The following is a 144179-nucleotide window of genomic DNA, read 5'->3' as shown; positions in this document are numbered from 1 at the left end:
CTTTAATAGCTTTTAAAGCGACCATGGATAACTATTCAAAATATAAAAAAAGGTATATGGGGAGGAACCAGGGGTTGGCACAAGCCTGATAGTCTGTATCGCCTCCCTTAGTGCACTGAAATTCTATGATAGTATAGCACCCATTTATCATCAGCCATTTCGCAAAGGATCACATTTAGCCATGACTCACAGGAATTCCTTTCGAGCACAGATTGTAAGCTTTTGAAATCTCTCAATTTCCAAATCCACCTTCTCCTCAAGACATTACAGTCAGTTTTCCCCTCGCCTCGACCAGAATCTCCCTCACACTGATGTCACGCAGACTGATATTCAACACTTTCCCCTAAGGCTTTCTTGGGAGGTTAATGCAACGCTAAGTGTCATTTTCCATTAGTCAAAGAAGCACTTTTCTTTTTAGCTCAAACAATTTATTTGAACAAATACAAGAACTGTGTGGACAAATGCCTGAACTGCAGAGTTCCCGCGTTATTGTATTTTGCTACAGTCAGAACAACACCCAGATTTAATGCTGATCATTTTTTTTTCAAAAACGATTCATAAAATGTGAATCATTATCAACAACGATTTAAAATCTTAATGTGCACACAGATGTTACATGTGTACACATCATTCATGCCTCTCAAAATTACCCTTTTGTTCTCAGAGATCAATTAACGATTCTGAAACATTAGCCCCTATTTTCCTGTCTCAGATGCTGATGTTGCCTGTTTGTTCATTTCAGGGATTTTCCGCTTTACTTCTGACACTGCGACCTTGTTGCACAGACTCAGAAAGAAGCTTAGATACCAGCAAGGCAAATGTTCAAGTCAATTTCCTTTAAATCAGATTTTGAACAATGCACTGGGTATGAACCACACAATGAGAAGCTAGTGTGTTAATCAAAGCTCTTTTACTCTGCACTCGCCTCTAGGTGGTGCTGGTGTACTGGAGTCGCTGCTGCTGCTGCTGAATTTGGCTCCAACTGGCTGGCACCAGCTGAAGCTGTCTTGACAGTACACATGCAGACAGCCCCACAGAGAATACAGACAAAAGAAACTGCAGAGAGCAGCGGAGCTGGAACGCTTCATCACCAGCAGCCCAGCTATCCCGGTTATTCATCTGCATTGCAGATCCCATCAATCCTCCTGCTGCGACAGCAGCCGGCTACACGCTGATTAAGGGGGATTCTGTGGCTTAAGGATGAAGGTCCCAACTGACAAGTGGAATCAACGGCCAGGGGAAAGAGCAGGATTAGGAGAAACCGGGAATAAGGGAAGGAATATAATGACCACAGTGTATCTGCTGATTAGCCTAAAACTGTATGAGCATTGTATGAAGGTTCTCGGAAGCTGCGTTAGTCCCCGGACACTTCGCCAATCCGTCACCTGTCAAGTAGCTGCCACGAATACAGTGTGACTAACGAATGTACTAGTGCCCATTGTCCGAATGGTATCAACTCTGGATTCTCTACACTGAATCCCACAATCAATTTTAGTTCTGCACTAGCTGCCAACGGGACTGCGCTGTTAACTTGTTACTGTTCTTTTAATGGGTTTTCTTATTCCCTCTTCTGGACATTTGAATTTCATTTGCATTTTCTATTAAGTCCTTAATTCAGAGCTAATGGCTTTCGAAGGCTGTGAAACCATTCTGGTGCTATGTTTCTGCAGAAACCGCCAGTGTGTGTTAAATTCTAGATGAACAACAAGTTTGTAATCAATCAATCTTTTCTAATGAGTATTGACGTACTTTTTTGACTATCACATACCCTGAAGTAGTAATAGTGCTGACGTTAAAACATCCACATATATGTACCTATATATATTTTCTAGAGTCTATTTGCCCCCAGGAAGCTTCCTTCAGCCAAGGGAAGAAGATGATTTCACCCATGGACAACGAGAACTGTTGGAATTAATTTGTTTGTTTTGGTTGGGCTAACTTTCTGCTCAATCTTTCATCATTTGTTTCATGCAAACATGTAACTACCATCTGCTGGAAACCGCTTCACGCATCTTAAAGAATAAGAGACATTGTTTTCTGTGTTAAAATATATTGCAAGTGAAGTTATCATCAATTATTTAAATTGGCACCTAATTGCTTCCTGTTACAGGAACTGCAATAAAGCTATTTATGTAGACACAGATCGGCTGCTTCAAGAAAGGTTACAATCTACATGTAATAATGTAACCATTACAAACTATATATACAATATAAAGTTAATATAATATTTAACTGTATGAGATAAGGCCCAATCGTCTAGCTCTTTGTTTGGGTCCATGCAGCCTTTAAATTTGTTCCAATACCCGTCTTTAAATTTTATTTTAAGTTAGCACAAAACTTGTTCTAAGTGGAATGCAAATAATATTGCCCTGACTGCCTGAGTTCTAGATCTATCGGCAGTGAATGCTCCAACCTGTGCACAGTGACTCCCAAGGACCAGCTTCACCCTTGCAGGCTCTGTTTCCGAATGATCTTACTGTTAAACCAACTGTGGTGACGACTCACAGCCATGACCAAATACATTCTCTTTGATCAGAATTCTGTGTGTGGAAGACGCAACTTATTTCAGCTTTTTCACTCAACCTTGAGGGAATAGTGCCATGTTGAATGGTGTTCTATCCAAGGGCTTGATGGACACCTGACAGAACAGTTTAGATGAGTGATTTTCATTCATAGAGCAAGTCATACTTAATGGAGCCAGATTTTACTTGTTTAACCTATCAAGCCAAAAATACATTTGAAGATATCTATTTCTTATTGAACAATCATCAAAACTCCAGACATTACTACATGGTCCATCACGTTTCTGCAGAACCCTCCCATGTCCAACCAAGTCAGGTATAATAATCCCCATGGGGCAACCAGTCTCATTATTCATTTTCAAAAGGGAGTTGGATAAATACTATAAGGGGAAAATTTGCAGGGCAAAGGGGAAAGAGTAAAGAATTGGTTAGTGAAGTGTCAGAACAGACACAATGTTCTGAATGCCCTCATTCCATGTTGTATCATTCTATGAGGGTTTCTCTGTATTAAGCCTTCAGGCTTAAAATTGGATTGAGCTGCTATTCTGATGCTGGAATTATGATTTACAACTTGGGCAGCTCTGGAGGATGTAGGAAACTTGTAAATTTGGTGTAATATAGGCACAGGCACCTGCAGCATGACTGGGAGATAGAGCAGCGACTGCAAGGAAAGCAAATTCTGCATGATGTCCTCTGCCAATTTGTAGCTGGACTTCACCATGCTTCTGGACAGGTGGCTGTTTAGCAAGTGAGCCAATGTATGTCACCCCATCAAGGTCCTCATCTGAGTCCTCTGCAGGAGAACATGCCTGCCACCTTGCCCCCCCCCCCCCCCCCCCCCCCCCTCCCCGCAAGGGACCGGACAGATAAACCATCCAATCCTCCTGGCCTGGCTGCATCACAACTCGTGCCCAGTGACTCAGCATATGAAGATCCAAACTCTATAACATCTAAATTAAGGCTGCCTCTGTATTCAGCAGGGAGGCAAGCAGCTTTTGATAATATATTTGGTACAGCCGTCTTCTATTCTCAAAGGTAGTCTGTCCTTCTTAAAGAGAGGCAATACTGAATAAGAGGATGCTGCTTTTGTACACAATTGTTGCAGATCTAAAAAAGGAAAATGTAACTCCAGGGGCAATGGAGGACTTCAGGGTCACGGATGCATGTTGGAGGTACTGTTGGGGTAGGTGGTCAGGGGAAGAGATGCCATGGTCCTGTGGAGAGCAGGAGATCCTCAAGGACCACTCTATGTCAGGATAGAGAGCATGTCGCCAGGACAATCAATTCCTAGTGATTGGACCAAAGCAGCTGGCAACAATGCCACAAGATGCCTAATGATTTCATGAAGGTGGTTAAGGGCAATGAATCCATCTTCTCATGGCATCGCCAACCCTTCAAGTGATGCTCAGTGCATCACACCTCTATCACTTACCTGTGACCAGTTCCTGGCAGTCAGGATTACTGCGTAACATCCAAATACCCCAATGCTGCAAGCCTTACATCCACCTCTTATTCTCTCCAATACCTCCAGCTATTCAGATATGGCAGGCACAGACACTCAAACACAGTGCTACACGATCACTCACATTCTGCCTTCAGCCTTGCAGGGAAAAGTGGCACACTGTGGAAGGTAGCAAAGAAGGGGACATGGCCCTCTCATCTCCTTAGCTCAACAAGGAATATGGCTCTTTGCATCTTGGGGTTAGCCGTGACAGTGCTTGTGATGATGACAGTATGTTCTTGCCCTATGCTTTTCCTCAGCTCGTGTTAACTGACATGAAGTACAAGCTGTAGATAGCGTGGCCATGGACACTTGAACTTTCTGCTCCATCCAGCCATCCCCTTCTGATCTACTACTTTCAGGCACCCAAGACTTGCCAATTGCACAGCCACACCAACCCAAGAGGAGGAGAGGGAACAATAATATAACACTGATGAAAAAGCATTATCACTGACATTTACAGCAAACAGCTCAGGCATTACCACCTCACATAACTTAGAAGGTGTTATAGCATTTGGAGCTTCAAATGCTGAGTCACTGGGCATTGGCTGTGATGCAGCCACGCCAGGAAGAATGGATGGTTTGTGTGATGGCTCAAGAAAATACACTGGCGACCCAGTAACAACAAAGTGGGGTTATTAACAGTTGGCACAGTCAGCTATATACAGGCATAGAACAATGATGGTTAGGTCTTAACCCTCCAGTTCTGGAGTCCACATTGCTAGGCCCCTGCTCCCAGAGCCCCATGCATATTCTTTATTGGTAGGGGTTCGCGCAATCCTGTGTGATTGGTACCAATCCGGTCATGTGAATGGCAAAGCCCACCCACTTAAGGGGGCCGCGCTACCACATCTCCCTCCCCAAAGTTCCTCATTACATTTTACAAAATAAGCCATAGTGTGGGCTTAAGTAGGGTGCTCTTTCCAAGGGCCGGTGCAAACTCTATGGGCCGAATGGCCTCCTTCTGCACTGTAAATTCTATAAATATACAGTGCTTAATACAAGATCAAGAGATAGAAGGGAAAAGTGTTCATCACAGAGTCAGCCTGTCTGGGGACCTTCGAGTCCTTGCGGACCCCCTCAGTCCCCCAGCCAACTCTACATCTCCAAGGTAGTCTTGCTGTCTGCAGAAGACAACGGTTTAGGAGACTTCACCTCTTCTGTAGGGCTGCTCGCCTCGCCAGCACCCACCTTGATTACTGGCAGGGATAACTCTGCAATTTCAGGCTCCCTCCATCTGGAACATCAACAGGAGCGCCGGCGGCACAAGTTGGACTTATCTGTTCTGGAATGGGGTTTACCTACCCTGGGTTCCTAACGTGGTTGGCATGCTTACGCACAATCCTGCCATTGAAATTTACCATGTAGAACATGGGTCCAGACTGGGGCATAATCTACTGACTAACCAGAGTGGGCCCAGGAGAAATTCCGAATTAGAGTCAGATCATCCACCTGGAGTGACCTGTTACCCTTTTCAAAAATATGTTAATTTTTTTGGGGAGAGCTGACGTGCCTCCACCCTCCTCGCCAAATTTGGAAATATCAAGTCCAAATGAGTTCTGAGGCGACAGCCCATTAGCAATTCAGCCGGCATAACCTCCGTAGTGGTATGGTTGGTCATATTGTAGGTCAATAGGAAGTTGGCTAGTCGATGGCACAACAGCTGGTCAGATTGCTTCCTGATAGCATTTTCAAAAGTCTGTACAGACCTTTCCACCAACCTGTTGGATGCAGGATGATATGAGGCCGTTCTGGTGTACCAAATTTTGTTTGTGTGAACGAAGTGTTGGAAATCGTCCCCAGTAAAAGGGGTGCCATTATTGGACACGATGGCTTCTGATAGGCTGTGTATGGTGAACACCTGATGTAGGCATCCACCGTAATCGCCGCCAAAGTCATAGCTGCCATCTCTTGTATGAATAGCGATTTGGAATGAGCGTCTACAAGACAACAAACATCCTGCCCAAGAAAGAGCCTGCAGAGTCGACGTACACTCTGGTCCATGGGTGACGCGGTCACTCCCAGGGATGGAGATTGGCTGAAGGAAGTAATGATTAGTGAGTCTGGTTGGGGTTGCATTGCCGTACCACTTCCTCAGTAACTTCATCGATAATTACGATCCAACATATTCACTTTTGTTTGGCTTGGATGGGCGCTGTGTAATTCTTGTAAGAGGGGTGGAACGACGATTTGAGAGCCCCAAATTACTACTCCACCTTTGCAGGTTAGTTCATCCCTGTGAGTTAAATAGGGCATCAACTGTTCGGACTTCTCACGATGTCAACCTGTTTATATCATCAGTTTCACCTTGGATAATACCTAATCTCACTGGTCCAGTTTTGTGTGACTCCGGACGCCACCGACAAAGTATCCAAGACGTTCAGCACTAAGATGATTTCTTGGGGTATGCCAAGTTCTTTAAAAGGGGAGTCAACTCAATGTGTCTGCCTTGGAGATTTGTGTACCAGGCCTGTGTTGGAAAATATAGTTGTGGTTGCTCGCAACAAAGCCCAACGTTGCACCCTGGTGGAGGCTTGGCTTGTGTTCGCTAAAAGACCCAATAGTGGCTTATGTTGGTTATTATCATGAATTGTCATACGTAAATGCTTTGCTGGAACTTTTTAACACCATCGATGCTGGTTAGTCCCTCCTTTTTGATTTGGGCGTAATTTCACTCAGCTTCTTTGAGAGTCCTTGAGGCAAAGGCAATGGACCATTCTGATCTGCCTTCCATTTTATGGAATAGAACCACCCCTATCCCATAGGGGGAGAAAAAATGGCTTCACCAGGTCAAAATTAAATTAAACGTTTGAAGACTGCAGAGCTTATTTTACCAAGCAGAAAGCTTCCTCGAGATGCTCCTTCCAATGCCAACGTTGGTGTTTCCTGAGCAACTGTTGTAGCGGTGCCAATGTTGTCGCCAGGTTTGAAATTAACCTGCCATTATAGTTCACCATTCCCAGGAAGAATTTCAGCTCAGCCACATTAGGGTGCCTCTCGTATGACTTTGATGTTTTGTTCGAGTGGGTGTCGACCTGTGGTATCCACTTGGAACCCCAAGTAGGTGACATTTGTAGCCTGGAAGGTACATTTCTCATGTATAAAGTGGACTTGTGCATCTTTGAATCTCTTTAATACTTCTTCCAAACTTGACATGTGCTCTTCGTGTGTGATTTCAGTGACTAAATAATCATCCAGCAAGACCATCACTTTAGGGATGCCCTGAAGGAGTTTTCCATGGTGCATTGGAAAATAGCACACGCCAAGGAAATGCCAAAAGGTAACCTTGTGTACTGGAATGGGCCCTTATGTGTATTGATCATGGCGAACCTTTGGAACTCTTTGTCGAATTCCACATGCAGGTACGCATGGCTGAGGTCCAGCTTGGAGTAGGTGTGGCCTATAACCAGATTGTAGAGGTCCTCGATTTGGGGGATCGAATACTTATGCACCTGGGCAGCCTGGTTGATAGTTAACTTTTTGTCTTCACGTATTCTCATTGATTGGTCTGGCTTCAGCATGGGGAATATGGAGGCTGTCCACTTGGAAATTAGGACTGGTTTAATTATTCCCAGTTCCTCTAATGATTTTAACTGAGCTTTCATCTTTTGACGCAGGGCGTAAGGGATCAACATAAATTTTAGCCTTCACACCATCGATCCTGCCTAACTCATTGTGGTACATGGCCTCGTATTTTCACAGGGTGTCTTAAAAAATGCTGTTTGAAAATTTAAAGATTTCCAGCCAGTTTAGTTTAATTCACTATAACCAGCCCCTTCCCATCAGGCTTGGTCTGTGCCCCTCTACGACAATCAGAGGCAAATAGACCTCTTGTTCTTTGTAAGCTACTAGTGTACTGGTGATCCCAAGAATTTTTAGGGATTCACCCATACAGGTTGACAATTTGGTGGTCGTGCTACCCAAATTTAGGGCCTGAGCCCCTTCTCGAATGTCTGCTTCCCCACAACCTTAACTGATGCCCTGGTATAGATCTCCATTTTCAATGGTCTTCCATTCACATTTAGAATTATTTTGATTGGGACTGTCTTACTTACTTTAACTATATTCAATTGAAACATTTTGTGCTCCTCCTCCGAGCTCTTCTCCACTTGGTTCAGTGGCGTTGTGGATTGCTGCTCTGTGTGCAGAGCGGTACGTTCTGCCTCGTGTAACAAAGTGCCTAGACATTGTTGTGTTATGCTGCTTCGGATAACACAGGCTGTTACTTGATGCAGTCTTAACTAAAGGATGCTCCAGACTCTGAAATGAGTTCAACGTGTTTATTGAACTATTAACACAGTTCTCAAATGAGTTCGACTCTCTGCTAATCTAACTGTAGTAACTCAGTCTAACTGTACCAGCTTGCTCTAAGCCACGTGCTGGGGTGTGATGCTGCTGATCAACCCTGTCTAACTCTCTAGATGTCTGTCTGTGGAAAGAGGCAGGGTGTGAGTGCCTCATCTCTTTTATAGTGTTTATGTCATGCTCCCTTGTGGTGATGTCACCTGAGTGTCCTGACTGCCCATTGGTTGTGTCCTATTCTGAATGTTCATTTGCATGTATGTTTGCAGATCATGACATCTTTTTTTTTAGATGTGTATACATGTGAATGTGTCTGTCTAATGTGACTGACTGAGGAATACAGAACAGAACGGTATCTTGATCCTGACTGTCTGCCGGGGATAGCAAGTCCAGATCGGTGGCATGTGCGTCATAGCCCTGCTTCTGGCTGTCGCGAAGCTGCTGCATCTTCTGCAACACCGGGAGGTGATGAAGGTTGGGCAGGTTGGCGTCCGCAGCTCCCTGTTCATCAGTTGAGCTGGCGACATGCCAGTGGACAAGGGAGTAGCCCGGTACTCAAGTAGTGCAAGGTGTATGTCGGAAGCGGAGTCCGAGGCCTTGCGGGTGAGCTGCTTAACGATGTGCACCCCTTTTTCGACTTTGCCATTGGACTGCGGATAGTGCGGACGGGAGGTGACATGCCTGAAATTGTAGCTCTTGGCAAACGTGGACCATTCTCGACTGTGGAAGTACGGGCCATTGTCGCTCATGATGGTGTTCAGGATGCCATGCCGTGAGAATGTCTCCTTACACGCTTTTATGACGGTCTGTGAGGTGAGGTCTGGCAGCTTCAGCACCTCAAGATAGTTCGAAAAGTAATCAATGATTAAGATATAGTCGCGACCATTCGCGTGGAATAGCTCAATGCCAACCTTGGACCACGGAGCGGTCTCCAGGTCATGTGGTTGGAACGTCTCCTTGCTCTGCGCTGGTTGGAACCTCTGACAGATTTCACAGTTCAGGACCATGTCCGTGATGTCCTGGTTGATGCCGGGCCAGTAGACAGCTTGTCGGTACCTGCGGCTGCACTTTTTGATGCCCAGGTGTCCCTCATGAATCTGCCGCACCATGTTCTGGAGACGTAGCGGGATGACTATCCTGTCCAGCTTGAGCAGGATGCTGTCGATCAGCGTCAGGTCGTCCTTGACGTTGTAGAATTGAGGGCATTGCCCTTTCTGCCAGCCATTGCTGAGGTTGTGGATGACTCACTGCAACAGGGGGGGTCTTTGGCCGTCTTTTCTCGGTTGAGAACGATCTTCTCATCTGTTGCCGGGAGAGTGCTTGCCCACAGTTGTACCTGCAATTCAATGTGCTGGATGATCTCCAGTGGTTCACTGGGTGAGTTGACGGAGTGGAACAATGCATCGGCGATGATGAGCTCCTTGCCAGGTGTGTACACCAAAGTGAAATCATACCTCCGGAGTTTGAGCAGAATTCTCTGCAAACGAGACGTCATGTCGTTCAGGTCCTTTTGGATGATGACGACCAGAGGCCTATGATCCGTCTCAACAGTAAATGTTGGCAAGCAGTAGACATAATCATGAAATTTGAGGATGCCGGTGAGAAGATCTAAACACTCCTTCTCAATCTGCGCATATCTGGTCTCAGTGGATGTCATTGCCCGTGACGCGTATGCTACTGGTACCCAGGATGACGTGTCGTCTCTTTGAAGCAACACCGCCCCAATGCCATCCTGACTCGCATCTGTGGATATCTTGGTCTCTCGGTCTGGATTAAAGAATGCAAGGACGGGTGCAGTGGTGAGCTTGGCTTTCAGCTCCAGCCACTCTGTTCGGTGCTCCGCCTTCCACTCAAAGGTGGTTGCTTTTTTCACCAGGTTGCGTAGGGCCGTGGTGTGTGTGGCCAAATTCGGGATGAACTTGCCAAGGAAATTGACCATTCCCAGGAAGCACAGTACTGCCTTCTTGTCCTCGGGGACTTTCATTGCCTCGATGGCTTTAATTTTGTCTGTGTCCGGGTGCACACCGTGTTGCGAAATCTGATCGCCCAGGAACTTCAGCGTGGATGTCCCAAAACAGCACTTGGACCTGTTTAGCTTGAGGCCATGTTCATGTATGCGTCGGAATACTTTCTTGGGTCACAACACATGTTCCTCTGGGGTTGTGGACCAGATTATGATATCGTCAACGTAGACACGAACCCCTTCTATTCCCTCCATCATCTGTTCCATGATGCGATGGAAAATCTCTGATGCCGAGATGATGCCAAATGGCATTCGGTTGTAGCAGAATCTGCCAAAAGGCGTGTTGAAGGTGCAGAGCCTTCTGCTGGATTCGTCAAGTTGAATTTGCCAAAATCCTTGGGATGCGTCCAATTTTGTGAAGAAGCGCGCGTGTGCCATCTCACTCGTGACTTCTTCCCTCTTCGGGATTGGGTAATGTTCCCGCATAATGTTTTTGTTGAGATCCTTGGGGTCAATGCAGATGCGTAGGTCCCCCGAAGGCTTCTTTACGCACACCATCGAGCTGATCCAGTCGGTTGGTTCAGTGACCTTGGAGATGATGCCTTTTTGTTGTAGACTCGTGGGCTCTGCCTTCAGGCGCTCTCTCAGTGGAGCAGGGACACGTCGTGGTGCGTGGACCACTGGCTTGGCATCAGGCCGCAGTAGAATCTTGTACTTGTATGGCAGCGTGCCCATCCTGCTAAATACATCTGGGTACTGGGTTAGGATGTTGTCGATGCTGGCCTGAAGATCCGAATGGGAGGTCGTCGTGGTGTAGACCCTTTGAATGAGGTTCAGTTGCTTGCAGGCGTGTGCACCTAGCAGGGACGCCCTGTCTGGTTTAACAATCTCGAAGTGTAAGCTTGCTTGTGTGTGTCGACTGGACACCTGCAGATGGCAGGACCCCAGTGCCTTGATTGCGTTTCCATTGTAGTCCAGGAGTTTGCAGGCAGCTGGAAGGATTGTGGGGGGCTTCTTGATTCTCTTGAAGTCTACCTGCGAAATCAGGTTGGCGGAGGCACCTGTGACCAGTTTGAACTGGATGGGGCAGTGGTTGACCTTCATCACGGCATGCCATTCGTCCTCGGAATCCATAGCCAGGATTGATTGGACTTGCGATGTGTCCGGTGTGGCGTAATTGCACTTCGTAATAATGCCCACTCGGTAAGTGTTGTCCAGGTATTCATCATCTGGATCCATCGCACTGCCTGGATCAGAGTCATGCATTCGGTGTTGCACACTTCTGATGCGCCGCTGTCAGAATTGGGAGCGCTGGCTCCTGACTGGTGGTGCAGATCTGCACAGGGCTGCATAGTGGTTTGATTTCCCACAGCATTTGCCTCTTGCAGGGCAGTTTTTTTAAAAGTGGGCGGTGCCGCAGTTCGCACATGATGTCGGCATCATGATGCTCAGTGCGTTGCTGTGCATGTGCGGTGCGGTTCTCAGACGTCTGCACCTGCGCATTGCGGTTTTTGGCCGCTTCGTGTTCCCGATCGCATTGTGCATGCGTCGGGCCCCAGGAAGAGCGTGCAAAATGGCCACTTTCGTCAACGTGGAGGCGCTGCATCAGGGAGATGGCCTGAACACACTCTACCTCATGGGAGGCTTGTTTTTCACTTTCTGCCGTTTTGTAATGTGAATAGCGATTTTTAGAGTGCTCATGCACAGTACATGTTTCAATCGCGACTGGCTTGATTCTCAATAATTGCTCTCGCAGAGGATCAGAGTGGACTCCAAAAACGATTTGGTCTCTGATCATGTGGTCAGTGATATCACCGAAGTTGCAGGATTGCCCTAGCAGTCTATGGTTAGTTAGATAGGAGTTGAAGGATTCATCTTTACCTTGCATCCTCTGCTTGAAGATGTAGGGCTCGAAGATTTTGTTGGTGTCCACCTCGCAGAGGCTGTCGAATTTGTCCAGGATGGTTTGCTGCTTTGTTTTGTCCTACCCTTCGGAAAAGTGAAAGGAGTTGAAGATCTCTATCGCATGGTCACCCGCAGTGGTGAGTAGAAGTGCTATCTTCCGAGCATCGGTCGCACCATTGGGGTCGGATGCTTCCACGTATAGTTGAAATTTCTGCTTGAATGATCGCCAGTTGGCACTAAGCTTGCCGGTGGTCCTGAACTGATAAGGAGCCTGAATCTTGTCCATTGTGCCTGTATTCAGTAGCTGGTTGTCACGGATCTTGCTGAGTTGAACTAAATAGATTGAACAGTCACTCCTGGTATCATGTTGTGTTATGCTGCTCCGGATAACACAGGCTGCTACTTGATGCAGTCATAAATAAAGGATGTTCCAGACTCTGAAATGAGTTCAACGTGTATATTGAACTATTAACACAGTTCTCAAATGAGTTCGACTCTCTGCTAATCTAACTGTAGTAACTCAGTCTTACTGTACCAGCTTGCTCTAAGCCACGTGCTGGGGTGTGATGCTGCTGATCAACCCTGTATAACTCTCTAGATGTCTGTCTGTGGAAAGAGGCAGGGTGTGAGTGCCTCATCTCTTTTATAGTGTTCATGTCATGCTCCCTTGTGGTGATGTCACCTGAGTGTCCTGACTGCCCATTGGTTGTGTCCTATTCTGAATGTTCATTGGTTACATGTTTGCATATCATGACAGGCATGGCCTCATCGATTACAATGAAAACAGACAAGCATGTGACAACGGAAGCTTCCTGGGGCTGGTCTCCCCTACATCGATAGCAATCCACGTCTGACTTGGGCTGACAACCCCTTCTTTCCCAATTCTCTGATTTTGATCTGGCCCGAGGACGTGTCTGGTTCTCTGCTGTGCCTGATGGTCTTGCCGCATGTGCTGCGGCCATACTGCTCCCCTTCTGGCACTCTTTGGAGCCTTTTTCGATGCACTCTGTCACCTGAGGTATCTTGATTGCTTTGTCTAATGTGATTTTAGTTTCAGCCAGATGTTTTTCTGAATGCTGAGGTTGTAAATTCCGCACTCTAAACAGTTGCGGAGCATATTGCTGTGCACTGGACCAAACTCACAATGCTCGGTCATTTGGTGGAGCCTGGCTGTGAATGTGGAGATGGGCTCTTCTGGGTCCCAAACAGCAGTGTTGAATTTGTAATGCTGTAGGATGATCAAGGGCCTGGGATTAAAATGTTCCCTGACCAACGTAACTAACTAGCCGAAGGTTTTTGAATCGGGAGCCGCAGGGGATGTAAGATTTCTTATCAGTTGCAGGTTTGAGGCCCACAAACCATAAAAAGTATCATCTTCCACTTGTCTTCCTCTGATATTTTCTTCACTGTGAAGAAATAATGGAGCCATTCAATATATTGGCTCCAGTCTTCAGACCCCTGGTCAAACAGGTCTAACTTTCTGATTATTCGTATTTTCACTAACCTTTTGGATGCAACAGTCGATGATTTCCATTCTCATCTGACTTTGGAGGCTTCATCTTTCCCCTCCTTGAATCCTGAACTGCTGAAGACTAAGGATCCGACCGTTTACCTTGTCACCAACATGGAAATCAAAGGGGGTTTATTAACAGTTGACAAAGCAACTATATACAGGCACAGCGCAATGATTGTTAGGTCTTGATTCTCCAGCTCTGGGGTCCACGCTGCCCGGGCTCTGGCTCTTAGGACCTCGCGTTTTAGAACAAAGAACATTACAACACAGCACAGAAACAGGCCCTTCGGCCCACCAAACGTGCTCTGATCTAGATTCCTTATTTAGACCTACTACTTATTGCCCAAACGATCTGTATCCCTCCATTCCCCACCCGTTTAGGTGTCTATCAAGACACATCTTAAACGTTGCTATCGTGCCTGCTTCCACCACCTCCACTGGCAACGCGTTCCAGGCACCCACCACCTTCAGCGTGAAAAACTTTCCCTCACATCTCTCCTAAATTTCCCCCTCTTACCTTGAACCTGTGCCCCTTTGTATTTGAGTCTTCCACCCTGGGAAAAAGCTTCTGACTATTCACCCTGTCTATGCCTCTCGTATTTTGTAGACCTCAATCAAGTCTCCCCTCAACCTTCGTCTTTCCAATGAAAACAATCCAAGTTTGTTCAACCTTTCCTCATAGTTAACAAAGCAGGCAACATCCTGGCAAACCATCTTTGCACTCTCTCCAAAGTATCCATGTCCTTCTGGTAATGTGGCGATGAGAATTACACGCAATATTCCAAATATGGCCTAACTAAAGTTTTATATAACTGTAACATGACCTGCCAACTCTTGTACTCAATGCCCCGGCTGATGAAGGCAAGCATGCCATATGCCTTCTTGGTCACCTTATCCACCTGCGTTGCCACTTTCATGGATCCATGGACCTGAATGCCCAGGTCCCTCTGTATGTCAGTGTTTCGAAGGATTCTGCCACTTACTGTGTAATTCACACCTGAATTTGATCTTCCAAAATGCATCAGCTTGCATTTGTCAGGATTAAGCTCCATCTGCCATTTCTCTGCCCAACTCTCCAATCTATCTATATTCTGCTGTATTCTCTGACAGTCCCCTTCACTATCTGCAACTCCACCTATCATAGTGTCATCTGCAAACTTGCTAATCAGACCATCTATATTTTCCTCCAGATTATTGAGATATATTACAATATATATTAATTTATTTCTATTGGTTGGGGTTTACATGCTCTCATGCAATTGGTCCCATGCTGATCAAGTGGACTGCAAAGCCCTTCCCCTTAAATGGGCGTCACTATCACAGTTTGTATGTCAGATCCCTGGAGAGTAAGATGGCAGATATGTTCTGCTGCAGAGAATTCAGATGAGGACCTGATGGGGTGGAATACATTGGCTGGCTTGCCAAACAGTCACCTCTCATTGTTCAGGAGCATGTAGGAGTCCAGCTCCAATTGACAGAGGGCATCATGCAGAATATGTCTTCTCTGCAGTCTCTGCCCAAACTCCTTGTCATGTTGCAGAGGCATTGCAACTGCAAATAATAATCTTTATTGTCACGTGTCGGCTTACATTAACACTGCAATGAAGTTCCTCATACCTATTGCAGCATTATGTTAACAAATAACCTACATCTCTCCCCTCCCTGTAAGGATGCAGTAATACTCCCTGTTCTTTAAAATAACCTTACTTGCAGGTTGGTTGCCTGGTCTTTAAATAACAACAGTGATGGGCCTCATTTGTAGTTGAACATTTGATCTTTACCGGCGTGGTCATAATTTGGCAGATGAATGTCACATCAGCAGGTAGGGTTGGGTGCCATTGGGATATCACCAGTTCAATTGTTTCCAGCACTCACAGAGCATGCCTGTATGAGCAATCTTCTCAAAATGGTGCACCTCGTGGACCGTACCTGCAACAAATCTACTGATCTGACTTTTACGCCCATTATTACAAATGTTGATTCATCAAGCATTTGTTCTCTGCTCGCATGTCCTTGGCTCATTGCTGATGCTTCATCCTGAGCCATTTTCCTGGCAGAGTTTGTCAGCAGTGGTTTGTCATTGTCTTTCGCAGGGGCCAGGCGAGAAGGCAGGACCAAGTCTACATCAGCTGGAACAGGAATTCAACCCGTTATTCTGTGATAGCCATCTAAGCTAACTGGGTCGCACATTACATATGTTACCATTACTTTAATCCTGAATTAAAGAACAGTGGGGGTAAAATTTCCATTTTTAAGGACAAATTGAGGACAAAAGACAGCAAATTCGAGATGCTATATTTTGTTTCTGAACAATGCTTGATGTACATTCAATGCTATATGGCGATTATACAGGTGGCACCTGACACAAACAACATTAACTTTGCAGAAAGGGTATAATGGCTTTGTGGTCATTGATCAGTTGATTATTTTGAAGAAGAGCAGTGGGGGTTATCCCCAGTGTCCTGGTCAATATTTATCCTTCAATGAACAGATGATGAGGTCATTAGAATATTACTGTTCCTAGAGGTTTGTAATGTGAAAATTGACTGCTGCATTTCCTGCATTGAAAAAAACAGTGACGGTACTTTCAAAAATGCTTCACTGGTTGTAAGGCATTTTAGGACATCCGTTGGTCACGACAGACGCTACATGAATGCAGATTTTTTTCTTAACAGGGTTTCCATTACGTTCCCAATGAAGCAGCACCAGCAGATTAGGATCAGCTCTGAGGAGTTTCCCATTTTAGTGTGGTGAATAATCTCTGATTGAACAGATTCATTTACCCTGTAATCGAACTAAACAATCCCTACACTTGGAAAAGTCAAACATTAATAGTTACACATTTTAAATGATAGCTGACCTGTTGCATCAAAGTTCTTAGTCTTTGTCATAATTAAGCTTTAATTTGATGTCCAGATTATGAAACAATATTGAAAGCATAAAACGCATCTGTCGTGCACTTTGTGTGAACCTTTCTACACAAACAATATATTAGATTCAGGGCTTGAGAATGACAGCCAAAACCCCATATTACCAGCATATTGCCTTTTTTTCTCAGTGATCAAGGGACCCAAGTCCTTAAATGTTTACCAGTTTATCTCTGAACAGCCCAAGATTTATCCTTTAATTACCTTCAGATTGTATCTGATGACAGCAGATAATGGTTAACATTCCTTTTAGTGTTAGGTGGCAATGCTGTTTACACAGGCCTGTGAGGATGTGGTGCCTCCCAAAATAAAACAAATAAAATACAATCTTACTTAATTAAAAAATAACACACACAATATTGAGGATTATTATGGCTCACATTTGCTATTTGTCCCAGCAGAATACCAGGTCTTGAAAAAACATGAAGGTTTTCACACAGGTTTCATTTAAAGGTGAAAAGGGATTATTTGAAAAAGCTCTTCTTTGAACTTGCTCACACACTGGGTTTAAATAATGAAGTGTGGCATTTTAGATGGGATTGAAATACCCGCATATCTTTTCACTTGGTCCCCTCACCAATTTTCCTTAAAGGAAGGGGAATGAAATGATGCACGTTGTCAATGAAGCACAGAAGGGGCTCTACATTCTTCAGCCAATGACATTCTACGGAAGAATTTGATAGTGTTAGCGCTTCTCAGGTGGTGTGGGGAAGGGGGGTTGACTCTCCAATCCTTATTATGTCTGTCCTCATCTTAATAGACATTCGGAAATAAACATAACAAGAGCTGAGCCTTCACACTTTCCCCGAGGCCAATACATTTTAGGTAGAATTTATGTCGGGACTAAGCAAACGAATAAGAACATATTTTTGGAGTTAATGATGCATTGTCCCTGCACCAATCATCAAAAGCATTACTTTCAATATTTGTGCTCATGTCTTCATAGTTGTATAGGTTGAAATGACATTAACTGAGACACTTGTTCTAGTTGGGATCCAAATGTGTCACTTCACCATTAGTGAACAGGTTAATTGATGTCCGTAGAGGGAATAGATAAATTTGATGTGTAAACATACAAGTTAACATTGGCCTCCACAAAAAACATTTCTGTGTCAGAAAGACATTAAGAAAATTACAGTTTTGTGTTCGGTATTCCATTAATCATCTCAAAAAGTACATGTTTTATTTTGTTTCTTTTTCCTTTCAATTTTTAAATTATATTTTATGACCACTCTTTCCTAGGATGCAGAGCTTTTCATAATGTGTTGAAAAGCTTTCCCATGTTTAAACACCTCAAAGCTGACATAGAAATAAATCCGCGGTCAAAGAAGGGCTGGATTCTCCGGTCCCCCAGCCGCATGTTTCTCGCCAGAGTGCCTCTCGCTGGTGGCGGCATTATCTATTCCCGCCCCTTGTCAATGGGATTTCTCATTGGAGCCATCCCACAATGCCGGGAAACCCACAGGCGCTGCCAGCGGGAAAAGGGAATCCCAACTCCGGCCGAAATCTTAATTTCACATTCCAAAACTATTCCACTCCGTGACCTTGTAAGTGATTTCTGAAGTTAAATGATTAAAACATTGATTTTAATTTGCTTCTTTTTATCTGTTGTCTGTATAGCCTTTGCTGTAAGTGCCCTCACATTGTTAGAAAAGGGAGGATTCAATGGTAGGGAAATCATTATTCACACCTTTTTTGAAAAACCTTCAATTCCAGGCCATACAGGCGTATTTTGCAGTAATGCTTTCCAGTTAGGCCAATTTTGTTTTGTAAATTTGGTGTGAAAATGCGAAAAGCTCTGAGATTGTTGACAGCTCATGTCTATATGGATGTATATATGGGACTGGGGGCTATCAAATATCAACTGATAGGCAAAAACTATTGATTTATTGAAAAACTTTCATCTTTCCTGCTAACGGTTGATTAGATATCGAACAAGCAAATATGATAATCAGCAAGAACTATGAATTGTTGTGAATTATTGTACAATCGGGATACTAGTTACTGGTGTTGCGCGATATTGTGTACATCAAGTCAAGTCTTAAACACATCTAAAAGCAAATTGTTAGGTCGCAGCATGCTGATTCATTCTGTCATGCTGCCTCAGTTCAGTTCTACCTCTTTGAATTATCATTTCTCAGAGTAATGAAAATGACTAACGTTGAAGAGATATATCATGGATGAGCCAAACTCTTCAGCTCACCTTTGAGTAATCTGTCAGTTCTTGTTGCCAAGCCACAAGGGAAATATTCAAGCCCTGGAGCCTGTTCAGAGAAAAACCACAAGATTGATCCCTAATGTCAGCGGACTAAGTTATGAACAAAGATTGCAGGGTTTTTTGCTTTCAACGTTCGCAGGAGGTGACAAGATGGTAACCACACAGCGCTATATAAGATCGTAAACAGTATGGAAAAAATAGATTCGGGAAATTATTACAAATTAAACTGTGAACCCAGAAGAAGGGGCAGAGGTTCAAACTAAAAAAAAAAGTCAAATTTAGGACTAATACATGGCAGATTTTTTTTGTCATCCCAGCAGTGATTAACAGATAAAATGCAAAAGGAAAGAAAAGAAAAACTCGTATTCATGTAGCGCCATTCATGGCCTTGGAACCTCCCAAAATGCTTTGCAGCCATTTCAATATAATTATTGTGGCCATGTCGGAAAAGTAGCAGTCAATTTGCACCCAGCAAATGACCCACAAACAGCACTGTTACAATGACCAAATACATTGTTTTTAGGTGTTGGCTGAGTGATAAATATTGACCAGGACACAAGGGATAACTCAAAAGCAAAATACCGTGAATGCTGGAAATCTGAAATAAAAACAGAAAATTCTACAACTACCTAGCAGGCCAGGCAGCATCAGTTTAGAGACAAAGTTAATGTTACAGGCCTATGGTCATTCCTCAGAATCCGGGATAACTATCTGTCTCTTCTTTAAAAGAGTATCTTGGCATCATTTATGACCACGTGAGGGGTGTTGGTCGGGGCGCATTGGGCAGTTAGTCGGTCGTGGGGAGGGTGGGGCGAGGGGGGATCAGGTGGTTAGTGAGGGGGTTGATTGGGAGGTTGGGCCAGGTGGTCTATGGGGGGTCGGTTGGTCAGGGGCAGGTTAGTCAGGGGTCCGGTAGTCAGTGAGGAGGGTTGGGTGGTCAGTGCGGCAATGGGGATTGGGTGGTTAGTGTGGGGTCTCGGCTGAGGGCAGGTCAGTTGGGGGGGGGGTTGGATGATCAGTCAGAGGGTTGGATGCTCAGTGGGTTGTGGGGATCAGGTGGTCATGGAGTGTGGTAATGCCAGTGGGCTGTGCGGCGATTGTCGGGTGATTAGAGAGTCACTGGGATGGGGTGTCGGGAAGGGTAGGATGAGCTCCCCTTTGGGGTAACCCGCAGTTCCGACACACTACAACCCAGAGGTCACAGGTCATTATTTCACTGATATGTTTGGTTAAATTCATGAACCTGGGTTATGTTTTTTACTGTAAAATATCTAAGCTGTTTTAGCTGAGGATTTTTATTTCAAGAAATAGACCTTTTGACGAATCTTTTCTTGTGGAAGGTGTCTGTTTGTAAATTCCATGGGAGATCAGACACGTCCCTCAGTTGTTAATTGTTCTCCTGAAAAGTCCTTGGCAAACAGATTAAGGAGAATCTCAAGGCATTTTATCTGTACATAAAGAGCAAGAGGGTAGCCATGGAAAGGATTAGCTCATTCAGGGACAGTGGAGGGAATCAACGCGTGGAGCCAGAGGAAATGGGCGACGTACTAAATGAGTACTTTGCATTAATATTCACCAAAGGGAAGGACTTGGTGGATGATGAGTCTAGGGAAGGATATGTAGATAGTCTGGGTCATGTTGATATCAAAAAGGAGGAGGTTTGGGCGTCTTGAAAAACATTAAGGTAGGCAAGTCCCCAGGGCCTGATGGGATCTACCTCAGAATACTGAGGGAGACAAGAGAGAGAATTGCTGGAGCCTTGAAATCTTTATGTCCTTATTGGCTACAGGTGAGGTCCCAGAGGACTAGATAATAGTCAATGTCATGCACACTGCCCGGCTGTTGGGCGCAGACGTGCATGATGTGCAGCTCATAGTCACACTCCAGTTGCACGTTCATCGAGTGGAATCTCTTTTGGGTTGTGAAGACCAGCCAGTCATGCAACATGCATCCCGTCAATCACCGCCTGGACCTGCAGCATTCTGGCGATGGCCATCAACCCCACTGCACAGGCATCCTGGCGGGCTCGGTCCACATTGGACTCGATATAGTTTGCTGAGCGGGCATATAGGGCCTCCGTGATAGTGCAGATGCACCGAGGTCTGTAAGATCCCGGACACGTCACCACCCATGACCTGGGAGGATCCCGTGGCGTAAAAGATCAGGACAACCATCACCTTGACGGTCACTGGAAGTGGATGTCCTCCCCCAGAGGGGTACCAATATCTTGGGGGGTATATTTGCTAATGCTCTTCGGGAGGGTTTAAACTAGTTCAGCAGCGGATTGGGAACCTCAATTGTAGCTCCAGTATGCAGGAGGTTGAGAGTAGTGAGGTCATGAGTAAGGTTTCAAAGTTGCAGGAGTGTACCGGCAGACAGGAAGGTGGTTTAAAATGTGTCTACTTCAATGCCAGGAGCATCCGGAATAAGGTGGGTGAACTTGCGGCATAGGTTGGTACCTGGGACTTCGATGATGTGGCCATCTCGGAGACATGGATAGAGCAGGGATAGGAATGGTTGTTGCAGGTGCCGGGGTTTAGATATTTCAGTAAGCTCAAGGAAGGTGGTAAAAGAGGGGGAGGGGTGGCATTGTTAGTCAAGGACAGTATTACGGTGGCAGAAAGAACGTTTGATGAGGACTCATATACTGAGGTAGTATGGGCTGAAGTTAGAAACAGGAAAGATGGGGTCACCCTGTTAGGGGTTTTCTATAGGCCTCCGAAAAGTTCCAGAGATGTAGAGGAAAGGATTGCAAAGATGATTCTGGGTAGGAGCGAAAGTAACAGGGTAGTTGTTATGGGGGACTGGAAACGCTATAGTTCGAGTACTTTAGATGGGTCCGATTTTGTCCAATGTGTGCAGGAGGGTTTCCTGACACAGTATGTAGATAGGCCAACGAGAGGCGAAGCCATATTGGATTTGGTACTGGGTAATGAACCAGGCCAGGTGTTAAATTTGGAGGTAGGTGAGCACTTTGGTGATAGTGACCACAATTCGATTACGTTTACTTTTGCGATGGAAAGGGATAGGTATATACCGCAGGGCAAGAGGTATATCTGGGGGAAAGGCAATTATGATGCGATGAGGCAAGACTTAGGATGCATTGGATGGAGAGGAAAACTGCAGGTGATGGGCACAATGGAAATATGGAGCTTGTTCAAGGAACAGCTACTGCGTGTCCTTGATAAGTATGTACCTGTCAGGCAGGGAGGATGTGGTTGAGCGAGGGAACCGTGGTTTACTAGAGCAGTTGAAACACTTGTCAAGAGGAAGAAGGAGGCTTATGTAAAGATGAGACGTGAAGGTTCAGTTAGGGTGCTCGAGAGTTAAAAGTTAGCTAGGAAGGATCTAAAGAGAGAGCTAAGAAGAGCCAGGAGGGGACATGAGAAGTCTTTGGCAGGTAGGATCAAGGATAACCCTAAAACTTTCTATAGATATGTCAGGAATAAAAGAATGACTAGGGTAAGAGTAGGGCCAGTCAAGGACAGTAGTGGGAAGTTGTCCGTGGAGTCCGAGGAGATAGGAGAGGTGCTAAATGAATATTTTCCGTCAGTATTCACACGGGAAAAGGACAGTGTTGTTGAGGAGAATACTGAGATACAGGCTACTAGACTAGAAGGGCTTGAGGTTCATAAGGAGGAGGTGTTAGCAATTCTGGAAAGTGTGAAAATAGATAAGTCCCCTGGGCCGGATGGGATTTATCCTAGGATTCTATGGGAAGCTAGGGAGGAGATTGCTGAGCCTTTGGCTTTGATCTTTAAGTCATCTTTGTCTACAGGAATAGTGCCAGAAGACTGGAGGATAGCAAATGTTGTCCCCTTGTTCAAGAGTAGAGACAACCCCAGTAACTATAGACCAGTGAGTCTTACTTCTGTTGTGCGCAAAGTCTTGGAAAGGTTTATAAGAGATAGGATGTATAATCATCTGGAAAGGAATAATTTGATTAGAGATAGTCAACACGGTTTTGTGAAGGGTAGGTCATGTCTCACAAACCTTATTGAGTTCTTTGAGAAGGTGACCAAACAGGTGGATGAGGGTAAAGCAGTTGATGTGGTGTATAGGGATTTCAGTAAAGCGTTTGATAGGGTTCCCCATGGTAGCCTATTGCAGAAAATACAGAGGCATGGGATCCAGGGTGATGTAGCAGTTTGGATCAGAAATTGGCTAGCTGGAAGAAGACAAAGGGTGGTGGTTGATGGGAAGTGTTCAGACTGGAGTCCAGTTACTAGTGGTGCACCACAAGGATCTGTTTTGGGGCCACAGCTGTTTGTCATTTTTATAAATGACCTGCAGGAGGACGTAGAAGGATGGGTGAGTAAATTTGCAGATGACACTAAAGTCGGTGGAGTTATGGACAGTGCGGAAGGATGTTACAAGTTACAGAGGGACATAGATAAGCTGCAGAGCTGGGCTGAGAGGTGGCAAATGGAGTTTAATGCAAAAAAGTGTGAGGTGATTCATTTTGGAAGGAATAACATCAAGACAGAGTACTGGGCTAATGGTAAGATTCTTGGTAGTGTGGATAAGCAGAGAGATCTCAATGTCCATATACATCGATCCCTGAAAGTTGCCACCCAGGTTGAGAATATTGTTAAGAAGGCGTACGGTGTGTTAGCTTTTATTGGTAGCGGGATTGAGTTTCAGAGCCATGAGGTCATGTTGCAGCTGTACAAAACTCTGGTGCGGCCGCATTTGGAGTATTGCGTGCAATTCTGGTCGCCGCATTATTGGAAGGATGTGGCAGCATTGGAAAGGGTACAGAGGAGATTTACAAGAATGTTGCCTGGTATGGATGGAAGATCATATGAGGGAAGGCTGAGGGACTTGAGGTTGTTTTCCTTAGAGAGAAGAAGGTTAAGAGGTGACTTAATTGAGGCATACAAGATGATCAGAGTATTGTATAGGGTTGACAGTGAGAGCGTTTTTCCTCGGATGGTGATGTCTAGCACGAGGGGACATAGCTTTAAATTGAGGGGAGATAGATATAGGACAGATGTCAGAGGTAGGTTCTTTACTCAGAGAGTAGTAAGGGCGTGGAATGCCCTGCCTGCAACAGTAGTGGACTCGCCAACATTAAGGGCATTCAAATGATCATTGGATAGACATATGGACGATAAGGGAATAGTGTAGATGGGCTTTAGAGTAGTTTCACAGGTCGGAGCAACATCGAGGGCCGAAGGGCCTGTACTCCGCTGTAATGTTCTATGTTCTATGTTCCACAGTTCCAGGTGCCCAATAATCTGGCAGATATGCCATACGGTCGCAAACTTACTGATCAGACCAGTTACATTTTCCTCCAACTCATTTATATATACTACAAACACCAAAGGTCCCAGCACTGATCCCTGCGGAACACCACTAGTCACAGCCCTCCATTCAGAAAAGCACCCTTCCACTGCTACTCTCTGATTTCTATGGCCGAGCCAGTTCTGTATCCATTTGGGCAGCTCACCTCTGATCCCATGTGACTTCACCTTTTGTACCAGTCTGCCATGAGGCACCTTGTCAAAGGCTTTACTGAAGTCCATGTAAACAATTCCATTGCCCTTCCCTCATCAATCGTCTTTGCCACGTCCTCAAAAAACTTGATCAAGTTAGGGAGGGGGGTACAGGGTCGATGTGTGGAGTCCAACCTGTGGGCCCCAGCCCGCACCGTCCATCCATCTCCCCCCCCCCACCCCCCCCCCCCGCCCCCCCCACCCCCCCCACACACACCCCACCCCCCCCACCCCCCCACACACCCCCCCACCCCCCCCCCCACCCCCCCCCGCCCCCCCCCCCCCCACCCCCACCCCCCCCCCCCCCAGTGAATTCAGGTCTAGTCAACCCAATTTCTCCTCATATATCAATCCTGCTGTCCCAGGAATCAGTCTAGTAAACTTTCATTGCACTCCATCTGTGCCAAGTATATCCTTTCTTAGATAGAGGGTGAGATGCTCCGGAAAGATTGCTGTGTGGTAGCACTCGGCCCACGAGGCCGGCAACACTATTCAACGTTAATCGGTCCACTTAACGAGGCCCCAGAGGCTTCCTGCCGCAAATGGAGGCTCACCAGCCAATTCGCCGGGATCACACTCGCCACCCCCTGCCCGCTAACAAGGACTTAAACAGCAGTTGTATAGCCATCCCCACTCAGCTTGCAGCTATGGCGCCGAGACGAGGCCCCAAGATTCGGGGATGCAGACCTGGGGAGGTTCCTCGATGTGGTGGAAGCCAGGAAGGATGTCCTGTTCCCCCAAAGTTCCTGGAAGGTGAGCCACAGGGCAGCCAGTGCCGTCTGGGACGAGGTGGTGGTGGCCATGAGCTTGGGGAGTGTGACCAGGAGGTCTGACCTCCAGTGTCACAAGAAGGTCAATAAACTAAACAAGGCAGCACGGGTGAGTTGACACCAACGTCTCTGCACCCCCCCCCCCCCCCCCCGCGTACTTTCCACCTCTGCATAAGTATCAATCCCACAATCCCCCATACGGCCCCAACCTGCCCTTCACCCCCCCTTCAAACCCCAAACTCTTCCTTCGCACACCCCCTCCCACTATTGTGAGCCACGCGTGCGGCTAACTATATCCTCTCTGCGTCTCCGCAGCAGAAGCTCTCCCCAATCACGGGGAGAGGGCCCTGCTGGTGAAGGGGTGCCGGACATACAAATCCTCACCACCTTCGAGGAATGGGCGCTGGAGGTGACTGGGGCGGCCGAGGAGAGAGAGGTCACCAACGCGGATTTTGACGGAAGCTGCGGAGGTGAGGAAGCACCAGGCTCAACCTAGGGGACCTGTCACACGTTATTGTCTTACTGATTGACCCATCTCCCCCACTGACCACACGTCCATTCTCCCGCGGGTCCTCCAGCTGACGGCACTGGCCCATCCCAGTTGGCTCTCTCCCCTGAAAGATTCGGAGGAGAGCTCCGAGGATGCCATGATCAATGCGTCGCAGCTGTCATCCCCACTCTTCACCAGCACAGATACATGCATCTCGGTGGGACATGGTAGTGGACAGGTTTCTGGGGCACAATCTGTTGAGCATCACACAGCTGCTGACGTACATCAGGTGGAGGCAGGAATCCCCAGGCGAGACAGCAGTCAGAGGGCTGCTGGATCCCAGGAACCAGCTGGGTCCCAGCCTGATGCTGAGACCTCACTCCAGGAGGTCCATAGTCGATTGGAGGAGACACAGCGGCTACGGGCGCAGGAGATGTCGCCAGCAATGAGGGGCACCGAGACCAATACTGCTAGGGTGGCAACCGCAGTACGTCTGGTGCACGCCGTCGGCACCATTAGTGAGGGTGTCCAAGGCGTCGCACAGTCAAGGACTGAAGGACTTGGCAGAATGTCCGACTCGCTGGGGGACATGATCCAGTACCAGGCCGACCTTGGTGAGGTGCTGCAGGACATGTCCCGCTCTCAGATGGGAATGACCAAAGTGCTATGGAGCTTGTCCCAGCCGGGGGTGGACTTTTCCGGGGTGCTCCAGAGCATGGTCCAGTCACTAAAGAATATCACCAAGGGCGTCAACATCTTGGCGTAGACATCGGGGAGCCGCCAGGGCTGGCAGAACCAGATGATGCAGGGCAGCCGGGGTTCAAACCAGCTTCCCTGCATCCCAAGGTGCCTCTTCCCCAGATGTGCATCCTGGGGACACACCTCGACGTAACGGTAGAGCAAATAAGGTTAAGCAATTTGAAGATCACCGGGGAGGGGGCGGGGGAGGAGGGTGGAGGGGGGGATAGATAAGCGGGTGGGGGGGGGGGGGGTGATGGGGAGAGTAGGGCTGCACCATCGGGAGAGTGAGGCATTGTTGGACACCTGTTAAACATTAAAGACCCTTGACCACCGATTGACAAGGTGGCGCAATGGTTAGCACTGCTGCCTCACTGCACCGAGGACCCAGGTTTGATCCTGGCCCCGGGTCACTGTCCGTGTGGAGTTTGCACATTCTCCCTGTGTGTGTGTATGTGGGCTTAGGCCCCACAACCCAAAGATGTGCATGGTAGATGGATTGGCCACGCTCAATTGTCCCTTAATGGGAAAGAGAAATGTTGAAAATATTTTTTTTAAACCCTTGAGCATAAGCAGTATTATGCCTCTGTAACTTTCTTCTGCAATACAGCCTGATCTCCGAACCCTTGGCTCATCCCTCCAGGCATCTCCCCCTCCCTGTTGCACTCACCCACCCTCTGGCCGTGGACATGTCCTCAGAACTGTGTCCCATCTCCTGGGTGTTCAGATGTTGGCTGCTGCGTGTGTGGTGTTGCCTCCCGCAGTGTTCAAGCACGGTATCCAAGCGTCAAGGTGTGATTGGGATGCTAGGCAATGGCTCCCAAACGCTACATGGCCCGCCCACCCGTGGGGGTTTCACTTGGGATGTGTGAAATGCTAACTTAACCACGATTGCCAATTCCCTATCAGCAATAGCCTTCAGCCGCACGGCTAGAGGCCTCGGCAGTTGATGGGGATTATGGGTGGTTGGTGGGACAGATGTGGACATAAATATTTACTTAAAACATAAAAAATTCAGAAAAACATAATAAAGCAGGAATAAAAATCGATTTGCTTATCGTATCTTCCATGCATCTGTTCCCTAAGCACGGTACTAAAATAATGCCATGAGATATTTTGTTCTGCTCAAAAGATTTACAGACAACTGGTGTTTTCCAAAAAATTAATTTCTTGACTGGAGAGGTTACAGCATACTAAAACTTCAGATTTTAACAAACTAAAAAGTTAATAAACCAGCCCATGTAAAGAATAAATACATAGATACATAGAAGATAGGAGCAGGAGGAGGCCTTTTGGCCTTTCGAGCCTGATCCGCCATTCATCACGATCATGGCTGATCATCCAACTCAATAGCCTAATCCTGCTTTGTCCCCATAGCCTTTGATCCCATTCACCCCAAGTGCTATATCTAGCCGCCTCTTGAATATATTCAAGATTTTAGCATCAACTACTTCCTGTGGTAATGAATTCCACAGGCTCACCTCTCTTTGGGTGAAGAAATGTCTCCTTATCTCTGTCCGAAATGGTTTACCCTGAATCCTCAGGCTGTGACCCCTGGTTCTGGACACACTCATCATTGGGAACATCTTCCCTGCATCTACCCTTTCTAGTCCTGTTAGAATTTTATACGTCTCCATGAGATTCCCCCTCATTCTTCTGAACTCCAGCGAGAACAATCCCAACCTAGTCAATCTCTCCTCATATGACATATAAATTATATGAGCAGAGCAGTCGCACTGGAGGGAGGCTCCCGCCGGTCTGCGGCATTTCAGTGTTTCCCGGGGGGTTTCCCGGGGGTTTCCCCGTGGTTTCGCTGGTCGCAATTTCTTCATCCGTTGGGGCCTGAGGGAAGAGCGCTGGGTCGGGTCGGTTTGGAGCCGGTGGGGACCCCCGTGACAGGAGGAGCTTTGATTTTTGAATTTTTTTAAATTTGTATTTTCATTGCAATTTAAAAAAATTAAATTTGATATTTTTAAAATTTATTTTATTATTTATTTATTTCGAGATTGAAGAAAGAAGGAGAAAAATACAAAGTGGTTGAGGGATGCCAAAAACAGCTGTGAAGAAGGGAGGAAATGCGGGTTCGCCGCCGAATGAGAGGACCTGTAAAAGCACTGACAAGATGGCGGATGCCAAACCGCGTGGTGGGGCCGCACTACTTACAGTGGAAAGGATGGCCCAGGTGACGGCTGTGGAGCTGGAGAAGCAGTTTGCGAGGCACACGGAGGCGTTGAGGAAGGAGATGGCGTTCGCACTGAGAACATTGGTGGGGATAGATGTGGTGGGGACTTTGACCGAGGTGAGAGAACAGGGTGAAAAGATGAAGGAAGTGGAGGAGGTCATGTCGCAGCGCAGCGACCAGCTCACCTCGATGGGAAACGAACTATAGAGGGTGGTGGTCAGCAGAGGACTCCTGGCAAGGCTCGAGGACTTGGAGAACCACTCGAGGCGGCAGAATCTGAGAATTGTGTGCTTGCCTGAAGGGGCAGAGGGCTCAAGGCCAGCTGAGTGCTTTGGCTGGGAGGCTGGCGGAGTTGATGGCCGGGCAGGGGGGGAGAGGGGGGGGCGGGGGGGGGGGGGGGGGAGGAGGTGGTGGTGGTGAGGACCTTTCCCGGTGTGGGCTGGGCCGGTCTCCGGTCATTGAGGCCGGGGCCCGGGGTGAATGGCCGCCGAGCGCAGTGGTTGTCTGCTTCCGTGGATGCCGCGTGGAGGAGAGGTGGGAGGTGCAGTGGGATGGTGCTGGACTTTGGATTTGCCGGGACTTGATGGTGAGTAGGCAAAGAGACGAGCGGCTTTCAGCCGAGTGAAGGCGGCACTGTATAACAGGGGGCTGTGATTTGGTGTGGCGTGTCTGGCGGGGCTGGGGGTGGCGTACAGTGGCAAAGATTTTTATTTTGAAACGGTGGAGGTGGCTGTGGCGTTCATGAAGGCAGAAGGCTTGGGACGGAGGTGGTGGTGGGGGGGGGGGGGGGTGGAGCTGGGGGAGGGATCGTGGACTGTGATTGGGGGGCTGGAAAATGTTTAAATGTTATAACTTTCTTTTCACTGACCTGTATTGTAACTTACTTGACTTCATATTGTTATAGAGTTTGGGTTTTTGTTTGGTTTGATTGGCATCTTTGCTCCTTTTGTTTTGTTGCAACGGTTAATGTTGTTTCATTGAATTGCATGGGTTAGATTGTTTTTCTTTTTCTTCTGGGACTGGGTGGGAGGGGACAGTATGCCTTTTGTGGGGGGGGGGGGGGCCACCCGCGCTAGCTAACTAAAGTCGGCTAGTGAACGCAGGTGAGGTGAGGGGAGGGCTGCGGACATGGAGCTTGGTTAGCAGGTTTCGATGGGCCTACGAGGCGAGCAAGTGGGGAGGAGGATTGATACTGGGTGAGAATTCTTCGAGGGGAAATGCAGGGGGGGATTCTGAGAGGTGGGAGGGGGTTCGTTGCTAATAATGGAAAGGGACGGGTGGTATGATGATGGTGGATAAGAAGGGGGAAAGGTGAGAGACTCCCTGTTAGGATAGTCACGTGGAAGGTGAGGGGGCTGGAAGGCCCAGTCAATAGGTCAAGGGTGCTTGTGCATCTTAAAAGTTTGAAGGCCGATGTAGCAATGCTGCAGGAGACTTTAAAAGGGCAGATCAGGGGGTAGGTATGTGATTGTGACAGGGGCACTGGAGGGGAGGCTAGTGGCGCTGGCAAATGTAAATGGTCCCAATTGGGACGATGTGGGATTCGCGAAAAAGGTGTGTAGGGCCTTTCCCGACTTGGACACACACAAACTGATAGTGGGGGGGGGGGGGGGGGGGGGGGGGGACCGGAACTTGGTGCTGGAGCCAAAACTGGACAGGTCACGGATGAGTTTGCTGGTCCCGTCAGTGGGGGGCAAAGGTGTTGGCTGGGCTAATGGTGGAAATGGGAGGGGTGGACCCTTGGAGGTTTCTGCACCTGAGGGAGCGGGCGTACTCGTTTTTCTCAGCGGTCCATAAGGTGTACTCGCGGATTGACTTTTCATTGTGGGGAAGGCGCTGCTGGCTGGGGTTAAGGGGTTGGAGTACTCGGCAATTGCAATATCAATGCTTTGCATTGGGTGGGTATGATACTGGAGAAGCGGATGGTACAGAGACCAGGGTGAAAGTTAGGTGTGGGACTGTTGGGGGACCGAGAGTTCTGTGACAAAATTGAAAAAGTAATCGAGGAATATGTAGGTTTTAATTGCACGTGTGAGGTGTCGAAGGCGGTTGTCTGGGAAGCTTTAAAGGTGGTGGTGAGAGGTGAGGTGATCTCGTTCAAGGCTAGGCTAGACAAAGAGGAGAGGTTGGAACGTCAGAGGTTAACAGATGAGATGCTGGAGGTAGACAGGAGGTATGCAGAAGATAGGGACCCAGTTGGAAAAGAGGAAGGAACTCCAGGCGAGCTTTGGTCGACTATCTACCAGGAAGGCGGTACGCCAATTGGGGCGAGCAAGGAGGGCAGTTTACGGGCATGGAGAGAAGGTATGTTGGTGGGTCAGGTGTTTTAGGGAGGTTGTGGCAAGGGAAATTGTCCAGGTGCGGGACAAGGCAGGGAAGTTGCTGGTAGCTCCAGATCAGATTAACAAGGTCTTTAAGGAATTCTATGAGAGATTGTACAGGTCAGAGCCACCTGGGGGAGGTGGGGAGATGCAGGAATTTCTAGATGGGCTGAAGTACCCAAGGTTAGGGGAGGGGGACAGGGCTACATTAGAGGGGGTAATCGTGGAGCAGGAGATAAAAGATGCGATTCAGAGGATGCAGTTGGGGAAGGTGGCAGGGCCGGATGGGTTTCCGGTGGAATATTATAAATATCCAAAAATAGGCTGGTACGGCTGATGGTGGGGATGTTTGAGGAGGCAATAGGGAAGGGGGTGTCACCACAAACTTTGGGGTAGGCATCGATTTCCCTGTTACTTAAGAAAGTTAAGGATCCGACGGAGTGTGGGTCGTATAGACCCATATCACTTTTAAATGTGGACGCAAAGATATTGGCGAAGATACTGGCAGGCAGGCTAGAGGAGTGCCTCCCGAAGGTGATAGGTGAAGATCAGGCGGGGTTCGTGAGAAGGAGGCAGTCTTTTCGAACATTAGGAGGGTATTGAACGTAGTTATGGTACCGGGGAGGGGAAGGAAACAGAGATGGTGTGGCATTGGACGCTGAGAAAGCATTTGACCGGGTAGAATGGGGGTACTTTATGGCAGTTTCCTCTGTCTCCCCTGCTGTTTGCACTCGCGATTGAGCCATTGGCCATCGCATTAAGAAGTTCGGGGGTATGGAAAGGGATAGTGCGGGGGAGGCAGGGGATAGAGCATAGTGTGTCCTTATATCCCGATGACTTGTTATTATATGTGTCGGAACCGAGTGTGTCAATACGGGGAATACTGGAGCTGCTTCGGGTGTTTGGGTCTTTCTCAGGGTACAAATTAGACCTAGACAAGAGTGAATATTTTGTGGTGTCTCAGCTAGGGGTGACGGCAGGAGTGGCCGGGTTGCCATTCTGTAAGGAAGGTACTCACTTTAGATACCTGGGGGTGCAGGTTGCTCGAGATTGAGGGGTTGCTCTGTAGGGACATCATTTCTAGTTTGGTGGGGCGGGTGAAAGCTGATCTGGCAAGGTGGGATGGTCTCCCTCTGTCACTGGCGGGTCGGGTACAGGTGGTTAAAATAAATATGCTGCCGCGATTCCTGTTTATTTTCCAATGCCTGCCGATTTTCCTGCCAAAGGGATTTTTCAGAGAGATTGAAGGGATGATTACCTCATTCATATGGGGAGGGAGCGTTGCCAGAATTAGAAAGGTAGCACTACAGAGAGGAAGGCAGGCGGGGGGTTTGGGTCTTCTGAACCTGATGTATTATTACTGGGCGGCGAATGTGGAGAAGGTACGGAGCTGGGTCAGAGGGGTTGCCTCCCAATGGGTCAGAATGGAGGAGCGTTTGGGTAGGGCGTGAGATTGAAGGCGCCAGCAACAGTGCCACACCCGACGGCCCTGGGGAGATACTCAGGGAGTCCGGTCATAATAGCTTTGTAGAGAATTTGGAGGCAGTTTCGACAGCTTCGGGTTGGGGACAAGGGAAATGCCAATTCGGGGGAACCATAGATTTGGGCCAAGGAAGTGGGATGGAAATTTTCAGAGATGGGAGGAGAAAGGAATTTGGACACTAAAAGATTTGTTTATTTGGGGATGTTTTGCAGGATTGAAGTAGCTGGGAGCGAAGTATGGGCTGGAGCAGGGGGAAATATTTAGATACATGCAGGTTCGAGACTTTGCCAGAAAGGAGATACAGAGCTTCCCAGTAGAGCCGCCTTCCACATTGTAGTTCCAGTATTCCCCCTATTGACGACAGGGGGTCTGGAGAAGGGGGTAGTATCGGCGGTTTACGGGGCTATTTTGGAGGAGGAGAAGGCGCCGCTAGAAGGGATCAAGGCAAAGTGGGAGGAAGAGTTGGGAGAAGGTATGGATGGGGGGGTTCTGGTGTGAGGTGCTCTGGAGGGTGAACGCCTCCACCTCGTGTGCGAGGTTGGGGCTGATAGATCTGAAGGTGGTGTATAGAGCGCACCTTACAAGGCCGAGGTGAGCCAGCTGTTTGAGGGGGTAGAAGATGTGTGTGAACGTTGCGGGGGGGGGCGCCAACCACGTTAATATGTTTTGGTCCTGTCCAAAGCTGGAGGATTAGCAGGAAGGGGGTGTCTACGGTAATGTCTAAAGTGGTGCACCTGAAACTGGACCCGGGCCCTCGGGAGGCCATATTCGGGGCGTCGGACCAGCCGGGGTTGGAAACAGGTGTGGAGGTAGATGATGCCGCCTTTGCCTCGTTAGGGTGGAGATCAACCTCTCCACCCTGTGCCCTGGTGTGGCGGGGGTACCTGCTGGAACTCTTGACGCTTGAAAAGGTCAAATTTGAACTGAGGGGAAGGATGGATGGATGTTATTCATTGTGCACTTTCGAGAATTGGATAACATCGAACATTAGGGGGGTGGCTGGGAAGGTTGGGGGGAGAGGGACTGTATGTGTTAATGGCGACTGGGTGATTCCTGGGGCGAAATTCTCCCCAAACGACGCGATGTCCGCCGACTGGAGCCCAAAACGGCACCAATCAGACGGGCATCGCGCCGCCCCAAAGGTGCGGAATGCTCCGCATCTTTGGGGGCTGAGCCCCAACATTGAGGGGATAGGCCGACGCCGGAGGGATTTCCGCCCCGCCAGCTGGCAGAAACGGCCTTTGTTGCCCCGCCAGCTGGCGCGGAAATGACATGTCCGCTGACAGTTTCCCGCGCATGCGCAGTGGGGAGAGTCTCTTCCGCCTCCGCCATGGTGGAGACCGTTGCGGAGGCGGAAGGGAAAGAGTGCCCCCATGGCACAGGCCCGCCCATGGATCGGTGGGCCCCGATCGCGGGCCAGGCCACCGTGGGGGCACCCCCTGGGGTCAGATCGCCCCGCACCCCCCCCAGGACCCCGGAGCCCGCCCACGCCGCCTTGTCCCGCCGGTAAATAGGTACTTTAATTTACGCCTGCGGGACAGGCAATTTATCGGCGGGACTTCGGCCCATTCGGGCCAGAGAATCCAGCGGGGGGGCCCGCCAACCGGCGCGGCCCGATTCCCGCCCCCGCCGAATATCCGGTACCGCTGGGGGGTCGGAGAATGATGCCCCGATTCCTTTTTGTCATTTGTTTATGTTAACATGCGGGCTAATGTCTGGGGTTTGGTGGGGGAACGGATCGTTGTTATTGATATGGGGGTTGACATTACATTCATGACTGATTATTCTTTATTGTTGGGTGTAAATTTGGGAGAAAATATGACAAAGGAGGAGAATAAAAAATATTTTTTAAAAAATAAATTATATGAATAACTTATGCAAAGTGAATACAGTGACGCTTGGGTTGGCTAAAGTAAGAAAAACGCTAAAGCTCTTCTCAATTTGAGTCAATAACTGAATCTACATATTATTTGAAATAATCTTCCAGCACAGATTATTTCATTAATTTTTGCAATTAAATTATTATAATAATCTTTATTATTGTCACAAGTAGGCTGACATTAACACTGCAATGAAATTACTGTCAAAAACCCCTAGTCACCACATTCCAGCACCTGTTTAGGTACACAGAGGGAGAATTCAGAATGTCCAATTCACCTAACAGCACATCTTTGGATTGTGGGAGGAAACCGGAGCACCCGGAGGAAACCCTCGCAGACACGGGGAGAACGTGCAGACTCAACATAGACAGTGACCCAAACCAGGAATTGAACCTGGGACCCTGGCGCTGTGAAGCAACAGCGCTAACCACTGTATTGTTCATAATCAGGGCGGTTGCAGCAAAGTAAAAAAAAAAATATGAACATGACCCCGAAAGGATAATATCCAACATTTCAAATGAACAAGTACTTTATTACCAACAAATCACAATTTCCTGTAGTAGCAATTACAAATTGTGCAGATGGCTTAAAAAACTGAGTTGAAACAACCAGGATATTTAAGTCCTTATTACAATTGTATAGAGTCCAGAATTGCAACACCAGTCAGCTGAGAAGTTTGACAAGCTGCTCAGACACATGGCTACAGGGGAGTGTTTAGCATCCGTATCCTCCAGGCAGCCGTTCACAGATCGGTTATTGGAATATTGCTGTACTAATTACCAGTTACAGAGCAGGAAAGGGAGCTAGAAGGCAGCCATTAGCTTACTCAAGAACCAGAGAGCTTACAGGTGGGTTTGAGTGCTAATTATATAAAGGAACAGATGCTGAAGGATATGAAATGCACTGGCAAAATCCTCAACAAGAATTTGACACCCTTAAACACCCAAACATTGCAAACATTTCTGGCTCCTTTCATCTCCTGAGAAACTTGGAGCCAGAAGGGTCTTGGGCTTCTTCATTAATCACTGATATCCTCTTCAGCCTTAATTTATTTCACATTGACGCTGAATGATGACAGATGTGCTGAAACTCAGCAACTGACACCAGGGGCTGGAACCACAATACAAAGTGTTCAGTGTCTAAGTATATTGGGCCCTGGTAGCAAAACAGGGAGAAGCCAGCCTCACAATTGCTTAAGAATGCTTCAACAGAAGGATGGGACTCATTTATTTCTGAAGGACACTGATGAGAAAAATTAGAGCAGTAATTAAATTTGCTGGGTCAGGAACCTTATAATTATGTTAATAAAATATCAGGATCTGCCTTTGCTGACCTTAATACAATTCATCCAGTTTAACGATGGATTGAATTATATTTAAATCATTTTTTGATGCTCATTAGCCCTTTGAGATCAAACACTTTTTAAATTTTTCAAAGATGGTTTCCAAGAGTTGATTCCTCTAAAATGACATCTTTGTGAAAATGTATAGTCAGGTTTCCTATTTGAACAAAGTATAAGCATGAAGCCAATGATAGTTTTTCTGCTACTTAGTTCTATGATTACTGTACTATGCTCACCAGAATTATCCACAACTGGATTTCACACTGCTTTCACATAGGGGCTGTTTAGCACAGGGCTAAATCGCTGGCTTTGAAAGCAGACCAAGGCAGGCCAGCAGCACGGTTCAATTCCCGTACCAGCCTCCCCGAACAGGCGCCGGAATGTGGCGACTAGGGGCTGTTCACAGTAACTTCATTTGAAGCCTACTTGAGACAATAAGCGATTTTCATGTCATTTCATTTTCATTTTTCATTTTAACTGAACACAGGACAATCGGCACAACAGCAAATGGTGCATGCCGAAGTGATAGCTATGTTCGAAGCTACGCCACACGCACAATCTTTCCAGTCCAATCAAAGCTGCTATGTTTTGTGTAATTGAGACATGCACGCAGCTGGCATTAGTTTCAAGATAGCACAATGAAAAAGGATAGAATGAGACACGCGCTTGGCCATTCACTGGCACTACCAGAGGCAGCTGCATTTCGGTTACCTCATTGCTGCGGAACAGATGGGACACAAGAGACGGAGAAGGCAATAACCCCAAGAATGAGTCCATAAACCATGAAATATAAAAAAGACTTGCACTTATATAGAACGTTGCAAAATCTCTCGATGTCCGAAAGCATTTACAGCCACTGAAGTACTTTGTCATATAGGCATTCCTGTACATAGGAAGAAGCAGAAACAATTTAACCCGTTCAACCTAGTCTGCCATTGTAGAAAACACAGCACCAATTTGAGCACAGCAGGGCACCACAAACAATAACGTCATAATTACATCTCATCCAAAGGAGAGAACCTCTGACGGTGCAACAATTCCTTTCCCCTGGAGTGTCAGCCAAGATTTTTTTATGTTCAAATTTCAGTCCTGGGATTTGAACTAACAATCTTCTGATTCAGAGGTGAGTGTGCTACTGCTGAACCACAGTTAACGTCTCAAGTAGCACCTACATGACTGGCTCAAAATGAAAGTGCAAGAGGGGGCTCAGACTTAGAAGGCAATTGCAGTTACTCATCACAGGTTACAGCGACAGAGTCCAGAGTTTATAGTCTTTCTGACAGCAATGTACATGACTCAATGCTGCTAAACCCCACCAGTGGCTGAAACTCATTTCCTTCTCAGTTGAAACTCTGACCAACCAGGGGAACTGGAGTAAGCCACTTTACCACTTTAGTTAGGAACAAAAGAGATTTAGTGGTCCATGCATATCAATCTCTAAAATGTAGACTTCAGAGACAAAGCAAAATAAAATCAAATGCCAGTGGGGTATTGGCCTTTATAACCATGGAGTTAGAATACAAAGGGAAGATGTTCTGTGAAAGATACACAAGTTCTATTTGAGATCTATTTGGGTTACTGTGCATAGTTCTGGAGACCCCACATTAAAAATGATACATTGGCCTTGGAAGGAGTGTAGTGCAGATTCAGCAAAATGTTACCATTTAGATTATGAAAGAGATGACATGAACTAGACATGCATTTCCTGGAATATAAAAAGTTTAAGGGGTGATTTTAGTGAAGTTTTAAGGAATGTGAAAGGAATTGATCGGGTAATTGAGAGAAATCTTTTTGCTGGTGGGGCTTAGATCAAAGGGACACAATCTTAAAATCAGAGCCATGCTCGTCAGGAGAGAAATTTCAAAACATATATTATCGAGAAATGTGGAACTCCCTCCCACAAAAGGGCAGTAGATGTCCGCTCAATAACAACTTTAAACATGAGATTGATAGATTTTTGTTAGACAAGGGCATGAAAGAATATGGAGCCAGAGTATGTAGATGTGATTAAGATACAGACCAGCCATGATCTCAATGAATAGCAGAACTTGCTTGAATGGCCTACCCCTCTTTCTGCTTTCCATTGCCATTTGGCCCCACAGACCAGTTCCAACTCCTACCATTTAATAAGATCATGACTGATCCGCTTATGGCCTCAATTCCACTTTCCTATCTGGCCCCATTAACCTCTGATTCCCTTAAATTTATCTAACTCAGCCTTGAATATATTCAATGACCCAGCCTTCACTGCTCTCTGTGTAAGAGAATTTCAAAGATAAACAGACCTCCTGGAGAACAAATTCCTCCCCATCTCTTGTTACTCTTCCTCACCCTCCCGCTACGTCTAGGTGTATCCCCAAGATCTACAGCTATAGTTGAGGTGGTCTGTTGCCTTCCACACACTGCTGCCGGATATGATCTTGGCAGGTGTCCCCTGGGGGAGGTGCTGGGACCTTGAGGGTCCGTGCATACTTTTGAGCAGCATGAATGTTGCAGTGCTAACCTCCTCGGCGTGCTAAGCTAGCGGTGTGTCACTCAGAGGGAAGAGGTGTCAGACGGGCTGGGTATCCCCAGGGCCCATTGGGTGGGGACCTCTGGGTGCGATCCTGCCATTTCCCTTCCCTTCTGGTGCCCGGGGTACCCTGTTCCATGGGATAGAGGTGCAGCTTTATTGAGATCTAGAAGCCCACCATCTTCTGGTTCAAACATCATGGATTCCTACCAGTGCTTGCACCACACAGTTGAAGTCCTGCACCATGGAGCTCATGCCTCCAGCCATGGAATGACTATTCCACGCCTTGGAGTGCACACCCTCCACTGCGAATGCCACCCTTGCCGTGTTGGCTTCATTGCATTGGTGTGACGCCACAATTTCCTTAGACAGAAGGCGATGGGACTCCTCCAGTCAGCCCTGCAGGATGGATGCTATCATCCCTTCCTGATGCTCATGTCTCAGCTTTTGCAGTTCCATCATCTCAGGGCTGAGCAGACCCGGGGTCACATCATCGGCCAAGGGCTTAGCATTACCCTGGGCTACAGCATTCCTCCAAGTGCCAGAACCTCTGGACGTCTCTGCCTCCACTTGGATCTTCAGCTGTGAGGTGCTCACCGGTGAGTGACCCAGAGGCCTGCCTTCTAGTCAATACCACCGAGGTGCAAGTATCTGCTGTGGTGGAGGGTGTGGTGGACAGATGTGATGCCTCTTTAATGGTGATGTCCGAGAATTCTCCCTCCGTGCTGCTCGTGTCTGTCATCTCCAGAGGGCATGAGGCTAGTCTGGGCTTCAAGGGAAGGGAGATGGCATTAGTACATCATGGGGGGGTAAATGATATGGAATGTTTACTCATGTGAGGCTTGAGGAATGACTGTATCCTGAAGGTTCGCACATTTTCTCGCTGCCCCCACTTCGCCATCCACACAGGCGGAGACTTGCTCTTCCTGACCAGCTCACGGGCTCTTTCCTCATATGGGGTGAGCCCCACATCACACCGGATGTCTATGCCCTTTGCGTCTCTTGTGCTTGATTTTTGCCCTGCTGAGAGACAGATGGGAAAATTACAGGCCAGAGTTCCGGCAGGTCAGATTGTTGAGGAGTGGCATGATTGGGACTGCAGTGGGAGCGGGGATGTGAGGAGCAGGGTAGAGACTGGGAGGCACCATGGGAATTGCTGGGGAAGGTGGGGGGGGGGAAAGAGGGCCTTGTGACAGGTGCGCAGCCCGGGAGGTGGCTGAATGAGAGATCACCTTAGAGATGCGAGGGGTGGGTGAGGGTGTGCAGCGAGAGACTGGAGATGACAGACTTCCCCTGGCCGCGTGAAGGAGGTCATTCATCTTTTTGTGGCACTGCTGCCCCCTCTTGTGGAGGGAGCTGGCATTGGCTAACGCAGACACAGCTGGGGCGGCCACCTTGTTAAAGCGATGCCTGCGGAAACGTGGGTACAGGACATCCTTCCTCTGCTGCTCTCCACCCAGGCACCTTCTCCTCTTTCAACATTTTCAGGTGTCGGGATGTTTCCGGGCTCCGACTGTAAGGGTAAGAAGTCTGCTGGCAGGAAAAACCTTCTGGGAAGTTGGCCAATTAAGAGACTGTCTCTGTGTTTGATGTCCAATTGAGGAAGGTGGGCGGGTTTTGAGATGGAGACTGCAATGAAGTCCGGAAGCTCCTGTAGTGAGACCAGTGGGAGCATTGCCAAGGGCTGGACTGATGAAGCAGTAAGGGGGGGCTACCATTACAGCCTGTGGAATGGATGTAAGGCTCACTACATATGGCCATTGGAGCCATTCAACTGCACGATTTCATCACTGCTAGACCACGTTATGGACAGATGGCGTCCTTACCATTTGCTGGCAGTGAGTTCTTCAACAACCTGAAAAGTAATAAGGTTCTGAGTTCCTGCTGTAAGACCATCCATTCTTGCCTTCCAGGGAACCAACACATTGAGGGGCCAGTACGCTGTTTGCAAGATTCCAGCTGCATCCAAAATTAGGGGCTAATTGCTCTTTTAAGTGCCTTTATTGGGAACTCAGTGCTATCAGGTGGGTAGCACTGCCACAGGGAGCCCACCTCTGAGAAGATTTTCTGGAGACAGGAACACGTCAGAGAGCTGATCTTATCCACGCCATTCCAAATTTCTATGCTCTACCTGCCTCCATTGTGCCTCCACGAGGCTTGTAAGATTCCCACCGGTGTCATAATTTCACTGTCTCATCTCTGATTTTACGACAAAGCACCCTTGTTTTGATGAAATAGTTTATTTACCTTGCCAAATGCGTTTCTGATTTTATACACCTCAGGTAGATCAAACCTCAACTTTCAATGCTAAAGGGAATTCAACGCATGTTTATTTGACCTGTTGTCATAATTTAACCCTCTAAGCTTTAATATCATGCTATGAATAGTAACCCGCTGCTGACCCCTCTACCAATATATTTTTCCTGAGGTGTGGTGCCTACATCTGAAACTCAAAATAGAATTCTGACCAAGGCTCATTACAACTGAAACATCAATTCTAACTTTTGTATTCCAGCCTCTTTGATGTAAAGAACAACATTCCATCAGCTTTTTAATTAGTTTTTATTCCACTCCAGCAGCTTTTATTAATTCGTGTTCATGGACACCTAAATCTCTTTGATCTCATATTGAATCCAATAAGTTCCTCCTTTGACCCATGTTGGATTCCTCATATGACTGGTTTTTGGTCATTTTGCTCGACTGTGAAAACAGAACCAAATCTTCATTTTCTTGTTATCAATTATAATCTCAGATGTTTCCTTTATACTTTTTCCTTATACATTTTTAAAATGTATTTATTAAAATCTCTACCGTTGCTTTGATATCCCATGCAAGTTATTTTAGCTTGCATTCCCTTTTTGTACTTCATTACTTTACTCCTGGTGACTATAACCCTCTTGGATTTCGAGTTCTCTTTGTTTTCGAAGAATCCATGTTTCTCTTAACCTCGATTGTTGACCATACATGCTTAACTACGTAAGTGGAACCTTTGCCTTTTAGGCGTATGTACATGTTTTGTGTTCGACCTAATACTCCCCATGATTTGTCTGCAGGTTATTTTAAGGAGCCTGCAAGGCCAGGACATGTTGTTAAATGCTATTAAGTTATCTAAGTTACCTGGGCAGCACGGTAGCAAAGTGGTAAGCACAGTTGCTTCACAGCGCCAGGGTCCCAGGTTCGATTCCCGGCTTGGGTCACTGTGCGGAGTTTGCACGTTCTCCCCATGTCTGCGTGGGTTTCCTCCGGGTGCCCCACACCTCCACCCTACCCCAGTAACCCCAACTAACCTTTTTGGACACTAAGGGCAATTTAGCATGGCCAATCCACCTAACCTGCACATCTTTGGACTGTGGGAGGAAACCGGAGCACCCGGAGGAAACCCACGCAGACACGGGGAGAACGTGCGAACTCCGCACAGACAGTGACCCAAGTCACAGGAAATGTTTATTTGTTAGGGAGGCAGGTCCAGTCTGAGGTTGAGATAGTCAAAGGTGTCCAAGGAGGTTAACAGAACCTAACAACAATTCTAGGATTAAACGGGGAAGGTTGAATGGAATGGGTGTAGGCTCAGGTGGAAAGTGATGACATTTCCAACTGGAAGGTGACAGGATCCAGGGTGGTGGGGTGAAATTGAAGGGATATAGGGAGAATACACAAAGTGATGTTGAGAGTCAGCATGGCTTCATGAAAGGCAAATCATTTCTGACTAATTAATTAGAGCTTGTAAAGGAAATCTCAACCTGAATGGATAGAGGGGAAACGTTAGATGATTGTATATGGCAGGAAATAGTGAGAGGGATAAGGGGTTCTTTTTTAGGTTGGTGATCTGTAACCAGTGGGGTTCCACAGGGATCAGTGCTGGGACCGTAACTGTTACATTATATATAATGACTTGGAGGAATGGAGGAAGGAAGTGAATATACTGTCGCCAAATTTCCATAAGTCACAAAAATAGGTAAAGAGGCAAGTTGAGAGAGTGATACAAACAGTTTTCAAAGAGATATTGACAGGTTAAGTAAGTGGGTAAAAAGTTGGCATAGGGAGAATAATGTGGGAAAACGTGAAGTTCATTTTGGGAGGGAGAACAAAAGAACAAAATATAAGTTTTTGAAAAATAAATTTAGAGTACCCAATTCTTTTTTTCCAATTAAGCGGCAATTTAGTGTGGCCAATCCACCTAACCTGCACATCTTTGGGTTTGTGGGGGTGAGACCCATGTAGACACGGGGAGAAAGTGCAAACTCCGCACAGACAGTGACCCGGGGCCAGGATCGAACCCGGGTCCTCAGCGCCTTTGGCAGCCGTGCTAACCACTGGGCCACCATGCTGTCCTAGAACAGAATATACGTTAAATGGAAAAAAATTGCAGAAAGCTGCAACACAAAGGAACTTGGGGGTACTTGTGCACCAAACACAGAAAGCTAGCACACAGGTGCAGCAGGTAATTAGGATGGCTAATGAAATGTTGGCTCTTATTTGAAGGGGGTTGGAGTATAAGATTAGGGAAGTTTTGCTGCAACTGTGCAAGGTACGTGTGAGACCATCTGGAGTACTGTGATCTGTTTTGGTCCCCTTATTTGAGGAAAGATATTGGAGGTGGTTCAGAGAAGGTTCATTAGGATGATCCAGGTATGGAGGGATTGTCTAACGAGTAAAGTTTAAACAAGTTGGGATTCTACTCATTGGAATTTAGAAGAATGAGGGGTGATCTCATTGAAACATATTGGATTCTTAAGGGTTTGACAGGGTAAATGTTGAGAGGATGTTTCCCCTCTAGGACCAGAGGGCATAGTCTCAGAATAAAGGGGTATCAATTTAACACTGAGATGAGGAGAAATTTCTTCCCAGAAGGCTTGTGAATCTTTGGAACTCCTTGCTACAGAGAGCTGTAGGGGCTGAGTCCTTGTGCATATTTAAGGCTTAGATAGATAGAGTCTCGATCAGTAAGGGATACAAGGGTTACAAGGAAAGGGCAGGAAAGTGGACGTGGGGCAGAATGTGGTGCAGTGGTTAGCACTGGGACTGCGGCACTGAGGACCTGGGTTTGAATCACGGCCCTGGGTCGCTGTCCGCGTGGACTTTGCACATTCTCCCTATGTCTGCGTGGGTTTCACCCCCACAACCCAAAGATGTGCAGGTTAGGTTGATTGGCCATGCTAAATTGCCCCTTAATTGGAAAAAAAAATAATTGGGTACTCTAAATTTAAAAAAAAAGAAAAAAAGAAAAGTGGACGCGAGGAATATCGTCAGATCAGCCATGGACCATAAGACCATAAGACATAGGAGCAGAATTCGGCCACTTGCCCATCGAGTCTGCTCCGCTATTCAATCATGGCTGATATTTTCCCATCCCCATTCTCCTGCCTTCTCCCCATAACCCCTGATCCCCTTATTAATCATGAACCTATCTATCTCTGTCTTAAAGACACTCAGTGAATTGGCTTCCACAGCCTTCTGTGGCAAGTGTGAAAGTGTACAAACTCAGCAATAGCATGATGGGAAAAATAGCCAACTTATGTAACCATGTATAAGAAAGCTGTGTCAGCTATTGCCAAGACCAGACCCTGACAAACTAGACAAAGCTAAGAATCCACTTAATCGTATCATACAAGTGCAGAAGAGGGAAAATAGTGCCTGACCTTAGTAAAACCTGATAACAAAGCCACGATCTAGGAATGTCCTAATAACACAACCTCCTCATGACCTAGGTCCATCTGCGTCAAGGCATCATGAGGGCAGAGGTAAAAGCAAAATAGGACCACGTCTTAAACCCTCTAAAGACAAAATACTGCAAATAAGCCGAGTCAGGGTCTTTCCATGACAACATGTTTGGTCAGAAGTTATGACTGTATTGATTCCTTACTACTGATCTCTCACTACTGATTACATTTTTGAACAAGGTCTGTTTTTGTAAAATGATACAGCTTTTGTATAAATATTGAACGTTTTCTCCATGTCTTTGCGAGCTTGAGAAGGAATGAGCAGTTTTGCTTTAACTGCTCTCTCTCTCTTCAAACTATAGCCATACTGCCTGCAGTCTTTGGTCAATAAAGACAAAGTTATTTTTATCGAAACAGAGTTGTAAAGTTGTTTTCTTCGCAGCCCCGAAGTAGGAAAGATTTTAAAGACGACACAAGGAGTTCCACAGATTCACCACCTTCTGGCTGAAGAAATTCCTCCTCATCTCTGTTTTAAAGGATCGTCCCTTAAGTCTGAAATGGTGTCTTCTGGTTCTAATTTTTCCTACAAGTGGAAACATCCTCTTCACGTCCACTCTATCCAGGCCTCGCAGTATCCTGTAAGTTTCAATAAGATCCCCTCTCATCCTTCTAAACTCCAACGAGTACAGACCCAGAGTCCTCAAACTTTCCTCATACAACAAGTTCTTCATTCCAGGGATCATTTTTGTGAACCTCCTCTAGACCCTTTCCAAGGCCAGCACATCCTTCCTTAGATGTGGGGCCCAAACTGCTCACAATACTCCAAATGGGGTCTGACCAGAGCCTTATACTGCCTCAGAAGTACATCCCAGGTCTTGTATTCTAGCCCTCTTGACATGAATGCTAACATTGCATTTGCCTTCTAAACTGCCGACTGTACCTGCACATTAACCTTAAGAGAATCATGAACGAGGACTCCCAAGTCCCTTTGTGCTTCTGATTTCCGAAGTATTTCCCCATTTAGTAAATAGTCTATTCCTAAATTCCTCCTTCCAAAATGCATAACCTCCACTTTTCAACATTGTATTTCATTTGCCACTTCATTGCCCACTCTCCTAGCTTGTCCAAGTCCTTCTGCAGCCCCCTTGCTTCCTCAATACTACCTGTCCCTCTACAGATCTTTGTATCATCTGCAAACGTAGCAACAGGGCCTTCACTTCCTTCTTCCAGATCATTAATGTATATTGTGAAAAGTTGTGGTCCCAGCACAGACCCCTGAGGCACACCACTTGTCACTGGCTGCCATCCTGAAAAAGACCTCTTTATTCCCCACTCTCTGCCTTCTGCCAGTCAGCCAATCCTCTATCCATGCCAGGATTTACCCTTAACACCATGGACTTTTAACTCATTTAACAGTCTCCTATGCAGCACCTTGTCAAAGGCCTTCTGGAAATCTAAATCATTCACATCCACTGGTTCTCCTTTGTCTAACTTCCTTGTTGCCTCCTCAAAGAACTCTTAACAGATTTGTCAGACACGACCCCCCTTTGACAAAGCCGTGCTGACTCAGTCCTATTTTACGATGCACTTCCAAGTACTTCACAATCTCATCTTTAATAACAGACTCTAAAATCTTACTAATGACTGAAGTCAGGCTAACCGGCCTATTATTTCCCGTCTACAGCCTCCCTCCCTTCTTAAACAGTGGTGTTACATTAGCCACCTTCCAGTCCTCTGGGACCCTTCCTGCCTACATTGATCCCTGAAAGATCATCACTAATGCCTCAACAATTTCCTCAGCTATCTCTTTTAGGACCCTGGAGGGTAGTCCATCTGGTCCAGGTGACTTATCCATCTTCAGACCTTTCAGTTTCCCCAGAACCTTCTCCTTAGTAATGGTCACTGCACTTACCTCTCCCCCCTGGTTCTCCTGGAGCTCTGGCATCCCACTGGTGTCTTCCACCACGAAGACTGATGCAAAGTAACTATTCAGTTCGTCTGCCATTTCTTTGTTTCCTATTATTACTTCACCAGCCACATTTTCCAGTGGTCCAATATCTATTTGTGCCTCTCTCTTACCTTTTCTATATTGAAAAAAATCTCTTCCTATCTTCCTTTATATTACTATAAAGCCATGGTCCTGTTGAACGGCAGAGAAGGCACCAAGGGGCCGAATGGTCTACTTCTGTTGTTCCTATTTCTTATGGTCTTATGGGAGGGCCAGGATGAAGGTGGCAGGAGGTGGTGGAGAGTCACAGCTTTTAACATAAACCATATAATGACCATTTTTTCAATGTCTCCAGAAGCAAATGCGATGCTAGGATTGGAGCTAAAAATGGAAGGAACCCAGTAGGTGGTGGGTGAAGTTTTTGTTGTGAACAATGTAAAATCTCTCTGCTCATCAATTTTATGGGTGAATTGTATGGACGCACATTTTCACTCATATTCCTCTCTGCGTTATTCACAAGTTTAATTGTCGGAATAGCTATGGGGCATTCCTGCAACTTCGAGAGGAGGAGAAATTGCAACAAAGGATAGTTCTTGTCAATCAACAACAGAGGCCACAACCCCAGCAGCAGGCAGCATCAGACAGGAAGGCTGGTCAAGATGCAGCCATCAAGGGAAGACATCATAGAAAAGGAGTCTACAAGGACTCTGGCAGCATCGCTATGGACATGATGTAGCCTCCCTTTTTGTCTCTTGTCACTTTTACAGCCCAGTAACTGCAGCATTGTCAGCTGATGGCAGGTTTCACCAATGAAAGTCTTGCCTGCTGCTAAAGTGCACATATTTCACATGCACACGGCTGGCACTTTGAATTTTAATTATAATCGTGTGGGGGACAGCAAAAGGTTATCACATCGAAAATGGCACGCTAATGTCTAAATCCCAGCCTGAATCACAGGATCACAGTTTGCTTCTCGGCCCTTTGACGTTTGCCTGTCGTAGATATAAAACATTGGTTTGTGACTCTCCCTGCTCCCTCTCAAACCTAATATCAAATCCAATCATATTATAGATGCTATTCGCAAGATGCTTCCTCATTGGGGTCGAGGTGAAGATGGTTAGCAGTTTCAAATTCCTAGGTGTATACATCTCCAAACATCTGTCCTAGTCCACCCATGGCGACACCACCACCACAACAGCACCTATACTTCCTCAGGAAACTAAGGAAATTCAGCATGTCCACATGAACTCTTCCCAACTTATACAGATGTACCATAGAAAGCATCCTATCTGGCTGCATCACAGCCTGGTATGGCAACTGCTCAGCCCAAGACAGCAAGAAACTTCAGAGAGTCGTGTACACAGCCCAGTCCATCACACAAACCTGCCTCCCATCCATTGACTCCATAGCGGGCAGCATAATCAAAGACCCCTCCCACCCGGCTTACTCACTCTTCCAACTTCTTTCATCGGGCAGGGGATACAAAAGTCTGAGAACACGCGCGGACAGACTCAAAAACAGCTTCTTCCCTGCTGTTACCAGACTTCTAAACGATCCTCTTATGGACTGACCTCATTAACACTACACCCCTGTATGCTTCACCTGGTGCTGGTGTTATGTAATTACATTGTGTACCTTGTGTTGCCCTATTATGTATTTTCTTTTATTTCCTTTCATTTTCATGTACTTAATGATCTGATGAGCTGCTCGCAGAAAAATATTTTTCACTGTACCTCGGTACACGTGATAATAAACAAAAAAATCCAAATCCATTGTCAGATTGTTAATCAATTCTGGTCCATTACTCATCATTAGTCTAATATGGTCTGTTCCTTTGTCATAACCTATATTATTCATATAATACTGAACTTCTGACCATTGGATATAATCAACAGCATCTATAAATGAAATGGCATATTGCAAATATGACCCTGTAAATGCCTTATTGCGAACTTAATGTGAAATACTTGCATGCATTCATGTGACATTGCTTTAATGGATGCCTTAAATAAATGAGTTTTTGCTTGCATTAAAATAGCAGACAATGCCATAGGACCACTTTTAATATTTGCACACTAATATTACGCACAATAATTTCAAGGCTCTATTGCGATATGTGACCTTTAGTGAAAATGCTGTTATGTCATAGTGCTAGCTGTGCTCCTGTACTGTGCTGTATGTACTGTACTGTTGACAATCATGAACCAAAGGGTGGCATGGTGGTACAGTGGTTAGCACTGCTGCCTCACAGCGCCAGGGACCCAGGTTCAATTTTATCCTTGGGTGACTGTCTTTGTGGAGTTTGCCCATTCTCCCCATATCTGCGTGGGTTTCCTCCAGGTGCTCCAATTTCCTCCCACAGTCCAAAGATGTGCAGATTAAATGGGGTTCGGGCGGGGGAGTGGGTCTTGGTGGGGTGCTCTTTCAGAGGGTCGGTGAAGACGTGATGGGCTGAATGGTCTCCTTCTCCACTGTATGGATTCTAGGAACTTCGTAATGTACTGTATAGTAATGCTGCTGCTTTCTAGTATCAATGCTAAATCATCTCATTTCTTACAGTAGTTTCATAAATTCAGAGATAACACTAGCAGCCCTTAGAGACAGAGCTGGTTTAGCTCATTGGGCTGTACAGCTGGTTTGTGATGCAGAACAAGGCCAGCAGCGCGGGTTCAATTCCCGTACCAGCTGAGAATTCTGAATTCTCCCTCTGTGTACCCGAACAGGCGCCGGAATGTGGCGACTTGGGGCTTTTCACAGTAACTTCATTGCAGTGTTAATGTAAACCTACTTGTGGCAATAAAAGATTATTTATTATTAGTGTATTTGAGCTGATTTGTCATTAGCAAATAGATTACTGTAATAAAAATGAAATTTAGAAAAGAAAGACAGACTTAATAATAATAATATTGAACCTATATAGTGCCTTTCATTACTACTGTAAGTCCCAAAGTGCTTTAGAGCCAACTGAGTATTTTTGAAATGTAGGAAATGTAGCAGCCAATTTGCTCACAGCAAGCTCCCACAGACAACAGCGTGATAATGGCCAGAGAATCATTTTTTGTGATGTTGATTGAGGGATAAATGTTGACCAGGACAGTGGGGATAACACCCCTGCTCTTCTTCAAAATAGTGCCAAGGTCTGTTTTACATCCACCTGAGAGAGCAGAAGGGGCTTTGGTTCAATATCTCATCTGAAAGACAGCGTAACTGGCAGTGCAGCATTTTCTCAGTAATGCACCAGAAAGACAGTGTAGATCTTTTTGCTCAATAATGATTTGCATTAAGTAGCTGCAGAAGTTCAGAAAAAATTAATTTTACAATAATTGTAGTGAATCTACTGTTTAATGGAATATTTTGTGATAGAATTACAATATTAAATTGTTGTCAAGAAGGTCTATCTTGAAACCAGCTAATGATAAGTAAATGATATTGTACCAAATTGTTATCATGAAATTAAGTGATATAACTGATGAACCTAGGGCTTTGGGGTTAATTTTGTTTCCTGCTCGGATCTACCACATTTCAAAACGGGCGCTTAATATCTCAAACGTTTAATCTGAATCGGGGCGAGATTCTCCGACCCCCCCGCCGGGTCGGAGAATCGCTGGGGCCTGGCGTGAATCCCGCCCCCGCCGGTTGCCGAATTCTCCACCACTGGATATTCGGCGGGGGCGGGAATCGCGCCGTGCCGGTTGGCGGGCCACCCCCCGCGATTCTCCGGCCCGGATGGGCCGAAGTCCCGCCACTAAAATGCCTGTCCCGCCGGCGTAGATTAAACCACCTACCTTACCGGCGGGACAAGGCGGCGCGGGCGGGCTCCGGGGTCCTGGGGGAGGGGGGCGCGGGGCAATCTAGCCCCGGGGGGTGCCCCCACGGTGGCCTGGCCCGTGATCGGGGCCCACCGATCCGCGGGCGGGCCTGTGCCGTGGGGGCACTCTTTCCCTTCCGCCTTCGCCACGGTCTCCACCATGGCGGAGGCGGAAAAGACTCTCTCCATTGCGCATGCGCGGGAATGCCGTCAGCGGCCGCTAACGCTCCCGCGCATGTGCCGCCCGGAGATGTCATTTCCGCGCCAGCTGGCGGGGTGGAAATTCGTCCAGCGCCGGCCTAGCCCCTTAAAGTTGGGGCTCGGCCCCCAAAGATGCGGAGCATTCCGCACCTTTGGGGCGACGCGATGCCCGACTGATTTGTGCCGTTTTGGGCACCAGTCGGCGGACATCGCCCCGTTTCCGGAGAATTTCGCCCCAGGTGTAAATGGCTGAAAAGTGGAATACAGCCTACCAGCATAACAATATGATAAAAGCCCTCACCTTTCTACAGTTATTCCCAGCAAGTATACCAGCTGTTGGGGTGCACATAAAGTGACATTTAAAGGGATGGTGACAATTAAACAGCACTGTCACAATCAAATAACAATTCTGATAACTATTGGATGGGCTTTCTTGAACTATTTGCCAAATCTGAAAAAGCAGCGGACTAAAAAGTGGCAAAGAAGGTGAAAATAAAGGAAACCAATGGTGTAGGCATCACTCTGCAGGCAGGAAGCAGAGCAGTGTGACCCTGGTTTGGCAAATGTTGAAGTAAAGCTGTTGCTGCAGAAGTAGATTTATAGATGATTAAAAGGAGGCCAGTTGACCCTCTGTGTCTGCGCTGGCTCTTTGAAGGAACAATTCCCCTGGTGTCACTCCACTTGGGCCCTATACATTCTTCCTTTTCCGATAATCCAATCCCCTCTTGAATGCCTCAACTCAATCTGCCCCCACTACACTCTCAGACAGTGCATTCCAGATCCTAACTGATTATACTTGCAGGATAAAACAATGGAAATGCTGAAATACGTGGGTTGAACACGTAGGTTTATTAGATGGTTGTGAACTGTACAAAAGATTAGTCCAGACAGACTCTAATCTCACGAAGTAGCCAATGACATCACAGACTATCACATGACCAAACTCTTAAAGTAACCATGCAACACCACTAAACAGCCCACATATCTAACATTCCTCCTCCTTTACTTCTAAGGTCCAACATAACGAATGACCACAGTATTTTTACATAGTCGTTAAAACATATATACCAGGGCCAGTATTAAATTATCACACAGTGGTAATACTGTTAATAGCGGAGATGAGCTGGTGGGCATCCATTCCGTACTGGTTGCCTTCAGGGATTTGGTTGTTCTTGACCGTGGAGGTACTCCCAGGTTCTTCAGTGGATGTCTCTAACCTGGAAGGCGTTACAGTTTCTTTTGCAGAAGGAAGACTAGTAGCAGCAGTGGATTCTTCAGCAATCTCTACTTCAGCGCATTGACCAGAAGTTGCAATCACATGATCTGCTAGTATGAATGGTATTTCCTCTTGAGATAGTTCTGGCATACGTGGTACTGGCATATTGATGTGTATAGATAACAACTGAGCTACATATCATCTCCACACTAACTCAGTTTGTACTTTATGGGAGTTAGGCCCTGTTTGAGCCATACAGTTGCAGGAACCCACTTCTCGCTGGTGGTATAGCTACACAACAACACTTGCTCTCCTTGTTAAGACAAGCATCTGCTCGAATTACCTTCTCTTCTCAGATTCTGCAACTGCTGATTGTGTTCTATTATCTTGGATATTTCCTATGGTAAGAATAAATCAAACGTAGTTCTCAGCTTCCTCTTCATTAGTAGTAAAGCTGAGGAACTCTGTGCAGTCACATGTGTGGTTTGCGATATGTTTCCAAGAAACTTTTTAAGTGGCGATGTAATGAACCTTGGTCCTTGGGGGTTTTAAGTGCATGATTCAGAGATTGGAAAAACCATTCGGCTAAACCATTCATGGATGAGTGATTAGGTGCTGATTTTATGTGTTGGCTACCACTCATCTTTAAATAGTCCTCAAACCCCTAAGCTGTGAACTGTAGACCATTGTCACTTACGATTTATTCTGGTTTCTGTCATGAGACCCGAGGCTAGTGCACAGTCAATTCCAGCCCCACTTGACTGGGAGTCGCAATACCAATGAAATGAGATTTTATTTAAAATACATGAGGACCTTAGCTGAGCCTAATAAACTGCAGTCACCAGATTTGTAACTTTAACACAAGTAACCTTTTATTATAGACAGTATTGTAATTAAATAGGCAAAAAAATACAACTGATTATCTAATACCCCTTCCTAATCATCCCCCCTTCTTCCTAACTTCCCTCACTCTCTACACGCACGCATGGACAAACAACACAAATGGAAAAGGGTGGTTGAGAGGTAAAGAAAATGTTAATAAAAATCAAAGGATAAAGGATCTTTGATGCACTGTGATGACTTCTAGTTCAGCTTTCGTTTCGGCACTTCTTCCTCCTTGGCATGAGATGGTTTTCTCTGGCAAACCATTTGGCTAGACCATTCATGGATGAGTGATTAGGTGCTGATTTTATGTGTTGGCTACCACTCATCTTTAAATAGTCCTCAAACTCCTAAGCTGTGAACTGTAGACCATTGTCACTTACGATTTGTTCTGGTTTCTCTGTAGATTCAGATCATTTCAGGTTTACAGCAAACATGTGCCAGGCACTCACAGGTTTTAGACCAATAAAACAGTTCTTTACTTCAGCACGAGAGAGAAAGGGGGAGAGAGAGAGAATATTCCTTTCACTTTCAAGGTCGAAACACTTCTGCCCAGTTCTCTCAAAAGCATCACGCAAGAGCCAATCACTGACTGTTGTCAGGCAGAGTACTGTCCCTGGCCAACGCACTGGTAGCCAGTTCGCCAATCAAACCACCTTCCTCCAAAACAGGTTCCTCAAATGCACTCAGCGCCGATGAGTCTGTTTCTCCTCTCCAAAATACAAAACCTAGGAACACAATGTACTGACAAGCAGGCTGTTTCAATGAGTTCTCTACTTAAAGGCACATTTCAAATATGGGTCCGCGGATCAAAAATATAGTAGAAAAGGCACTTATGTGTTATAATGGTCAGCAGGTGTTATTATGATCCCAGACCAGACCCCAACAGTGACTAGGATACTGGACAGAAACCCCAATATTTTAATTTATTTTGTAAGACTGTGCGCAAAGAATGATTTGTTCCAGGAGTAAGTGCATGAAAAAATAAGGATTTAGAATTTTAAAACAAAACTTTATTATGAATACAATATTAAACTCTTGAACTTCACAGCCGAAAAGAACAGTTCACAATTACCCCTTAAACACTACTACTCAATTCTCATTGAACAGGAAAGAAACATACAGCTCTCAATCCATCTTACAATCAGCATGACATAGATTAATACTTGCTTTGGGCAGCATGGTAGCATAGTGGTTAGCACAGTTGCTTCACAGCTCCAGGGTCCCAGGTTCGATTCCCGGCTTGGGTCACTGTCTGTGCGGAGTCTGCACATTCTCCCTGTGTCTGCGTGGGTTTCCTCCCACAGTCCAATGATGTGCGGGTTAGGTGGATTGGCCATGCTATATTACCCTTAGTGTCCAAAAAAAGGGTTAAGTGGGGGTTGCTGGGTTACGGGGATAGGGTGGAGACATGGGCTTGAGTAGGGTGCTCTTTGTGAAGGCCAGTGCAGACTCGATGGGCCGAATGTCCTCCTTCTGCACTGTAAATCTGTGATTCTATGAACAGACTTTTGGCTCCTGTTAGAACTCCTTCAGATTCTGGCTGAATATCTTCAAATAGTTGTTTCAACTGGGTTGTTTCAGCCTCTTCCTTGTCTTCAGATAAGACTGCTCTGCTTGAACTATTCTTCTTCTTTTTAGAACTATCCTACTGGGAGAAAAAGCTGCATTTACTTGTGGTCAAAACAAGGGTTGTCAGATCAGACTTCACCTTCCATAAAACCTTTCTCCAAATGTCTTTCTGAATCTCTCAGCTCCACCCAGCAATAACATAATCTCCCGAAGCTGAAAAACAAATTAACTCTCTCCAGCTGGAAAGCACATTAACTTTCCAGGGACGTTCCCCAGTCAAACCACAGTACATTAGCCCAGACTGAAAAAATAGACTGTTTTCTTCGGAGAAGTGAAGGCTGAGAGGAGATTTGATAGCAGTATTCAATATTATGAGGGGGCTGGAAAGAGTAACTAAGGAAAACTGTTCTCATTGATGGAAGGGTGAAGAACATGAGGACACAGATTTAAGATAATTGACAAAAGAAACAATGGCAACATGAGGAGAAACATTTTCTTGCAGCGAGTGGTTTATGTTATATATGTGGGTTGTAGCTGTGTGTTGCATGGTCACTTTAAGAGTTTAGTCACATGATAGACCGCGACATCATTGCTTATATCGCGGGTTTTCAGTCAGTCTAGACTAAGCCTTTGAACAGTTCACAACCATCTAATAAACCTCTGTTTATTATTGTATTCAACCCACGTGCTTCAGCATTTCCATTCTTTTACCCTGCAAGTACACTATACAACAGGAGAAAAAGAAAACTGATGATGTGGAATGGATGAGAAGAATATTTATTTCCTGAAGAGAAAAAGAAAATCTACGTTTTTGATGGTCGTCGTTAAGGCATAACAACAGGCCAGTGATCGCATCCCACAGCTAGTATTGGACCAGTAATTTTGTTGGGCACAAATGGATGAAACAGTGGTTAGCACTGCTGCTTCACAGTGCCAGGGACCCGGGATCAATTCCGGTCTTGGGTGACAGTTTGTGTGGTGTTTGCATGTTCTCCTCCTGTCTTCGTGGGTTTCCTCTGGGTGCTCTGGTTCTGAAGAGGCTGGTGAATTGTTTCCACATACAGTGGAATCCTTTGTCTGATCCCCTAATTGCAATGTTTATTTTTTTCTCACGTTTGGAAATTTGCTAGGTCGGAGAGCCAGTTTGAGGCTCTGGGTAGTGTTGCCGACCTCCATCCAAGCAGAAGTCTTCTATGACCTAGCCACTTCTGTTTCCATCTTGCCAGCTCACCTCTGATCCCGTGTGACTTCACCTTTTGTATCAGTCTGCCATGAGGGACCTTGTCAAAGGCCTTACTGAAGTCCATATGGACAACATCCACTGCCCTACCTGCATCAATCAACTTTCTGACCTCCTCGAAAAACTCTATCAAGTTAGTGAGACGCAGCCTCCCCTTCACAAAACCCTGCTGCCTCTCACTAATACGTCCACTTGCTTCCAAATGGGAGTAGATCCTGTCTCGAAGAATTCTCTCCAGTAATTTCCCTACCACTGACGTAAGGCTCACCAACTTGTAGTTCCCTGGATTATCCTTGCAGGGATTATCCTTAACATAGAACATGCAGTGCAGAAGGAGGCCATTCGGCCCATCGAGTCTGAACCGGCCCACTTAAATCCTCACTTCCACCCTATCTCCGTAACCCCATAACACCTCCTAACCTTTTGGACACTAAGGGCAATTTATCATGGCCAATCCACCTAACCTGCACGTCTTTGGACTGTGGGAGGAAACCGGAACTCCTGGAGAAAACCCATGCAGACACGGGAGAACATGCAGACTCCGCACAGACAGTGACCCAGTGGGGAATCGAATCTGGGGTCCTGGCGCTGTGCAGCCACAGTACTAGCCACTTGTGCTACTGTGCTGCCTCGGTACCTGCCTCCAGGGGCGGATCTACTATGAAACTAATGAAGCTTAAGCTTCAGGGCCCCTAATCCCGGAGGGGCCCCAGAAGCGACTTTCGTCCACATTGCTTAAAAATTTTTGGTCTACTGTATGAGAAAGGTTTAAAAAAATAATAATATTAATAATATAGTGTAATTCAATACAAAAAAATAGTTAAAATAAAAATTAAAAGGTTATTAAAGTATCATGTAGGCTAGCCGTAAACTAAAAAACGTTCAAATTAAGAATGTTTCATTCTAAATATATTTAATATAAAATAATTATAAATAGTTTAAAACACTATTAACATTTATGACAGAAATACAAACAGTAGATGACGTGTCGTAACAAAAAAGGGGAGCCGTTGAAAAGGCAATCACAATGCTAATGTGAATTTTCAATGCGATAGCACTCGTGATAGTGAGCTAGACAAAACAAATTTCAATAAAGTGTTCATAAGGATACAATATTTTAATTACCCCGATGAGAAAAACCATACAGTACTATTGAAGTACTGAAAAGAGTTGTAGCTGTTATAAAGTTTTTAAGTGAAAGAGGTTTGGCATTTAGAGGTCATGAGGAGAAGTGGGGCTCACCAAATAATGGAAACTTCATGGGGGCCATTGAACTTATTGCAGAGTTCGACCCATTTTTACGTGAACATTTCGAGAAATGTAAAATGAAAAAGAAAATGCTACTTACCTATCCAAACCCGTGTATGAAGAATTGATAGAAATCATGGGAAAACATGTGCAAGATGAAATTGTGAATCAAATCAACAACCTAGACACCAAATACTACTCTATGACTCTACGCCTGACCTGACGCATGTTGACCAGCTGGTAATTGTGTTTCGATACTGCTATAATGGAAAAGCCTGTGAGAGATTTTTAAAATTTTTACCGATAGAAAACCATTCATCCACGACCTTGTTCAACAAAATACAACAAGTCCTGGGTGAACATAAGCTTTCACTTGAAAATATCCGTGGTCAGTCCTACGATAATGCATCTAACATGAAGGGCTCGGAGAAAGGGCTGCAAGTATTCTTTAAAAACATTAACAGGTACGCAGACTATGTACCATGTGCAGCCCATTCACTTAACCTTGTTGGAGAAAAGGCAGTGTCTACTGTACCTGAAGTTGTTGACTATTTTGGCATTTTGCAGGAGCTGTATGTTTTCTTTTCTGGAACTCCACGTAGATGGGGGATTTTAAACACACAGGGCAATCTACATTTTTCTCTAAAGCGCTTAAGTGTAACTAGATGGTCTGCACACTATGAAGCAGTCCGGGCAATTAAAAATAGATATATGGGTATTTTACAAACTCTCAAACATATTTTTGAAGACTCAGAAGAGAAGCCTGAATGTAAACAAGATGCAAAGAATTTATACCACAAGTTGGTAAAGCTGGAATATGGGGCGAAATAATCCCCCAACGGCGCGATGTCCGCCGACTGGCACCCAAAACGGCGCCAATCAGACGGGCATCGCGCCGCCCCAAAGGTGCGGAATGCTCCGCATCTTTGGGGGCCGAACCCCGACATTGAGGGGCTAGGCCGACGCCGGAGGGATTTCCGCCTCGCCAGCTGGTGGAAACGGCGTTTGTTGCCCCGCCAGCTGGCGCGGAAATGACATTCGGGGCGGCGCATGCGCGGCAGCGTCAGCGGCCGCTGACAGTTTCCCGTGCATGCGCAGTGGGGAGAGTCTCTTCCGCCTCCGCCATGGTGGAGACCGTTGCGGAGGCGGAAGGGAAAGAGTGCCCCCACGGCACAGGCCCGCCCGCGGATCGGTAGGCCCCGATCGCGGTCCAGGTCACCGTGGGGGCACCCCCCGGGGTCAGATCGCCCCGCGCCCCCCCAGGACCCCGGAGCCCGCCCACGCCGCCTTGTCCCGCCAGTAAATAGCTACTTTAATTTACGCCGGCGGGACAGGCAATTTCTCGGCGGGACTTCGGCCCATCCGGGCCAGAGAATCGAGCGGGGGGGCCCGCCAACCGGCGCGGCCCGATTCCCGCCCCCGCCCAATCTCCGGTACCGGAGACTTCGGCAACCGGTGGGGGCGGGATTCACGGCGGCCAACGGCCATTCTCCTACCCGCTGGGGGGTCGGAGAATGACGCCCATGCTATTTTAACAGTCGTTTGGGAAGAAGTGCTGGAGCGTTTCAACAAAACAGGTAAGAAACTCCAAATCCCTGGTTTTGATGTATTTGAAGGTTATCTTCTGCTATCATCTTTACTTTCGTTTGTTAAAGAACTTAGAGAAAATTCAGCCGTTAGGATTGCACACTATGAATCAGAAGCAAAAGGTTTGTGTGAAGATATCACCTCAAGTTATTCTGATGCTTCCAAACGCATTGTTATGTTGCTCGTTGCTGTTGTTTCTTAATTTGGCTCTGTTTAATTACGTTTGCTCAAGAGTCGCCAGGTATCTTTCGATACCACCACAAGGTTCAAAACCGAATACTGTTCAAAGACTCGATACACCAGTTAGTAAGTTCAAAAGCAATGCTCATTTATTTACACACACAGTCAAATATACTCATGCATAAAACTCTACAACCTAAACTATCACTACTGCTAAAGCCTATACTTAGCTTCGGGTGCCCACTCAGTCAGAGGAACAATGGCCGTTGCTCGGTTCTGAGGCTGCTGGGTTGAGCTGTTTACAGGATAGCAACTAGGAGCGTCTATCTCGTAGCGTGCGTTGACTTGGAACTTACTTGGTTTGGAGCAGCTTTGGCAGGTCTTTCCTCGCTGAGAGCCAAGGCCAAGAGAGCGATTTTCTCTTGGGGAGTCTTTTTTATACTCGAAAGGGCTTCGCGCGCTTTTGGGCGGGCCTTGAACTTGGCCCCAATTAATTGGACCGTTTCACAATCGTTCTTATCGATTTTCCTCCAATAGAAGGGTGGGTTCCCTGGTTGCTGGGCGTGTCCTAGGTGGCCGTTGGTCTGCTTTGTTTTAGTCTCCTCTGGCGCAGGGGTGTCTGTCTTAGCATTGTTTACCTAAATGTTACCCTTTTGTCCCCTGAGATGGCTCATTAGTATGTAAATGGTTCTGCAGTCTCGGTCTTGTCTGGGAGCTATAGCTCCAATCAACAGACAAACCTTGCACCTGCTTGCTTTCTCGGTATTGTCCAATTTTCCCTGCATTCTTTGCAAAGTGTCCATTTTGTAGTCGGGACATGGCCATCCCAGATGGCTAGAGTTACAAGGAAATTTTCAGATGGAACAAGTGGTATTGGTTCTTTGAGAGGAGCTGACAAATTTAGGATAGAGGTTCTATATCAACTCTGTGACTGCTTGATAATCCAGTTACGCAAGAGGATTGACCCATATGAGCAGATTGTGAAAAGGTTCAAGTTCCTCTCAGAATTGATGAACAATTCTGAAATTGATGAGGACAGTATTAAACTGATAATATTGTATTACAAAGATGATATTGACCACAAATTAGTAAACGAGTGTTATCAGTTCAAAGAATATTTGCACCGTAGGAAATCCCAGAGCACAGAAGAAAACATGCCATCTAAAATGCAATGCACAGAAGTTCTTCAGCTTATTTGTGAGCAACACCTAATTGAAGTGTTCCCCAATATTACGACAGCGCTTAACCTGTACTTGGCAATGCCTATCACGAGCTGTGAAGCAGAAAGGAATTTTTCAAAGCTCTCCTTTATAAAGAACAAATTTCAGTCTACCATGACTGAAGAGCGCTTCAATTCTTTATGCATATTGTCTCTAGAAAATGACATTGCAAGGAAGCTCTCATATGACAAAACTGCACATGAATATGTTGCTGGAAAAAACAGAAAAAAGAGTATTTTGTAAAATGTGCTTCATGTAGTATGTATTCTCATAGGTGTCTAAAATAAAAGATTATATTGACTGTGGTCTTTTCTATGTTTTATTTCATCATTCTATGATGCATCATGCATGTATATAATATTTCCCTAATTTTCACCCCCCCATAACTCGAAAACTATAAGGCATAGGAACTTTTTATTCACACCAGTGACTTTGACATGTGAGATAATCCAGTACAGCAATTTTAATCAAAATCTGAGATGTAGTTACATTTTTAAAAAATTTGTGGTGATCTGTCGTGGAACAACCCCATTGAAGAAGATAACAGTGATTACCCAGACCTCGTTGCTGGTTGCGAAGGGGCCGCCATAACAGTTCAAGCTTCAGGGCCCCAAAAATGAAGGTCCACCACTGCCTGCCCTGCCCTTTTGTCGGAGCATGCCTGATATGGCTGTCACACCAGCTTTTCCTTACTCTCAGCCAGTCCTTCTCACTTAAAATGTGAGTCTTGTAGGAAGACAACGTCAACCCTCAGGATTTTGAGATAGCCGTAGACTCTGGATCTTGACACCAGCCCATTGAGTCCCCACACATTGCAGCTGACTATTCTGAGGGGGGGGTTGCTGCCCCCCCCCTCCTGCCATACATAACTCATGGACGTACCCCTGCACCACAGGGTTTCCAATATTCTGCCCTCCCCCCTCCTATCCCCCACCCCCTCCCCGAGTCCCTCTACCCATGCAGTCTCCCCTCCCTTTACCCACTCCCCTCTTGCTTTCCCCCCTTACATACCCCCTTCCTTTGACTCACGCCTTTATCCCCACTGGTTTGTTGCTCTTTTCCCCTCTCCTGCCAGGTGCTCCCTCACTCCCGAGAGGTGCACTGGAGGTCCTGCCCTCTTCTTACTGCCATACACCAGCTTGCTCGCTAGTGCTCCCCGCTAGAACCAGATTCTATTAAGCCCACACCGGAGTCCGACCACAAGACCTGTCCCAACCACGTGGTGTTCAGCCTGTCCATCATCCTGAAGCACCTGGAGGAAGAATAGGTAAAAGACCTATTCCAGACCGCCACCAAGGCCAACCTCAGTGTGACTAGACCGCTGGGGTGCAGGGCCTCGCCAGCGAAGCGGGAATGCCCGAGCCCACCCTGGAATGACAGGTACCCACCCGTCCCCACCGGAAGGTGAACCCTACCGCACCGCTCTACGAGACCAGACCGGCCCACGCACAACCCCCTCCAGTGACCCTGACACCACCACCATCATCCACGATCCCTCCGAATCACCTATCTTACGCAAAGCCAGCCATGCCAGCCGAGAGCAACCGTCGACCCAGGAAGAGGGGAAAACACGCCGGCCTGGAGGTGAAACTTAAATTACGCAGCTTCAAGACTCCTCTCCCCAGCGTACTCCTGGCGAGCGTCCAAGTGATTGAGAACAAGCTGGATGACCTCAACGCTAGACTTACCTCCCAGAGGGAAGTGAGGAACTGCTGTGTGCTCTGCTTCACCGAGACATGGCTCACTCCGGCCACACCAGATTGTGCCATCCAACCCGAAGGTTTTTCAATCAACCGAATGGACCGCACGAAGGCCTCAGGCAAGTCAAAAGGCGGGCGTCTTTGACTCCTGATCAACACCTCCTTGTGCTCGGATGTGGTGTCCCTAGCGTGCCACTGCTCCCCAGACTTAGAATACCTAATTGTGAAGTGTCGCCCCCTCTACCTCCCACGTGAATTCACCTCTGTACTCATCACAGCAGTCTACATCCCACCCCAGGAGGAAGTGAAGAAAGCACTCGACGAACTACATTCCACCATCAACAACCAAGAAACAAATCACCCCGAAGCCCTGACAATCATGGCTGGAGACTTGAACCAGGCCAACCTCAGGAAGGTTCTGCCCAAATTCCATCAACATATCTTTTGCTCCACCAGAGATGCAAACACCCTGGACCACTACTACACAAGCCTACCGCTCCATTCCCCGACCTCACTTTGGCAAATCCGACCACAAGTCGGTATTCCTACTTTCGGCTTACAAAAAGCAACTCAAGCGTGCTGAGCCAGTCAAGAAAACCGTGCAGTGCTGGTCCGAGGAATCTGAGGACACGCTCCGCGACTGCTTGGAGACTGTGGACTGGTCCATATTCAAGGCCGCGGCAGCTAACCTGGACGAGTATGCAACCACCGTCACAGACTTCATCAGTAAGTGTGTAGAGGACTGTGTACTGTAGAAGACAATATGCGTACTCCCAAATCAGAAACCCTGGCTCAACCAAAAGGTTCACTCCCTGCTGAAGTTTCGGACAGAGGCGTTCGACCCTGACCTATATAAGAAATCCAGGTACGACGTACGGAAAGCCATCAGGGATGCAAAATGTCAATACCGCATTAAACTAGAGTCCCAGGCCAACGATACTACCGACGACGACTATGGCAGGGCCTACACAAGATCACAGGCTACAAAGCAAGGCCAGGCAGAATATCTCAGACTGGAGCATCCCTACCCGATGATCTGAACAAGTTCTATGCCCGCTTTGAGCAGTCAGCCAATGCATCAGTGCCTCCCGCCCCAACAGCCCTGGACACACCCATACCCATTATTCCAGCCTCAGAGGTAAGAGCTGCCTTCTGGAAAGTGACTCTGCAGAAAGCGACGGGCCCCGATGGAGCCCCTGGGCGAGCACTCTGAGCCTGCGCAGACCAGCTGGCAAGTGTATTTGCAGATATCTTCACCACCTCACTCCTCCGCTCTGAAATCCCCACCTCCTTCAAGAAGACCACCATAATACCAGTACCAAAGAAGAACAAGGTAGCCTGTCTCAACACCTATCGACCGGTGGCCCTGACGTCTGTTATCATGAAATGCTTCGAGCGACTAGTCATGAGAAGGATCAACGTCAGCCTCCCAGGTGGACTCAATCCATTGTAGTTTGCCTACTACCACAATCAGTCCACAGCAGATGCTATCTCACTGGCTCTGCAATCAACACTTGAACACCTTGACAACAAGGACACCTATGTCAGGCTGCTGTTCATCGAATACAGCTCCGCCTTCAACACCATTATCCCGACAAGACTAATAACCAAACTCTACAATCTGGGACTTGACCCCTCCCTGTGCAGTTGGATCCTCGACTTCCTCACCAACAGACCGCAATCTGTCAGGATAGGCAACAGCACCTCCTCCACAATAGTCCTCAACACTGGAGTTCCGCAATGCTTAGTACTCTGTACTCCCTATACACACATGACTGTGCGGCAAGATTTAACTCCAACTCAATCTATAAGTTTGCGGATGATATGACTGTGGTGGGCCGCATGTCAAACGACGAATCAGACTACAGGAGGGAGATAAATCACTTGGTTGCATTCTGTATCAAAAACAACCTCTCTCTAAATGTTGGAAAGACCAAGGAACTGATCATCGACTTCAGGAAGCGCAGCACGACACACACTCCCGTCTGCATCAATGGCTCCGAAGTGGAGATGGTCGATAGCTTTAAGTTCCTGGGGGTCACCATCACCAAAGTCTGTCCTGGTCCACTCACGTTGATGCAACAGTCAAGAAAGCCCAACAACGTTTCTACTTCCTACGGATGCAAAAGAAATTTGGCATGTCTGCATTGACTCTCACTGTCACCATCTAAAATGGCCACCTGCAAAGGACCATGGGAATTGTGGTCAACTTGGACACAGACAAGTACACAGCCTCTGTGTATTGTGCAAAGAAACCGGACCTGACCGAAACTTGCACCCAGCAAAAGTCAATCACCATTTCCCCCAGGTCAATAGAGTTTGAATCAACGAGTTACAACAGTAGCAGACTAACTGGCACCACTTCCCCTTATTTGGAAAGGCCTATGTGCCTAAGACAATGATAGCTGTGACCCACCCAGCCACCGAGGTATCCGCCCCCTAATTGGCCAGGATCAATGACGGTGATCGAAACCCTATCGATCTATTGGAGCTGGAGTTATGACCGCCCAAAAGGGTGCGAAAGAGAAGAAGGATAAAAAGCCCTGCGCACTAGGGATCGGCCTCTTTTGGACCGGCCTGTGTGCGACCCATTGCAGCATATCAACCAGGAAAGGACCCGCGATCGCTACCTGAAGGACGAGCCCAACCGAGACGAACCTGAAGACTTCCAACTGACCCACGTGGACGCAGATAAAGGCCTTATCTCCCGTACAGAGCCGGTCACCCCGAAGTTAAGTAAAGGTCATCTTAGTTATTAGGTTTAGTTTAGTGCGTAGCCACGTGAATCATTGCATATAAAACAAGTGTGGTTGTTAATAAACTGTCTTTTGGACTAATATACTGGTTGTGTGGTCATTCGGTCAATATAAGAAACAGCTTGTGGTTCACATAGAAATAAAGAAGTCAACATCACAAACTTCTACAGACGTGCGATAGAGAGCATCCTATACGGCTGCATCACAGCTTGATATGGCAACTGCTCGGTCCAAGATCGCAAGAAACTGCAGACTGTGGTGAACTCAGCACAACGCATCACACAAACTTGCCACGCCACATTGATTCTGTATAGTCCTCTTGCTGCCTCAGGAAGGCAGACAGCATTATCAGAGACCCATCCCACTTAGGCATTGCCTTCTTCCAGGCCCTTCCATCAGGCAGAAGGTACAGAAGTCTGAAGACCCGCACATCCAGACATAGGAACAGCTTCTTCCCCACAGCTACACGACTCCTCAACGACTCTCCCTCGGACTGATATGTTCCCTGTAAGAACACTATTCACGAAGCCCTATTGTCATGCGAGAGTACCTTTAAGAAATGGATGTTTAAGCAATGTACCTTTAAGAAATGGAGCTGCTCATATTACTGAAGTGATGTCAGAGGGTGGGGGGAGCTGAGCTGAGCTCACTTCTGCTTTTGGTTTCAGTTTGAGGAGAAAGCTGGGAGTGCCTGTGTGTTTTGAAAAGAGTTGCAGGAAGAAAAACACAGAGCTGGTCTGTGGATGTCTGCAAATCCAAAGACTATAAGTATATTGAATGTAACCTCATGTTTGTTGTTAAAGGTGAAGTCTTTTGGAGGTTTGAAGGAACATTTTGAGGGATTATTTAGTGTTGTATTATTTTCGGGGTTATCTTTGAAGTAAGGGGTGTTAAGAGATCCAATGTTTATTTAAAAGGTTCATTTGAGTTCATGGAATAAACATTGTTTTGTTTTAAAAACCACGTGTCCATAATTGTAATACCACACCTGGGGAACAAGTCGTTTGCTTCAAAAGCTGCAATCCATTAAAGGGGAGGTTGGTTGAACTCCATGATACATTTTGGGGTTCTGAAAACACATCTCCCATAACAATTGGGGGCTCGAGGGGGATAAAAGTCTATCTATTGGATTGGCTTTTGTGAACTTAAAGACAGTGAAGGATTGTTGCTTTTCCGGTGTGGTATTTCAGTCTAGGTGGGGAGAGTGTTGTGAACAATGGCTCTTTCGGAGGCTCAGAAGTTTTTGGGGGTGGACACAGTGACACGTGATAGCTTACGGACAGAGACTAAAAACAGACTGTTAGGTTTGGCAAAAGCATTGCAGTTAACATTGCCGCGCGAAATACAAAAAGATGAGGTACTTAATGCGTGGTATCTGCGCATTTATGTTTGCCTGTGATACATTCTGACTCATTAGATATGGCAAAGCTCCAGCTGCAGATTAAGCAACTTGAACATGAAAAAGAATTAAAGCGGATTGAATATGCAATGAAAGAAAAATAAATAGATAGAGATAGAGAGGAAAAGGAAAGGGAGAGAGAAGAAAGAAACAAAGAAAGAGATAGAGAGGAAAGGGAAAAAGAGAGAGAGTTTGAACTTCGGAGAATGGCTCTGAAACATGAAAATCAGTTAAAATTGGCAGACGCAAAGGGACACGTACAGTTGGAGAAGATGGATGAGGATAATGAGACAGAGCGTCATAGTCGAAGACGTGGTGGGGATCTATTTAAATATGTCCAAGCATTGTCAAGGTTTGATGAGAAGGAGGTAGAAGCCTTTTTTATTTCATTTGAGAAGGTAGCTAAACAAATGCAATGGCCACAGGGCATGTGGGTATTGCTGATTCAAACAAAGCTGGTTGGTAGGGCTTGTGAAGTGTTTGCATCACTACCGGAGGAGGTATCTGGAACGTATGAGGAGGCGAAGAAATCCATCTTAAGTGTATATGAGCTAGTGCCTGAAGCTTACAGACAAAGGTTTAGAAATTTAATGAAAGAATTTGGTCAAACGTACATGGAGTTTGAAAGGCACAAACAGAGTAATTTTGATAGGTGGATAAGGGCTTTGAAAATAGACCAAACGTATGAAGCTATCAGAGAAATTATACTCTTGGAGGAGTTTAAAAATTCAATTCCGGATGTGGTGAGAACTCATGTGGAAGAACAGAGGGTTAAAACTGCGAGATTAGCAGCAGAAATGGCAGATGGTTATGAATTAGTTCATAAATCAAAGTTTGGTTTCCGACATCAGTTTCAGCCTGTGAGTAATAGAAACTGGGGACATGCGAAATACTCAAGTGGTAAAGGTAAAGGTGATCTGATGGGAGACAATAGAGAGAGTGTACCTCAGATTAAAAAAGAAATCCAGGATGGTGGAAATAAACTCGGCCATGTAAAGTCACAGTGTTGGTGGTTGAAGAAAAACACTGGGAAGGCTGATGTGGTAAAACAGGATAAGACAGTGGGGTTTGTTCGAGTGGTAAAGGAAAGCCCAAGGGAAGCGAAGGAGGTGCAAACAATTGTACAGCCTGTTCAAGAAGTAATTGTTGACAAGGTGCCCGATGTATTTAAAGAATTTACTTGTGTGGGTAAAGTTTACTCATGTGTAACAGGAGGAGCAGGTAAAGAAGTCACAATTTTAAGAGATACAGGGGCTAGTCAATCTTTAATGGTACGAGATGAGGAATTATGTAGTTTGGGAAGAATGTTGCCAGAAAAGGTGGTGATATGTGGAATTCAGGGTGAGAGGAGTAGCATTCCATTATATAAGGTAAGGTTGGAAAGTCCAGTGAAGAGTGGTGAAGTGGTAGCAGGAGTAATAGATAAACTATCTTGTCCAGGAATACAGCTTATCTTCGGTAATGATATAGCTGGATCGCAGGTGGGAGTGATGCCTACTGTGATTGATAAGCCAGTGGAAAATCAGACAACTGAAGGGTTGAAAGACGAATATCCTGGGATTTTTCCGGATTGCGTAGTAACAAGGCCGCAAAGTCACAGGTTAAGACAAGAGGAGGAATCAAAGAGTGAAAGTTGAAGTGCAATTATCAGAAACGATTTTGGATCATATGGTTGAAAAAGAACAAGCACAGGTGAAGGATGAGGTGAATATTTTTAGTTCAGGAAACTGGCGGAGTTACAACAGAAAGATGTAGAAATAAAACGGATATATCAGAAAACATAAACGGCAGAGGAATCTGAGAATATACCAGAATGTTATTACCGTAAAAGTGATGTCTTGATGAGAAAATGGAGACCTGTATTTATGCAGGCGGATGAAAAGTGGGCAGAAGTTCATCAAGTAGTATTGCCGGTAGCGTACAGAAAGGAGGTGTTGCGAGTTGCACATAAGGTACCAGTGGGAGGTCATTTGGGAATAAGGAAAACTCAAGCTAGAATCTCGAAACATTTTTATTGGCCTGGACTACATAAAGATGTAGTTAAATTTTGTCAATCATGTCACACATATCAAGTGATAGGGAAACCTCAAGCAGTGATAAAACCAGCGCCCTTAATACCCATTCCAGCATTTGAGGAACCTTTTACGAGGGTCCTAATTGATTGTGTAGGACTGTTTCCAAAAATAAAAAATAGGAATCAATATCTTTTGACTATAATGGATGTGTCTACTAGGTTTCCAGAGGCCATTCCAGTATGTAATATTACAGCTATAAGGATTGTGGAGGAGTTACTTATATTCTTTACTCGATATGGACTACCCACAGAAATTCAATCGGATCTAGGATCGAAATTTACTTCAAAGTTATTCAAAGAAGTTATGGATAGCTTAGGAATAAAACAATTTAAATCAACTGCATACCATCCAGAATTGCAGGGAGCGTTAGAAAGGTGGCACCAGACATTAAAGACAATGTTGAGGGCGTATTGTCAAGATTATCCAGAGGATTGGGATAAAGGAATCCCATTCATATTGTTTGCAATTAGGGATGCACCTAATGAGTCTATCAAATTTAGTCCTTTTGAACTAATTTTTGGTCATGAGGTAAGAGGCCCATTTAAATTGATTAAGGAAAAGTTGGTGGGTGAGAAATCGGAAATTACACTATTGGACTACGTGTCAAATTTTAGGGAACGATTAAATAGAGCAGGTGAATTGGCTAAGCAACATTTGAAAGTTGCACAAAATGTGATGAAACGGGTAGCGGACAAGAAATCCAAAGTTCGTAGTTTTGCCAGTGGGGATAAAGTTTTAGTGTTGTTACCAGTGGTAGGTGAGCCTTTAAAAGCTAGGTTTTGTGAACCATATCAGATTGAAAGGAAATTAAGTGAGGTGAATTATGTGGTAAAAACTCCATATAGAAGGAAGACTCACCGAGTGTGTCATGTGAATATGCTTAAAAGGTACTTTGAAAGGGAAGAAGAGAAAAAGGAGGAGGTTTTAATGATTCTAACTCAAAGTGATGAACCAAATCCAGGTGACTGTGAATTTGACATACCTGAAATTAAATTGGAAAATGAGGACGTTCTTAAAAATTGGGATAAATTGTTAAGTTACCTTCCAGAGGAAAAACAAACTGACCTGAAAGAGTTATTGATATCACATGGGCAAGTTGTAGAGATAAATTGGGAAGTACTAAAATGGCTATACATGATGTAGATGTGGGAAATGCTGTTCCGATCAAACAACATCCATATAGACTTAACCCTTTAAAATTGGCACAGGTTAACAAAGAGATTGATAGTATGCTTAAAAATGGCATAATTGAAGTGGGTTGCAGCCAATGGAGCTCACCCTTAGTGATGGTATCTAAACCAGACGGTACCCAACGGTTGTATGTGGACTATAGAAAGGTGAATGAAGTTGCAAGAACGGACTCTTATCCTATCCTACGTTTGAAGGATTGCATTGAGAAAGTGGGACAATCTGCTTTTATTTCCAACTTCCAGACATGGAAAGAACATTTAAAACATCGTATGGAGTATGGATCGACTTCAGGCGGCGGGTTTGGTGATGAACCTAGTCGAAAGTGAATTTGGAGAAGCCCGAATCACTTTCCTTGCTGAGTTTCCGATACCCTCAAGACGAAGGGAAATAATCCAATCTCTTAGCATGAATGAATTTGATCGAACCTTGCAAAACTTTTGTAGCGTGATTACTCCACTGATGGACTTGCTAAAGAAACGTCAAAAGTTTCAATGGACAGCAGACTTTCAACAGGCATTTGACTGCCTGGAAGCTGTGGTAACCAATGATCCTGTATTGGAGAAATGCAAGGGACTCTGTGGTCAGGTTGAAATAAAGTATCTGATTCTAAAGAGAAATGCCGAGGAGTAGAAGAAAGGATGGATTGTACAGCGACTTTCTTGTTCAAAGAGACTGTCATTCGAGAAGGTTTTCGTTTGGAGGAAGATGAACAAAGAAAAATGGATTATATTATTATACCTGTTTGCGTGTGTTGTTTTTTTTTTAAAACGAAAAGATATATTTACTGTGTACATTTCTTAGTGGATGGTGCAAAAGTGAAAAATGAAACCATCTTGAAGTTGATGGTTTATTTTTTTTTCTTGGGGGGAGGTGTCATATGAGAGTACCTTTAAGAAATGAATGTTTAAGCAATGTACCTTTAAGAAATGGAGCTGCTCATATTACTGAAGTGATGTCAGAGGATGGGGGGGAGCTGATCTGAGCTCACTTCTGCTTTTGGTTTCAGTTTGAGGAGAAAGCTGGGAATGTCTGTGTGTTTTGAAAAGTGTTGCAGGAGGAAAACACAGAGCTGGTCTGTGGATGTCTGCAAATCCAAAGACTATAAGTATATTGAATGTAACCTCATGTTTGTTGTTAAAGGTGAAGTCTTTTGGAGGTTTGAAGGAACATTTTGAGGGATTATTTAGTGTTGTATTATTTTCGGGGTTGTCTTTGAAGTAAGGGGTGTTAAGAGATCCAATGTTTATTTAAAGGGTTAATTTGAGTTCATGGAATAAACATTGTTTTGTTTTAAAAACCACGTGTCCATAATTGTAATACCATACCTGGGGAACAAACCGTGTGCTTCAAAAGCAGCAATCCATTAAAGGGGGAGGTTGGTTGAACTCCATGATACGTTTTGGGGTTCTGAAAACACCTCTCCCATAACACTATGCTGCTTTTGCTCATGTATTTGCTTTGTTTGGCCCGTGTTCCGCACTGTAACCAATCACTATTTTGTCGATGTACCATTTATCAATGTTCTCTGTTGATTATTCTTGTGTCTACTATGTACGTACTGTGTACGTTCCTCGGCCGCAGAAAAATACTTTTCACTGCACTTCAGTACATGTGACAATAAATCGAATCAATCAATATTGTAACTTCCCTGTCCGATTCTCCTCTCTCTCACCTCCTCACCCGAAGAACATTTATCCCCTTCCCCCACCCCAGATCGTTAAAGTGAGGGAGTTCATTGACCCTCATTGTTTCCCGAGCTCGTTCTTTCAGATCCATTTGTATGCCTTTTCCGATGAGTCAAAATAGTGTTCTTTGCCCTGGTATGTGACCCATAGCCTGGCCGAGTAAACATACCAAACCATACCTTACTCTTGAAGAGTGTGGTTTTGTCCCCGTTAAATTCTGCCCGGCGCTTGGTCAGGCCCGCTCCAATGTCCTGGTACAAGCAGATGGTGTGTCCAACATGCACGACCGCGTGTTCTTCACCCACCTCAGAATCTGCTCTTTATCCTGATATCTCTGGAGCCTCACTGTCTTTCCTGTGGTGATTCCCCTGACTTGGGTCTCTGTCGGAGCGACCTGTGGGCCCGGTCTACTTCTGGGGGCTTGGCTAAGATCTCCCCGATCAGCTTTCCGAACTTCGGTGCTAAGAACTATGTTGCTTCCTCCCCCTCAGTGATGCCGGTGGGACCTGTGTCTTGATCATCAATTGTTTCCTTCAGTGCCTTCTGGGCTGTGCCGAACCTTGCCACCTTGGATTCGAGCGAGCCCGTGGCTGACATTTCTAGGTCCTGCACATTGCCTCTTGGGCCCCCAGTCTCTGCTCTGCTCTGTTCATTGCCTCCTGTATGGGGCCAACAAGGCCTCTATTGCTGACACCACTGCCGCCATGAGGTCACCTTTCGTCGCCTCTCCATTGTGAGAACCCCATCAACTTCTCCATCATCACGTGCATCAGGTGACGTTATGAGTGGTTGTCTGGGGCACAGGGTCCAGGGTCCGGTGAGGGGGCCTGCTGCAGCCAGGAGTGCGTGGACTGGGCATTCAGGTGAGGAGAGGGGGGAATCAATGGGGGAATGGATGGTCCTGGGTGGGAGTCACGCCTGTTTGTCAGTCTAACACCCTCTCCCAATGCCTGACAGATACTGAATGCTACGGCAGGGACTTTGGACCCAACAACTTGCCCTAGTGGTGCTGCTACTAGGTCGGATGGCCAGATGGTCAGATGGTCGGAGACGCCGACAGCAGCAGCCCACGTGCCGGACCCCACCCCAGACCCTGAGGATCCAGCCACCCATCAGGCCAGGGAGGGTCCCAGAGGGGAAGACCTGTGATGGCCCATGGTGTACAGGCATCACTGGTCTTTTGAACAGATGATGTGCAATGCTTGCCTCAGGAGGCTCCACCACAACAAGGAGACGGTGTGGCACCTGTGCCCTGTGCTCGTGAACTTGGCACAATATGGAAGAGGAGGACACCCGATCCCGGTGGCCGTCAAGGCCACTGCAGCCCTGAATGTTTACGCATCAGGATCCTTCCAGAGCTCGAGCGGGGACCTGTGTGGCATCTCGCAGGCCATAGCCCACAGGTGCATCCAACAGGTTACGGATGCCCTGTTTGCCCGAGCAGGAAATTACATCAACACCCTCACTGAATTCCAGGAGGCTGCAGCTGACCTTTGATGGGGACGGCAGGATCACTCCTATGGGGAAAAGGAGCATGGCCTCTCTCAACAGCCCAGTACAGATCTCAGCTCCATGACTTCATCAAATCCTGACAATCAAAGTGGGTCAAATGCACTCTGATATAGCTTAAGCGCATCCACTGAAACTGCCATTTATTTCTTGTAGGCCTGAGCAGATCGAAGTCAGCCAGGCAGCTCAGCAGCAGCCAGAGCCCCCAGGGTATGTTCTGGTTTATGAAGAACCATCATAGGTGAGGTACTGAAAACAGGCTGAGAAGATACACAGGGGCCAGGAACAGAGACTGCCTCATGAAACCCTGGCTGGAATCCATACTGGCTGCAAAAGCACCCAAGTCAAAGCATAAACCTGTTATTGATTACCCACTCCGAGTCTATGAAAACTTCTAGGCACAGGTGATCAACTTTGCAGCAGGACGAAGAACAGACAAAAGAAGCCATCAGACTCCTTCAGAGCTGATGGCTGGTCAGACAAAGGGAGTTTCAGAGAACAATGGGTCTTGATTGAATCACCATCCATAAACAATAGTATCCTGTCTTTTCCATTAACCAGTTGGGGTCTGGCTAGGACAATGGCCAGTGGTGGGCGTATACCTATGACTCAATCCAGGCTTCCCAGTATAAAGAAAGCAGCATTGAACTGATCTTGAAAGAGAAGCTGGGAGTTGCCCAGGCACAACCATTGCAAGAAGAAAGGGCCCTGGGTTTCGAACCCAGAGAGACATCCACATTGAGTGATCGTAGCCTGCCAGCCTCCTTTAGGGTAAAACCCAAAGCTCAGCTGTGAGTCTGAGTCATATTTTCTTGAGTAATAGAATTGTGAATAAAATTGCGTTAAACCTTGAACCTATTTTGTCCTTTGCTCATCTTGTAAATAAAGACACCTGGGTAAAACTTTGAGTAAGTAAACTGGTCGAACATATCAGAGGTTTTAAAGGTACAACACAGGGCTCACCCGGACCCTCCACCAGCGCAGAGACACACACCTCGGTGAAGGGTGCACGAGTTGCACTACATGATTGCTCGTTCCCAGCCTTCCTTGGTTGGATGTCAACATCCCCCTCAATGGGGATGCAAATGGAACGGTTTGTGTTCCCATAACTGAATAGAAGCAACCACCATTTGGCAAAGCTTTTACTCGTGTAATAGGGCTGCAAAGCCATCTTTCCACGCCAATTATATCCCTTGTCTTGTTTGGATTCCAGTCAATTAGCCTTAAAATAATGAAATAAATTTAGCCCAATACGATGAAGTTATGCTATGGCATTGCTTTTGTATTTATGGGCTCATTGAAATTAGAGAGTGTGAACTGTTGTAATATTGGGCGAAGGAGGTTTAGAAGGCTAAAGTTGTTGTGTTATTTACTCTGGGATAACACAGGCTGCAACTCGATGCAGCTTTGACCCAAAGATACTCCAGACTTTGAAGTAAGTTCACTGTGATTTATTGAACCATTATCACAGTTCTCCGTGAGTTCGACTCTCCTGCTAATTTTGCTATAGTAACTCAGTCTAACTAACCAGTCTGCTCTAAGCCACGTGGTGGGTGTGATGCTTCTGATCTGCCCCTGTACTACTCTCTAAGTGTCGCCTGTGGAAAGAGACAGAGCATGTGTGCCCTGTCCTTTTATATGGGTTGTGTAATGCCCCTTTGTGGCCGTGTCACCTCTGGGTGTCTTGACTGCCCATTGGTCGTGTCCTATTCTATGTGTTCATTCGCTGTATGTCTGCATGTCATGATGTCTCTGGTGCTCCCTCTAGTGTTTAGTTAGTCGTAGTGTATTTAGATTAACCCCTTGTGTATTTACAGTGATGCATATCACCACAAAAGTCATGATTAAAGTATATGCTGAAGGTTTCACTTTTGATGGTTCATTTGTCTGAAAATTCAAAACTGACACATTAAAGAACCAGCATGAAACACTTCTGAATTTGTAGACACCTAAAATGGCTGATTCCCGATTAGAATGGTCAAACCCCGATCTAAAATGGCGAACGAAAGAGGCTGATGGGAGAATCAGCCAACAGGACTCAAAAGGACAGCTGCAGGTAAAACAGTGTATTCGCCTCTGGGGAAGTCAGTCCAGACCGATACCTGCAGCCATCAACATCACAACAACCCAGCCATCTGCATATTAAGCAGCCATCCCCGGGAACAATTGCTACACATTAGCAACATAAAGCCGATCCAGACCTTTCGGCGCCAGCAGGGGCTGTGACAAAGGAAGGTAGACGACCACCCCCTGATCAAGGAATCGTCCCATCATTGGAGCATATCGAACCACGTGATTGGGACCAAGTCCAATCACTTGGAACCAGGTACGAGGTCCGCCCCGAGAGGCGGGAAGCCCCTGGGAACTATAAGAATAGGGGCCAAGTTCAACTCGACCCTTCTCTTCCTGCTCGCAACCTTAAAAACCCTTCGACAAAGAAAACAGTAAGTCTTACTCCAGCGATCGCTACCAGATAGGTGCTCCTGGCTCTCGACTTGTACCAGCTTTGAATCCCGCAGGCTCAGACCCAATTCGAAAGACCATTCATTTCCCTGATCTAGTGGGTCATTTCCAAAGTTAAGTATTGGCCTTTAGTGGTAGGTAGTAGTCTAGAAGTAGGATTATTGTATAAGTATTTACTGCTGTATATAATAAATGATAGTTGATTTAACTTTTACTAAGCGGTGTGCTGCATTATTAATCATTACTTGAGCTTGAACCACGTGGCGGTACCTGGCGACTCGTGAGCAAAGGTGACAGAATTAGAGCTAATAAAACTAAGGCTAATAAGAGCAACAAATTCTAGATTAATTTCATGAATTCAAAGTCAATGAAGCTGCATATGGACCGCTGCTATATGTAAATTGCAAGATGTTGGCCGGAGAGTCTGATATGTAGCAACTTTCTCTGAGGTACCTGAACTCTTCTTAAATGAAGCATCACTAACAGTCAAGCAAAGTATTACAGCCAATGAAACCATTAAAGGCCCAGACATTCATATCCTGAGCTTGTAAAAGTCTTGTCCGTGCGATGGACAAGGCCCAAATTAAAAAGTTAGATTCCCAGTGTTGGACATGTTCTAGCATTTTATTAGGGACTCTGGATATAGACCTATAAATTCTTTAAGTCTGATGCTAAACAAATTATCTTCAGATGTGAAGTCTAGCACCAGATGGGGTGTGCAAGAGTAAGGATTATTAGATGTTTGGCAGTGACATTGTGGGCTGTTTCTGTACTTGAAGACAAATCACTGGACGAGAAAAATGTCACTTGCTCTACATTTTCTGTTGTGCACATAGGTGCTGAGAGTTTTTGAGGCCAGCAGGTCCATTCTCTGTAACCGGGAATATGTGAAATCGGGATAAGTGAAATTTGAATTGCTGTCATGAGGAGCAAATAATTTTTTTTATTCGTTCTTGGGATGTAGGGGTCGCTGGCTGGGCCATTTGTTGCCCATCCCGAATTGCTCTTGAACTGAGTGACTTGCTTGGCCATTTCAGTGGGCGGCAGTTAAGAGTCAACACTGCTGCCTCACGGTGCCGAGGTCCCAGGTTCGATCCTGGCTGAGTCACTCTCCGTGTGGAGTTTGCACATTCTCCCCATGTTTGCGTGGGTCTTGCCCCCACAACCCAAAAATGTGCCGGGTAGATGGATTGGCCACGCTAAAATTGCCCCTTAATTGGAAAAAATTAATTGAGTACTCTAAATATATTTTAAAAAAGAAAAAAAAAGGGTCAACTGCTTTGCTGTGCGGGTCTGGAGTCATGTTTAGGCCAGACTGGTTAAGGACAACAAATTTCCTTCCCTGAAGGACATTAGTGAACCAGTCGCAAGGTGAACTCAACAAATGCTTTTTCAAACTCTTTTTCCTGGGACCTACTTTTACCAACTGGCCGAACTTCGCGACCACCTCTGGCCGAACTTCCTGACACACCATTTTTGCTTACCTTTAATGTTTGGTCCTCACAATCTCACTTGCTTCGTCATTCAATGTTACATTCCTGCTAAGGACTTCAGCTGACAAATTACATTCTCATAGAACATAGAACATAGAACGATACAGCGCAGTACAGGCCCTTCGGCCCACGATGTTGCACCGAAACAAAAGCCATCTAACCTACACTATGCCATTATCATCCATATGTTTATCCAATAAACTTTTAAATGCCCTCAATGTTGGCGAGTTCACTACTGTAGCAGGTAGGGCATTCCACAGCCTCACCACTCTTTGCGTAAAGAACCTACCTCTGTCCTATATCTATTACCCCTCAGTTTAAAGTTATGTCCCCTCGTGCCAGCCATTTCCATCCGTGGGAGAAGGCTCTCACTGTCCTCTTAACCTTCTTCTCTCCAACGAAAACAACCTCAAGTCCATCAGCCTTTCCTCATAAGATTTTCCCTCCATACCAGGCAACATCCTGGTAAATCTCCTCTGCACCCGCTCCAAAGCCTCCACGTCCTTCCTATAATGCGGTGACCAGAACTGTACGCAATACTCCAAATGCGGCCGAACCAGAGTTCTGTACAGCTGCAACATGACCTCCTGACTCCGGAACTCAATCCCTCTACCAATAAAGGCCAACACTCCATAGGCCTTCTTCACAACCCTATCAACCTGGGTGGCAACTTTCAGGGATCTATGTACATGGACACCTAGATCCCTCTGCTCATCCACACTTTCAAGAACTTTACCATTAGCCAAATATTCCGCATTTCTCCGCATAGGTCGCAATTCTCATTGCAGTCTTTGAAAAAATCAAGAGGTTTATCCTCGAACCTGCCATGCTTAGTCTTCAAATGCCTTTGAAATTTTGAGGATTTTATTTTTCATTTGCTAGTACTTCCCTGCATATGACATACACGGGGCGCGATTCTCCGCTCCTGCGCCGGTTGGGAGAATCGGCTGGGTCGCCAAATTTTCCCTCGACGCCAGTCCAACGCCCTCCCGCGCGCGATTCTCCCAAGCAGTGAGAACGGCACCGCCGAGTTCCATGCGGCGCAGGCCGGAGAATCGCCCAAGACACCCAAAATGGCGATTCTCTGGCACCCCTGCTATTCTCAGGCCCGGATGGGCCGAGCGGCCAGCCCAAAACGGCGGGTTCCCCCCGGCTCCGTCCACGCCTGGTCGCTGCCGGCGGGAACAGCGCGGGAACGCTGGGGGGGGCGGCCTGCCGGGGGGGGGGGGGGGGGAGATCCTGCACCGGTGGGGGCCTCAAATGGGTTGTGGCCCGCGATTGCTGCCCACCTCTCTGAAGGAGGACTTCCTTTCTTCCGCAGACCCGCAAGATCCGTCTGACATCTTCTTGCGGGGCGGACTCGGAGAGGATGGCAACCACGCATGCGCGGGTTGGCGCCGGCCAACCTGCGCATGCACGGGTGACGCCAGTTACGCGGCACCGGCCGTGTCATGTATGCGGCGCCGCCTTGACGCGGCTCCAAGGCCTGGCGCGCGTAAATGATGCGGCGCCGCTCCTAGCCCATTATCGGGCCCTGAATTGGTCGGGATAGGGGCCGTTTCGCGCCGTCGTGATCCTGGACGGCGTTCACGACGGCGCGAACAGTCTGCCTCCATTTCGGAGAATCCCGCCCATGGGCTTTGCATCCTGATTTGCATTAGCGCCATTAAAACTATACCTCAAGAAATCATCTTTCCCGATTTCACTTTCTTCTCAATGGGCTGTTCTCCAGAGGCCCTGGAGTTCTGTATAGAGCTAACACTAGTACTGCTTTGTCCTGTCGTGGACTCTCCTGAAAAGCTCTCTCCCGCAAATTCAGTTGTGAGATTCTGGCCTGTTTGTGTCTCTGGCCCTCTCTTCCTTATTACAAAATAATCCATCTTCTGTTCTTCACACATTCCTGTTACTTACTCGTTGACAGCTACAAAACTATGGTTAGCACTGTTGCTTCACAGCGCCAGGGTCCCAGGTTTGATTCCCTGTCTGTGCGGAGTCTGCACGTTGTCCTTGTGACTGCGTGGGTTTCCTCCGGGAGCTCTGGTTTCCTCCCACAAGTCCCGAAAGACGTCCTGTTAGTTAATTTGGACATTCTGAATTCTTCCTCTGTGCACCCGAACAGGTGCCGGAATGTAACGACTAGGGGCTTTTCACAATAACTTCATTGCATGAAAGTAAAACAGATGTAAAATCATGCCTATGTATATTCAGAATTTAAATAAACCTAATTGACCTACCGACAAATCCCATTGTCTCCATTCATTTTTTCAATTTTAATCACAATGAAACTCCAAAGTAAAGACAATTGACAATTAATGGAAACGTTTCTCAGTGTGCTAGTGAGCGTGAACTGGAGCGAGCTTCACGATGCTCGACACAGCAAAGCTGTCACTGATATCAAATGCTAATTGGTCCAATAAGCGAGGCTCCACGGGCTTCACGTTGCAAATGATGGTCCTGCGGGCTGATTTGCTGGGACCGCGCCAGTCAGATCCCTGGTAACAAGGGGAAGCAGCACTTAAACTGATCCTGCAGACCACATAGATCGCAGCCATGTCACCGAGGAGACCAGCCGCACAATTCAGGGATGCCAATCTGGCCAGACTGTTGGACATGGTCGAGTCCATTCAGGATGCCCTGTTCCCACAAGGGGCTCGGAGGGTCAGCCACAGGGCAGCCAGTGTCACCTGGGAGGAGGTGGCAGCGGGCGTCAACTCAGGAGCGTCACCAGGACGACCGGAACCAAGTGCGGTAAGAAGATCAACGACCTCCACCAAGCCTCAAGGGTGGGTTGGCACCAGCCCTGTCTGCCATCACCTCCTCTCCGATGACTATGTGCCTGGCACCGCCTTCACATAGCACCATACCATGCGCAGCCCAGCAATGTCCTGCCGTGCTGACCATGCCATCTCCCCCATCCCCCTCACATCCCCCACACCCCCTGCTCCTCCCCCTCCCTCAGTGAACAAAGTGTACGGCTCATGATTCTCGTCTGTGTCCCCGCAGGGGAAGTTGGCCCACAACAGACGGGAGTGAGCCCAGACGGGTGGTGGGGTGCCGGATGTCAGAGTCCTCATCTCCTATGTGGAACGGGGCCGTGGAGGTCACGGGGGCGATCGAGGACAGATCGGTCACCGACGTAGAGGTTGGCGTACGATGCAGAGGTGAGGTTACACGGCCCCCTCCCAGATGACTTGTCATACATGAGTCGTTAATGCCAAACAGAATGACCCATCCCTCCATTATCCTGCAGAATCTCATTGCGACGGTGCCGGCCCAGGCTTACCCAGAGCTGATGCAGTCGATAGTGTCCGGCCGTGCTATTCGGAGGGGGATGTCAGCGACACTTCAGTAGGTCCATAGGCGATTGGAGGAATGCCAGAGGCTATGGGCGCAGGAGATAGCGCTGGCAATGCGTGGCATTGAGGGCAAAACTGCTTGGGTGGTGACTGCCGTGGAGGGCCTGGTGCACGGCGTCTGCAGCGTGAGTGGAGGTGTCCAAGGCGTGGCTCAGTCAGTGAAGACCATGGTTGAGGGCCTCGACAGCATGTCCGGCTTGGTGAGGGAGGTGTCCCAGTCCTAGGTGTACCTTCCTGAGGTGCTGCGAGCTTGTACCAGTTTCAGGTGGGCATTGCCGAGGCAATCCAGAGCATGCCCAGTCACAGGTGGACATTACCGGGGCGCTCCAGAGCATGTCCCAGTCACTCAGAAGCTTCGCCGAGGTCATTGACACCATGCTGCGGACATTGGGGAGCTGCCAGGGCTGGCAGACCCAGATGATACAGGGGCAGCTGGGGCACCATCCAGCTGCCCCGCCATCCTAAGGTGGACCCTAGGGTCCTACTGGGTGCCAACCCACAGCCCCTCTTTGCACTGACTATGGTGGCCACCAGCTCCCCCGAGTTCCATCCCCCTGACAGCAGCATGTCTCGGCGTCAGCACCTGGAACGGGCTGGCACAAGGTTCTTCGGTCCCAGGGCCCCCAGAGGATACCAGCCAGGGGGCATCAAGGGCCACTGGACGTGGTCAGCAGTCGGCTGTCTCCGCCTTTGATGTGCATCCTGGGGACACACCTAGACATTGCGGGAGATCACGGAAGGCCCAGCAGGCCGAGGATCACTGAGAGGACACGGGGCGGTGGAGGAGGGGGGGGGGGCACCATCGGGGGCTAAGGGCAATTAGGGACACATATGTACAGCACTAAACATGACACTTCTGACACTTTATTCCGCAACACAGGCTGCCCACCAATCCCCTGCCCCAACCCCCCCGGGCATGGATTTCCTGCATTTCTCCCCACCCCACCAACCCCCAAGGCACACCACGTGCAGGAGATGGGTGTGAGTGAGCACTCAGCAGACAGGCATTGATTGAGGAGCACCAGCGATTAGCTCTCAGCAGATTATCGTCACCCCATGCCTTTGACAGTGACCCGCTGACAGCACTGACGTTGTCCGATCACCCTGGGGTGATGTTATATAGACCCTTGGAGGCTGGGGGGGTGGAAAGCGGTGGAGGGGAAGGGGGGAGGAGGGAGAGGGGGGATAGGGGGAGGGCATGAGTTGACAGATGAATCCACATCCTATGCGAAGCGGGCCAGGATGAGGGCCTTTTTGGCCATCTGGGCTTGCCGGACCCTCTCCGCTACTGCATACCTCCATCCTTCGGCTGGTCCTACGGGCACTCGCCGGGCTTGTTCTCCAGCCCCTGCTGGTCTGATGCCTCTTTGTGTTCCTGCTGGGATGTGGTCACATGTTCCTCCTGCGCCACCTCCAGCACATCGCCCCATTGTTGTGCCAGACCACCATGAAGGAGGCGACCCTCTTGGGCATGTACTTGAGTGCACCGCCAGAACGGTCGAGGCATCGGAACTTAATTTTGAGCTGTCCGATGCAACACTCAATGAATGCCCGGATGGCTGCATGGGCCTCATTGTATCGGGTCTCTGCATCGGCCATCGGTCTCCAGTCTCCATACTGGGGTCATTATCCAGGTCCTCAGCGGCCCATCCAAGAGCCAGCCTAGAGGCTGAGGATGTCCGACTGCCCCAGGATGTGCTGTCGTGCACACTGCCTAGGAAGCGTGCACACGCGTGCATGACCTTCATGCGGTGGTCATGCATAAGCTGGATTTTCAGGTAATGGAACCCCTTCCTGTTGATGTAGGGCACTCCCTGATTGACCAGTGCATGCAAGGTGACATGCGTGCCATCTATTACGTTCTGGACCTGGGGTATCCCGTCGATGGCGGAGAGTCCTGCTGCCTGGACATCTTGTTGGGCCTGGCCCAAGTCAAAGTTTATATAATTTTCTGTCCAGGCAAACAAAGCATCCGTGACCTCACGGATGAAGTCATGGATTGTAGCTTGTGAAATGCCACACAAGTCCCTGGAATGATCCTGAGGCATAGAAGTTCAGGGCTGTGGTGATCTTGATGACCACTGTAAGCGGGTATCCTCTTACTCCACGTGGTGCCGAATCTACGAGGAAATGAAAGAAGACAGAGGGTGGTGGTTGATGGGAAATGTTCAGAATGGAGTTCAGTTACAAGTGGCGTACCACAAGGATCTGTGCTGGGGCCGTTGCTGTTTGTCATTTTTATCAATGACCTAGAGGAGGGCGCAGAAGGGTGGGTGAGTAAATTTGCAGACGACACTAAAGTCGGTGGTGTTGTCGACAGGGTGGAAGGATTTAGCAGGTTACAGAGGGACATAGGTAAGCTGCAGAGTTGGGCTGAGAGGTGGCAAATGGAGTTTAATGTAGAGAAGTGTGAGGTGATTCACTTTGGAAGGAATAACAGGAATGCAGAATATTTGGCTAATGGTAAAGTTCTTGGAAGTGTGGATGAGCAGAGGGATCTAGGTGTCCATGTACATAGATCCCTGAAAGTTGCCACCCAGGTTGATAGGGTTGTGAAGAAGGCCTATGGAGTGTTGGCCTTTATTGGTAGTGGGATTGAGTTCCGGAGTCATGAGGTCATGTTGCAGCTGTACAAAACTCTGGTACGGCCGCATTTGGAGTATTGCGTACAGTTCTGGTCACCGCATTATAGGAAGGACGTGGAGGCTTTGGAGCGGGTGCAGAGGAGATTTACTAGGATGTTGCCTGGCATGGAGGGAAAATCTTATGAGGAAAGGCTGATGGACTTGAGGTTGTTTTCGTTGGAGAGAAGAAGGTTAAGAGGAGACTTAATAGAGGCATACAAAATGGTCAGGGGGTTAGATAGGGTGGACAGTGAAAGCCTTCTCCCGCGGATGGAAATGGCTGGCACGAGGTGACATAGCCTTAAACTGAGGGGTAATAGATATAGGACAGAGGTCAGAGGTACGTTCTTTACGCAAAGAGTAGTGAGGCCGTGGAATGCCCTACCTGCAACAGTAGTGAACTCACCAGCATTGAGGGCATTTAAAAGTTTATTGGATAAGCATATGGATGATAATGGCATAGTGTAGGTTAGATGGCTTTCGTTTCGGTGCAACATCGTGGGCCGAAGGGCCTGTACTGTGCTGTATCGTTCTATGTTCTATGTTCTATGTTCTAGGTGCTGCATCATCCCCTTGTTGATGCGGAGCCTGCTGTGGCACACGCTGCTCGTCATCTGTTTGAAAGACTGTACTCCTTGGGCCATCGCCGACCTCCCCCTCTCGGTCCCTCCTTGGTCCTCAGTGTGTGAGGTGGGGCCCTGCACATGGGCCGCCGCCTCGAGTCTCTGTTGATGCTGCTGCTGCCTTATCCTCCAGCATCTGTCTGCCTGGCCTGCCAGCAGCACCGCGAGGGCAGCCTCTGTGGGATCCAAGATATCATCCGTTCTGTGTAATACCTGTAAGGAAATGGAGGGGGTGAGAAACTGACAAGCACTACGATTGCCAATTCCATATTACCAATAGTCGTCAGCCATGCGGAGGTTATAGGTGGTCGGTGGGACAAACAGACATGGGCAGGGGTCGCCTCCCTGGCAGGTACAAATGATCCATGGGGTGGCATGGCGGACACCTATTTGTATGCACTTTTTTTTTCTCGGTCAAGGATCATTGATCAGAGGGAAGAGACAACATGTGGAAGGGAAGTTAACGAGTTACCAATTTAGAAGCATGCTGGGAATATTGACTATATTTTAACACTGCTTCTGAGCGAAAATAAGTAGGTCAAGTAATGTAAACTAAACACTGCTTAGTATTTTGTACTCTGCATTATTATGATAATAAGTTGTTCTTCCGAAGGACAACAAAATGCGTACTCAAATTGTTTTTAAACCAAGTACAAAACATTCATATTCCCTCTTGCGTATGTTTCCAAGCTTTATCTCTTCAAAGTTGTTTATTTCAACCTATAAATATAATGGTTTTTGACTGCATAACTCAGAGTGCAGTGCCTTGGCTTTGCAGCTGAAACACTCTCTCTCCACAAGTATATTTGTGTAAATAAATGTCCTTAAATCGAACCTCGAGGAATTTGTCTTCATTATGATTTCCACGACAAATTGGTGTAGTCGTTGCAGTTTCCCTAATTTAACGGGAAGTGAACCCTGAAACAAATCTCTAAACAGGACTCTCTCAGCTGAAAGGGAGAGAGCCATTGAGCGACCCCAGTTGAAAGGGGGGTCTGCGGCTCGGCACTCTTAATTACTGGCCCGTGACTCATGCTAGGAAAGTTATCTTAATTAATAAATTAATGATAGCTGCATGGGAAGAAAAAGGTGCCTTAGAGACTAAAATTTAAAAAAAGACTTTGAGGTTCATGAAAGGATAAACACCGGTGTGCGATCTCTGTAGTATTTGTAAATGATTTCCGATTTCCGCGGTCGTTCTAAAGTATTTTGCAGAAGGAACGATGAGCACTAAACTCGACGCCCCCTCACAGGTCGTCCCGAAGCCTCGGTAAAGATATCCGGAGCGAGAAAGAAGGTGAACTCCTTAAAGAGGACAGATAAGGGAGTCAAAATGAGTAAGAAAATGAAAAGAAACAATCGTAAAGCAACGGGATGAGGTAGGAAAACCTATATGTCCCGCATAGGAAGCTAATGAAGCTGACCCCCTTTCGGAAAAAAAAACAGGGGAGTAAAAGTACATAGAAGATTAAGGTAAAAGCGTAACAGATGAGTTCCTGGAGAGAAAGGGAATTCAGATTTTCTGTAGCCGTGAGATAAGGCTAACGGTTAACTGTGATATTTGTGAGCTGTGAGAATCTGTGTGTTTTGTTTAACCAATTAATTTTAGTCAAAGCCTGAAATGGGTTATATTTTTTATCATCTGCCTTTGTGAGTCAGAGTCAGAGATTATAACTTCAGTGATTTTTGTTGATATTTCTCTAATGAACGGAAACATTGGAAATTACGATCAGTTTAAAAGAAAGAAAGTGCCTTTACGAATAAAAGTAATTGAATATGAATAAGTTTTTAGATTACGTGAAAAGATGTAAATGGCATCATGCCAAGTTCTCCACCCCTCAGACTCTGCAGGAAACATTAACCATTTCAGCAGACAGTTGATCTTTTCTGAATTGACAAAGAAAAAATATACGTCTCTAAGAATAGCTAATGCCTATAAAATCAATCATTGGAAATTGACTTAAATGTGTGCTATTCATAGCCCCCTCCCAGGGGATGTTTTGCTGCTTCTAAAATACTCTTATGGTGCATCTTTGTCAGCTTTGAAGCTTTGGGATTGCAGTCCCACCCGGCATAAATGGGGGATGGGTTCCCAATAATAATAATCATTTGAAGGAAGGAAATGAGTCCCTCGAACACTGGTTAGCAAATAGAGGGAAAGAGGCTATCATGCAAGGGGCCAAGAAGCATTTAACCCTCAGGAAGGATGTACCTCAACTAGCGACACCTAACCCTATTTGGCAGGCAGACACTCTGAAAATTAGGAGCGGTAATACATCGTATTGATAATGGAATGTTTATGGAACTGTCTCAAATATGAGCTCATCAGCTGAAAAATTTAATAACATCTGAGCCCACGCCCGATCGCTCTGTGTCTGTGTTCAATGCTGGCAGCTGAACGTTACCCCTTACAGTACCGCTGTTAAAAAAAATTTTTTTTTTAAGTGCAGGAAGTCTTACAAAAGATTGTCCTTGGGCACAGCTATTAAAACACCTGATAGAGCCCAGATGAGAGAATATAGTGACCCATTGCACAGCTCGTGAGGATGAGCATGCATACAATTTATAAACGCAAAGTCACTTAGGACAGCAGACATCATTGCATGCCACTCCTTTTTATTTTTCGGTGTTGTGGGATTAGGAGTGTTAGTACAGTTATGGTGGGACCTTCAGTCAGAGGGACCTTTTTAGGATGGGTTTAACTTCAGAACCCTATTTAACATTGGCCGTAAGACATCCCACTAAGGCAAAGCAAATAGGAGAAGTGATCAAAGATGCCAAAGAAAAAAGTAATACACGGGATTTATATTGAAAGGGACGGACAAAATTGCCTGATAGAGTTTTATGGAAACAGGAGGGCAAAGTGACCTGGAAAGAGGAGCAATGGCCCGCTACATTTGAAAGACAACAACCTCCCCGAGAGAGCCATCATTTACTCCCTTCAATCCTGGCCCAGGTACTGGCACACCTATGGGCCCAACATCAAAATCATGTTGGAAAAGTACATTCTGCCCCAGCGCATAGGGTGCAGTTACAGAAGAACGTTGCCCTGCCCTGCTTAAAACTATACAGGTTGGCACCGGAAGCAGAAAAAGGGATAGAGGGAGTGATCAATGTGCTATTACAGCAAGGGGTGCTGAACAGAACACAAAGCCCCTGTAACACCCCTATATTCCCCATTCCAAAGGTAGGAAGACCCAACGAGTGGTGGTTTGTGCAAGATCTTAGAGCCATCAATAAAATTGTTATCGCTATTGCTCCATTGGTGCCAGACACAAATGTCATTTTGTCTTCTATACCACCAACAATGGATACTTTCTCCATACCTTTGCAGCCAGAAAGTCAATATCTATTTGCCTTTTACATATCGGAATTAACAGTATTAAAAGAGACTTGGACGAGTGCCAGTTGTCTGCAGGCTCAACATTCCCTCAATATGATGACAATTTATTGATAGCCTCAGAGGGAGGGCTAGTTTGTCAACAGAATACCCTTTTGTTATTATCACATCTGGCAGAAAGAGGGCATAGGGTCTCAATGGACAAGCTGCAACTCTGTCAGGAGACAGTTCAGTATTTGGGATTTCAGCTGCAGCAAGGACAGCGGAGGCTTGGGTCTGAAAGCGTACAGGCTGTAGCAAGGGTTCCAACTCCACGCACGACAAAGGAAACCTTTACCTTCCTCGGCATGGTGGGCTATTGCAGGCAGTGGATACTGGACTATAGAGAGATGGACGCAGTACTGCACAAGGCTACCCTACAGGATGCCCCTTCAGTTATTACCAGAGAGGGAGCAAGCATTTCGTAATTTGAAACAAGCCATGATTAGCGCCCCTGCCTTGGGACTTCCTAATTTCAGCAAGCCCTTTACTCTTTATGTGAATGAAGCAGGGAGATTTGCAAGAGGGGTCCTGGTGTAAGAGCATTGAGGAGGGAAAAGACCCCTTGCCTATTACCCGGTGTGGTAAACGGTATGCCAAATTGTTTAAGAGCAGTAGCAGCCACAGCGGCCATAGTAGAAAAAAAAATCATCAGTTTTGCTGCTGCTTAATTCATCCACAACGCAGCATTTTACTGCGGCTCGACACACTGGGTATGAAGTAATTCTCTCTAAAACCAACTTTACCTACAAGCGAGCGCCAGCTGTCAACCCTGCTACACTCTTGCCCGCGCCCTCGGAAACAGAACATATGTATGATCATGACTGCTTACTATTGGTTGAAGCCACCACAGCCCCTCGACGTGATTCACCCACGAGAAAATCCAGACATCATCTTTTTCACCAATGGGTCAGCAAACCGACCAAATGATATGACCCTCCTGGCCGGTGATGCAATAGTGGAAGCTTTTGCTCTGCCTTCGGGAACGTTTGCTCAAGCGGCCGAATAGTTTGCCCTTTCTAAGGCATGTAGTCTAGCTAAAAATAAAACAGTCAATATTTATACTGATTCCTGATCCGCTTTTGGGGTAGTACATGATTTTGGCCAATTATGGAAAAACAGGGGATTCATAACTTCCTCTGGCCAACCTAATAAACATGCTAAATTGGTTTTAAATTTACTAGATGCTGTTCAGCTGCCCAGCAAGATAGCCGTTTTAAAGTGTGAAGCGCACACTACCGCAGACGGTGAAGTCTCATGCGGCAATAGATTTGCTGATAAAATAGCAAAAAAGTAGCTCTCAAACAGCAACACAACTACAAGCTTCTGCAGTTGAACTTCCGTCCACCATAACAGAACCAAAGTTGAAACAGGCACAGGAGCAAGCCTCTCTACAGGAGCATCGCTCTTGGCTAAAAGCAGATTGCTATTAAGACAATTTTGATAGGTGGATAAGGGCTTTGAAAATAAACCAAACGTATGAAGCTCTCAGAGAAATTATACTTTTGGAGGAGTTTAAAAATTCAATTCCTGATGTAGTGAGAACTCATGTGGAAGAACAGAGGGTTAAAACTGCAGAAATGGCAGATGATTATGAATTAGTTCATAAATCAAAGTTTGGTTTCCGACATCAGTTTCAGCCTGTGAGGAATAGAAACTGGGGACATGAGAAATACTCAAGTGGTAAAGATAAAGGTGATCTGATGGGAGATAATAAGGAGAGTGTACCTCAGATTAAAAAAAGAAATCCAGGAGGGTGGAAAAGAAATGAAAAGTTTCAAATGTTTTCACTGTAATATACTAGGCCATGTAAAGTCACAGTGTTGGTGGTTGAAGAAAAGCACTGGGAAGGCTGATGTGGTAAAACAGGATAAGACAGTGGGGTTTGTTAAAGTGGTAAAGGAAAGCCCAAGTGAAGCGAAGGAGGTGCAAAAGATTGTACAGCGTGATCAAGAGTTGATTGATAAGAAGGTGCCAGATCTTTTTAAAGAATTTGCTTGTGTGGGTAAAGTTTACTCATGTGTATCAGGAGGAGCAGGTAAAGAAGTTACAATTTCAAGAGTTACGGGAGCTAGTCAATCTTTGATTGTAGGAGATGAGGAGTTATGTAGTCTGGGAAGAATGTTGCCAAAAAAGGTGGTAATATGTGGAATTCAGGGTGAGAGGAGTGGTGTTCCATTACATAAGGTTAGGTTGGAAAGTCCAGTGAAGACTGGTGAAGTGGTAGTAGGAGTAATAGAGAAACTATCTTGTCCAGGAATACAGTTTATCTTGGGTAACGATAGAGCTGGATTGCAGGTGGGAGTGATGCCTACTGTGGTTGATAAGCCAGTGGAAAATTAGACAACTGAAGGGTTGAAGGACGAATATCTTGGGATTTTTCTGGATTGTGTAGTAACAAGGTCACAAAGTCACAGGTTAAGACAAGAGGAGAAATCAAAGAGTGAAGATGAAGTTGAAATGCATGTATGATTTGTCAAAGGAATAATCGGTGATAGTGGACATGTTTTCACGGCGGGTAGAGGCTTTTCCAACCAAAAGAGATGATGCTAGAACAATGGTAAATATTCTGGTCGCAGAGAATGGTTAAAGGAAATAATACCTAGGTTTGGGATGCCAATGGGTATTAACAATGACAGGGGCACTGATTTCACTAGCAAATTGACCAAAGCCCTAACAGAAACCATGGGATTTGATTGGAAATTGCAAATACCATATCAGCCACAACCCTCAGCAATGATGGAAAGAGCGGATGGAATAATTAAAACTGCAGTTACAAAAGTGTGTCAACAAAATGGGCTGCTGTGGCCAGATGCCATACCCATAGTAATGTATGCCCTGAGAAATCAGAGAAATCGTAATACTGGCTTAACCCCGCATGAGATATTAATGGAACATCCCATGACAACTGGAACTAAACCCCAATGACTCCAGCGGCAGTAGCCTTAATATGGGCAGATGAGGCATCACTAAAATATGTCCAGGCCATGTGCGAAACCGTTGAAAAAAAAACATGAAAAGGTGCGACAGGCTCAGATGCATCCAAAAGAGGGAAATACACACCCTTTAAACCTGGAGATCAAGTATATGTGAAAGCACTAAACAAAGATTATTTTTCTCCTCGGTAGAAAGGACCATACCAAGTGCTACTAACAGCCCGAACAGCCTTTAAAGTCAAAGAAAAGCCAGATGGGATCCATGCAACTCGTGTGAACTACATCATACGGAACTTTGAGAGTACTTGCGAAACGCTGACCTGAAGAGAATGACGGCGTTGATGTTTTTGTATTATCATATTAATCCAACATCATGTAGAGGGTAAACTGCATACTAACACCTTTATATACATGTCTCACTCACATGCAGAGAGGGTAAATAAATTCAGTTGTTGGGTTTGTACACAAATTCCCAGATGTTTGGGGGAGGGCTTCCCTGTGCGACCTATCCCATTCACCAGTAACGAGATAGCAGAGTGGGCCCTAAGTCGGAATAATACAGGGCATGGGTAAGATACACAGGATATGTTAGATTGGAGATTAGCTGGATACGATATGAATAGATTTAAAGGATGGTGGGGTCCTAGGTTTAATGTAACACGTCAAACGCCCTGTTTGATCCTTCCCAATTACACTGGAGTCCCAAAGGGTAGCAAATGCTTTAGGAAACATAAAACATATGAGACCTACCCAGTCGGCACAAGTCAGTGTGATCAGACCTTGAATTGGCAACCCCCTATGTTCCACCTTACAGCTAAAGGACGATTCATCTTTGATTGGTCAGGAGTTGAAAATCAAACTAGTGGAGGCTCCTGGGAAGGGGATCCGATTAGATTAATGATGACTGATAGTAAAGGAAACCTGACCGCATATGACGGCACGTATTTTATTTGTGGCCATACCAGAAAAGGCTCCGGCTATTTGGGATATGTAGTCCCTTATGTGCATCACATTCAGCAACTGCAGGACCATCCCCATCACAGGACGACATGAAGTGTTATGATGTGGGCACAAATGCTGGGAATAATGACATCACCATTAGGAATAGCCACTAATGCATACAAACTACGCGAATTGCGAGACATCCTTGAGCAGGTAGCTAAGGACACTGCAGAAGCTGTTGACCAGATAGAAACTGAGATGGTCGCTATAAGAGCAGTTGCCCTGCAGAATAGAATGGCTCTTGATCTCTTGTTAGCTGAAAAGGGAGGTACTTGTGCCCTGATTGGAAGTGACTGTTCACATACATCCCTGATAACTCAGAAAAATTGATAATCTGGTGGATCACATTCGTAAAGCGGTGACAAGATTACATGAAAATGAGGGATGGGACTTTGGTTTTGGATGGTAGGATCGTCAGGACAGAGGATTGTGTTCTGGATTATAATCGCCATTGTAATCTTGATTGTCGCTTGGTTACTGTTTTAATGTTGCACAAGATATTTTTATTGTACTAACACGGGAGAACAGCCCTAGCCCCCTTGCCTCCTTGCTACCAGGCTCATAACACACAGGGAACTGTCATACGTCCGTTCCCCTTACATTATAAACCACCCTTCTCTAAGGAGGTCACGATAATATACTAAAAGGTGTTGATCAAAAGATCAACAAGGAGGGATTTGTGGAAGGGAAGTTAATGAGTTACCAATTTAGAAGCATGCTGACAATATTTACTATATTTTAACTCTGCTTCTGAGCGAAAATAAGTAGGTCAAATTATGTAAACTAAATACTGCTTAGTATTTTGTACTCTGCATTATTATGATAAGTTGTTCTTCTGATGGACAACAAAATGCATACTCAAATTGTTTTTAAACCAAGTGCAAAACATTCATATTCCCTCTTGCATATGTTCCCAAGCTTTATCTCTTCAAAGTTGTTTATTTCAACCTATAAATATAATGTGGAGATGCCGGCGTTGGACTGGGCTGAGCACAGTAAGAAGTTTTACAACACCAGGTTAAAGTCCAACAGGTTTGTTTCGATGTCACTAGCTTTCGGAGCGCTGCTCCTTCCTCAGGTGAATGAAGAGGTATGTACCAGAAACATATATATATAGACAAATTCAAAGATGGCAGACAATGCTTGGAATGCGAGCATTAGCAGGTGATTAAATCTTTACAGATCCAGAGATGGGGTAACCCCAGGTTAAAGAGGTGTGAATTGTCTCAAGCCAGGACAGTTGGTAGGATTTCGCAGGCCAGATGGTGGGGGATGAATGTAATGCGACATGAATCCCAGGTCCTGGTTGAGGCCGCACTCATGTGTGCGGAACTTGGCTATAAGCTTCTGCTCGGCGATTCTGCGTTGTCGCGCGTCCTGAAGGCCGCCTTGGAGAACGCTCAACTCCTGTTGGACTTTAACCTGGTGTTGTAAAACTTCTTACTATAAATATAATGGTTTTTGACTGCATAACTCAGAGTGCAGTGCCTTGGCTTTGCAGCTGAAACACTCTCTCTCCACAAGTATATTTGTGTAAATAAATTTCCTTAAATCGAACCTCGAGGAATTTGTCTTTATTATGATTGCCATGACACAACAGGAGCCATTTTTTTGGTCAGTTAATGTTTTATATTATTAGTGTTTAGTGTTTATAAATATGTTTAAAATACAAATAAAGTGAAAGGAAGATATATTTTTATTTGTTTTAAAATTTGGGTTGTCATGAGGCTGTTAATTCCAGAAACTAATAATCACCACTTAAAGCCAATCGCTATACAATTAATGGAAACGGCCCCTATCCAACAACCTCACTGTATAAAGTGAGTTTGGAGTCACAGGAAGTGAAAGAAAGATTTTTTAAAAACTTTGGTTTGTCTTGAGGCTGTTTTTCCATGAAAGGAACTATAAGGGATAGAATGGGTTTGGAGTGTATATAATCTTTGGCGATCGCTCACTCAAGAGTATGATTGTCCCCCTAAGATACTCAGTGTTACTGGTCATGGGTCCTGTGGGTCCTTGTTTGGCTGATGAGTCCAATCCTAGAGCTACATCTTCAATCACTCACTTGGCAGGAGTTTCCAAATGGTGGCATCGGTCCTTGGACATTTAGATCATGGGTATTCCTTTCTGAGGCTCATTTTCTGGGCCTCCTCTTGGCTTCGGGTGTTCTTGAAGATATGTGACCCTTCAATCGGGAGATTCCTCTAAGTAGGTCTCTTCTGAGCAAGGGTCTCCCAGGCATTGACGTCCATGTTCCGTTTCATGAGGTAAGCCTTTAAGGTGTCATTGAAGAGCTTCCTTGTCCTCCTTACTTGAACTGGATGAAGAAGATTTGCTTAGCAATCGGGGCTCTGAAATCCTTAGCATATGGGCGGCCCAGCGAAGTTAGTTTTGGATGAGCATGGCCTCGATACTGGTTGTATTGATTCCTTCAATTAATATTAGCACGTCCAGCTGATTCAGAGCTAAAGTACATTTGGATTGTGCAATGCATTTTAAGCTGTGTTGGTTCAGAGTCTCCCTGATGTAATGTTCATCCTTACAAGCCTTAGTGATTACTTTAAATGTTTCCACAAAGTTTAATGCCTTAGTCGACATATGCAATGTAAGCTAATGTGAACTATCTCTCTGACAGGTTTGGAGCATTCAGTGCAGATTCAAAATGTGTAGTCATGTTTCATCTGTGCTGGGGCATCACACTTATAGCTCGGCTTCTTAATATCCGTGAACTTCTTTTGAGGCTTCGACATAGGTGCATGGATCTTGAGCGAAGAGCCACCTGGTGAGGAGGCAAATCAATTGCCCACCCCTAAGAGCGTACAAACAAAGCACATCATATAAAATGATGTCAGAGGAGATGTGTGCCAGGAGAATGTGCTTCAGCAGCTTTCTGACTATGAGCTTGTAAAATTAACAATTGATATGTCTGAACCCTCTCTCCCTCCACATCTCACTCCCTCCCTCTCTCCCTTTCCTCCTCGCTCCCCTTCCCCCCTTCTTCCCTCCCCTCCCTCCCCTCCACTTTACAAATTGACAGAATTGTTGTGTTTATGTGGAAAAGTATCTTTTATTGACTTGTGTTTAAGTGAGAATATATATTTTATTGCAAGAAATTTGTAAATAACAAAGAACGAAAGAACAAAGAAATGTACAGCACAGGAACAGGCCCTTCGGCCCTCCAAGCCCGTGCCGACCATACTGCCCGACTAAACTACAATCTTCTACACTTCCTGGGTCCGTATCCTTCTATTCCCATCCTATTCATATATTTGTCAAGATGCCCCTTAAATGTCCCTATCGTCCCTGCCTCCACTACCTCCTCCGGTAGTGAGTTCCAGGCACCCACTACCCTCTGCGTAAAAAACTTGCCTCGTACATCTACTCTAAACTTTGCCCCTCTCACCTTAAACCTATGCCCCCTAGTAATTGACCCCTCTACCCTGGGGAAAAGCCTCTGACTATCCACTCTGTCTATGCCCCTCATAATTTTGTATACCTCTATCAGGTCGCCCCTCAACCTCCTTCGTTCCAGTGAGAACAAACCGAGTTTATTCAATCGCTCCTCATAGCTTATGCCCTCCATACCAGGCAACATTCTGGTAAATCTCTTCTGCACCCTCTCTAAAGCCTCCACATCCTTCTGGTAGTGTGGCGACCAGAATTGAACACTATACTCCAAGTGTGGCCTAACTAAGGTTCTATACAGCTGCAACATGACTTGCCAATTCTTATACTCAATGCCCCGGCCAATGAAGGCAAGCATGCCGTATGCCTTCTTGACTACCTTCTCCACCTGTGTAGCCCCTTTCAGTGATCTGTGGACCTGTACTCCTAGATCTCTTTGACTTTCAATACTCTTGAGGGTTCTACCATTCACTGTATATTCCCTACCTGCATTAGCCCTTCCAAAATGCATTACCTCACATTTGTCCAGGTTAAACTCCATCTGCCATCTCTCCGCCCAAGTCTCCAGACAATCTAAATCCTGCTGTATCCTCAGACAGTCCTCATCGCTATCCGCAATTCCACCAACCTTTGTGTCGTCTGCAAACTTACTAATCAGACCAGTTACATTTTCCTCCAAATCATTTATATATACTACAAAGAGCAAAGGTCCCAGCACTGATCCCTGTGGAACACCACTGGTCACAGCCCTCCAATTAGAAAAGCATCCCTCCATTGCTACCCTCTGCCTTCTATGGCCTAGCCAGTTCTGTATCCACCTTGCCAGTTCACCCCTGATCCCGTGTGACTTCACCTTTTGTACTAGTCTACCATGAGGGACCTTGTCAAAGGCCTTACTGAAGTCCATATAGACAACATCTACTGCCCTACCTGCATCAATCATCTTAGTGACCTCCTCGAAAAACTCTATCAAGTTAGTGAGACACGACCTCCCCTTCACAAAACCGTGCTGCCTCTCACTAATACGTCCATTTGCTTCCAAATGGGAGTAGATCCTGTCTCGAAGAATTCTCTCCAGTAATTTCCCTACCACTGAAGTAAGGCTCACCGGCCTGTAGTTCCCGGGATTATCCCTGCCACCCTTCTTAAATAGTGAGATTATTATACAAAGTGTCATTGTTCAGCTGATAAAGTTAAATGTTATGTCAAATGTTAATTGGCTTCAAAGTTTGACATTTATATAATTATTTTTGTTAATAAATGTTTTCCATTAAACTGTACAAGCTTCTACAAAAATATTACTGAAACAGCCAACACAATATTTAATTATGAGGTAAATACAAATGAATTAGATAATTGAAGTATCAAGGCAGAAACAGTGGCACGTGGGTAGCACTGCTGCTTCACAACACCAGGGACCTGTGTTCAATTCGGAACTTGGGTGACTTGTGGTGTTTTCACATTCTTTTGCATGGGTTTCCTAGAGCCAGAGAATAGGACCATAGAATGCTTACAGTGTAGAAGGAAACCATTCGGCCCATCAAGTCTGCATCGACCCAAGGGGACCCTACCTCGGCCCACTCCCCTTCCCTATCGCCAGAACCTAATCTGTACATCCCTGGACCCTAAGGGAGAATTTAGCATGGCCAATCCACCAAACCTGCACATCTTTGGACTGTGGGAGGAAATCGGAGCACCCGGAGGAAATTCACGCAGGGGGAGAACATACAAACTTCACACAGACAGTCACCGGAATTGAACCCGGGTCCCTGGTGCTGTGAGGTAGTGGTGCTAACCATTTTCTCTAGGCCCTTAGGTTTCCTTCCACAGTCCAAAGATGTGTAGGTTAGGTGGATTAGCCTTGCTAAATTGCCTCTTAGTGTCCAAAGGTTAGGAGGGGCTACGGGAACAGGTTGGGACGGGGGCCTGGGTAGGTTGCTCTTTCGGAGCGTCGGTGCATACTTGATGGGCGAATAGTTTTCTTCTCACTACAATGATTCTATTAATACAAATGAAACAAAATCAGATGTTACAAGGACAGTGACAGCAAAAAGCCCTGGGGCTCTTTTAAAATCTTATGACAATAATCTAAATTAAAACATTTAATAATAATCTTTTATTGTCACAAATATGAAGTTACTGTGAAAAGATCTTAGTCGCCACATTCCGCCGCCTGGGTAAGCTGGGACGGGGAATTGAACCCGTGCTGCTGGCCTTGTTCTGCATTACAAACCAGCTGTCTAGCCCACTGAGCTAAACCAGCCCATAAACATGCCATGGGTTAAGTTATATGATAATATAAAGTTATAAAGTTGTATGATACTATAATGCAGAATTAAATAGTTAAAACAAATAACAAAGCCTATGTTCACTTATAAATAATCACATTTAATCATAAAAAAATAAAAATTACTTTAAAAGGACCAACAACAACAGCAATATCTACAAATGAAAGAGCAAAAAAAAACTGTTTAAAAAACTTCTACATACCTTTGAAACACTTGTTAAATATGTTGCCTGTCGTCTTCAATATAAATCTGCAGTTTAAATGCTTGCCCTCAATGGGCGTTCCAGTAGCTGCTGTGTCACAAGGAGAAGGGGCTACATCGGAACTGCGCTGCGCTGGAGCCTGCACAGACTGTTGTGCTGGAGGCTCGAGGTTGCCACTGGAGCGGAAGGTTCGCCGTGCTTTCTGAGGACAGGAAAGTACACAGTTTCCTGTCTCAGAATCAGCGGCCCGTGGCTTTCTGCCAATAACTGGAAGTTACGGGTCATAAATTTTAATATGATGCAATTGGACCTTGCATTACTATTTTGTGGACTAAATTATTTGCAGGTTTTACACAAGCTGCAGACTTTGACAATAAATTAGCAACACCGTTTGATATTGTGGTAGTCAAGTTTCAGACAATAATTTATCCTTATAAAAGTGAAAAATGCGAAGATATTTGAAATGATGGCCAATGCCTCCACTACAGAACACAGCATCGATAGCATAGGAATCTAACATTTTTAATTTGTTTCTGTGAAATGGATAATGAGCTATTACTTTGAGTGCTGTAACTGATTTAATGTAAGCAAACACGGAGCAATGATCCACAAACACCAATGAGGCGAATGACCCATTTTTAATTAAAAATTATTTTTAGAGTACCCAATTCATTTTTTCCAATTAAGGGGCAATTTAGCATGGCCAATCCACCTAGCCTGCACATCTTTGGGCTGTGGGGGCGAGACCCACGCAAACACGGGGAGAATGTGCAAACTCCACACAGACAATGACCCAGAGCCAGGATCAAACCCGGGACCTCAGTGCCGTGAGACTGCAGTCCTAACCACTCAGCCACCGTGTTGCCCTATGACCCACCTTATAGTTGGGGTTGGGAACTACTTGCCTTTGAATTCTGCCATGGGATCTGTTTAAGAGAGCCTCTGTTTAGTGTCTCATTGAAGGCATACTATATCTGACAGGAGCATTATTAGCTGGACTAATATCTCAGAGGTCCTGAGTTCCCAATCCCACCATGGCAAGTTGTGAAATAAAATTCAAACCTAGTAATTTGAGCCATGTAACTGGAGTCACATGTAGAGTAGACTAGGTAAGAGTGGCAGGTTCTTGTTTGTACTGGACCAATCATTCTTTTCTAACCACTTCAGAATATTCAGAAGTGACTCAGAAATATATAGTGCTGCTGTGTTAATAGCTTTATTTGAAATTTAGGTCCACCATCGTGTGTACCTTCCCAAACTACTCAGTAAAAGCACTCCCTGCTGGATAGTGCCTGGGAGTGTCAGCTGCCTTCATTGTCACCTTTTCTTCAATCATGCTTGGTATCTCATCCCATATCTTTCCTGCCAATGGTTGACGTTCAGATGCAAGGCGCTCTTCAGTTCCACGTGGTTTCTATCTGCCCTCTAAAAAGACATCTGCATGAATAATAAGCATTTTTCTTCACTTGGATACTGAATTGTCACCACAAGTATTAAGTGCAATTGATGCAAATAATGTGTAAATAATAAAACATGTAATTAGTACATGTAGTCATTTTGTGCTTGCTTTCAATCTCCGTAAGTGTTGAGTTTCCTTGTCAAGCAAATCAAACTTTTTTCAACGAAGACTATCGACTCCAATTGCATTTGTCTCTGCCAGAATCCTTTTATATTCTTAATTTTCAAACACAAAGGGCTTTAGAACTCCTGGGACTGCTTCATGCTCTTCCTGTTGGCTTGTTGTGCCCCTCATCATTGCAGACATAGCAAGCAGCAGGTGGCAGGGGAGGGTAGGATAATGCACAACTTTCTGCACTGTATTGCCTGACAGCTGTAGGACCTCAGCTGCGAGGTATTTGCAAGTGATGGCTAATTAGACTGGGACCCAAGGTCCTGACATTTATGCATGAGCTTTACCTTGAGAAATTTCTTGGTTACACCATCTTTGGAATGTAACCATGTGTCCCAGGTTTACTTAATGGTCAGAAACTCTGGTCTCAAGTGTAAGCAGTCAGAGAAGCTTTCTGCATGTGGGATCATCTCCAAAACTGAGGATTTAGTGACTTTAAGCAGCACCTTGTGTAACACTACAGATAGAAGGTCCCAGATTGAATTCCTGATTTGTGTTGAGTTAGTTGATCTTGGCCAGGACACTGCAATTGGTCTCAGTGGTCCTGGTCTGGGAAGGAGAAAATCCATCAAACTTCAGTTGTTATCCAAAGCTGGAGGTTCCAAGAATGTGGGTATTCTTTACACCAAGTTTTGATAGATAATCCTTTAAAGAATTCCCAACAGGAATAAAGCTGCAGCTGCAGCCATAGCGTATGACGCTCCTGTCCCAGCCCGGGACAATTGGGAACTGCTGGTCCAGGTCTGGGTCACAATATTTAAACTCCTGTTAGACAGCCCCTCGTGGGCGAGCCGGCGCCCGCTCAATATACGTCCTTGTACTCCACCAACCCCATGGGGGGTTAGCCGCCTGTGTTGTAAATCGCTATGGTTCTATGCTTGAGAACAGAGTTTAAAAATTTTTTTTAGAATACCCAATTATTATTTTCTTTCCAATTAAGGGGCAATTTAGCGTGGCCAATCCACCTAACCTGCGCATCTTTGGGTTGTGGGGGTGAAACCCACGCAGACACGGGGAGAATATGCAAACCCCACACAGACAGTGACCCAGGGCCGGGATTCAAACCCAGATCCTCAGCGCAGTAGTCCCAGTACTAACCACTGCGCCACCGTGCAGCCCTGAGAACAGATTAAGCCGAGTTGCGATGCCGTCCGGCCAGTCCAATTGAGACATGGTAACATGGGTCGGATTCTAGAAACTTCTGGTGTCTATGGAACTGTACCTCAGCAAAGTTGATATTTTTAGGAAAGGAGGGGAGAAAAGGGGCAAAGATATTGGTCTGGATTCTCTGATTTTGAGGTTATGTCCTCACGCCGGCGTGGGAACGGTGGCGTTTTCCGACAGAACAAATGGGGTAAATGGCCACAAATCCTTCGTTTGGCCGGGCTAGCATGCCGGCAGAGTAGAGCACCCAGCTCTAGCTGCCAATACGGTCTGAGAATTTCTGGGCCTGTGGCCGTGCTTGCGCTCGGCAGTGGCCTACAGCAGCTGTGCCGTGCTACATGGCGGTGGCCGCTCGTTAACCCAGCCCACAAAATAGGCCCCTCCTTTGTCCGGCTCGTGACCTCACACCACCACCCCCATAGTGCCCCCATCCCCTGAAAACATCCCCCCTTGCCTGCGGATCGGCCCTCCCCCGCCTGTGGCGGTGCTGGACTGAGTCCGCAGCCGCCACGCCGAGCTCCCATCGGGAACTCTGCCAGTTGGGGGCGGAGCATTGGGGGGGGGGGCGGGCCTCAGGCAATTTCCTGAGGTCATCGATACGTCTTTGGAGGGGGCGGAGCATCATGAACGCAGCGCCGCACCCCGATTTGATCCCCGGGAACTGTGATTCTCCAGCCGATCGCCGAACGCAATTACGCCGTCGGCGACCGGAGATGCCAACCCATTGGCCAGAATTCTTTGCCATTGGGATTCTCTTTTCCCACTGGCAGCACATCCAGCCTGCAGGTTTCCTGATGGCGTGGGGTGGCTTCAATAGGAAATCCTATTGTCAAGCGACGGGAAGAGCGAATCGTGCCACCAGCGAACGGGGCGCTGCCGAGATACACGTGGCCGGGGAACCGGAGAATCCTGCCCATTGTCATTGTTAATGGATTGTGCAGTGGGCTGCACTCACAGTTTAAATATGCTAACACTTCAAAGCTTGTGCGGTGTTGTTCAGTTGATTTAGGAGTCAATAGCACATTTGTGAGATTGGTTGCTAAATCACATTGCTAGCGAGGAACTTTAGATGCGCGCTAACACATGCTGCACATGACCTCGGAGCGCATAAAACTGGGTAGAAGCAGCCCAAATATTCAGATAAGTAGAAGATGTCAGTCTGCATAGAACAATATAATCTCAAATATTTCACCTTCAGCCAATGCCACTAAAACAGATTACATGTTCATTGTCACACTGCTTGTTTGTGAGGGCTTGCTATGTGAAGATTGGCTGATGCGTTCCTTACATTGAAATGGCTACTTTTGAAGTACTTCATTGGTTGTAAAATACTTTTGGATGTACAGAGGTTATGCAAGGTGCAAGGTAAATACAAGTTATTCTTTTGGAAATTGCGGACAAAGAAATTTCATACAAATGCATTAAATACTTGTAGCCTGGTACTGCAGGCCAGTATTTCAAGGTCTATATTTGTATTACCTAACATTACTGTGCAAAGATATTGCATCAATTGCTACTCCTGCCACTGAAGAATCTCACCTTGTGTTCACTTGTGCAGCTTTTATCGCATTCCCACGAGTTGCTTCTGAGAGCAGCTGTGCCTCGCAATGTGAACAAACCTGGAAACTCTGCCTGCGCTCACACTTTTACCTTGGGACTGATAGCAAGGTAAAAACAGGAAGTTAGCTTGTTTCAAATCTAATAAGGATATGGCGAGAATTGGGACACTTATCTCCCAGCTGTTCCGTATGTATGCAGATCAGAAATCTGGCCGTGTGCCATAGCCTTCCAAAGGCTCAGCTGTTCAACACTATCCTCATCTGCCAAGCTCTTTCTCTCCTACATGCTGTCTGGTAAATTCCTGGAGGCCGGCTGTTCAAATTCAATCCTGTAATAAGAACTTCAGCTGTGCAAGGAATACAGAGAACTTTCCTTTGGCAAATTCCAGTTTGGCTTCATATGGGGAGTAAAGCAAAGGCAGAGCCAAAGTCAGATGGCAGTCTTGTTCTTTGACTTTCTTATTAAAACCCTGTGGTGTTTGTGTTATAATATTCATGTCTGTCCATATATTGTTATCAGTAGGGTCTATCTGAATGATTGACAAGAACTGGTGGAGATCGGAATCCATTCACGAAGCAAGCTTTTTGAATAGATTGCTTTGCTCTGTTGTCTCTGTTTTAGCAAGACAAACCTTTCCCACATGTATTCTTTAGAGGCTGTATTCAGATTACATAAATGGTCCAGATACCTAACTGTAGCGTTAAAGCTGCTATGACTGTCAGTGCAGACAGATCAGTTCATGCCAACAAGATCCACTCACATTGAGTTAAACCAGCTTGAAAGAACATTCTTGCTTTCTGTGATGAACGGTTACTGCCTTATCATCATGTAAGGTGATGGCCCCTTTAAGACAGGGCTTGGAACCCTTGGGACTCCGCCTCTGGCTCCGCCAATCTGTGAGCCACATATAAAGGGCTGCCTCATGAGCGATGAACTGCGTCAGTATCTGCTCAGCAAAGGCATCGCCTCGAGCAGAACGACTAGTTATAACCCGCGGGGAAACGGGCAGCTGGAGAGGGAGAACGCGGCAGTATGGAAGGCTGTTCTTCTGGCCCTGCGGTTGAGAAGTCTCCCAACCACCCGCTGGCAGGAGGTCCTACCCGATGCCCTACACTCCATTAGGTCGCTCCTCTGCACGGCCACGAATGAGATCCCTCACAACCGATTGTTTGTCTTCCCCAGGAAGTCTACCTCCGGGGTCTCGCTTCCACCTTGGCTGATGGCTCCGGGACCTGTTCTTCTCCGGAGGCAGGCGAGGAGCCAGAAAATGGACCCCCTGGTCGAAAGAGTCCGGCTGCTCCACGCCAACCCCAGTTACGCCTACGTTGAGTACCCCGACGGCAGGCAAGATATGGTTTCCCTCCGGGATCTGGCACCCGCTGGATCCCCCACCAGAGACGCCCCTTCCCGCACCGCTCCCCTGCAGGACCCGGTGCCCCCTACAACACACCCCCTTCCAGCCCTACCCCCCATTGGTGAGCACCTACCGGGCGCCCCCCCCCCCCCCTTTACACACCCCGCCGGCGCCGGCACCGCTACCCCCGGCCCTGCCTAGTTCCCCTGGGGTCCCACGTAACTGGGGTTGGCGTGGAACAGCCGGACCCTTTCGACCAGGGGGTCCGTTTTATGGCTCCTCGCGTGCCTCCGGAGAAGAACAGGTCCCGGAGCCATCAGCCAAGGTGGAAGCGAGACCCCAGAGGTAGACTTCCTGGGGAAGACAAACAATCGGTTGTGAGGGATCTCATTCGTGGCCGTGCAGAGGAGTGACCTAATGGAGTGTAGGGCATCGGGTAGGACCTCCTGCCAGCAGGTGGTTGGGAGACTTCTCGACCGCAGGGCCAGAAGGACAGCCTTCCACACTGTCGTGTTGTCCCTCTCCACCTGCCCGTTTCCCCGTGGGTTATAACTGGTCGTTCTGCTCGAGGCGATGCCTTTGATGAGCAGATACTGATGCAGTTCATCGCTCATGAGGCAGCCCTTTATATATGGCTCACAGATGGGCGGAGCCAGAGGCGGAGTCCCCAGGGTTACATGCCCGGTCTTAAAGGGGACATCATCTTACATGATGATAAGGCAGTAAACGTTCATCACATTTTCTACTAATGCCTCTGAAACAGGATGCAGGTCTGATTTGTCATTGGGCCGTGGAAGCAGGTTCAATGCTAGATTTCAAAAGAGAATTGGTTAAATACATCACATGGAAACAGTTACAGGGCATTTGGGAAAGGATAGAGAGTAGGATTGAAAGAATAGAGGCACCATGGTTAGCAGGTGACACGGGGCACAGTGGTTAGCACTGATGCCTCAGCACCAGGGGTTTGATATTCTGGCCTTGGCTGATTATCTGTGTGGAGTTTACATGTTCTCCCCATGTCTGTAGGAGTTTCCTTCGGGTACTCCAGTTTATTCGCACAGCCCAAAGTTCTGTGGGTTATGAGGATTGGCCATGATAAATTGTCCCTTAGTGTCCAAAGACGTGCAGGTTAGTCGGGGTTATGGAGCTAGAGTGGAGCAGTGGGCCGAGGTAGAGAAACAGCCCATACCCATTTGACCCTTTGACAAAGGGTCGCCTGGACTAGACACGTTAGCTCTTTTCTGTCACTACAGATCCTGCCAGACCTGCTGAGATTTTCCAGCATTTTCTCTTTTGGGCCTAGGTAGTGCCCTCTTTCAGAAGGTCAGCGCAGACTCAATGGGCTGAATAGCCTTCTTCTGCACTGTAGAGATTCTATGATTCTATGGCACTAAATGGTTAATTCTACGAAAGAACCAGGACAGGGACAATGATCCATGATTGACACGCTGCGACTTGTGGAAAAAAACATCCAGCATGGTCTGAAATATAAGCACTTCAGCTTTTTATTTATTATTAATCAAAGGCAATCACATTTTTTCGAATGTATACACTTGGAGAGAGTTTTTAGTTCAATTATTAAAGTCCTGAGTACCAAAAGGGAGATTTGCATGCATGCATCCTCTTGCCCATAGGAACGAGGTTGCTTGCAGCCATTTGCAAACTGCTGAGAGCATGTGGTTAGCTAAGAAAAGACAACTGAGGTCTTTGCCAGCAGCCCCCTCAGCACTAAGGTTACTTCAGCAATCAAAGAGGTAAAGTACGGTGACTCACCACACCAATGAGTGGCCTGCAGCCAATGATCTCCATTTTCAAGCACATTTAAATAGCGAGATAAACATCAAAGAGACCTGGACTTATTCATATTGCCACTAAATCCTGTTTAGTTAGTTTTTGTTATACAGTTTAGTATATTACCTTCTCAGGAACAATTGGGATGGACACAATTTTTGCCAGCTACTCTCACATCTCTGTGTAAGAATATTAAAAAAGTCAATGAGAGAGGATAAAAAGGCAAACTAAATTATTGCGCAGGATTTGAAACAATGGTACTCAATGCAATCACTGTGCCCTGGCTTACCCCTTTCCCAGCGGCAGTTTCGATCTGACACCAAGTCAAGGGGATGTCCTGGTCTGCAATAGTAAGGATGTCAGTCAGCAGGTAAACAAGTATTGATGTATTCATTCATGGCAAACCAGCAAGTTAAAAACACCTTCAATCCTTCACTTATAATTAAAGGTTTCAGATAGCATCATAAATAATCATGACTGGAATAAGATAGTAGCTAAAATAAGAATAAATATAAAAAAATTAAAAATGTGTGGAATATTTTTTTAAATAATGGAGCAATTTGATAGTCCATAAATGTAATAGTGCTATTACGTTTGCTTCACAGCGCCAGGGTCCCAGGTTCGATTTCCGGCTTGGGTCACTGTGCAGAGTCTGCACGTTCTCCCTGTGTCTGCATGGCTTTCCTCCGGGTGCTCCATTTTCCTCCCAAAAGTCCCAACCTGTTAGGTGAATTGGACATTCTGAATTCGCCTCTGTGTGTCTGAACAAGCACCGGAATGTGGCGACTAGGAGATTTTCGCAGTAACTTCATTGCAATGTTAATGTAAGCTTACTTGTGATAACAAAGATTATTATTATTATAACATTACTCTTTCAGAGTCATTGAGGGTGTTTAGCAGTAATTCTGTACGCTGTTAAAAACAGTTCACACTCAATATTTTCAATATTTTTACAGCATGACTAACTACAAAAGAGTGGAGGTGTTTGTCAGTTCATAGATTGCAGTCTGGGGGCGCCTCAACAGCACACCCTCTGAAGAAGTGTAGAATCATTGACAGCAACCTCTGGATTTCCGCCTTAGTCTGCACACGAGCGGACTGCGGAAGTTGCTGTCAGTTACAGTGGAATAATGAAGGCAAATCCTGACAGTTTCACCATCATTACTTCTGCTAAATCTGGGCCAATATAAACAGAAAAAAGAAAGAGCAGTGTGTATTTGTGTGGTCGGTACTGATTTTCTGCTGATAGACACTGCTCTAGGTTTTTACAATTAGGTTGGATAGCGGGTGTATCAAACTTGATTGACCTGTCTAAATAACTGAAATTTGAGCATCCAAGGAAATGGTCAGCAACTTAGTACACATTTGGGGAGGTGTAATGGTACTTTGTGATATTAACTCCTTAAGACGTTTGCATGAAACTCTTCTGTATGATAATTGACCAAAGATGTTGGACTGTAGGATCGATAGCTTGCACCTTCAGTGAATAGTGCACTCAGTAATTTCATACTAATAGACACTGCCCACTTTCAACCCAATGGAGACAAGATTAGATGGGTGTGGGCTGTTTCTTTTTATGGTCAACTGAACTACACAACACACAGCAATGACCTGTGTTGGTGGAAAAATATTACTGCAATTAAATAGAACTTGTTTGCAATAAATAGTGCAAAAGTGCCAATTTCCAATTCTGTATTCATTGTTGAGCTACTTCACTAGACGCCACTCACACAAAATTAATTTAACTTGGAAGTTGAAGCTGAATTAATTCTAGTCAATTGAAAATGATTGTGTAAGCGAAGAAAAATGAACCTCAATGTTCAAAAGTAAATGGCAGTCTGCGATTAGTTCGAATTGGCCTCAGGAGCCAAGGTAAACCATGACAAGAGCGAGGCCATGCACTTTGGAAACTGGGCTGACCGATCCTTTATCCCCTTCACCGTCAGGTCAGCTTACCTGCAGGTGCTGGGGATATGGTTCAGTGCGGCTGGGCATGCAGCAAGAACTGGGAGGAGTGTATTGCCTCATCACCAGAACTTTCAAGGTAAACCAGAAACTGGGCATGTGGGAGCAATGCTCACTCTCCATTACTGGCAAAAAACATGGTCATCAGGTGGAGGTACTCTCTGGGATGGTCTGGACTATACTCCGATCCTACGCTGCTGTCATCACCCAAGCCATCTTTGAGTTCATCTGGAGATCCAAAATGGATTGTGTCCGAAGGGACACCATATACAAATCTCTGGATAAGGGAGGAAAAAATGTGCCCAACATCACCCTCATCTTAATTGTGGCTGCATCAAGCTGTGCATAGATCCTCGATACGTAAACACCAAGTGTCACTACATACTGAGGTTCTACCTGTCCCCGGTGTTGCGAAGGATGGGACTGGTCACGTTGCCGTGGAATGCTCCAAGTGGTTGGATCGTGTCGTATCACCTGTCCCTCATGGATAAAGTTGTTAAGAGAAACACCTTTGACCACAAGATGATCAAGCAGTGGCCTGCACGTATTGTCCTCAAAGCCCTAAGGGAAAAGGAGATTTTGGATGCTGTCGGATGGGCAGACTGTCTCATCACCAGATCTTTCAAACAAGCACCAAGACCTAGCTTGGCTGGTGGTGAGACGGTCACTCCCTGTCAGATCCTTCATTCAGGCCTGAAGTCTGCGCCACTGCATGCTGCCCTTGAAGTGGCTACAGGGGGGAATGAGAAGGTTGCACACCTCCTTGTGGAATGTGCCTTTGCAAAGAAGGTCTGGCGAGACATACAGTGGTATTTGTCAAGGTTCATCCCAAGCAATTCTGTGATACAGGACTCTGTGCTCTCAGGGTTGTCCCCAGGGATACACGCCAAGACAAACATCAACTGTTGCTGGAGGATCATCAACTCGGTGAAAGCCGCCCTTTGGTCTACCAAAATTAGTTCATTTTCCAGTGCAAAGTATTGTCTTCGCCTGTGTGTTGCAGATTGGCACATTTCAAAGTCCAAGACTACAGCCTGAGGGACAAGCCCAAGCTTGTGGCAGACGCTGCCAAGGTGTAATGGGGAAGGGCCCCTGTGTAAGGCATTTCAGCCAATGTTCGCCGAGGGCTGCAAACTGTGTAAAACCCTCGGACTGTGTACTTAACCCTAACTGTATGTAACGATATTGAAGCACCGCAGAGTGCAACATGGCCAATGTATATGGCTTTTCATTGCATACTATACAAAATAAACAAGTCTGTGTGACCAGATACAATTCACAAAATTGGAGATAACCCCCCCCAACACAACCTTAGTGGGTCAGATTTCAAACAATGACGAGAAAGAGTACAGGAATGAGATAGAGAATCTGGTGAACTGGTGCGACGACAATTATCTCTCCCTCAATGTCAACAAAACGAAGGAGATTGTCATCAACTTCAGGAAGCGTAGTGGAGAACATGTCCCTGTCTGCATCAATGGGAACGAAGTAGAAAGGGTCGAGAGGTTCAAGTTTTTAGGTGTTCAGATTACCAACAACCTGTCCTGGTCCTCCTATGCCGACAATATCGTTAAGAAAGCCCACCAATGACTCTACCTTCTCAGAAGACTAAGGAAATTTGGCATGTCAGCTACGACACTCACCAACTTCTACAGATGCACCATTGAAAGCATTTTTTCTGGTTGTATCACAGCTTGCTATGGATCCTGCTCTCCCCAAGACCGCAGGAAACTACAAAAGGTCATGAATGTAGCTCAGTCCAACACGCATACCAGCCTCCCATCCATTGACTCTGTCTATAATTCCCGCTGCCTCAGAAAGGCAACCAGTATAATTGAGGACCCCACGCACCCCGGACATACTCTCTTCCACCAGCTTCCATCAGGAAAAAGTTACAAAAGTTTGAGGTCACATACCAACTGACTCAAGAACAGCTTCTTCCCTGCTGCCATCAGACTTTTGGATGGACTTACCTCGTATTAAGTTGATCGTTTTTCGACACCCCAGCTATGACTGTAACATTACATTCTGCAGTTTCTCCTTCCTTCCCTATGTACGGTATGCGTTGACTGTACAGCATGCAAGAAACAATACTTTTCACTGTATACTAATACATGTGATAATAATAAATCAAATCAAATCAAAGACCCTACCCCCTTAACCCCCACGCTCCCGACCTCGCTGTCTTTTTAAAATTTTACTTTAAAATATTTTTGTTGGATTTTTATATCTATACACTGTACAATAGGTGAACGAGACGGTTCGTATGTACAATTTTGTTACTGTTGCCCCTATTGCTTTGTTGGGGAGCTCTCCGGTCCCCTCCTCGGTCTTTTCCTGTGTCTCCTCCTGATGTTTCCCTGGGTCCCTCGCTTGCTGCCCCACTCTCTCCCTATTTCCTATCTGCTCTTTGTGGTCCTATCTGCCCTCACTGGTCCCCCCCTCACCCCTCCCTTCCTATTCGCTATTGGCCTCGAACAGGTCTTGGAACAGGCTGATGAATGGCCCCCGTGCTTTGTGGAAGCCCTTGTCCAACCCTCGGATGGTGTACTTGATGTTCTCCAGGTGGAGAAATTCTGACAGGTCTGCCAGCCATTCCACTGGGTGGTGCTGCTGGTCGCCAGCCAAGCAGGATTCTCTGGCGTGTGATTAGGGAAGCAAAAGCAAGGTCATCGGCCCTCTTCCCCATATGAAGTTCTGGCTGGTCCGAAACCCTGAAGACTGTCACTCTCGGGCATGGCTCCACTCTCACCCCCACTGCCTCGAAGAAAGCTGTCCAGAACCCAACAAGTCTGGGGCAGGCCCAGAACATGTGGGTGTGGTTGCAATGTATATGGGTCGACAAGCATTGTACTCTCTGTGATTAAAATATCGAAATGTTTGTAATGTTTTTATTACTGAATTGAAGCGCCTCAGAGTGCACCTTGACCTCTGGAGAAAATGTGAATATCATTGCACTTTCTTAAGTTATGACAATTTGAAACATTTGAGTAATGTTTCTTTCAGTGATTTTATGAATAAAGTGTATTTTTACAGAAAAAAGAAACGTTCTGAGTGGAATTTACTGTCAGCGATGGGGGGTTCCAGTGCCAGATCAGCTGAATGGGTGAAAGAATAGTTTGTCCCATCAGCAGCTGCATCATGAGGAACGGCTCCATGTGGGTGGCAGGTATCTGACTCTCAGTGCCCAGTGCCCTTCAGGTTGTGTGAACGTGAGGGAGAGACATCCAGGAGGACTTATCATGGGCCTAAAGGGAGCCAGGGGAGGAAGTGGTCAGTTGATCATTGTCTGGAGACTCACCTTTCCCTTCCGGCTTCAGGAGAAAATGGTCCGTAACAGCAGGGAAAATGGTGGGTGGAAGTGTGGCAGACCTGAGCACCCTGACTGCCGCTGAGGTGGAGGCTTTTGATCTGTTTGGTAGGCAGGCAGCATCACCATTGCTGATGGAGAGATGGGAGTGATGGATGATGTGAATGAAGCCAAGAACAAAGGGGAGGATTCTCAAAATTTATGCATGGCGTGGAATATGAGGGGGTTCCCAGGGATCCCGCTTTCGTCCTGCCAGCTTGAGCAGGTGGTCCGATAGCAAAGCGCCGTGGCCGGCACACCACCTGACACCCGACCCCCCCCCCCCTCCCCCCCCCGCACCACAAATCTTCCCTGATTCCTACCACACCACAAATGATCCCCGGAATGAAGGACTTGTCATATGATGAGTGGTTGAGGACTCTGGGTCTGTACTCAATGGAGTTTAGAAAGATGAGGGGGGAATCTCATTGAAACTTACAGAATACTGAGAGGCCTAGATAGAGTGAATGTGGCGATGTTTCCACTTGTAGTAGAGACCAAACCCCGAGGGCACAGCCTCAGATTGAAGGGAAGATCCTTTATAACTGAGATGGGGAGGAATTTCTTCACCCAGAGGTTGGTGAATCTGTGGAATTCATTACTGCAGAAGGCTGTGGAGGCCAAATCACTGAATGTCTTTGTTAAGACAGGAATAGATAGGGGATCAGGGTTTATGGGGAGAAGGCAGGAGAAAGGGATGCAAAACCTATCAGCCATCATTAAATGGCGGAGCAGGTTTGATGGGCTGAATAATCTTATGCTCTTATGGTCTCATGGTCACATGTGTGCAATCTATTACACCCTGCAGACATGGAAAGCCTGCCAGCTTGAGCAGGTGGTCCGATAGCAAAGCGCCGTGGCCGGCACACCACCTGACACCCCCCCCCCCGCCCCCCCCCCCCCCTCCCCCCGCACCACAAATCTTCCCTGATTCCTACCACACCACAAATGATCCCCGGAATGAAGGACTTGTCATATGAGGAGTGGTTGAGGACTCTGGGTCTGTACTCAATGGAGTTTAGAAAGATGAGGCCCAAAGCCAGACCTTGCAGCTTGGCTATCAGGGTCAGTTTGGAATCGTACAAACTCTCCACGCATCTTAAGCATTGGCAAAAGACCGTCCAATACCACTGGTGGCATAAACCAATTGCAGTTTAACTGTAGATGTGCGCAGCATTTTTTTAAAACCCTAAGTGCCAAAATTTAGAAGTATAAGTCACACAGCACCATTTGATTTTGATGATTGTATTGGGCTGATTATCGCATCAACTGTTTTCAATTATTAGAAATGTCATCACCAGTCTAAAGCTCATGTATTTCTGACATAAAAATGGAGGCTTTGTTAAAATGCCAGCAACTCTTGTGGTTGTAGGCATCACTGATATCAGTTCTGGTGCATTCTGGGATGTGTCAGGTCAGCCTTGTCCAGCTGAGCTATCTGAATAGCTTCAGGCTACCCTGAGTCTGAAATTATGTGTCTTCTGTCGACCGCCAGTATTTCACCATCAGGAAGATAGGCTTTATATATTGCCACTGTATTTTGATCCCAGCACTGATCTGAAGCAGAGGGACTGGAGAATCGCTGGCAATCAATGGGCGCGCAGTCGACGCGGCGCCTGTGGGAGAGAGTCATAGCGCGACCCCGGTTGAAAGGGGGGTCTGCGGCTCGGCAGCCTTAATTACTGGCCAGTGACTCATGCTAGGAGAGTTATCTTAATTAATAAATTAATGATAGCTGCATGGGAAGAAAAAGGGGCCAAAGTGACTAAAATTTCTTTTTAAAACTTTGAGGTTCGTGAAAGGATAAACACCGGTGTGCGCTCCCTGTAGTATTTGTAAATGATTTCCACGGTCGTTGTTATTGTTATGTATATGTTCTAAAGTACTTTGCAGAAGGAACGATGAGCAATAAACTCAACGTCCCCTCACAGGTCATCCCGAAGCTTCGGTAAAGACATCCGGAGTGAGAATAAAGGTGACATCCTTAAAGAAGGATAAGGAGTCAAAATGAGTAAGAAAATGAAAAGAAACAATCGTAAAGCAACGGAATGAGGTAGGAAAACCTATATGTCCCGCATAGGAATCTAATGAAGCTGACCCCCTCTCAAAACAAAAAACAGGGGAGCAAAAGGAAATAGCAAATTAAGATAAAAGTGTAACAGATGGGTTCCTGTAGAAAAAGGAATTCAGATTTATGTGTGAGATAAGGCTAACAGTTAACTGTGATATTTGTGAACTGTGAGAATCTGTGTGTTTTGTTTAACCAATTAATTTTAGTCAAAGCATGAAGTGCTAAGTGGGTTGTATTTTTTATCGTCTGTCATTGTGAGTCAGAGTCAGAGATTATAACTTAAGTGATTTTTGTTGAGATTTCTCTTATGAACGGAAACGTTGGAAATTACTATCAGTTTATAAGAAAGAAAGTGCCTTTACGAATAAAAGTAATTGAATATGATTACGTTTTTAGATTACGTGAAAAAACGTAAATGGCATCATGCCAAGTACTCCGCCCCTTAGATTCTGCAGGAAACATTAACCATTTCAGCAGACAGTTGATCTTTTCTGAATTGACAAAGAAAAAATATATGTCTCTAAGAATAGCTAATGCCTATAAAATCAATCATTGGAAATTGACTTAAATGTGTGCTATTCATAGCCCCCTCCCAGGGGATGTTTTGCTGCTTCAAAAATACTCTTATGGTGCATCTTGGTCAGCTTTGAAGTAAGGGATTGAAGACCCACCTGGCATAAATGGGGGCTGGGTGCATTTGAAGGAAGGAAATGAGTCCCTTGAACACTGGTTAGCAAATAGAGGGATAGGGGCTATCATGCAAGGGGCCAAGAAGCATTTAACCCCAGGAAGGATGTACCGCAACTAGCGACACCTTCCCCTATTAGGCAGACAGACACTCTGCAAATTAGGAGCGGTAATACATTGCATTGAGAATGGAATGTTTATAGAACTGTCTCAAATACGAGCTCACCAGCTGCAAAATTTAATAACTTCTGAGCCTGCGCCCAATCGCTCTGTGTCTGTGTTCTATGCTGGCAGCTGAAAGTTAACCCTTACAGTACCACTGATAAAAAAAAAATTAAAAACTGCAGGAAGCCTGACAAAAGATTAATGAACCTTGGGCACAGCTATTAAAATACCTGATAGAGTCCAGATGAGAGAATATAGTGACCCATTGCACGGCTTGGTATGCTCGTGAGGATGAGCACGCATACAATTTCCAAACACAAAGTCACTTAGGACAGCAGACGTGTTGTGGGATTAGGAATGTTAGTACAATTGACCCATAGACAGAGGGACCTTTTTAGGATGGGTTTAACTTCAGAACCCCATTTAACATTGGCCGTAAGACATCCAGCTAAGGCAAAGCAAATAGGAGAAGTGATCAAAGAGACCAAAGGAAAAAAGTAATACACGGGATTTATATTGAAATAGACGGACGAAATTGCCTGATAGAATTCTATGGCAAACAGGAGGGCAAAGTGACCTGGAAAGAGGAGCAATGGCCCGCTACATTTGAAAGACAACAACCACCCAAAAAGAGCCAGCATTTACTCCCTTCAATCCTGGCCCAGGTACTGGCACATCTATGGGCCCAACATAAAAATCATGTTGGAAAAGTACATTCTGCCCCAGCGCATAGGGTGCAGTTACAGAAGAACGTTGCCCTGCCCTGCTTAAAACAATACAGTTTGGCTCCGGAAGTAGAAAAAGGGATAGAGGGAGTGATCAATGTGCTATTACAGCAAGGGATGCTGAACAGAACACAAAGCCCCTGTAACACCCCTATTCTCCCCATTCCAAAAGTAAGAAGACCCAGCGAGTGGTGGTCTGTGCAAGATCTCAGAACCATCAATAAAATTGTTATCACTATTGCTCCATTGATGCCGGACATAAATGTCATTTTGTCTTCCATACCACCAACAACGGATACTTTCTCAGACTTTTTCTCTATACCATTGCACCCAGAAGTCAATATCTATTTGCCTTTACATATCGGAATTAACAGTATTGAAAGAGACTGGGACGAGTGCCAGTTGTCTGCAGGCTCAACATTCCCTCAATATGCTGACGATTTATTGATAGCCTCAGAGGGAGGGCTAGTTTGTCAACAAAATACTCTTTTGTTATTATCACATCTGGCAGAAAGAGGGCATAGGGTCTCAATGGACAAGCTGCAACTCTGTCAGGAGACAGTTCAGTATTTGGGATTTCAGCTGCAGCAAAGACAGCGGAGGCTTGGGTCTGAAAGCGTACAGGCTGTAGCAAGGGTTCCAACTCCACGCACGAAAAAGGAAACCTTTACCTTCCTCGGCATGGTGGGCTATTGCAGGCAGTGGATACCGGAGTATAGAGAGATGGACGCAGTACTGCGCAAGACTTCCCAACAGGATGCCCCTTCAGTTGTTACCTGGGTCCCAGAGAGGGAGCAAGCATTTCGTAATTTGTAACAAGCCATGATTAGTGCCCCTGCCTTAGGACTTCCTAATTTCAGCAAGCCCTTTACTCTTTATGTGAATGAAGCAGGGGGATTTGCAAGAGGGGTCCTGGTGCAAGAGCATTGAGGAGGGAAAAGACCCCTTGCCTATTACTCGGTGGCCCTATGTGCTGTGGTAAAGGGTATGCCAGATTGCTTCAGAGCAGTAGCAGCCACAGCAGCCGTAGGAGAAAAAAAATCAGTTTTGCTGCTGCTTAATTCATCTGCAACATAGCATTTTACTGCGGCTCGACACACTGGGTACGAAGTAATCCTCTCCAAAACCAACTTTAACTACAAGCGAGCTCCAGCTGTCAACCCTGCTACACTCTTACCCGCGTGCTCGGAAGCAGAACATATGCATAAGCATGACTGTTTACAATTGGTTGAAGCCATCACAGCCCCTCGACCTGATTCACTCACGAGAAAATCCAGACATCATCTTTTTCACCAATGGTCAGCAAACTGATCAAATGATATGACTCACCTGGCCGGCTATGCAACAGTAAATCCATTCGAGATAGTGAAAGCTTTTGCTCTGCCTTCAGGAACGTCTGCTCAAGCGGCCAAATAGTTTGCCCTTACGAAAGCATGTATTCTAGCTAAAAATAAAACAGTTAATATTTATATGATTCCCGATCCGCTTTTGGGGCAGTACATGATTTTGGCCAATTATGGAAAAACAGGGGAATCATAACTTCCTCTGTCAACCTATTAAACATGCTAAATTGGTTATAAATTTACGAGATGCTGTTCAGCTGCCCAGCAAGATAGCCATTTTAAAGTGTGAAGGGCACACTACCGCAGACGATGAAGTCTCATGTGACAATAGATTTGCTGATAAAATAGCAAAGGAATTGGCTCTCAAACTGCAGCCACAACTGCAAGCGGCTGCAGTTGAACTTCCATCCACCATAACAGAACCAAAGTTAAAACAGGCACAGGAGCAGCACGTTAGCATGGTGGTTAGCACAATTGCTTCACAGCTCCAGGGTCCCAGGTTCGATTCCCGGCTTGGGTCACTGTCTGTGCGGAGTCTGCACGTTCTCCCCGTGTCTGCGTGGGTTTCCTCCGGGTGCTCCGGTTTCCTCCCACAGTCCAAAGATGTGCAGGTTAGGTGGATTGGCCATGATAAATTACCCTTAGTGTCCAAAAATTGCCCTTAGTGTTGGGTGGGGTTACTGGGTTATGGGGACAGGGTGCCGGTGTGGGCTTGGGTAGAGTGCTCTTTCCAAGAGCCGGTGCAGACTCGATGGGCCGAATGGCCTCCTTCTGCACTGTAAATTCTATGAGCAAGCCTCCCACAGGAGCATCGCTCTTGGTTAAAAGCAGGTTCCTATCAAGACAATTTTGACAGGTGGATAAGGGCTTTGAAAATAGACCAAACATATGAAGCTCTCAGAGAATTTATACTTTTGGAGGAGTTTAAAAATTCAATTTCTGATGCAGTGAGAACTCATGTGGACGAACAGAGGGTTAAAACTGCAAGATTAGCAGCAGAAATGGCAGATGATTATGAATTAGTTCATAAATCAAAGCTTGGTTTCTGACATCTGTTTCAGCCTGTGAGGGATAGAAACCGGGGACATGGGAAATACTCAAGTGATAAGGGTAAAGGTGATCTGATGGGAGATAATAAGGAGAGTGTACCTCAGATTAAAAACGAAATCTAGGAGGGTGGAAATAAATGAAAAGTTTCAAATGTTTTCACTGTAATAAACTAGGCCATGTAAAGTCACAGTGTTGGTGCTTGAAGAAAAGTACTGGGAAGGCTGATGTGGTAAAGCAGGATAAGACAGTGGGGTTTGTTAGAGTTGTAAAGGAAAGCCCAAGTGAAGTAAAGGAGGTGCAAAAGATTGTACAACCTGATCAAAAGGTGATTGATAAGAGATGAGGAGTTATGTGGTCTGGGAAGAATGTTGCCAGAAAAGGTGGTATTATGTAGAATTCAGGGTGAGAGGAGTAGTGTTCCATTATATAAGGTAAGGTTGGAAAGTCCAGTGAAGAATGGTGAAGTGGTAGTAGGAGTAATAGAGAAACTATCTTGTCCAGGAATACAGTTTATCTTCGGTAATGATGTAGCTGGATCGCAGGTTGGACTGATGCGTACTGTGGTTGATAAGCCAGTGGAAAATCAGACAACTGAAGTGCTGAAGGACGAATATCCTGGGATTGGGATACCAATGGGTATTAACAATGACAGGGGCACTGATTTCACTAGCAAATTGACCAAAGCCCTAACAGAAGCCATGGGATTTGATTGGAAATTGCAAATACCATATCAGCCACAAACTTCAGCAATGATGGAAAGGGCGGATGGAATAATTAAAACTGCAGTTACAAAAGTGTGTCAACAAAATGGGCTGTTGTGGCCAGATGCCATACCCATAGTAATGTATGCCCTGAGAAATCAGAGAAATCGTAATTCGGGTTTAACCCCGCATGAGATATTAATGGAACATCCCGTGACAACTGGAACTAAACCCCAATGACTCCAGTGGCAGTAGCCTTAATATGGGCAGATGAGGCATCACTAAAATATGTCCAGGCCATGTGCGAAACCGTTGAAAAAAAAACATGAAAAGGTGCGAAAGGCTCAGATGCATCCAAAAGAGGGAAATGCACACCCTTTAAACCTGGAGATCAAGTATATGTGAAAGCACTAAACAAAGATTCTTTTTCTCCAAGGTGGAATGGACCCGAACAGCCGTTAAAGTAAAAGATAAGCCAGATGGGATCCACACAACTCGTGTAAACTACATCATACGGAACTTTGAGAGTACTTGCGAAACGCTGACCTGAAGAGAATGACGGCGTTGATGTTTTTATATTATCATATTAATCCAACATCATGTAGAGGGTAAACTGCATACTAACACCTTAATATACATGTCTCATTCATACGCAGAGAGGGTAAATAAATTCAGTTGTTGGGTCTGTACACAAATTCCCAGATGTTTGGGGGAGGGCTTCCCTGTGCGACCTATCCCATTCACCAGTCACGAGATAGCAGAATGGGCTCTAAGACAAAATAATACAGGGCATGGGGAAGATACACAGGATATGTGAGATTGGAGATTAGCTGGATACGATGTGAATAGGTTTGAGGAATGGTGGGGGCCTAGGTTTAATGTAACAAGTCAACTGCCCTGGTTGATCCTTCCCAATTACACTGGAGTCCCAAAAGGAGGTATATGCTTTAAGAATCATAAAATATATGGGACCCATCAGTTGGCACGAGTCAGTGTGATCAGACCTTGAATTGGCAACCCCCTATGTTCCACCTTACAGCTAAAGGATTATTCATCTTTGATTAGTCAGGAGTTGAAAATCAAACTAGCGGAGTCTTCTGGGAAGGGGATCCGATTAGATTAATGATGACTGATAGTAAAGGAAAACTGACCGCATATAAATGCATGTATTTTATCTGTGGCCATACCAGGAAATTGGGAAGGCTCCTGCTATTTGGGATAGGTAGTCCCTTATGTGCATCACATTCAGCAACTGCAGGACCATCCCCATCACAGGACATCATGAAGTGTTTTGACATGGGCACAAATGCTGGGAATAATGATACCATCATTAGGAATAGCCACTAATGCATACAAACTACGCGAACTGCGAGACATCCTTGAGCAGGTAGCTAAGGACACTGCAGAAGCTGTTGACCAGATAGAAACTGAGATGGTCGCTATAAGAGCGGTTGCCCTGCAGAATAGAGTGGCTCCTGATTTCTTGTTTGCTGAAAAGGGAGGCACTTGTGCCCTGATTGGAAGTGACTGTTCACATACATCCCTGATAACTCAGAAAAACTGATAACCTGGTGGATCACATTTGTAGAGCGGTAACAAGATTACACGAAAATGAGGGATGGGACTTTGGCTTTGGATGGTAGTATTCGTCAGGACAGAGGATTGTGTTCTGGATTATAATCGCCATTGTAATCTTGATTGTCGTATGGTTACTGTTTTAATGTTGCGCACGATATTTTTATTGTACTGACACGGGAGAACAGCCCTAGCCCCTTGCCTCCTTGCTACCAGCTCATAACACACAGAGAACTGTCATACGTCCGTTCCCATACATTATAAACCACCCTTCTCTAAGGAGGTCACGATAATATACTAAAAAGTGTTGATCTTTGGAATTGTGGAAGGGAAATTAACATAAATGAAATACTGCTGAAATATTCTGGTTTCCGCCTTATTATGAAAACACATTGTCCTCCGAAAGATAACAAAACCAAGGGCAAGACCATACGTACTACGTATTTCATCGTATGTACTTTCCAAGGTCTATTTAATATAAACATGCCTGTTTACTTCAGATTATAAAAACATGCTGTCTTCAATCGAATCTCAGAGTGCGGTGCCTTGGCTTTGCAGCTGGAACACTCTCTCTCTGCAAATATATTTGTGTAAATAAATTTCCTTAAATCGAACCTCGAGGAATTTGTCTTTATTATGATTTCCACGACACTGCTTATCAGCACAAGTCTGAATATCATCCAGTCCTTGCTGCAATGGAGACAGAAAACTTCCCGCAGCCCAGTGTAAATTTACCAGAGTGATACCTGAACTCTGTCGTGTTGAGCACATCGAAATAACACAGGCTGCTACTGGATGCAGCTTTAACTGAAAGATCTTCCAGACCTTGAAGTTAGTTCAATCTGATTTATTGAACCTGTCACACAGTTAGCACAATTCTCTATGAGTTCGATTCTCTGCTAACCTAAGTGTGGTTACTCTGTCTGACTGAACCAGACTAGCTCTTAGCCACGTGCTGGAGGTGTTATGTGACTCACTCTGTAGATGTCCCCAGTGGAAAGAGGCGGAGTGTGAGTGCGTTGTGCCTTTTATAGTGGGAAACCACCCCCAAGTGTTCTGCCTGCTGATTGGTTATGTCCTGTTCTCTGTGTTCATTAGCTGCCTGTCTGTATCTCATTATGTGCATGTCTGCATATCATGACATCTCCCCTTTTGAAATGTTTTTCTGGAGCATATGTGAAAGTATTTATGTGGAGGCCGAAAAACTAATTTATTTACATACAATGGCAGATGGGAACTTATGTACATGTAAAAACAGCTGTCTAATATGCAAAAACAGAACATAGCAAACAAAACAAAAGTTCATAAGTCCAGTCTCTGGAGCTTGCGTCTGATCCTGGTCGACCGCCGGAGAGGTGGTGGTGGGGACGACGGCACCTTGATAGGCGGGATTGAAGCCGGACTGGTGGCCTCGTGGTTCGAGGTATCAGGAGGTGCCACAATAACAGATGTAAACAATGACGAATGTGGTTGCGGGCGGGCAACTGTGCGCAGTGCCCATCTGTTTCGCCGCACAACAGAGCCATCAGCCATGCGCACAACATACGATCGAGGAGCCTGTCGGACAACAACAGCAGGAGCTGACCAGCCTCCATCAGGTAGCTTGATCCGGACAGCATCCGCCGGGGATAGCACAGGCAAATCGGTGGCATGAGCATCACAGCCCTGCTTTAGCTGGTCCCTGAGTTTCTGCACCTTCTGCAGCACCGGATGGTGATCCAGGTCAGGCAAGTGTATGGCTGGAAGAGTCGTCTGCAGGTCCCTGTTCATCGAGTTGAGCCAGTGACATGCCGGTAGACAGAGAGGTTGCCCTGTTCGCAAGCAGCGCAAGGTTGACGTCAGAAGCAGAATCCGCAGCCTTGCAGATGAGCTGCTTCACGATGTGCACCCCTTTCTCAATCTTCCCGTTGGACTGCGGGTAATGTGGGCTGGAAGTGACGTGGTTAAACTGATATAACTGGGCAAATCTTGACCACTCTTGGCTGCTGAAGCAAGGACCATTGTCACTCATGACAGTGAGTGGAATACCATGCCTGGAGAACGTCTCCTTACAGGCCTTGATGACGGTCTTGGATGTGAGGTCTGACAGATTCACGACTTCTGGGTAGTTGGACAAATAATCAATGATTAACACATAATCACGACCATTGGCGTGAAAGAGGTCGATGCCCACCTTGGACCACGGGGAGGTCACGATTTTGTGCTGCTGAAGCATCTCCCTGCTCTGTGCTGGCTAGAAGCGTTGACAGGTCGGACAGTTGAGGACCATATTCAAGATGTCCTGACTAATCCCAGGCCAGTAGACAGCTTGCCTGGCTCTGTGCCTGCACTTCTCGACACCCAGGTGTCCCGGTGGACTTGACGAAGCACCAGGCTCTGGAGACTGAGTGGAATGACAATGCGGTCCAGCTTGAGGAGGATACCATCAACCACCGTCAGGTCGTCCTTCACATTGAAGAATTGAGGGCACTGCCCTTTCTGCCAGCCATTGGCGAGGTGGCGCATGACATGCAGAAGAGGGTCTTTGGCTATCTTGTCGCGAATGCGAATCCCCTTTTCATCCGATGCCGGGAGGTTGCTGGCCCACAGCTGCACCTGTGATTCAATCTGTTGGATGAATGCCGGCGGTTCGCTAGGCAAGGTTATGGAGCGGGACAAGGCATCCGCAATAATGAGCTCCTTGGCAGGCGTGCACACTAGTTCAAAGTCGTACCGTCTGAGTCTGAGGAGGATGTGCTGCAGCTGGGGCGTCATGTCGTTCAGGTCCTTGTGGATAATATGGACCAGAGACCTGTGCGTCACGACGGTGAACGTCGGCAGGCCGTAGACATAATCGTGGAACTTGAGAATTCCAGTGAGAAGGCCTAGGCATTCCTTTTCAATTAGGGTGTACCGCTGCGCAGTGGGTGTCATCGCCTGTGATGATTAGGCAACCGGTGCCCAGGATGAGGTGTCATCGCGCTGGAGCAACACCGCGCCGATGCTGTCATGGCTCGCAACTGTCGAGATTTTCGTTTCCCTATCAGGGTCAAAAAATGCCAATACAGGTGCAGTGGTGAGCTTGGCTTTCAGCTGCAACCACTCTGCTTGATGAGCTGCCTGCCACTCAAAGGCAGAAGACTTTTTCACCAGGTGTCTGAGGGCCGTGGTGTGTGAGGCCAGGTTTGGGATAAACTTGCCCAAAAAGTTTACCATGCCTAGGAAGCGCAGCACCGCCTTCTTGTCTTCATGGCTTCAATGGCCTTGACCTTGTCTGTGTCCGGGTGCATGCCCTGCTGAGATATCTGGTCACCTAAGAACTTAAGTGTTGACATGCCAAAGCAACACTTGGCCCTGTTCAGCTTGAGGCCATTGGCATGGACACGGCGGAATACCTGCTGGAGAAGAGAGATGTGCTCTTCGGGGGTCGTGGACCATGTGATAACATCGTCCACATACACACAAACCCCTTCAATGCCCGCCATCATCTTCTCCATGATTCTATGGAAGATCTCCGAGGCCGAGATAATGCCGAACGGCATACGATTATAGCAGTACCTGCCAAAGGGTGAGGTGAAGGTGCAGAGCCTTCTGCTGGACTCACCCAGCTGGATTTGCCAGAATCCATGTGACGCATCTAACTTTGTGAAAAACCGTGCATGTGCCATCTCACTTGTGAGTTCCTCCCGCTTCGGGATGGGGTAGTGTTCCCGCATTATATTTTGGTTGAGAACCTTGGGATCAATGCAGATGCGCAGCTCCCCCGAAGGTTTTTTTACACATACCATCGAGCTGACCCAGTCAGTCGGTTCTGTAACTTTGGAAATGATGCCCTGGTCCTGAAGATCCTTGAGCTGTGCCTCTAGGCGCTCCTTCAGTGGAACCGGGACCCGGCGTGGTGCGTGGACCACAGGTGAGGCATCAGGCCATAGCAGGATCTTGTACCGATACGGCAGAGTGCCCATCCCGCCAAACACATCCGGATACTGAGCGAGGATGTCGTCAATGCCGGCTTGAAGATCCACGTCGGGGGAAGTCATTGTGTAGACCCGTTGCACAAGGTTTAGCTGCTTGCATGCATGTGCGCCGAGCAGGGAGGCCCTGTCTGGCTTGACAATTTCAAACCTTAGCCTTGCGTGAATGCTCCTGTTGGAGCCGAGCAGATGGGAGGATCCCAGTGCTGTGATGGCATTACCGTTATAGTCCAGGAGCTGGCAGGCTGCTGGAAGGAGCTTGAGTGGCTTCTTGATGCGGTTGAAATCTGCCTGTGAAAGGAGATTGGCAGAAGCACCTGTGTCCAGCTTGAACTGGATGGAGCATTGATTTACTTGCATCACCGCACACCTTTCGTCCGCAGAATCCACAGTGAGGATGGACAGGCTTCGTGATAATGTTGGTGAGGCATGTTCACGTGTGGTGATGATGCCCACATGGTAGGGGGACTCCAGGCAATGGTCCTCTGGATCCGTTGTCCTGCCAAGATCAGAATCCTGTAAACCTTGTTGTACACTCCGAACGCGCCTGCATTGGAATTGGGAGTGCTGGCCCTTGACTGGTGGTGCAGACCTGCACAAGGCTGCATAGTGTCCAGGCTTTCCGCAATTTAAACCGCCTGCCTCTTGCAGGGCAGTGTTTCTTTAAGTGGGCGGTGCCGCAGTTCGGGCACGTCATGACATTGTTACGCTCCGTGCATCGTCGCACATGCGCAGTGCAGTCGGCAGACGTTCGCACCTGTGCAGTATGGTGATCGGCCGCTTCGTTATCCCATTCACATCGCGCATGCGTGGGGCTCCGGGAAGAGCGCACAAAATGGTCGCTTTCATCAATGCTGAGGCACTGCATCCGGGCAATGGCTTGCACAGTCTCTGCCTTGTGGGAGGCAAGTTTCTCATTTTCAGCCGATTTGTATTGGGAATATCGATTTTTGGCGTGCTCATGCACTGTACATGTTTCAATCGTGACTGACAGGGTCATATGCTTGATTTTTAAAAGCTGCTCTCTCAGAGGATCAGAGTGCACTCCAAAAACGATTTGGTCTCTGATCATGGAGTCAGCAATATCACCTAAGTTGCAGGACAGCGCTTGTAGACGGAGATTAGTTAAGAAGGAGTTGAAAGATTCATCTTTACCTTGGAGGCGTTGTTTGAATATATAGCGCTCGAAGATTTCATTGGTGTCCACTTCACAATGACGATCAAACTTGTCCAGGATGGTCTGAAACTTTGTCTTGTCCTGGCCTTCAGTGAAGTTAAACGAGTTGAAGAGTTGGATGGCTTGATCCCCTGCAGTTGAGAGGAGAAGCGTGACCTTCCTGGCATCAGTCGCACCCACGAGGTCTGAAGCTTCAATGTACAGCAGAAACCTTTGCTTGAAAGTCCGCCGGTTGGCACTGAGATTGCCAGAGGTCCGCAGCAGTTGAGGAGCCTGGATCTTCTCCATGGTGCCGGGATACATTTGCTGGTCATCACGGAACAGACTGAGGTAAACCACCTAGGGATAGCAGTCTCCTGGTATCATGTCGTGTTAAGCACACTGAGATAACACGAGCTGCAACAGGATGCAGCTTTAACTGAAAGATACTCCAGACCTTGAAGTTAGTTCAATCTGATTTATTGAACCTGTCACACAGTTAGCGCAGTTCTCTGTGAGTTCGACTCCCTGCTAACCTAAGTGTGATTACTCTGTCTGACTGATCCAGACTAGCTCTTAGCCACGTGCTGTAGGTGTTATGTGATATATACATCCTGACTCACACTGTAGATGCCCCCAGTGGAAAGAGGCGGAGTGTGAGTGCCTCGTGCCTTTTATAGTGGGAAACCAACTCCAAGTGTTCTGCCTGCTGATTGGTTATGTCCTGTTTTCTGTGTTCATTAGCTGCCTGTCTGTATCTCATTATGTGCATGTCTGCATATCATGATGCTCTGGTTTAATTGTGAGGAGAGAGACACAAACTAGACTTGTATTCCATGTATTTCAGAAGGTTAACGGGGGGGGCCTCATGGACAGCCAGGCAAGCGATCTGTCGGCACCTCGGGCGCGCGCGTTCTCGGGGGGACCTACTTCTTGCACCAGGGTCCGCGGTGCGAGTCCGCCATGTCGCACGAGGCGGCCGCCGCAGGCCGCGGCCGTTCGCAAGCACGGACTCTCGACTGGAAGTGCAGGGCCTCGTATCCGCAGCCAGAGCTGCGAGAAGCACTCCAGGGTCCTGCTAGCCCCCTGAAAGTTGGAGAATCACTCTGAACTTTCTTAAGGAAAGTCCAGAGTGAAATGCCAGCGTTTTGACGCTGCCATGGGGACATAGCCCCATTTGTGTAGAATCCAGCCCAATATCCCTGCTAATTCAGAATAAGAGAAGCGGTCATGGCTAAGTCTCGCCCAAATTAAATTCTGTCCATAGTTTCCTTAAGCATTCTCCTCATTCCATTATCAGAACTTTACAGCTGTTTGGGAAACCAAAAGAGTTTCAAACAGCTTGAATCGCCAACTTCCCCAGCTTTCATACCTTGAAGTAAGGCACTTTATTGTAAACAGCTTGATCATGTAGATTTGAGTCAATAGTTCCTCCAGTTCTGCACATTTATTCCATTTTTGAATCCAACATGGGAAGTGCACCTTCTGCAGTTGTGGTATCAGCAAACTCAAGCTTTTCTTGTACCTGTTTTGCAGAATGCTAGATTGACTGGTTGTTTATTCCAATTAGTACAGCTAAATTAACTGGGAGGCAAACAACTTCTGTCACTCTTCAAGACAAGCAAACCATCTGTTTTGAGTATGGAAAATTCTGTTCTTTGCAAATGGGCTTCGGCCACCATACCTCCAAATAAGACATTCTTGTAATTCATTGTTCGGATGTGGGTATCACTGGCATTTATTGTCTATCCCTATTTACCTTGAAAAAGTGCTGGAGAGCCACCTTCTTGAACTACTTGAACTGGTAGCGCTTCATCGGTCCAACTGAATGGCTTGCTATGCATCTTCAGAGAGCGGTTCAGTATTGTCCAGTCTGGGCAAAGACAACAGGGGGACCAGGCTTTTAGCATTGCATTGCTTCATGTGAAGGAAGATGTCAATACAGGAGTGAGCTTTTAACTTTTGCTCCTTCTCTCGTAAGCTTAAAGTGCTGACACTTGTGTACAGTGCCACAATTGCAAACCTCTGAATATACTTCCCTCAAAAATCAGTTCAACAGAGGGTTGACTGATTAAACTTTGAGTTGGACTTCACCATGCAAAAAAGCAAACAATGTCTTCATCAGTTGGGACATCGAGTATAAAAATTGGCAAGTCATGCTGCAGCTGTACAGAACCTTAGTTCGGCCACACTTGGAATATTATGCACAATTCTGGTTGCCGCACTACCAGAAGGATACGGAGGCTTTGGAGAGGGTGCAGAGGAGGTTTACCAGAATGTTGTCTGGTCTGGAGGGTATTAGCTATGAGGAGAGGTTGGATAAACTCGGATTGTTTTCATTTGAACGACGGATAGAACGACCTGATACAAGTTTACAAAATTATGATGGCAAGGACAGAGTGGATAGTCAGAAGCTTTTTCCCAGGGTGGAAAAGTCAATTATTAGGGGACATAGGTTTAAGCTGCAAGGAGCAAACGTTAGAGGAGATATGTGAGGCAAGTTTGTTACAGTATTATATAAATAATGATCATGAACGATAGAAAAATTATAAATGCACTATTTTGTGCTGTGTTAGTAAATTAATAAATTAATAAATTAATGCATGGTTGCAAGGGTTTTCTGGCCAATCCTTGGCTATGACTATTTTTACCTTAACATCTGACAGGTAACTTTTTACTCCTGTTTAGGATGAATATCAAAATTTTAGGGCGCGCTTAACTGAAGTAGAATATGCAGTGTAAAACCCAGAAACATATCAGTATCCTTTCCCATGAAAATTATTCATGAATTCTGTAAACACCAGAGGACCTGAAGCAAATTTCTGAGGTATACCATTAATTATTGCCTCTTAGCTGGTGCTGTTTCCATTTATTATTACTGCCTGTTTACTATTGTTAAGTCAACAAATTTGACTCAATCGTTAATTTTACATTCGGAAGATTTAATTGTCTTTCAAAGTCCGATATAAGGGACTTCAGAAATGCTTTCTGTAGAATCAGGCAAATATTAAACCATTTATACTAATTTAAATGATTTACTTACCTTCCTCAGAAATCCCAATATATTGGTGGAGTGAGGTGATTCATGTCGCAAATTTGCAATTTTTGTTGAGGGTCAGCAGATTTAAAGTGTTGATTTGCTCCATTTTCCTCAGTACCATCTCCTTCTGTTTTGTCTGGCTCATTTCACCTTAATATTTGGAAAGGGTTATTTGCTCCACTGCTACTGGTTGATTTGGGATTTTATAAATATTGAACTCATAATTTTATGATCTTTATAAATGCTAAAGATTGACATTTTGGAATCTTACCTCATGTTGAGAGAGGAAAAGAAAATAACCTTTGCAAATCTTTCTCTTGGGAGACTCGAGAGTTGATTTTTGTAAGATTTTATAATAAAAGTGTTAACATTTGTGGGCTATTTTAATGCATTTATTTACACATTTATGGTGTACAGTAAATTTCACAGGAACATTTATTACAAATGTACTCGGAGTAGTTTCAATTCATACGTTGGTGAAGTCTAAGGTAGGAATGATTGTACACAGCCAATAGAATGAGTGAGCAGCAGATCCTGTTGATATTCCAGACTGTAGACTGTATCATCAATCAGGGTGATATAAAATAGAGATGGATTTCCATACCATATATCGGAATTGTATTGGGCACTGTCCTTAAAGTCTGGTGTGAATTGAGGTCACCTTTGCTGCCCATCAGCCCTGAACTTTGCTGCTGCTGTCAGCATCATCCCTCTGGATTCAATTGCCTGAATCTATTTGAGCTGGATCCAAAACCAACTCGGAAACATCATGCGGGCACTCTGGAAAGCTGACTGGTACTGATATTTTACAGGTGTAGTTTTACAGGATGAAGGATAGAGAAGATATATAGTAGTCTGGGAAGAACAAGGACACAAAGACAGAGAAAAAGCAAATATCAGGCACAAAGTTGGGACATTAAATATTAAAAAACTGATACAACAGCAACCTGGAATGATATGTATATAGGCAAGCCAGTGAAGGGTTAATTATTACATCTCAATGTAATTTAAACACGAGAGAGAACCACCAGTTCTCAGTATATATATCAGCCCTCAGGGAATGCTGGGTAGTTAGCAAAGGAGAAAGCCTGAGAACAGTACGAGGAGTAGTTTAGATTAGAGGGAGTTAACACGAGTATATTGTTACAAAGAACAAAGAACAAAGAAAAGTACAGCACAGGAACAGGCCCTTCGGCCCTCCAAGCCCGTGCCGACCATGCTGCCCGACTAAACTACAACCTTCTACACTTCCTGGGTCCGTATCCCTCTATTCCGATCCTATTCATGTATTTTCAAGATGCCCCTTAAATGTCACTATCGTCCCTGCTTCCACCATCTCCTCCGGCAGCGAGTTCCAGGCACCCACTACCCTCTGTGTAAAAAATTTGCCTTGTGTACATCTACTCTAAACCTTGCGCCTCGCACCTTAAACCTATGCCCCCTAGTAATTGACCCCTCTACCCTGGGGAAAAGCCTCTGACTATCCACTCTGTCTATGCCCCTCATAATTTTGTAGACCTCTATCAGGTCGCCACTCTACCTCCGTCGTTCCAGTGAGAACAAACCGAGTTTATTCAACCGCTCCCTCATAGCTAATGCCCTCCATACCAGGCAACATCCTGGTAAATCTCTTCTGCACCCTCTCTAAAGCCTCCACATCCTTCTGGTAGTGTGGCGACCAGAATTGAACACTGTACTTCAAGTGTGGCCTAACTAAGGTTCTATACAGCTGCAACATGACTTGCTCATTCTTATACTCAATGATCCAGCCAATGAAGGCAAGCATGCCGTATGCCTTCTTGACTACATTCTCCACCTGTGTTGACCCTTTCAGTGACCTGTGGACCTGTACACCTAGATCTCTCTGACTTTCAATACTCTTGAGGGTTCTACCATTCACTGTATATTCCCTACCTGCATTAGACCTTCCAAAATGCATTACCTCACATTTGTCCGGATTAAACTCCATCTGCCATCTCTCTGCCCAAGTCTCCAAATGATCTAAATCCTGCTGTATCCTCTGAAAGTCCTCATCGCTATCCGCAATTCCACCAACCTTTGTGTCGTCTGCAAACTTACTAATCAGACCAGTTACATTGTCCTCCAAATCATTTATATATACTACGAAAAGCAAAGGTCCCAACACTGATCCCTGCGGAACACCACTAGTCACAGCCCTCCAATTAGAAAAACACCATTGCTACTCTCTGCCGTCTATGACCTAGCCAGTTCTGTATCCACCTTGCCAGCTCACCCCTGATCCCGTGTGACTTCACCTTTTGTACCAGTCCACCATGAGGGACCTTGTCAAAGGCCTTACTGAAGTCCATATGGCCAACATCCACTGCCCTACCTGTATCAATCATCTTTGTGACCTCTTCGAAAAACTCTATCAAGTTAGTGAGACACAACCTCCTCTTCACAAAACCTTGCTGCCTCTCACTAATGCGTCCATTTGTTCCAAATGGGAGTAGATCCTGTCTCGGAGAATTCTCTCCAGTAATTTCCCTACCACTGAAGTAAGGTGCACCGGCCTCTAGTTCCCTGGATTATCCTTGCTACCCTTCTTAAACAAAGGAACAACATTGGCTATTCTCCAGTCCTCCGGGACATCACCTGAAGACAGTGAGGATCCAAAGATTTCTGTCAAGGCCTCAGCAATTTCCTCTCTAGCCTCCTTCAGTATTCTGGGGTAGATCCCATCAGGCCCTGGGGACTTATCCACCTTAATATTTTTCAAGACGCCCAACACCTCGACTTTTTGGATCTCAATGTGACCCAAGCTATCTACACACCCTTCTCCAGACTCAACATCCACCAATTCCTTCTCTTTGGTGAATACTGAGTCAAAGTATTCATTTAGTACCTCGTCCATTTCCTGTGGCTCCACACATAGATTCCCTTGCCTATCCTTCAGTGGGCCAACCCTTTCCCTGGCTACCCTCTTGCTTTTTATGTACGTGTAAAAAGCCTTGGGATTTTCCTTAACCCTATTTGCCAATAACTTTTCGTGATCCCTTCTAGCCCTCCTGACTCCTTGCTTAAGTTCCTTCCTATTTTCCTTATATTACACACAGGCTTCGTCTGTTCCCGGCCTTTTAGCCCTGACAAATGCCTCCTTTTTCTTTTTGACGAGGCCTACAATATCTCTCGTTATAGAAGGTTCCCGAAATTTGCTGTATTTATCCTTCTTCCTCACAGGAACATGCCGGTCCTGAATTCCTTTCAACTGACACTTGAAAGCCTCCCACATGTCAGATGTTGATTTGCCCTCAAACATCCGCCCCCAATCTAGGTTCTTCAGTTCCCGCCTAATATTGTTATAATTAGCCTTCCCCCAATTTAGCACATGCACCCCAGGACCACTCTTATCCTTGTCTACCAGCACTTTAAAACTTACTGAATTGTGGTCACTGTTCCCGAAATGCTCCCCCACTGAAACTTCTACCACCTGACCGTGCTCATTCCCCAATACCAGGTCCAGTACAGTCCCTTCTCTAGTTGGACTGTCTGCATATTGTTTTAAGAAGCCCTCCTGGATGCTCCTTACAAACCCTGCCCCGTCTAAGCCCCTGGCACTAAGTGAGTCCCAGTCAATATTGGGGAAGTTGAAGTCTCCCATCACCACAACCCTGTTGTTTTTACTCTTTTCCAAAATCTGTCTACATATCTGCTCCTGTATCTCCCGCTGGCTGTTGGGAGGCCTGTAGTAAACTCCCAACATTGTGACTGCACTGTTCTTATTCCTGATCTCTACCCATATAGCCTCACTGCCCTCTAAGGTGTCCTCCCGTAGTACAGCTGTGATATTCTCCCTAACCAGTAGCGCAACTCCGCCACCCCTTTTACACACCCCTCTATCCCACCTGAAACACCTAAATCCTAGAATGTGTAGCTGCCAATCCTGTCCTTCCCTCAACCAGGTCTCTATAATGGCAACAGCATCATAGTTCCAAGTACTAATTGAAGCACTAGGTTCATCTGCCTTACCCGTAATACTTCTTGCATTAAAACATATGCACTTCAGGCCACAAGACCTTCTGTGTTCAGCAACATCTCCCTGTCTGCTCTGCCTCAGAGCCATACTGGCCCTATTCCCTAGTTCTCCCTCAATGCTTTCACCTTCTGACCTATTGCTCCCGTGCCCACCCCCCTGCCATACTAGTTTAAACCCTCCGTGTGACACTAGCAAACCTCGCGTCCAGGATATTTATGCCTCTCCAGTTTAGATGCAGCCCGTCCTTTTACAGGTCACACCTGCCCCGGAAGAGCTCCCAGTGGTCCAGATAACGGAAACCCTCCCTCCTACACCAGCTGTTTAGTCATGTGTTTAGCTGCTCTATCGTCCTATTTCTAACCTCACTGGCACATGGCACAGGGAGTAATACCGAGATTACAACCCTAGAGGTCCTGTCTTTTAACCTTCTGCCTAGCTCCCTGAACTCCTGCTGCAGGACCCCATGCCCCTTCCTGCCTGTGTCGTTAGTGCCAATATGTACAACGACCTCTGTCTGTTTGCCCTCCCCCTTCAGGATGCCCGCTACCCGTTCGGAGACATCCCGGACCCTGGCACCAAGGAGGCAACATACCATCCTGGAGTCTCTTTCATGACAACAGAAGCGCGTATCTGTGCCCCTGACTATAGAGTCCCCTATGACTATTGCTCTTCTACGCTTTGACCCTCCCTTCTGAACATCAGAGCCAGCCGTGGTGCCACTGCTCTGGCTGCTGCTGTTTTCCCCTGATAGGCATACCCCCCGACAGTATCCAAAGGGGTATACCTGTTCGAGAGAAGGACAACCACAGGGGATTCCTGCACTGACTGCCTGCCCTTTCTGGTGGTCACCCATTTCTCTGCCTGCACCTTGGGTGTGACCACATTTATGTAACTGCTATCTATGATGCTTTCCGCCACCTGCATGCTCCTAAGTGCGTCCAACTGCTGCTTCAACCGAACCATGCGGTCTGTGAGTAGTTCCAGTTGGGTGCACTTTCTGCAGATGAAGCCATCCGGGATGCTGGAAGCCTCCCGGACCTGCCACATCTCACAGTCAGAGCACTGCACCCCCCTAACTGACATTGCGTCAATTAATTAGTAAATTAAATTTAAAAGTTAAAAAAAAAGTTACTGTTAACTATATGTTTCCTGCCACTAGACTTCTACTATAAATGTGAAAGCTAAATACAGTACTCTCCGATCTCTGGCTTAGATACCCCTCTAAATTATAATTAAGTAATAAGTAATTATGTTTAATTAGTTTAACAATGCTTAATTTTTTAAATTTAGTGTAGATTCCCAACCAGCCAATCAGGTCACAGCTTTACTGTGATGTCACTTCAGTCCCCCCCCCCCCACACACACAATTTGAAAAGGTAATAAAAGTAAAAATGAGTAAAAATCACTTACTTACCTTCCGAGAGTCTCAGATGCTCTCTGGTTCTCTCCCTGCAGATTAAAAGTTACAGGCCTGAAGAAAGAGAGAGAACAAAACAGTAGGGAAAAAGCACCTTCTCCCACTCTGCACCGAATTACCTCACTGCACCAAATTACCAAGTTCCAAATTCCCACTCTGAATATGTCTCACTCCGTCTGTATCTCCTTGACTTGCGCAAAGCTTGTTAGTGACTACTAGATTATTGATTACTGCTAGACAGATTCAATATTACTTTATTATTAACTATAGCTCAGTAGCATGTGCGAACTTCATTTAAGTTATTGTTATTCAATAAATTAGTTTTGTTTCAATCTAATAATTGGTGGTTTCTTTGTCATCAACTCAATGGACCATTCTGGATCAAAAGGTAAAGAACAACGACATATTTACCACCAAGGGTAATATAACACAACCAACTCTTTCTAGTGTCTTTAACGTAGTACAATGTTTCAAGGCCCATCACAAGAGCTATAAGGATGAGAATTTAAAAATCGAGGTGTTTAGGGAGCCAGTGTAGATCAGTGAGCACAGGGGTGTTGGGTGAACAGGATGTGTTTTGAGTTCGGATAGCAGCAGCAGAGGTTTGGTTGAGCTCAAGTCAACGGATGTTAGAATGTTGGAGGCCAGCTAGGTGTGTATTTGAATAGTCAAGTCTGGAGCTAACAAAGGCGTGAATGAGGGTTTGAGCAGCAAAGGAGCTGAGGCAGAGGTGGAGCGGGGCAATGTTACTCAATGAGGTGGAAGTTGGTGGTCTTAGTGATGGTGTGGATGTGCGGTCAGGAGTTCATTCCAGGGTCAAGAATGACAGAAATGTCACAAACAATCTGGGTCAGCCCTGTCTTCACAGGAAGAACACTCCCCATTTGTTGTGTGGCACTACCACTATCCTTAATGGGACAGCAGATAGATTCAGAACAAATCTATCAGCCAAAAACTGGACATCCATGAGGCACTATGGACCATTAGCAGCAGGAGAATTGCATTCCAGCGCAACCTGTGTAACCTCCCAAGCTGGCATATCCCTCACTCTAACATTCCCGAAAGACGTGCTGTTGTGTGTATTGGACATTCTGAATTCTCCCTCTGTGTACCCGAACAGGTGCCTGAGTGTGGCGACTAGGGGCTGTTCACAGTAACTTCATTGCAGTGTTAATGTCAGCCTACTTGTGACGATAATAAAGATTATTATTATTACCATCAAGCAGTGGGTCAACTCTGGTTCAATGAGGTGTGCAGAAGAACATGTCAGGAGCCGTACAAGCCAGACCCAGAAAGGTGGTGTCAACCTGGTCCAACGCAGGACTACCCTACAAACATGCTAAACAGCAGAAGTAGTGTATAGACAGAGCCAAGAGATCCAACAAACAATGGATCAGATCAAAGTTGTACTGTCCAGCGAGAGCCATCCATAACTGTTGTGAACAATTCAACAACTAACCAGAAGAGGAGGCTCCATAAACACTCCCATTCTCAATGATGGTGAATGCTAGTATGAGAGTGTCAGCGTAGCCCCTTTAACAGGCAATTCTTCGTGGGCCACATGATCCGCCTGGAGTCTATAGGGATGGAGCACATGAATCTCAGCCTATCATGTGGATAGGCGTGGCCCTGGCTATTGGGGTATCGTCAGCTAAGCTTGAGGATCGAGGGACTTAGATCTGTATTGGAGTTGCACTCGTCTGTACACACAGTTCTTCTTAGTTAAATAAATCACCGTTGTGATTTAACATTGCTTTGTCACTGTGCCTCGCACTACACATTGGTGACAAGAATAAATCAATCCAGTCAAAGGGAAGTTGTCGAAAATTGGAAGAGAGGGACGAGTAGCCTCTTAGAGTCCTGAAAAGATGAAAGATCATCAGCAGTCGAATAGCTATGCCACTATTCGGGAAAATTGATCCATTTGATTCGGAGGTTGAAAGTTGGGGCCAATATGTTGAAATGAAATGAATGAAAAATGAAATGAAATGAAAAAAGATGAAATGAAAACCGCTTATTGTCACAAGTAGGCTTCAAATGAAGTTACTGTGAAAAGCCCCTAGTCGCCACATTCCGGTGCCTGTTCGGGGAGGCTGGTACGGGAATTGAACCGTGCTGCTGGCCTGCCTTGGTCTGCTTTAAAAGCCAGCTATTTAGCCCAGTGTGCTAAACCAGCCCCTGAATGACTTTGATACTTTTTCACTGCCAACGAAATCATGGCAGAAGACAAAGAGAAAGTAATATTACTTGCCGTATGCGGCGCACAAATATATAATCTTGTGCAAAGCCCAACACATCTGGAGGCTCCATACCACATGTCCTTTGATCAATTGGTACAACTAGTGAGGGTTTTCTAATCCTCCATTATTATGCAGCACCATAAGTTTTATACAGCTATTAGAGGTCCTGGAGAAAAGGGGCTGGAGTCTACGATTTTGAGAATAAAGTCTCAATAACTGGGGGCTGGTTTAGCTCAGTGGGCTAGACAGCTGGTTTGTGATGCAGAACAAGACCAGCAACGCGGGTTCAATTCCTGTACCAGCTGAGAATTCTGAACTCTCCCTCTGTGTACCCGAACAGGCGCTGGAATTTGGCAACTAGGGGATTTTCACAGTGACTTCACTGCAGTGTTACTGTAAGCCTACTTGTGACAATAAAGATTATTATTATTAAGTGCTGATGCCGTCGTAAAAACTGTGATCTCTTACGCCAAGAAAACTGGTGTCAAAAGGCCACAGATTCCCCATTTTGCTGGGGCCTAGCAGGGAGCCGTCGTAGAGCTCGCTGCTCTAGCTGCTGATACAGCCCCCAGCACTTCCAGGTCAGAGGGCGCGCATGCGCACGGTGGAGACCTGCAGCGGCCACGCCGTGCTCCAGGGCGGACTCAGCCTGTGGACCTGGACCACCAAAGTAGTGCCCCGCATCGGCTGCTAGCGCACCCTGGATCGCCCACCCACATTGCCCCCAGCCCCGAATGAAGCCCCCCCCTGCCCGCCGATCAGCCCTCCCCCGACTATGGCGGCCCTGAGTCTGCAGCCACCACACGAGGATCCCGGACGGTGTGAGCACACGTAAGCCACACCGCTGGGAATTCGGCCGATCGGCAATGGGGTGGGCCTCAGGCAATGGTGGATAATCAGCGCCGCGTATTCTTTGAGTACGACGATTTTCAGGGGGCGGAGAATTGAAAAACCGGCGGCGCTCCCGATTTCGGCGCCAAAACGGATTCTCCGCCCCTTCACCAAACGCGATTTTGGTGTCGGGGTGCGGAGAATCCAGGCCAGGGTATCTGCTTTTGTAACCACGTTTCAACAGATGTCAGAACATTGTGAATATGATGCTTCTCTTAGCGACATCTTGCATGAGCTGGGCTGTGGGATCAAAACTTAAATATTTTAGAAGACTTTTCTGGCAGAAACCAAGATATTCTAGGACATAGCCGTTGAGTTGGCCCAAGCGATTGAAAGCGCCTAACAAAGTGCTTTTGAACTACCAGTTATGGCGGGAAGCGATGGCCACTTGAAGTTCCTGCAGTGAGGGTACAGCGGAGCCAGAGAAGAAGAAAAGGGTTAGAGACGTGTTACCATTATGTGAACGACATTCCCAAGACAGATGCAAATGTAAATATTTCATCTGTTTCAGATGTAATACAAAAGGCCACATACAAGCCAGATCTAGAGTCAGACAGTCTAGTCCAAGTTCCCAACCAAAAGGCCAGCAACTCCAGCGGACAAGCTTGAAGAAGACCATGAAGACAAGTCCAAAATATATGAGTTTAACATAGTGAGATTAAATAAAACACCCCCATTGAGATTGTCCTTATTGTCAACGGCTGTCCACTCAAAATGAAGGCTGATAAAGGTCGGCTGCACATCGGAGGGTGAGCAAATATTTAGCTATCTTCAGGGAAGGTTGCAGCTTGTGAATCTCAACAGTACATTGACCACCGTAACCACCTATACTGGGGAAGCATTGAATATATTGGGGATGACATCCATATAAGTACCATCCCAACACCAGTCAGCCCATTAATTGTAGTGAAAAGCTAAAGGTCAAGCCTCATTGGGCAGGGTTGGTCGAAGTAAATTAAGCTAAATTGGCTCTGTGTTCGTCTGGTGTTGCTCCTGTCACTAGGCCATCGTCCACAACAACCTTCGGAATTCCCTGCAAAATGCTCCCCATTGTGCGGTGAAATATGGAACATGCAAATGAAACCTCATATATGGACGGAGATTTCCAGGAACCTCTACATAAACACCATGAGGTTTTTTAGAGATAGCTGGGGTGCATAAAATGAGTGAGAGTGAAGATCTATGTAGAGCCAGAAACAATGCCTAAATGTGTCATGATGTGGAGATGCCAGCGTTGGACTGGGGTGGGCACAGTAAGAAGTCTTACAACACCATGTTAAAGTCCAACAGGTTTGTTTGGAATCAATAGCTTTTGGAGTGCAGATCCTTCATCAGGTGAGTCACTCTGAAACCTAATATGCTGCTTCGTTAACAGACTTCTTGATCTCTAAGACTACCAGCATACCACCACTGGGGTCACCCGGCTGAGTTGTTAATGGGCAGGAGTCGAAGGATCCGGCTTGAGCTCGTCTTTCCAAATTTGTCGGGGAGGGTGGAAGCTAAACAAGCCTCACAGAAAGGCTATCACGATGCAACCGGGGGAGGGGGGGAGGGCGCAGGTAATTTCAAACAGAAGATTTAGTTTATGTGCGGAACTTTGGAGCAGGATCAGAGTAGATATCTAGGAGGTCTGTTGTGAGGACTTGCCCAGTGTCTAATATCGCCGACTTACAGGGACGTGAAGCGAGAAAACATGTGGATCATTTGAGAAGGCGTGAAACTGCCATCGCCACAACTTCGAGTGTGGACCCAATCCAGGTTACCAGTGACCCACTGGGACTCACTTAGTGCCAGGGGCTTAGACGGGGCAGAGTTTGTAAGGAGTATCCAGGAGGGCTTCTTAAAACAATATGTAGACAGTCCAACTAGGGAAGGGGCGGTACTGGACCTGGTATTGGGGAATGAGCCTGGCCAGGTGGTAGAAGTTTCAGTGGGGGAGCATTTCGGAAACAGTGACCACAATTCAGTAAGTTTTAAAGTGCTGGTGGACAAGGATAAGAGTGGTCCTAGGGTGAATGTGCTAAATTGGGGGAAGGCTAATTATAACAATATTAGGCGGGAACTGAAGAACCTAGATTGGGGGCGGATGTTTGAGGGCAAATCAACATCTGACATGTGGGAGGCTTTCACGTGTCAGTTGAAAGGAATTCAGGACCGGCATGTTCCTGTGAGGAAGAAGGATAAATACGGCAAATTTCGGGAACCTTGGATAACGAGAGATATTGTAGGCCTCATCAAAAAGAAAAAGGAAGCGTTTGTCAGGGCTAAAAGGCTGGGAACAGACGAAGCCTGGGTGGAATATAAGGAAAGTAGGAAGGAACTTAAGCAAGGAGTCAGGAGGGATAGAAGGGGTCACGAAAAGTCATTGGCAAATAGGGTTAAGGAAAATCCCAAGGCTTTTTACACGTACATAAAAAGCAAGAGGGTAGCCAGGGAAAGGGTTGGTCCACTGAAGGATAGGCAAGGGAATCTATGTGTGGAGCCAGAGGAAATGGGCAAGGTACTAAATGAATACTTTGCATCAGTATTCACCAAAAAGAAAGAATCGTTGGATGTTGGGTCTGGAGAAGGGTGTGTAGATAGGCTGGGTCACATTGAGATCCAAAAAGACGAGGTGTTGGGCGTTTTGAAAAATATTAAGGTAGATAAGTCCCCAGGGCCTGATGGGATCTACCCCAGAATACTGAAGGAGGCTGGAGAGGAAATTGCAGAGGCCTTGACAGAAATCTTTGGATCCTCACTGTCTTCTGGTGATGTCCCGGCGGACTGGAGAATAGCCAATGTTGTTCCTCTGTTTAAGAAGGGAAGCAAGGATAATTCAGGGAACTACAGGCTGGTGAGCCTTACTTCAGTGGTAGGGAAATTACTGGAGAGAATTCTTCGAGAGAGGATCTACTCCCATTTGGAAGCAAATGGACGTATTAGTGAGAGGCAGCATGGTTTTGTGAAGGGGAGGTCGTGTCTCACTAACTTGATAGAGTTTTTTGAGGAGGTCACAAAGATGATTGATGCAGGTAGGGCAGTGGATGTTGTCCATATGGACTTCAGTAAGGCCTTTGACAAGGTCCCTCATGGTAGACTAGTACAAAAGGTGAAGTCACACGGGATCAGGAGTGAGCTGGCAAGGTGGATACAGAACTGGCTAGGTCATAGAAGGCAGAGAGTAGCAATGGAAGGATTCTTTTCTAATTGGAGGGCTGTGACCAGTGGTGTTCCGCAGGGATCAGTGCTGGGACCTTTGCTGTTTGTAGTATATATAAATGATTTGGAGGAAAATGTAACTGGTCTGATTAGTAAGTTTGCAGACGACACAAAGTTTAGTGGAATTACGGATAGCGATGAGGACTGTCAGAGGATACAGCAGGATTTAGATCATTTGGAGACTTGGGCGGAGAGATGGCAGATGGAGGTTAATCCGGACAAATGTGAAGTAATGCATTTTGGAAGGTCTAATGCAGGTAGGGAATATATAGTGAATGGTAGAACCCTCAAGAGTATTGAAAGTCAGAGAGATCTAGGTGTACAGGTCCACAGGTCACTGAAAGAGGCAACACAGGTGGAGAAGGTAGTCAAAACGGCATACGGCATGCTTGCCTTCATTGGCCAGGGCATTGAATATAAGAATTTGCAAGTCATGCTGCAGCTGTATAGAACCTTAGTTAGGCCACACTTGGAGTATAATGTTCAATTCTGGTTGCCACACTACCAGAAGGATGTGGAGGCTTTAGAGAGGGTGCAGAAGAGATTTACCAGAATGTTGCTGGTATGGAGGGCATTAGCTATGAGGAGCGATTGAATAAACTCGGTTTGTTCGCACTGGAACGACGGAGGTTGAGGGGCGACCTGATAGAGGTCTACAAAATTATGAGGGGCATAGACAGAGTGGATAGTCAGAGGCTTTTCCCTAGCGTAGAGGGATCAATTACTAGGGGGCATAGGTTTAAGGTGAGAGGGGCAAGGTTTAGAGTAGATGTACGAGGCAAGTTTTTTACACAGAGGGTAGTGGGTGCCTGGAACTCGCTACCGGAGGAGGTGGTGGAAGCAGGGACGATAGTGACATTTAAGGGGCATCTTGACAAATACATGAATAGGATGGGAATAGAGGGATACGGACCCAGGAAGTGTAGAAGATTGTAGTTTAGTCGGGCAACATGGTCGGCACGGGCTTGGAGGGCCGAAGGGCCTGTTCCTGTGCTGTACATTTCTTTGTTTTGTTCTTGATCTACTTGCCGAGTCACTGGTGTTAGAACTGATATCTTCTAAGTGGAATCTCGAGAGTCTACTGAAAGAGTTGCAGAGGTAGTCAGTACTGCCCCTTCTTCGGAATCTATAAATTTGTCTGCCTCTGCTGTGGACTCAGATGCCTCAAGTTTGGAGATGTTGGTTGCCAAGTTGAGGCAATCATAAAGAGTTAGAAAGTCACCTTATGAACCTTGTTTTGAGCTCTATTATTGTAACCCTCTTTGACTGTATATAGTTGTTAATAAGGTATTTTCTGCTTTTGTATTCCAGGGATTTGCAAGGGAACTTAAGGGGGAAGGAATGTGGTAGCATGGCCCCTTTGAGGGGTTATCCTTCGTGGGCAACGTGACCCACCCAGAGCTTATGGGGACAAAGCGCGTGAACCTCAGCCTATTGGGTGGCCAGGCGTGAACCTGGCTGTTGGGGTATCGCAGAGTTAGCCAAAACCTAAACCTAACCCTAACGCGAACTAGACTCTGTTGGAGTTGTGCTGGTCTGTATATAAAGTTCTCCTTTGTTCAATAAATCACTGTTGTGATTTAATATTGCCTCGTCATTTCACCTCGCATTACAACACAGCCAATTCGATGCATTCCACGTGATACCAGGAGAATAATAATAGGTTATTGTCACAAGTAGGCTTCAATTAAGTTACTGTGAAAAGCCCCTAGTCGCCACATTACGGTGCCTGTTCGGGTAGGCCGGTACAGGAATTGAACCCACGCCACTGGCCTTGTTCTGCATTACAAGCCAGCTGTTTAGCACACTGTGCTAAACCAGCCCCTAACCAGAAAAACTGAGCACACTGGATACAGCAGAGTCTATGGTTCCCAAAAACCTCCTAGCTGCAGGACCAAAGACTTCTACCCCAGAACTACCTACACCTTGATCCAAGCTGTTCTAGTATGGCCACAACACTGGTATCTACCCAATAATGTGGAAAGTTACCCAGAAATGCTTTGTTCACAAAAAGTCAGGACAAATCTAATTTGCCAATTACCGTCCTATCAGTCCACCCTGATCATCAGCAAAATGATGGAAAGTAACATTAGTAGTGTTACCAAGTGACACTTAACTCATCAATAACCTGCTCACCTATGTTCAGTTTGGGTTTGGCCAGGGCCACACGATTCCAGATCTCATCACACATTTGGCCCAAATATGGACAAAGGAGCTGATTCCTAAGATGAGGCGAAAGTGACCGTCCTTGACATCAAGACAGCATTTGATTGAATGTAGCAGCGAGCAGCCATAGTAAAATTGATGTAAATGAGAGCCAGGGATGAACACTGGATAGTCAAACCTAGCACAAACTGAGATAGTTTTGGTTGTTGGAAGTTAATCATCTCAGCCCCAGAACATTGCTGCAGGGCTTCCTCAGGGCAATGTCCTCGGCTAAAGAAGCTTCAGCTGTGTCACCAACGACCTTCTCTCCAGGTCATAAGTGAGAACATTTGCTGATAATGGCACAGTGTTCAGATCCATTCACAATCTCTGAGATAATGAAGTAGTCCGTGTCTGTGTGCAACAAGATCTGAGCCACATTCAAGCTTACACTAATAAGTAATAATTCCCAGAAAATGGTTGTCCCCAACAACAGAAGGTATAATCACCTGACCTTTTCGTTCATTGAAATTACTATCAACAAGTCACTCACATCAACACCCCAGTGGGTCGCCATAGAATAGTTACAGCACAGCAGAAGGCCATTTAGCCCAGTGAGTCAGAGCCAACTCTATGCAAAATCAATTTAGTCAATCCCACTACCCCACCTGTGCAAAAATATTTTTTCATATGTTACCTTTGGTTCTTTTACAAATCATCTTAAAACTGTATCTTCTGCTTCCTGACTCTCAGAATTAATACAGTGCAGAAGGGGGCCATTCAGCCCATCAAGTCTGCACTGACCCTCCGAAAGAGAACCCTACCTAGGCCCACACTCCCGCCCTATTCCCGCTGCCTCACAGCTCCAGGGTTCTGGGTTCAATTTCGGACTTGGGTGACTATCTGTGTGGGGTTTGCACTTTCTCCCTGTAGGTTTCCTCCCACAGTCCAAAGATGTGCAGGTTAGGTGGATTGGCCATGCTAAATTGCCCCTTAGTGTCCAAAAGATTAGGTGGAGTTACTGGGTTACGGGGAAAAGGTGGAGGTGTGGGCTTAAGTGGGGTGCTCTTTCCAAGGGCCGGTGCATAATTGATGGGCCAAATGGCCTTCTGCTGCACTGTAAATTCTATGATTCTATGAACCTCTTTTGCACCTGCACATACCTCCAAAGTACAGTGCTCAGGTTTGCACACAACACTGTAGTTGGGGCCAAATGAGTGTGTCATAAAGGTTTATCAGAACTTCCTTGCTTTGGTAAGCTATTCTTCATTTATAAAGCTCAGGATCCTATTTGTCTTTCTCATCACTCTCTCAACCTGCCTTCTCACCTTGAACATAAACACCTTTATATTCCTACAATCACTTTAGAATTGTGCTCTATATTTTATATTGTCTCTTCTTAATGTACCATTTCACACTTCTCTGCATCAAATCGTCAACATGGCTGGCCATGTCTTCTTGCAATCTCTCACCATCCGCCTCACAGTTCACAATATTTTCAAGTTCTTTTGTCACCTACAACTTTTCAAAATTGTGTGATGTATTCCCAACTCTAAGTAATTAAAATATATCAAGAAAAGCAATGGTTCTAATACTCACCTTTGGGGAACACCAAAAACATAATTGTTCACCACTGTTCTCTGTTTACTGTCATACGCTAGCTTCATATCCATGTTGCCACTGTCCCTTTTATTCCATGGGCTTCAGCTTTGTAGGCAAGCCTATTATGGAACATTCTATCAAATGACATAACCACATCAATCGCATTGTCCCCGTCAACTCCCTCTGTTACTTCATCAAGTTGATAAAACTTTTTGAACTGAAAATGAACTGTACCAGCCATAATAGTACTGTGGCTACACGATCAGGTCAGATGCTGGGTATTCTGCAGTGACCTCCTGGTTTTCCAAAACCTTTCAACCATCTACAAATCACAATTCAGGTGTGTGATAGAATATTCTCCACTAACCATAATGAATGCAGCTCCCATTACACTCATAGCTTGACAACATCCAGCACAAAGCAGCCTATTTGATTTGCCCCCACCACTAACACACCCTGTTCCACCTACAAGATGCATTGCAGCAACTCATCAAGGTTTCTTCAAAAGCATCTCCCATACACACAGCCTCTATGACCTAAAAGTATAAGGGCAGCAGGTGCATTGGATCATCACCCCCACCCCCTTGAAACCATACACCATCCTGATTTGGAGATATATCATGTTGCTTCTTTATTGCTGGGTCAAAACCCTGGAATTCCCTACCTAACACGGATTGTGACAGTCCAAGCTGACGGTTCACCACCAGCTTCCTTTGGGAACTAGGGATGCACAATAAATGCTGTCCTTGCCAGTGATGTCCCATCTCGAGAATGACTAATTCAAAAACACACAGGGAGAGCTGAAGGACCCATACACTTGGGAAATGGAGGGCTTCTCATCTCAGGCACATAGGTGGAGTGCACAAGAGAAAGGGAAGCAAGTATATAGAAGCAGAGAGAGAGAGTCATGCAGAAAGAGAAAGGGAGAAATGCCGAAACATGGAGAGAGGCGCACATGTACGTTAAGGGATACATATGGGACTTGATTATGAAGGAGAACAAGTTGAATGATTGGTGGAAGTAAAGAGGCCTGGAGGCAAGGAAGAAAAGACTCAGCGGCAGACAAGAGAAAAGGAAAGCTGTGTCATCGATATATGGGTAAGGAATCTGTGATTGGTGTCAGATTTACAGCCAATAATTGAAGAGCCCTGAGTTCCACGTTTTGCCCTGGCCAGTATAGTGTTGGGGCTGTGATCAAATCCAAAATTCAAGAACTTGGCTTGTGCTTGAAAGCAAGTAGTGTCTTTAGTCTTTTATGTATCAAGGAAAAATATGTACATTTCACTGTTTTATATTGTTTAATTACCAGTGTTATTTAAATACGTTGTTAGTTCAGAGCCTTGTCTCAGTCCTCTGAAAGTGTTTGGCCAGACTGTTTCTTAAGACCATAAGAAATAGAAATAGGAGTAGGCCATTCGACCCCTCGAGTTTCTTCTGCCATTCAATAGGATCATGGCTGATCCAACATTCCTCACATCTACTTTCCTGCCCTTTCCCCATAAAATCAGGATCAGGAATCTCAGCCCTAGATAAGCACAAGGAATCTGTCCCCACAGCTCCCTGTGGTAAAATGTTCCAAAGGTGGGGGAGTTACATGGTGGGGCATGATACAATCCAGTAGCTAGCATCGCAAAAATGTTCTTGTTTGCAATCTTGGATCTTGCAATCACTTAAGTATTGAATGGAGAAAGGTAGACTTCAGATTGTAAGTTGGTACAATTGTTAACAAAACTCAGTTTATGATGCCCTTCAGCTCCAGTCTATATTTGACTCCAACCTCACGCCATGTGGTTGACTGTAAATGCCCTCTGCCAAACTGGGATGCATAATAAAAGGGAAAAAAATAGAGCTGGATGACAATTACATTTATCAGTTTAAATTGCTTTCAGCAATTTGGTCTACCTCAAGTCAGCCTGAGTGAATGGCTGATGTCACTAATTTTTCATTGGCAACTACTCTTCATGATTTGGTTCCAAGGTCTTCTTGACATTTGAAGTTGACTTAAAGCTGTTTTATTTCCTTTTATATCTATGTGTGTGTGTGTCTCCTTGGTCTCAGTTCAACATCCCATCCTCGATTTTTATTTGACAGTCCCCACATTCAATCATCCACAATCTAGCCTCCTTATCATTGAACTTTGTTTTTTTCCCAACCCTCTTGCCTTTTCCTGCCTTTTTCATCTCTTAGTATTTTACACACTTATTTATTTACATATTTTCAATATAAATATACTGCAATCTCCGTTCTGCTTATATATGCAAGATGGAAATAATGCAACTAGAATATCCTTTCATAAAAGAGCAACTTGCCATAATGTGTTTCAAGATAATTTTGTACACAGACTGGCATTATACAGGGGAGGGAAAGATTCCGTAGAATGAAATATATTTTGCAAATCATCAGCAAGTTGAGGTCTTGCTTAAATTATTATTACAGATGAACAGAAACCTACATCTGAGATTTTAAGATTCAACCTGACCTAAAATCATCTGGTTCTGGTTATTCCTACAATCTGAATTTCATTCTTGTTTTTTATAGTAGTTCAATTTATTTTAGAGTGGTTTGCACACTTGGAAAGAAAATGAACAAACTGATCCTGCCATGCCTGTTTAATACGTAGACATCCTTATACAATTCTCCAGTTAATTATGCAATGCGGTTATAACAATGACAATCATTTAGCGACTGTCTGAACAGCTTTGCTACTCAAACAGCTGCTCCTGCAAGTAGTCCACCCCAATGGAGGAGCCTGCATTATATTTGGATCAGCCAATATCGGAAGCAATTTTGTGAACCGAGGTTCATCGAATAAATTAAGGATGTTTTGTTTTGAATCAACAAAACCTTTATATATCTTCATATATAGTCCTTTGGATTCTTTAAATATATTCCCAGCAATTCCCTGGTGGATGCAATAGCTTGGTATCGCATTTTGGACTTATCTGAGTTGGTGCAAAGGAGAGCACAGCAGATCCACATGTCTAGCGAGTCGGTTACCTTGCTGTAATGTATGCTCAACAAATATTACAGGTGACCAACATTATCTGTATGAAGCATTCCACTGTGGGGACACTATGGAAGTTTTGATTTGTGCTACAGAGATTAACCATGCAGCAGGAAATCTGGCATGCACACAATGTGCCTTTAGTCACAACAATGCCATACAGTCCTAAATTATGTATGGACATATTGAACTTTTAAATAAGGCATGTGTTTTTTTTTTAGAAGAACATAAAGCAAAAACTCACTGAGACTGTGAAGTACATATAAATGCATGAGTCTCATCTGAATAGGTTCACTGTGCATCTGAATCCTTGCACTTACTGGAACTCCTATGTGAATTATACTCAGTTCCGAGAGAGACAATGGAATGTTGCACCTGTTTTTCAGACAGAGACTGCAGAGGAAGAGAGAGGCAATGCAAAAACTGAAGTGTAATCTCCTGTGGAAATAATGGAAGCCGATTACTATCTTAGCAGAAAAGATATCCTGTACGTTATATCCTAGATATGTCTGTGACAACTGGCACCAAATATCTGGCAACTGCACCACAAGAAACCTAATGACCAATCCAATGGTGCAGGTCAATGGATACACCTTCACAGATATCTCAATCCCATTGCTCCATCAGCCTCTCATGGTTCTCAGTGTCTCACACTTGCATCGCTCACCCATTGACAGTCTTTGGCACCCAGTAGTCATGTCCAACATTCAAAAAGTCCACCTCCCCCTCACACATGTTCCAATGCTGCCAGCCTCACATCCCGTTCAGTCACCCAAAAGTGAAAATTTGCCTGAGAGCAACAACATTAATAACTTTAATGTCATAAAATGTCCCACAGGACAACAACACTTGACACCCAGATATTAGGGAGATATCCACATGAGGAGCTATTAAAGCTTTGTGATTCGGGTAGGTTTTAATGAGGGTCTTAAAAGAGGAAGGAGAGGCAAGGAGGGCCTGGTTGTCTACACATGCATTTCTTTCAGCAATCCGAAGGTGCAATCAGAGGGCTTTGTTTGTTCTTGCAGAAACTGTCATGGGGTGACATAGCACACGGCAGCTGGCTCTCGGCTGCATTTCTGAAGTGTATTCCTGGGAAGCCGAGTGTTGCCTTCTAATTTTTCACTGAAATAATGTACGTGGGAAGGCTAGATTCCAGCTTGTGCCTAATAGCCCTGTGAATGCAGCATCAGGCTGATCAGCTCCACCCATCGCTATTCCACTGAGTCCTGGGTCTCTGTCCCCATTGATCAGTGAAATGGCTGGTCCAGTGATAACTGCCAAATCCTGAAAGCCCTGACAGGCAGCCGTATGCACGGTGGTCGTCATGACCTCAATTCAGTTTGGTAGTTACTGTCTATTCTTTCCTCTGTTGCTATTGGAGCTGCAATCTGTGTTCCCTGGATCTCGAGTGTCTGACTGTGAACCCATACTACCTTCCATGGGAGTTCACTTCTGCCATCATCACAGTGGTTTACATCCCACCCG

The 144179-nt window shown here is 46.1% G+C and overlaps 1 long non-coding RNA gene across 1 annotated transcript; it reads right to left on the bottom strand.

Annotated features, from left to right (window-relative positions):
• Positions 1-52773: 52773 nt before the first annotated feature.
• Positions 52774-112804, bottom strand: LOC140410564 (uncharacterized). Its single transcript, XR_011940688.1, has 2 exons — positions 112706-112804; positions 52774-53433 (listed from the first exon to the last, which is right to left on the bottom strand). It is a non-coding gene; the product is annotated as an uncharacterized lncRNA (long non-coding RNA).
• Positions 112805-144179: the final 31375 nt, after the last annotated feature.

The sequence above is a fragment of the Scyliorhinus torazame genome, chromosome 4 (assembly GCF_047496885.1).
Source record: "Scyliorhinus torazame isolate Kashiwa2021f chromosome 4, sScyTor2.1, whole genome shotgun sequence".
Classification (NCBI taxonomy): domain Eukaryota; kingdom Metazoa; phylum Chordata; class Chondrichthyes; order Carcharhiniformes; family Scyliorhinidae; genus Scyliorhinus; species Scyliorhinus torazame.
Note: the sequence above shows the minus strand (reverse complement) of the source record. Positions and strands in the feature narration are given on the sequence as shown.